General features: G+C 38.5%; 2 protein-coding genes and 1 long non-coding RNA gene across 5 annotated transcripts; all 3 read left to right on the forward strand.

The window, feature by feature from the left end:
* Positions 1-10,097: 10,097 nt before the first annotated feature.
* On the forward strand, positions 10,098-74,883 carry LOC126637041 (uncharacterized). 2 transcript variants are annotated; one of them, XR_007628170.1, is made up of 10 exons: positions 10,098-10,194; positions 14,013-14,278; positions 49,435-49,511; positions 56,746-56,859; positions 59,146-59,303; positions 59,466-59,603; positions 64,286-64,477; positions 65,655-65,868; positions 66,615-66,746; positions 74,790-74,883. It is a non-coding gene; the product is annotated as an uncharacterized LOC126637041 (long non-coding RNA). The 2 variants fall into 2 exon arrangements; XR_007628171.1 differs by lacking the exon at positions 59,146-59,303.
* A 16,708-nt stretch (positions 74,884-91,591) lies between these two features.
* Positions 91,592-114,109, forward strand: TMC3 (transmembrane channel like 3). Of its 2 annotated transcripts, XM_050309922.1 has the most exons (22): positions 91,592-92,701; positions 93,958-94,101; positions 95,405-95,480; positions 98,250-98,331; positions 99,037-99,143; positions 100,047-100,145; positions 100,238-100,380; positions 101,827-101,974; positions 103,277-103,320; positions 103,468-103,615; positions 104,387-104,496; positions 104,652-104,730; positions 105,214-105,447; positions 107,004-107,132; positions 107,790-107,857; positions 108,096-108,224; positions 109,031-109,141; positions 109,652-109,777; positions 111,144-111,222; positions 111,425-111,467; positions 111,890-112,187; positions 112,905-114,109. In XM_050309922.1, the coding sequence occupies exons 1-22, from the start codon at positions 92,592-92,594 to the stop codon at positions 113,713-113,715; spliced, it is 3,318 nt and encodes a 1,105-aa protein (XP_050165879.1). In that variant the 5' UTR covers positions 91,592-92,591; the 3' UTR covers positions 113,716-114,109. The 2 variants fall into 2 exon arrangements, with proteins under 2 accessions (XP_050165879.1, XP_050165880.1); XM_050309923.1 differs by lacking the exon at positions 100,047-100,145.
* Positions 114,110-114,787: 678 nt separating this feature from the next.
* Positions 114,788-119,822, forward strand: STARD5 (StAR related lipid transfer domain containing 5). Its single transcript, XM_050309939.1, has 6 exons — positions 114,788-114,905; positions 114,981-115,030; positions 115,131-115,263; positions 116,643-116,760; positions 117,751-117,844; positions 118,375-119,822. Exons 1-6 carry the CDS (start codon positions 114,816-114,818, stop codon positions 118,520-118,522), a joined length of 633 nt encoding a protein of 210 aa, XP_050165896.1. The 5' UTR covers positions 114,788-114,815; the 3' UTR covers positions 118,523-119,822.
* The last annotated feature ends 1,494 nt before the right edge of the window (positions 119,823-121,316 follow it).

A 121,316-nucleotide genomic window follows, 5' to 3' on the forward strand; every position in this document is an offset into this window, starting at 1 on the left:
CCTTATTGTACTTACAAAAGATTGATGTGTGTAAAGTCTAACAGCTTATTTGAGGATTTTAATCTAAGAGTGCCCTGCAACAGCATTCTCTTGTGTTCTGGGAGCTTGCCGTAATAGAGAAGCCACTGCCTGCAGAGATGCTGAACTAAATTAAAGTATTGTGTGCTGGTATTTGAGCATCTGCCTCATACGTTAATCACTGGGAAATGCTTGAAAATACCCTAAAGTAGCAGCCATTGCTTTGTTTAAGTTTGAAAGCTTTTTGTATCTATTCTCATTAATGCTGTAGTGCAGAAAACTCGCTGTTGAGTAAATGAATTGAACAGAAGCTTCTGCAAACCCAGAACAGATTGCAGTTTTCCCATTTCAGTCTCCATTTTATTTTTGTTGTGTATAAAGGATTTAAGTTTGAGCTCTGGGGACCTAAGTATTACTGTACTTCCTTCAACATATGTGTTCCTTCCTAGAAAGAAGCAAAATAGTTGGACTGACATGAATACTGCAAAAATGTAATATTATGCTGCCTGAATAACTGAGGATTTCTTACCTTACCTTAGTCTTTCTCTTGAGTTATATTTGCATATATGAGACTTTAAGTGTATTGTTTCTCTGAAAGGTGTCTTCTGAAAACGCTTAATCTTCCTTGTAAAGTCTCTCATTTTTCTTCTCCTTTATAACATTTTCATTCATCCAGCCCTGGATCAGAAACAATACCATGTGATTTACAATCGGGTATGACATAAATAGTTGAAGCTGTAAGAGCAGCATGTAGTAAACAAACAGACTGTAGGCAGTAATATATTTGAATACAGGATTTTTATGCATGAATAATCCATGAGTTTATAAAAATCATTCTGTTTATAGATAATTTAGGAAAAGAAGAATGATTTTATTCATGAAATAACTTATCTTCTCCTGCTTAACAAACAGTTCCATGCAATGCAAGAAAAAATAGTTGTGACGTACAGATTTTCCAAACTTAGCTGTTGCTATTTCAGAAAATAAAAGTATGCATCCGCATTAGGACAAGGTCTGCAAATAGGGTGTGTATCTCCAAGTGCACTTTACTAGATGTTGATCTTTGAATTGGTACCAAAGCTGTAGGTGAGCATCCTTGAATATCCTCCTTCAGTTACAGTTCAACTGGTTGAAAATATTGTTTCCTGTTGCTCCCTGTCCCCTACCTGGGCATTAAGCCCCTTTTAGAGCTGCTGGAGGAGCTCCTCTAGCAAATACAAAGCAAATGGATTGGCAAAAGCATGCTATTTAATTGTTTGGGAGGCGATGTACATGAGCAATTTTGCTAGAAGATCTGAAGGGAAGTTAAGCCTGGAGTAAGAAAATGATGTTGTGTCCATCAGCCTGCTCTGCCTCTGGCCCAGTGAGTAAGTTGTCTTATCATGCCAAGTAAATCACTGGTTAGAGGAGAAATTGCAGGATGTGCACCTTGGCATAGAGTATAGCCCTGCTTAGAAATGCCTTTGGAATGTCTGGGCAATCAGGGCAGAGTGTAGGAAGGCCAACACCTGTTTGTCACAGTCTGACCTGAAAGAATGCAGGTGTTTCAGAAATAATGATTATCCCATTTCTTAGCCTTTGACTTTATTGTTTTTCTTCAACCAAAGGCATCTGTTGAATTTGAACTAAATTATATGTGTTTATATATGGTTTATCACTGACTTGAAAATTATTTTTATACCTTAGAAACTCATTTCCTTGTCCAAACAGAGTCCATTGCTCCCTTCTCATGTGACCTCTTTTCTGCTTCTGATGCAAGTTTCTCTACTGGTTTACAGCAAGGTCTGTATGCCTTTCACCTTAGGTCTCATATTTGGAAACAATACTTGCAAAGCAGGAGGCTCTATTAGGGTAAATTAATATCTTAGAGTGCTTGCAATGAGAAAAACCCTTTACTAGTTTTAAGTAGAAGTAGTAAAAGCTAGTTTTAAAATGCTTACAAAGGAAACAATTTGAAATGGAAAATCAGAAAAGGACTATGTAGAGAAAATAATGAAGGGATTAGGAGAGTGTGGTAGTGTTTCAAACTGAGGTTCCTTATACGTGTTTAATTAAGGGCCAATAAAGTAGGATTTAAATATACATAAACTAGACACAGTAGAAACTTGTTAATTTGCACTCTAATAATTTACAGATTTTATAATTCATGAAAAAAAATAATTAAAAGCTTCCTTCTGCCTTGCAGCAATGGTTTAAACCAGAGGCAATAGTGAAATAGCCTATTATTAACACTTAGTTTCTTTGGCTTTCTTATGCTTGAAAGCAGTGGCTGCACTTGTGGCTGTGTTATGAGAGATTAAATATTGGATCATAGTTATTAATACACCATGAAATGCACTTTATTTTATCTTTGCATTCCTACTCTTTCAGGCAGCACCCAGTGTATTTTCATTGATTTGGAGCTGATCGTAAATAAGCACAGGTCTCAAAGGCAATGATTTGCAATAACTCTCAGGTGTTAAAATCACAAATTGCCACCACCAACAGGCCAAAGGCCTGATCACAGAAGCTTTTGAATGCATGCTGGAAATTCCATGGGATTGTGTGAATTTTGTCTTTCAGGAGGTTTTACTCAGCTGTGGTGGCAGCAGGAGGTCGGTGCTGCTGCTGTTGCAGTTCACTGTGTCTGCAGGGCCCGTTCACAGCATTCACACACCAGTACAGGTGAAGGAACAGGGAATGATCTGGTTAATGCTGATGTGGATTTTTCTAAGGTGAACCCTCATAGGTCAGATACTGCCTGTTATTATTCATTATTAATTAATATAGGTTTGATTTTATTGCACACTCTCACTTGTGCAATATATTCAGATCACATTGTTCAGTGATGCAGTTCTAGTGTCTCTTCCTTTAGGCCTATTTGCTAAATTGAATTTGATGTTTTTTCTGTGATCAGACATATTGAACAATGATTTTTCCTCCACTTTTAACCTGTTATGTTTAATATTTTCTGGTGAAATTGTTCATATAGAGTCTAGGAAATGTATTATTAAACCTTAGAGAAATTTCAACCATATTTCATACATTTAATTCATTACTTTTGTAATTAGATCGAGACATTAAATATGTATTTATTTCTGAAACAACTTTTACGTAAATGTCTCATGAATTGGTGTTCAATTTTTACTACCACTACAGCATCTTAGAATATTTTCCTTTCAATTCCAGTTATGTGAACTGACCTTGATGCATACTGCACTAGCTCTACACTAAATCAGAAAAAAAACCCGAAGAAAATTGCAATGTGACTGCATCAGATGAAGATGCTCCATTTTACTTTAATCCTGAATCCAGTTACCTGGAGACTCTCTGTCCAGTTATATGTAAAAACTTGGAGGAATGGTCCATTGAGCCAAATTTTGTTATCTGTCTGGTAATTACAGCCCTTAGTATCTTCAGCAAGAAGTTACCCACATAGTAGCTCTGGGCAGAGAAGGACCCATTTTTATTCATTCTTCTATTGTGGTGCATTTTTTTAAATCAAATATACTTATCTGCAGCTTTCATTTTGCAGCTAGAAGGCCCATAGCAAGGTAGAGGAGCTGGCATTTGCATTGTGATTCCAATTAAGTTGAAATTAGCATGAATTTGTGTTCGGTAGCTGACGTTTAATGTATGTTAGATTAAATGGTTCTTTGATAAACTGACTCTGAGGACTGTTATGACATTTCTTTTCTGCATCCTACAGCGTGATTGAACTGCAGTAGTATCATGTGATTAACAGAGTTATTTCTATCTTGCTCTGTACCCTGCTGCCATAGGGAACCAACCAGATCAGCTTTTAGTTCAAAACTTGTATAAAAACAAATGAAGCCCTCAGAACCTAAAACCTCGCACAAAACAAAACACACACAAAAGTTCCCCTGAGACAATTGGAACATCTGTCCTAGCTGTTGGAGTAAATAGCAAGGATCAGAATAATTTTCAAATGGCATAGGAAATTATTTTTGTGCTTTATTTTAGTCTGGTTTTTATTTTCATTGAAACAAAGGGTTTCTTGAAAGTAGCACACATTAGATATGCTTAGAAAATGCTTGCATTGCATCTTACTGGCAAAAACCCAAACAATAAATATTCAGTGTCTGAGCTAGTCAGGTGTTGAAGGCTTTGGCCAAGCCCAAATACTCCACAAAATGGTCTATTTTTTAGCATCAGTGTTCTGTGGAAATGTAGGTTACTACAGAACCAAGGCTGCATCAAGAAATCAATAGGCCCTGGTGACTGCACTGCTCACCTTTCAGATGGTCCATGTTTCCAAAACATATCTCTTGTAACACTTTTGCCAAGGCTCATTTAATCAGAAATTGGTTTCCTTGTTTTGTAGCAACACTTCACCCCCGAATGAAGGGAGATCAGTTCATCTTGTCGAAAAGTTTTCTGCTGCTTCTGTTGCAAGTGGTCCTGTTTCTCTTCACTATCTCACTTTGCCTTTTCCTCCCAAGGTCTGGAGCAAGTCTGCTTGAGCTGAGGCAGCAGGAATCTTCTGGCAGTGGAGAGATGCCCCAAGAAAGGCCATAACAGCACAAGCCAAGCAATAGAATTTACTGCAACATTGCCTGACCAAAAGGAGATGAGCAAAAACACTGTTCTGGCAGGGATATGCTCAAGGATGTAATTAGTGACAGAAGAACAGGTAAGGAAACACGAAATTAGATGAAGCTATGTATGCAAACTTGCTCTTGTTGTGGGTCACTATTAGTGATTTTTAAAACAAATATGAGTGGGCAGCACCAGCTCCATTGATATTCAACTGCTGATCCTCATAGCACAAACACTGTTGCCTCTTTTCAAAATAAAAACCCACTTCTGTGACAGATTGGTGCTGTAAAGGTGAGGGGCCTTTGCTGTCCCGTGGTGTTTGTCTCCCCTGGCAGTTCCACCTTCAGACACTGAGTGGGGACTTTTGCCCCAGCTGTCTCTGCTAGGGCAGACCATGACACCTGGGCATCAGTTTTCTAACCTTCCCCCTTAGAGGAAGCCAGGAGCCACCTTTGTGCTTTAGTTTTAGATCATGGCTGACAAAGCAGTTTATCTTTTATATATTTTACTAGTGTACTTGTTCGGCCAACTTTTTTTAATTCAATTTTTAAAAAGAAAATATATGTTTTTTAATTTATATTAAGTTATAGTTGAGCTTGTGTATCTTCGAAAAAAATGTTTTGGACTCCTCATAGTGTTCAAGATATTTTTCAGTATTTTTTTTAACCATTTTTAAGTTGATTTGTCTCACTAGTAAATATCAGTAACTTAAGATTTATGGGTTTTGCTCTTCATATAAATGTTTCTCCTAGGATTAAGCTTGAAATAAATTACTTCAAGTTGCTGCCCACTGCTTGCATTCATGGGTAAATTAACCTGTCTGGTTCCCTGTCACTGATTTTTCAAATGTTAATAATTAAAATTGCAAAAGCATTTTTAATGCCAAAGATTAAACAGATATTGGTGGATACGTTAGGTTTGGACAAAAGTTTGGCAGGTAAAATTTAAAGTAGTAATGTCTATTCCTTTATTCTTTGCTTTTAATTTTAGCTTTACTGGCCTTTCAGGTGTGCTTAAAATCAAAATTATGAAAATGTTTGCTGCAATTTATTGGCACGTATCCCTAAAACAGGAACATGTGAGATGAGGAACCCTTCATCTGGAGAATTGTGTGCAGTGGCTGGCATCGAAGGCTGTTCATCCAACCTCTGTGATTATAATCTGAGAGCTGCTTCCAAGTTCTTGATATCAGATAAAATTACTCTTTTCCTGCTATAATCTGGCTACTTTGTGGTTTTTTTTCCTGTACTGACCCTGAAGCTCATTCCTTCTGCTGATTAATGTCTTCATATGGTCCTGAAATTCACTGTCCTGCCTGTCTCCCGCTGTTTCTCTTATGCTGCTACCTTGTGAGTGATTTCTCATAATTACAGCACGTTTTTGTGAAGACACATTGCATGGTCTGTCCTGCCAGACACAGTCCTCAGAGTCACAGTAGCTGGAGGGCAGCCAGGCAATATTTTGCAGCTGCTTTGTGAAAATCCCAGTGGCTCAGACCTCAGTGATGTTGGACTCAGACATAACCAGATGTCGAGAATTCTTACCAGGCCCATCCTGAGCTTCAAAATGCTCACAAATTCTTGTGAATAATAGTGCATCCTGTCTAAAGGGTGTTGCTTTAATATCTATTTTGTCTCAAGTTCAGACTCCCTAGCCCATACAAGTTTAGATGGAAAAAATTGCTGTAAGCCATCTTATACTCAACTAAATACAGGCCAAACCTCATCCTGGTATAAGAATAGAGCTAATTAAAAGCTGTTTTAATGTATTTCTAGCTGTTTGAGATATCATCCAGATACTGAAGTGTTTGCTCTTTCCATACCCTCCTGTAGCAACTGCCATACCAGGATTAGCAAGTTGCTGATCTGATACCATGACATGTCATCCAGTGGTTTCCCCACCCGTGGGGAATTCTCCTAGAAGGTGAAGCTTGTCTGGAAACCATTTTCACTGTTGGAACAGTTTAAAGAAGCTGCCTCCCATCAGTGAGTCGAGCCTGTTGTGCCTAACAGATGTTTGCAGTCCTGCCTCAGTGCTGCATGAGTTCACATCTGAGCCTTATCCTGACAAAGCACATCTGAGTGGGGGCCTTTGCTTTGTGTCATTTGCTTTTCCACCCAATTTAGCTTGCCATCTTATGTGACAGTGCTGAGTGTTCTGTGCAGGGATATCCTACAGTCAGCACCCAAGTCTTCAAGGGATCTCTCAGACAAAGGATATTTATGTCTCCTCCCAGCAGCTTTCTAATCTCAGTATTATGAATAATACAGGGTGTGTCATGAATGGCTGTTTGATCTGGTGGAAGAGGCAGATTCCTGAGTTGGAAGCTGGGATGACTTAGGCATTATTTGTGGAAGTGAAGAGGTGCAGCCTGCTGCGTTGTTCTGGGAGGTTTTTCTGCTTGGTGCATCTGTTTATGCTCCTGCTGTTTGCCTGTTTGTCTTCTTTCTCAGACAGCAGGGTGTTTGTAACAGGGTGACCTTTCTTTCTATTTATAGTAACTGAGGTGAGGTGAACCTGTCCTCCATTAGAGCCCATGGGATTTTCCACTCTTTAACGAAAACAACTGAATATTAATGTCAGGAATAGTGTGACCAGCAGGACTAGGGAAGGGATTATTCCCTGTGCTTGGCACAGGTTAGGCCACACCTCAAGTTCTGTGTCCAGTTCTGGGCCCCTCAGTTTAGGAAGGGCATTGAGCTGCTGGAATGTGTCCAGAGAAGGGCAATGAAGCTAGTGAAAGGTCTGGAGCACAAATCCTGGAGTGGCTGAGGGAGCCTGTGATTCTGTGAAAAGGGCATTGTGAGGCACACTATGCTGTAAAAACCATTTACTTGCTGTTCTTTCAAATATGTGTTTCTTATTGGTGATTAAACTGTAAGTCTATGTTTTTATATCAAAGTTAAACCTAACAAAATCCATTTTCGCCCTGTGATTTTCCCTTTTTCAATGTTACTTACAGTGCCCTAAAAACACTCACATCCTTTCTTCCTTTGAGTGTTCCACTGGCTTGTGAGCATTACAGAAGAGCTACAGAGGAATGCCTCAGAGGTGAGTTTTGGTAGCCAGTGTGTTGAGGTTTACTTGTGAGATATGGAAAGAAGAGTTGCACTTTGTGCTTTTCATTAGAATTTTACTTTCTTCCAAAAAGTAGAGATTTATTTTCCTTACTTGGTCACAGGAAGTAAAAGTGATGGGTCATTGTTCAGTTAGGATAAACCTCTAGGAAAAGGGAGCTTCTCCCTATTTTACTACCACTCTCGTCCTAAGTGTGTCCAATGTAACCAGGAACATAAATACCTGTTTGCTCCTCCAGCTTGATTTCTGACAGGTCTGGAAGGTAATTTTTTTCTTGTTGAAAATTTAGGTTGTCGTATAATTTCCTGGGATAAAACAGCATCTGCAACTATATGAGTTGAAGTTGCCACAGAGTTTCAGTTTTTTGTCTTGGAAGATAATAGTCCTTTAATGGGGATCAGTTATCTGTCCATCCCTGTTGATATTGGGATGTTCGTTTGACATCTCTATAAAATCTGTGTTTGTCAGTAACATACATGTGCAACTGCTCCCTGTGCCTCGTCTGATCCTTGAGTTCATCCATCCTGGAAACCTGTGTTAGTGTGTTACTGCTGTTGAATGACCCTTTCTTTTTTCAGTCTGTGCCTCTCCTTATTTATCATTCATTTTGTCTTGTGTTAACTGTGTATCCTTACCAACAGCTCTTCTGCCTTTCTCTCTCTTTTTTTACTGGCTAGCTGTGCCTTATTTTGGCTAACTTTATCACTTATTCTGCTGCTGCTGCTGTATTTATTGATAAATGGCTCATTTCATCCCAGGCCACTTAATCTGCACTGCTCTTCCTTTGCTGAGAACTTGAAAAATGTACTTGCAGAAATATCTGAGGATAGGACATTTTGTGCACTTCAGGCCAAATTAGAGGCACAAATCTCATCATCTTTAATAAGGTGCTCATCTAATGTTTCATACAGCACTTGGAAAATTTATGTCCCTGCCTCTGTTTCTCAATTAGGTCACAAATTATCCCTGATTGTATTATGGTTACTGATACATCAGTGCTGTGTTTTTTATTTTATCCCACCTTTCTTTTTAACAGCTCTTATTTTCTGTCTTGCAGGTAACCCAATTAATGTTTCTATTCCGTGTGATTCAGTGATAAAATCCTCTCTGCCTGCACTGGGCAGAGGATCAATCCTTACAGCTCTCTCTGTCTGAGGTCCTTTTCCCACACTCGGTGTCAGGGGCTGTGTGTGTTGAATGACACAGTGGGTGGGGTATGGGCATGTTTGCAGTTTCTGGAAATGCTGCCAAGGCAATTGTCACATGCTGTTACTAAATATTGCATTTCTGTGGGTTTGGAAAATCAAAACAGCTACCTTCCCTCAGCCTCCCGACAACAGTTCTTTCTGTCAAGTCAATGGAAGCTTTTGAGATTTTGCTGCTTTATTTGTATGTCATAACCTAATTCTTCATATCATTAAAAAATAACCACCTGCATGTAGCTGGTGCAGCAGTGAGACAGTATATGCAGATATCTGTAATTTAAGTTCTGGAAAATGAGTAATGGTGCTCAAAGGGTAATGCATGTCAAGAACTCACAGGTAGGGAACATCAGGAGTAAAATTCCTATGTGTAGGCATCTTCTAGAATTTTCAGAAGGGTCTAACTAGGCAAGGTGTCTAGTTTCTGTTGAAATTTATCAGCATCTAAACCATTATTTACTTTTTAAAATCCAGATAGGAACTGATCTGTGGTTTTGGATATCTGTATAACTTTAAAAGTAACTCTGGTAAGTGGAAGTCCGTATTTAAATAGAAGTCAGTGGGATTTAGCCATTAGTGATTTTGTGTTACTATTAAGCACTATATATGTATGGGGAAAAAAAATTCTGAATTACTAGGGTGCTTGTCAGAAAAGTGGGGCTTCCTTTGGTGTTTAGAGAACTTCCTCTAGAACACAAACCTGAAATAAATTAGTTGGAGTGATTCAAAGTATATAAGATTTTAAGCTGTTCACAGAAGTGAGATACTTTAATGCAAAACTATCCAACCTATGAAGTTATTAAAAACATAAAAAACAAGTGTGCTTTGCTTTTGAATGATTAATCTAAATCCAAAATTTTTTCTTCAGGTTAAGCATGAATTTTGTTTTCCAGTACTGAATAAAGTCTTTACTCTTTGAAGATGTCATTAAAACCACCTCAAAGTACCTCTGCCTCACACAATGTTGTTCTCAGGAATTGCTTGAAGGTAAACAGTAATATAATGGGGTGTTATAAGGGGAGTAATTAAGAAATGAGAAAAGAGGTGAATTAATGGGCTGTCCATGAAATTTGCATTCTGATAATTGTTTGGTTTGTAATTTTATTGAGTTTAACCTGATGATAATACTGCAAAAGTGTGGTTTTTAAAACCATCCTTTATCTGGGCGAAAACTCCAATTTGTTTGACAAGATCCATTTACATCTATGCTTTCCTAGGTTTTTTTTTTTTGCTAAACCTCGAACGAGCTGCTGACTTTCTCAACCAGCTACATTAACCCAGAGGATAACTCCATTTCAAAAGGAAGAATGGAGACAAAATTGAATGTGCACTGTTCCAAAGTTAATGGTTGCACAATGTACGTAACTTATTTATTATTGTAGTCTCATCCACATGTGAGCTGTTCAGAATTCTTTGGAATGTAGTTCACTTCTGAGGTATGCAAGGGAATAACTGCTCTCTGTATTCTACTTCTGATGGACCTTTCAAATGAAATGTATGTGCTGACTGACACCTCCATATTTAGAAGATTGAAGACCTCAAATATGGAGGGAAAAAAAAGACTGACCTTGAGAGTCTTGTCCAAATTCCTTTACTTTTTTTACCATGCTTTGCTGAATATATTATCTTGTGGAAAATCCTAAAATGAAAGATAATATTCCTTGTGTTACTATGACTTTAAGTCTTGTGCCAGGTAATTCCTAGCCAATGTGTTATTAGGGTGACTCTTTTGTTCCAAGGAATAAACTTCTTTTAATGAGTGGGGAGAAGAAAAACTTCAGCCTAAATGCTATATGTTTTCCATCAGAAGTATTTCTGATTCTCAGCTGTTGCTGGAATTAAAATTCTGACCAACTTTCTCTTCAATTGATGGTATTTAGGAAAAAAACCCCCAACTTATAGCAATTTAACAAGTATAATTGTTCCCTAGACTGTTTTACAGTCATCGGAATGCCAGGAATTTGTTGAACTTAAATAAATGCAATCACACACTAAACTTTTTTCTGGTAATTGCAGAAGACAACTTTCTAAAGTTTTGCTCTCCTTGTTCTTTTGTTTTCATGCAAGTGATGACAACAGTGGATGCTGAGGTATTCCAGCAACAGGGGCCTAGAAGAAAGGGAAAATGCTGTAATACTTTTGGTGAATAACAAGTGTTTTCACTAGTCCTTCAAAGTACGATCTCTCTCTCTCTTATGTATGTATAAAATGTCAATTTTATACATACAATTTAGTTTTGGTAAAGGCTGTTTTCCTACTAAACTCATTTTGAACCATCTTTGTTTTCTAGAATTTCCTAAAAATCAACTGATTTTTGAAAGTTGCTGTTCGCAATCATAATAAAAATATTTAAAAGTGATTGACAGAAAGTGGAATAGATCCCGTTTGATTTTGTTGCATTGTTCAAAAAAAACCTTACTTGCAGGTCTGACTTCTTGTGTAGTGGATGTTTAACACAGCAAGACAAAAAACCCACTAATATTGTTATTGTTGTTGTATCTTTTTTACAGAACCTTGTGAGCATGAGGCAGGAATGAATGTGATGGATGCTGCGAGTCACAGCCATCACTGTTTGCACAGTGAAGCTTTTTATATTGTACAATTTATAATTCTGTTGATCCAGTCCAATGCAGCTTTTTTTCCATACAGAACTAACATTTGGGTTCAAATGTTCACTCTGATGTCAATGTCTGATATTTTTACCTCTCCGTTCCTCCTGATTTTATTGATTTACTAAGCCAAGCATTCCATAAATTAGTTATAGTAAGAAAGCTTATTGTGGAATGTGATACAATTGGCAACTGATTGTTGATGTAGGAGATTTATGTTGGCCTTATAGTAATAGTTTCTTATAATTGGAAACATATGTGATTTTTAGTGTCTAGACTTGGGAACTTTCCCAGGAAGGAGTTCCAGGTGGTTATCTAAGCATAATAGGCCAAATGGCTACTTTAAGGCTTCAGGCAGACATGGGAAATATGTAAATGTCGCTAGCAAATGTAATTATTTCATAAATTGAAGTGTATAAATTACAATGTATCCATTTACATCTGATAGTTTGACCAGCTGATCTGTTTTGTATATTCATGTTAAAACCCAAAATTTGCTTTCTCACTGAAATAATATAAAACACAGAGATTAGAAGTTCTTGATATGTCCGGATGTCAAAAATCTTTTAGCTATATCATGTGCCTGATTTAGTTGCATTGATATATAAATGTTTGACTTGCATAGCAAACAGTTACATTTATCACATTAATTGTGTGAAGTTTGTTTTGGTACAGTTAAGTTACATGGCACCTTGAGTTTTGTCTTTGTTTGTAAGTAGTCTGATTTTTGGAAGGACCTCAGAAAGGAAACATGTCTGGAAGTTGTACAGCCTACTAAAACATGTGGTGGTTTGATATTTTCCTGATCCCAGTTTGCCTTGAACATGCTCTGCACGTTAAAACATCCCTGGAGAAGGAAAGCACAGTTGGCTATCCCAGCATGAATACTCTGCAAATATTGTTCTGGGACCTGTGAGGCCTGTGACTCACAATGAATATTTTCAGCTCTGGTTCTGACTGTACAATAGGAAATACAAAAAAAAATAAGAGATTTGCTGGGCCCTAACACTGGACGACTTGATCATTGTGGCTCGCACAGAGAACACGTAAGAACTGCACTAGAAGATGTGAAAAGTCCTCTCAATTCAGTTTTTGTGTGCCAGATGGTTGTGTCTTGTTGCATCTTTTTTTTTTTTAATCCTACCTGTTAAGATAGCAAAGAACGACATACGTTATGTGGCTCTGAAGCCAAGTGTGTGGTCCAAATTATTTTCACAGAATGCCTGACAAAGTCTGCTTGCTTGTCTGCCTGCCTCAATCATTTTTCTCAACTAATGAGAAAAATCTGCCAAGCATTGTTGGGCTAAGGCACTAATTATTCTCAAACAAATGTTTCAATTTTGCACAAGTTAGGAAGTGTCTCTGTTTTAAATGATTACATGCCAAGATGCCAGAGTAGTTAGACCAGTTTCGTTTATCAATATGTCTGGAAGTCCCAGAGGACCAAAGAGATGAAATCATTTAAAACCAAATGGATCTGCAGTCTTAGGTACTCTTTGAGGAAGTAATACTGCAACATTTCTTTTTATGTATGTTCCTTTTTAATGAGAAGTAGCAGGTCTATTTTCCTTCTGGAAATGTTGTTTCTTGTGATATTCCTGACTGCACTGGTCCTCAGATTCTCTTGGTGTTTGGCACTGAATTAAAGGAAATTTTGTATTAGTCACACAAAGCTGGCCTATCTAATCCTTTCTCAGGTTTTATAGCCTGCTCATCACCACTATTTGAGCATTAAAGAAGTTGTTCTCTGATAGCAACAAAACTGGAAAGTATCTGCTTGTAAAACTTACAGTTGAATTTGGCAATTGGAAGAAACCTGAACAATTTAAAGGAAGTTTACAGCTTGTTTTCCAAGCAGTGGAGCTATACTTGGACCTGAACTCCATGCTGCCCTACTCAGAAGCAGTTGTGAGCTTCCAGGATAGTATCATCCCACCTCTGATCCTGAAATGCTTAGGTCATAGTTATTTTTTTGTGACAAGGTTCAAGGTTCTTATGCTTTGGTGAGTCACTAATGAGATCTGTGCCTTAGATCAGTTGTAATTTTGCTGATATGTGACTCTTCTGTCATGTGCCTTCCCAGTCCTCAAATGCCTATGTATAATCAACAAACATCAGAGTTTACAAGAACTACCCTCCCCTCTTTAAGTAAGGAGCTGCATGTTTTCAGAGAAAAATGCTTTTGAATATATTTTAAAGATGATGAGAAATTCAACAACTTATGTCATAGAGGTAATTGAAGCAGTTTTACTTGTGAGCCAACTCTGTAGTTTGTTTTGTAGGTGTGTGTTAGTTCAAATTTGTTGGATTAATATTTTTTTTAAAAAAGTATTCATTAAGGATGAGGGAAAAAAATAAAGAATTAAACCACCAGAGAGACAGCAGAACTTAGAACATTTCAAGACTTGCTTATTTTCCAGCAGCCACCTGTGCCAAGGAAGAAAATGTGCCTAAATATTATGGTATTTGTATCTCCTTGAACAGTTACTCATACATGCCCAGGATAAATGGGCAATAATAATGTGTTTATATGTTTCTTTCTAACACATCCTTTTTCTTCTTCTAGGGGAAAATTTGTAAAGAGGAGATGTACTACACAGGAAAACCTACTTGGTCTGAAAAGAGTTGGCTGTGGACAGTGCTGGCAGCTCCTGGAACGAGCTGGGTTGCAGTGGTACACACAGGTGGATAATCTCGAGTGAAGATGTTGCAAAGAAAGCATTCCTGGTTCTCAAGTGTGAGGCGAGGCAGGCAACAAAAGGTGAATGATCTGTGAATCTCTGGGTGTTCCTCAAAGTTCAATTCACAGTCATCTCCCCCAAGGAAAATAAGGTTTGAAGATGATGGTGTTACATGCTTTGAAAGACCTTCTATTTTACTGTCCTTTTCTTTTTGTGCATTCAGTGCATTGCTATTTGCTGCATAATTATCTCTTCTGATTTTGAGGTGCTGACTATGCTTGGTGGGACATGAATCTTACCTCTAACGTCAATTGATTTATTTTAACCAGGAAATACGCATTGAATGCATGCATTCGGTAGGCCTTGTTTGCTTTTTTGACATGTGAATGTCTCTGCTGATTTTGATCTGAATTTGTTCTTGTTGGTGTCTGTGGCAGTGAGAATACCAGGTTGCCCAGTCATGCAAGAACTGGAAACAAGTCCAGTATCCTCCAGGTGATTCAATACCTTTTTAGACATATAAACTTCCTCAGTTATTTGCCTTCCATTTTAAGGATGTTTTGCACATAAAAGAGCTTCCAAGCATTGTTGGTGTAGGAGGGGATCCCGTCTCATACATCAGTTTCATCACATTCATTTTTCAAATACATTTTATGCATCTTCACTTCATATTTAGGAAGTGATAAAGACACAAAGGGGAAGATAAACTTTAATGTAGTACTTTCTCATAATGGGTCATTTTTCATAAGTTAACAAAGTGAAATCAACTTACATTAAATCACTCTGAAATCAGCTTACATTAAAAATTCAATGTTAGGGGACCCCCTTATATTTCCTTATAAGCAAAATAGATTTTTCTGGGACTGGTTCCACTGTCAACTGATACTTCACCATAGTTAGCCAATTCCAAATGTTAGTCCTTGTACTTGCCACTAATCCCTGTCTTATCATAAAAATGTCCTAAAGGACTTGATTCTCCTTTTTTGTGTTTGTGCAAAATTAAAATTTGTTGATGGTCATTGAAGCATGATAAGTTCAGCTGCATGTTTTTGAACTATACAAACATTTTTACATTGAAACTCTTTAGTTTTATGAACACCACAGTTTCCTTAACTGAAAAACTATACTTTCCATCCAAGAACACTTCCTGTTTTGTCTATCTACTCATCTAGTTTGCAGAAGTGCAATGGAAATCTAGTGGGAGTAGCATTCCATTGTAGCTACCCAAGTATTGAATTGTTTTAAATAGAGCAAATTTTATTATATAAATCCTATTGCTCCTCTTTCTTGTGATTTGTTGTTACAATTATACTTAATGCAGTAGAAACTTAATTGTACTTAATTTTTTACTTTTTTCTTTTCTGAAAGAATTTCTTTCTTTAGCTGAAAAATGTTAAAGTGCAGTTGAAATAATTTAGAGAGGGTTTTGAAGTTTCTAATTTGTTACTACAGTTTGAAGACTGTTGATTTACCTTCTAGCAACTTGGTAGTTTCCCCCATTTTCACCTAATATATAACCATAAACAAATTTCAACTGTTGAACTGATTTGATATGGCTCATCCTTTTTACCTGACCTTTTGCTTTTCTTCTTCTTAATGCAAACTAAAGGATGTCCTTATTGAAATTAAGGGACTGGATCCCTGATTTGTTTTATTCTGAGCAGGAAATGTATGAGCACTGTCCAAGAAACCAGCAAATTGTTCTTTCCATGGTGCTTGGGAGTGTGATGGGGTGTCCTCTCAAGGGTGTCGTTCTTCAGTTATTCCTCAGTGCATCACTAATGTCTGAGTATTGCAGCAAGAAATTTCCCCATGAGAGGGGGGCATTCCCTCACATGGGTTAGTCCTAAACTCACCCTAAGAGGCTGGAGCACAAGAAATCTTGAGATTTAAGTTGTCAGGTACATGATTGCACATAATATTAATCAGATTGCTTGTGATGGAAAAAAGAGGAGGCACGGAGGAGATTCGCTGTTCCGGAGAGACACCAGCATTGTAGGAGCAGCAGGGATAGTTCTTTCTGTTCTCTGGTATATTGGTGTTGCTGCTGTTGTGCTTAGCAGAAAGCATTCAGCCTAAAAGGTTGTAAAGTTTATAGCTCTTCACAGTGTGTCACTGCATTGTGTAACCCAGTAGGGCACTGCTACGAAAAGTGTTTTCTTGAAAATCTTGTCAATATATTTTGTCATTTCGTGATTGATTGAACTGCAAAGATAAGCTGTGTGTTTTAAGACAACACTTTTGTCTTGCAAAATTACAGTGTGGAACTAAATTTGCAGCTTGCTGTAGGTGCTTCATTCTCCTCCAGCAGTGGTCCTCCCTGTTTCTTTAGCAGGTATGTCTCCCTGCCCCAGCCTACAAAAGAGAGTCAGTGATGCACTGGGTTTCAGCTGAAAGTGGATTTGGTTGCAATATATAATTGAGCAGAGGACTGACAGAGGTTTTAAATTATGGAGCTGATTTTAAGAGTTGACACTGGCACTAAATGTTCTATATTTGGAGCTTCTGCTTTAGTGGCTAAAATGGACATTTATAGATAGAAATAGTGATCTGAATTCCCCTTGTGGGCTTGGCATATAGGTTTGAAAGTGATTTCATTTTTTGTGTGCAATTTTCTTTTGGCAAGAATAAGTGCAGGGGGTGGTGGAGAGGTCAATTTGTCTATGTTTATAGGTGCTGACAAGTTTTCTGAGATTTATTTTCAATTCAACTTGTTTAAAAATTGCATGGCAGTGTTTTTTAAAATACACTGTTGCCAAAAATTTTGTGTTAACTTTTATGTGTATACCACAAATTGGCTTTATCAATGCCCAGTGTGTTGCAGTTAGTTGTTAGTTAGTTAAATCTGAGCTTTAAAAAGTTCAATCACAACTTTATTTTATAAAGTTATGCATTCTGTGGGTTTTACATGTTGTAAGAACTAAGTTATGCTTTTAGTGATTTAACCCAGTTAGTAAGGTAACTACTTTTTGGATTTTTTTTTGTGTGTGTGTGTGTGAATATGATATTTAATGAAAGTTTAAAAATTTGTCTTTTTCAGGTATTTGGAAAGGAAATGCTTTCAAGGTAGGCGAAATGATTGTAAATGTTCTAGTTACTTCCAAATAAGATCAAATTTGCAGGATTAAAAAAAAAAAAAAGAAAAAAAGGCAAAATAAGTTATTTACAGCTGCCTGCACTTCAGTAACCTTAGCCTCAAGTCTTTGCTTATACCTTCCTTTCTGAAGGAGTATCTCACTGGACCACAAACTGATCGAAACCAAAGATTCAGATTAAGAACAGTGCCAGTAGTACTGAATGGTTACACTGCAGGAATCGTAGCCAGTTAAAATTTGGAATTTCTGAAAGGGGGGCTAGAGTCTTAATCTTAAACAGCTCTGGAAAAATTGCAGCCCTGATCTCCACAGGGAAGGAGGGGGAAACATTGATTCAGAAAACATGTGCTGCTCTCCACTGTATAAATCTGGATCTCGAAAATAAACTTTTTTAGCATGCTTGAAAGTTGTTGCTGACTACTGCCAACTAGAAAATTTAATAAAGAGTTTAACTTTGTGCAGCCTAAGCCAGCTCTGCAAACACATGCTTTCCTGCTGAGATCAGAATGAATATCTAGTGCAGTGTGCGAGAGCCAGACTGTAGGAGCAGCCCTGTCTACATGAATCCCTCATCTGACTTCAGTTATTGCTGTGGTGGGCACAGTTCCATGGCTGTAATCATTGCAGAGAGTGTGTGTGCAAAGCTCTGCTCCAAACTCTGTCATGCAGCTTACATTTTCAATTATTTTAGTAAGGCCTCTTGCATCTGCAAGCTTAGTCTGTTTGGTAAATGGACATACATACCTTCCCAGTTGAAAAATCTTTCTATAGAAGACGTCTTGTGCTCTCCTTGCATATCTCCTAGTGCAGGATTTTGGAATTTAGCCATAGCCATTTTTGAAACAGCCTCTTAATACAAAGAGAGAAAATTAATAGATTGTGTAAAAAGTCGCATAATTTTCATTAGTCCTCTTTGAGAAGCTTTTTCAAATCTAAATTTAGATATTGGATTCAGTATTGATGGGAAAAGGAGTTGGAAACATATTTCTACTCTCAATCAAGAATCCTACTTCTGTCTAGCGATGCGTGGTGGTGAGAGAGGGCTGAGTTTGTGAGGGCAGCACATCAGGCTGCGTGTCAGAGTTTGTGTTTCAGCCCAGGTCTTTATCCTTCTTACAGCAGGGTCTTGGACTATGGGGAAAATGAGTTTGCTTACCTTGTTTTGGGAGGAGTGAGACTAATGTAATGCTGACCAGCACTAACGCAGAGATCTGTCAAGCCGTGTCCAAATCTGTTTTGCCAGTTACACTGTGATTGGGGGAAGTCCATAAACAAAGGAAGGAACCATTTGGAACAATTTATATAACAGCCATGTGAGCAACCATTTCATTAAATATCATCTTTGGCTCTATTCTTTCAAATAAATACCCCTTTCCAAAGTGGCAAACAGGAAGAATAGGTTTTGTTTGTCAAAAGCCAAACGGACTAAAATGTTGCCAACCTGCCAAGAAAAGCTGAGGGAAAAGAAAGCATCTTACTAAGATTTTGATATAATGGTACATGGGGACTTGAGAATTAGCAGAGAGAAGGCGAGTTCTCTTCTCTTGGAATAAGTGAGTGAGAAAGAATGCCTTAAAATAGAGTGACTACCAGTGATGGCATAGGATGGGATGAAAGATCCATAAAACAGCCTGCTTTGCAACTGTGGAAAACTCTGTCAAAGCTTTGAATTGCTCAAACTGGAATTAAACAGGTTATGGGTTTGTTTCTGGTATTCTTTATTTTCTTATCAAGGGAGAGAAAGAAAGGCACCCCCCCCCCCAAACTTCACAAAAGGGAAAACAATTCTTTTATTGCTTAGTGGTCTCAGTGTCATCTTGTTCAGTGGGAAGGCATACATGTATTGGGAAGAATATGTACTGATAACGGTTGTGTGATTATTTTTCTGCTGTTAAAAATAGAACCACTTCAGGCAATACTTTTTTCTGGAGACAATTTTTGCTTTTCTTCTGTCATTTACGGGCATGATACATCTCCTCAGTGCCCAAAACAAGTTCTTCTCCAGTCCAACATATTGAGGCACTTCTGGCTAGATTGTAAAAATCACAGATCTGATTGCCTCACACAAGCTCTACAACAAAGCAGTGACTGCCTGTTCAGAGGCATCCTATATTTGCCCTTTGTTGTGAGCCTGTAGTGTTTTGTGTCTCTGGCATTTGGTTTCTGTGTTCATCATTCTGACTAATGCAGAGAAAATCTGGAGTCACACTTTCATGTCTCTCTTCTGATCATCTTTGTTATTCTAAAGTAATACCACTGGGGTGGTGGTTTAGTTAGCAAAGCAAATAATGTCTGCTCAAATGAGTGTAAAACTTACCTTCTTTTATGTCTGATGACATGACAACATTAATATATATATATATATAATAGTTTTGAGCAGTGCTTTCCAACAGTGTTGCCTTTCTTGCTCTTTAATATGCAATGTGATGTGATGTGTTTGAACTAAACTGTGGTAAACACTTGCACCTGTTGCAAGAACCACCACAGCCATCAGGGCAGTTAGAGATGCACTGAAGGAGGTGTCTTCAGCCGTAGTGGGTGAACTTGTGTTGCTGTTGTTTACTCCATGCATACACTGAGTAGTTCAGCCTCTTCTCTATACACCTTTCTAGTACATATTGGCAAAAAGTAATAGTGGAATAAAAAATAACTAAATCCATTTGTGAAAGGAACCTGGACAAACATCTAGGGCTTTCTTTATGAATTAAGTTTTGGGATGTGTGGTTATTATCCTTGAGTAAATCAAGTGTAGCATGTAATAATGACAAGAAATATAATATAAACAAGTAGCAGATGGATAAGGGTGGTCCTAGAGTACTTAGGGAAGAAAAAATCGTCAATCCTTATCCAAAGTGCAGGAAAGTAAACATTCTCAGGTAGCATTTGCCAGGAAGAATTTTGGATGATCAATACAGTTTGAATCAATATCTTTGATTTAAAGTTTTATTGAATACTGTTGTGCTCCAAAATAGGGTATTGTAATGCTAAGCTGCTTGACTCCTGTTTTGACCAGTTTAGGTGTCTTTGGTTTTCTGTCATTCCCTGTTTATGGGGGGATATGAACTGTTTGTCTTAGTTTTCCTAGAGTCTTGCCCTCATACAAGAACTAATACTGAGATCCATAGATAAAATTCTGCAAGCAAATGCATTCCCTGCTATCATGGGATTACAGAGTTGTGGGTGAAAGATTAGGCTCCCCTGAGGAACTGACTACTTTTTGCTTCTTGGAGACTTGAGCTGAAGTTACGTGTACATTGCTGTTTGTGGTTTCACTCCCTTCAGTTTATTTTGGTTTACAGTTGTAATTAAAAATTGAAATTAAAATGAAAATGAAACAAGCAGTACCCAGAGCCAATTGATCTGTGTACCTTTTGTGTGAGAGTCTTGAGGTTTGGTTTTATTGTGTCAGTCTGAAGCACAAGGCTGGTCCAAGGAAATGGCTGGCAATAAGTGTTCTGCTAACAACTGGGCAATTGCATTAAAGTAACACTAGAAGACTGAGGAACCAAGAAAAGAAATGCAATTCAGAACTGCATAGCATTCAGAGGAAGTAGAAGAGAGTTTGCTGTGGCTTTGCTACTTATTCTTGGAGCTCCAACTGTGTGTTACTGAAAAGAAATCCTTGCCGTGAAGAAACATTTGGATATGAACTAGACTACTCTGAAATGCCCATTTTGTAAAAGTTTATAAGGAAATAAGGAAATGTGATAGCTGAAGTTGCAATAAATTGCCCCATTTGAAAATAATTCCCAACAGAAGCCAACACCCCTGGAATTTTGTTTGGCACAGCTCAAGACGACTTCTGCATGGTTTGACTTTAGCTATACAAAATCTACCTAGGAAAAAGTGGTTTTAAAACTTTGACTATTGCTTGTAAGGTTTAGGATACTGGAATGGAGGGAGTCTGGCTTGGATTCTTAACTGCTGTTCTGTTTGTGTGTAACCCCAGGTTGTTTTGGCCTAGAAATGCAAAATTCCAGAGTCGTCTCACTTAACTGAGATGTTAAATTTAGGATCATACATGTCCTAAATTCTCAATATAGTCAATGAGATATAAGCATCTCTAAAGGGTAATTTGCCCCCTGCATGAGCTGAGCCTGCCCTCAAGGTAACTTTCTTTGTCCATGTGGTTGTGAGAGTGCATATGACTAGACTCCCAAATTACAAGGCCTAATTTATGTAGCTATCTTTGGGACTGTACCTGAGCAAGTATGTCTTCCTTGGCTTTACTTCTTTAAGCAAAATGCCTTGTGGTGTTTTTATATATAAAAGAATCATCTTAAAATGTCTGAAAAGCGTGCAGAGAATCTTCTTGAAGCTTAAATTCTGGGTTTAGCTGCTTAAGGCAGAGGGGCAGGATAAATAAACAGCAATAGATATTATGCAGCATGTAAGCCTGGGAAGTGCATGAAGCATGGATATGGGGAGAGACACCATAAATCCTCCAGGTTTTCAGGGATATGGGTCAGGGAACTTGCTGTCTAGTATTTGAGGTTTGAAGAAATTGAGAAGAAGAAAGATGAGGTGCTGACAGAGCAGGTGAAGGGATGATCGAAAGCACAGAGCTGTGCTGAGGACAAAACACATAAAGAACAGAGACATACTGTGACAGTTGAATAGGGGGAATTGGGGCATGCTATAAATGCATGGAGGGTTACAAATGATGTTCTTAATGTTTTCCACATTTAGAATAAAATACATGGTGCAACCTCATTTTTGAAAACTTTGTGCTATTCCAGTTGTCTCATCTCGAGAATACGATGGAAGTTGTGGAGGTACAAAAGAAAGTTAAATGATCAGAGGGATGTGAGGGCTTCTGTGTAAGGGAGGATTCGGTGACCTGGATCTCTCCAGTTTTGAGAAAAGGTGACTAATAAGGGGAAAGCAAGATATACTGGAGCTATGTAAAGTCAGAAGGGACATGAAGAAAGTGAAGAGATAGTGATTATTTATTCCCACTTGACAAAAAAACAAGTGAAATGATCAGGCAACACTTAATTAAATTGTGGAAGCTATTGCTACAGGATGTTGGAGATGCCAAAGTACAAATGGTTTCCTAAAGTGATTAGATAAAGTCATGGAAAAAGTAGTTCATAAAGAGCCATTAAAGGTACTGATATAGGGCCAGGCTCCAGCTCAGGAAGCTTCTAAACTGCAGGTTTACTGAGAATTGGAGAGACATACCCTATACTTGCCCTGTGTTCATACCTTTTCCTTAACCATCTGCTCTTGTTATCAAAGACAGGATATAGGGCAGGGCTAAAGGAACCTTTGGTTAACCTGCCATGTGGGCTTCTTGCTAAACCACACAGTAAAGGTCTGCGCTGTAGACCGGATGCAATTTAGCTCTAAAAGTCTAATTTCTACATGTATTACTGTTTCATTTACAGTATTATTTAATCATGTGCATAAAAGTCAATATGTTGGACTAAATCTAGTTGCACGATTATGACTCTTTGTTCCCAGTGTGCTGTCCTGCACTGTGTTCTGTGTATCAGGTTATGTTGATACTGGTCCATATTATGTGTATTTTAATTTGGTTTATATAAATCATCTTCTGGTACTTCATGGTAGTTGTTTAATAAGAATACTGACCTAGGTCAAATACCTTTAATTGCCTAAAAGACTTCTTTTTAGTGTAAGTATAACCTTGGAAAATTAGTAACTAATATGCAGACCCTGGTGTATAGGTCTCATTGAAAGCTGTTCACAAGCAACTAATAAATGAAATATAATGGAACTGCTACTATCTTTTTGGAGTTATTAGTCATGTCTTAAAATAGCTTCTGCTCCAGTCCCCATTGCTCTGTCTTCTTTAGATTAGCAATAATTGTAGTCTCCTGCTGAAGTACTGCAGAGAGAGCCAGAACAGAGTGGTGAGCACAGTGGGATGCTCTGTGCACTTTGGAGCTTTTTCTAGGGTTTATCCCAAGAAGACTTTCATACCTGTATGACACACACATGCAGGCCAAGAAGCTTTTGTTTAAATTCATCATGCAGATCTACCTTAAGTTTAAAGAATGGGTGATATTTTCTCTGAATATTGTTCATTGGGGAACATCTGCCCTTCTATATGTATGATCAGTATATATGGATAGTCCCACTGATACAAAATAATTTAGTCCTGTCAATACTCTTTAAAATTTTTATTTTTAATGTGAATCCTTTTGGAGAATCATTCATGCAAACTGGGAGTTATACAAGTGTGTTTAATGTATTACTGACATGCAATGGGTTGTTAATAAGCAACTGAAATAAAATACACAGCATTTTACATTCCTGTGGAGGGGAATGGGGACTCCAATGTCTTGAAAACACAAGAAATAATTTAAAATGTTTTATTGTCTTCCAGGGTAACAATTAACTATCCTGACTTCTTGAACATTCTCTGTCCCAAGGGTCTCAAAAGCATGAGAATCCTTGAGGATTCAAGATAGCAGTACATCCTTGTGTGGCATGAGTGAATCCCATATTGAGCTAAAAGTCCCACAGCACCCAGCTGCCTGGTGTTTGGCCCAAAAGCTGTAGGATCTATGAGCATAGTGCCATTTGCAGAAAAGAGTAACCCCAGAGTTTAAGTTCATGCAAACCAAAGTTTTGCAGCGCTCAGAGAGGTAGCCTGGCAGGAATTCAGACATTCTTCCACTGTGTCTGCTGCTTGTTCAGTAGAGATTTCCTGAAATAGATGTTTCCATGACATACTCTTATTTCAACAAATTGGCACTTCCCAACAAATTTACCTCCTGTTAGAATTCCCTCACCAGCTCTCGTTCAGACATCACAGGAGGTGAATATCTTTCTTTATTCTGGTGTTACAACCTTTACATTCTCTTCTCCCTTTCCCTCCATTTCCTTTTCTTTTTAACTTGTTTCCTCTGAAAGTAGATGCTGTGAACTGATGCTACAGGTGGGTCCTGGTTCTGATGTCTGTTGTGTGCTGCTTTGATCTGTGTTGTTACAGAAGGAATGGCAGTGATTGAAAGGCATTTGGTTTTTAAAAGGTAATTCAGATGGTTGCAAAGACTGATTAATCTTGTTGTGTGAATCATGAGTGACTGTGGGAGCTGCCTGTACTTGAGTTACTCTCTTACTCTATTGATTCTGCTAATGTGGGGACAGCCACTGGTAAAAGCCTACTTTGTAGGACCAAGATTGTACTTCAAGATTGAGAATCGGACTGTTTTGCACTTTCTGTTTTGTTTTAGGGTGTGTGTTGCCCTCCCCTTTCATCTCTGGAAGCATGGAAGGGTCTTGCCTAAGATATTATTTAATACCCACATTTAGCATTCACTTCAGAAAATCTTGGAAGTTTGCCAAACCAAAGCAAACACTTCTTGTACAATCTTTTCTAAAGATGTAGGGAAACCTCAGAGCCTTTAAAGTTGCAAAGCATCAGAAAAATCAGGGACGTTCGTAGTGTTTGCATAATGCTACAGATATGGTGATATGTGAAAAGCTGAGTTATGGAAAAAGTCCCAAACAAACAAACCCCATCTTCATTTATCCTGCTCTCAGGAAAGGTGCTGTGAACAACACCAAGAGAGCAACTGCTGCCCAGAGAATGGAAGGGGGTTACAGCTCACAGAAGGCTATTTGCCAGGGCACAGAGAACATGAGGTTTGATCAAATGCCAAATTAATTTGTTGCAAGTTAGCGTGAGTAAATAGACACCATCTGAGACCTCCTATGTGTCATTAGAAGTATAGTATCAGTCATGTCTTACAGATGGGAAAGATGAAGAGGGAAAGTTTAAGGGACTTCCCTATGTGTAAAAACAGGGCACTGACAGAGCTATGAGAAGAACTGAAGCTTCTGGAATCTCATTTTTTCTTGGTTGGACCCTGTTTTCTCAATTAGTGGTGAGGGAACACTAAGAAAACCAAGCCTTGGGGGGCTCTCTCACTCTGACCTCATTGCATGCTATTCCTCTAAGAGAGCTCCTTCAAGTATTACAGCAAAAGAATGTGCTTCTAAAAGCCATTTTGATGAAATCCCAAGACTAGTAGCAACAAGCAACCCTTTCTCACTTTGGAGCTTGATAACAAGCCTCACCGGTTGACAGTTTTCTTTCCAACAATCAAGTCTTGAGTGAAAGAGCACTCGATTCTTGAGTAGGCAATAACAAGCGTAGGCATGGAGTTGTTGCCACTTGTGCTTTCATTTCAACAGAAAAGTAGAAAACCAGATTTGCTGAAAATGAATTGAAATGTTTTCCTTAGACGCCTTCTCCATGTACATCTATTTTCTGTTCAGTTTTCTTAAATGGCATTCACAGAAGTTGACAAAGATTCCCACTTAGGTTTTTTGTCTCTTTCTTTTGGCTTTTCACTTCAGGCTTATATAACAAGGTAAAAGATTTATCAATCTTTCCAGCTTTTATAATGAAGTAAATGTCTTGACTTTCTGTCCAGCTATGGATGTGATGAACTGTTAAGGTGAATCTGAAACAAAAGTGTTAAACAGTGAAGCTCACATAACCTTACTATATGCAGTGAACTCAAATGGAGAGGGAGGTCAGTGAGCAGCAGTTAAACCCATGCCCTTAGAAAATCTGGTTAAATCAGGGAATGCATTGCCTTGCTTGTGTCTGTAGTATCTAGAGGGCAGAAAACACACAAATTAGAGACTTGACTGAGGTATCTGCTTTGAAGGTATAACAGTATTTTTGTGGAGCCCTTATCCATTCCTATTTCATGCAGTCTTTTCCCATTTCTAGAGCTATAACCTGGGAACAGGACCAATATATAGGTATGCTGTCAAGTTTGGAGTTCCAGGGGGCAGGAATTGTTGCTGTTTCATACAAAACCTGAGGCACTGAAGTGTTGGCCTTGATTTGGATCCGGGGGAGTTTACTGTGCAAAAGCATTTTGTGCATAAGGGAATAGAATTATGGAATTACTACTGAATGTTGCCAGGGAGTGTCATGTCTGGAGATGCAACTTCCCATTTATTGGAGTAAGATACCTTTGACTGATACCTTACAAAGCTTTCTGTCTCAAAGCTACATGCAGGGTTTCATAGGTTTGTTATTTTAAAGATATTCTGAAGAAACTTCATTCTGAGTTATTTTAAATCACCATGGCTCCATTATTTCTCAAGTTCATTAGCATCAGATATTACTACCATTTCAGATTCCATAATTTCTGTAGTGTTTGAATAGGTAGAGCCTTTAAATCCCATCCTTCATTAGAATAAAGCTATTTTTCTTTATTTTATCCTGTATAACAGGTGCTAATATAAGAAAGTGATCTGCCATACCCAAAAATTCTTTGAATTTTGCTTCTAAAACGCTTCTTTGAAACATATTTTCTAGCACCTCTTGGGGCTTTGTTAAAAAAAATTATTCTCTTCAGCATTAAGCAGACATTGACTGGGAAATCTCTTTATCAGTGGTTTGAATCAAAAGTAATTTTTTTCCTAGAATCCATTTTAGTCTCCTGTACTGCTGGTTCTCAGTGTGAAAGAATCTATTTAACTGCCTGCTTTTTGGATGGCTTTTAATGTTGTTTTTAGATTTATACAAAGAGTATTTTGCCAATGAGCCTCTTCATCTTCACCACTAGAATGACTTTTAATGGACATCCAGTAGTTTCATACTAAGTAGTTTCTTTTAGCTTTATTCTCCCTGAGGAGGAATGCACTGAATGGCTGGAAATGTCAGCAGCTGCATTAGCCAGAGAGTTTAGCTGCTGCCACCTCCTAGATAAATCTTGCCCTTTTTCATTTCTGTGTTTCTTACTCTTTCCCTCAAAGTCAGAGAGCCAAAGAAACTTCCTGTCTGGCATAACACAGATTAGGAACTAAATTAGCAGCTATTATAGATGGGCATTTTTTCTATTTATTTCAGGGAGAAATCCATTAAAACTGGCAGAAAAGTTGGCTCCATTTCCATAGAGTCAACAAAATCACATAGAAATATGAAGCTGAGAAAAAGGCAGGAATGTGTGCAGCTGTGTGGAGCACAGTCCAGCTCAGCCACTGGGGAGTGTAAGGAGGGCCTGGGCTGCCCAGCAGGGAAGGTGTGTTCCTCGTGGGCACGACCACTCCCCTTGGCTGTTTTGTAACACACAGGTCAGATTTAACATGAAAGTAAATTAGCCAGAATAGTTATTCTGTCTTCCGGAGCATCTGATCAGGGGACTAATTGGAGACTAGAAATTAATTAGGTGAACCTTTGATATTATTCAACCAGGCAGTTTCTGTCTTGCCCTGATAAAGTCTGGCACTGCTGATGGTGATGACCTAGTGGTATGTTTTGTCTGAAAATGCATAGACCCTTCTTCCAGGCCATGAGTATTGTTATTATTTCTATATATTTGTCTTCATTCATAAGCATGTTGTGGTGATTAAAAATAACAGCAGGATGGTTGGGAAAATTCTCTGTGTAGTCCAACGCACCTGCCAGCATGTTTTGCTGTTTTGCTACCTTTTATTCACGTTATGTGATTCATAAATTCAGAAATCTAGTTAAATTGTTCATGTTATACAGAAGTATCACAGGTTTTACCTTAGCTGTGGATCTGTCCTTCATCCAAGTTCCTCAAAGAAATGAAAGTTTGTACTTTACAGTCCTAGAATTACATTAAACAATATATAATTGCTTGATTAGAACTGAGATCTTGTGTTCGAAGTTCTTGATGTTTAATACTGGAGTCAGCATATCTCACAGCTGTGCAGTTATTTCTAGAAATCAGGTTTGTAGGAAAGAGATGGTATGTGTGGAGTCATCAGTACAGATTAGCCCCCAGAAATGTTATTTAGTCTAATGCATTATCAAACTTGACGATTGCTTTCAGGAATGGGTGTTTTTACCACTAAAACACAGCGGCCACCTAAATGCCATGGTGCATGTGATGTTAATGAGAAGACTGGAAGGCTTTCCAGAAAAACACTGTCATTTTTTTGAGTTAGTCAAGCATTCAGCCTCACAAGTTTGTTCCAGTTAGAAGGAGAATTCGATGTTGGAGACAAATGTCTTTCATGTAATCCTGTTTACTTGAAAAGATGTGCCAAGTACCTTTTCCTTGAGCATAGGAGGATCAAACAACAGGAGATTGTTTTCAGCTGGTATCCAGACTCAAAAGCTCTGTCTAGGATTTTCTCTGTGCTGCATCCCACATTTGCCCAGCCTGCATCTGGATTTTCTTTCTAAAAATCTGCTTGTCTGTGGCATTTCTGCTGTCTTTTTTGTCATCCTCACACACCAGTCAAACAAATAATCTTTTACATAACTTTAATTCCTACCTGTTCTTTTATATTCCTGTTTTGGCCTGTGACAAGCTATATATAGGGTTCAAGGCTCTTTTTTCCTTTTCTTTTTTTTTTTTCTTTTTTATGTAGATATATATATATATAAAGTAGTTAGACCCTTCTGTTTCAAGGGAAGAATATTGGTTACAGTAGTATCTCCAGTAGTCTGTTCTGTACTATTGTTCCCTTAACAGTGATAAAAGTTTTTTTATATTATGTTGAAAGGACCTAAGAAAACTGATCTCTTGTGCAGAAAAGTTGTAGAAGTGGGACGCTCCCTTCGTCCATGGGTTTTCTGAGTGGGAGGAAAGTTGCGATTGGAATTGTTTGTTTGGTGATTTTTGAGTTGAACATCTGTATTCATCATTTCCTGAGCGAGTGAGTGTTTCTTAGCTTTAAGAAAACACTCCACTATTCACCCTGTCAGAGTGTGAAATGATAAAGGCAAAGAGCAGGCAATGATTTTTAGGTCAAGGTCCAGAAATACAGCCAGAGAAGTGTCTCTGGCAGAAGTCCTTCCCCTCCTACAACTTTGCTCATGGGAACAGGGACTGATTGCTGACTGGTACCAGCAAGTGTGTTTGGGCTGTGAGGAGAGATGGCAGCTGAGGTTTGCCCACCTCCTCCTGCATCAGGGAGTTGCTGGGAGTGGGGGTGTTCCTCCCAGGAAGGGATGGCTTGGCCACAGGTTGGGTGTAGACCCAATCTGCTTACTGTCATTACTGTATTCATGAAGATATAGCTTCTACATATCATCTGGGTCAACCTGCTTTCTGTTAGCAATATTATTGTTAAATAGTGTTCCCCCAGTTTGTCCTGACTGTGAACACACTTTACCAGGCTGCTGCCTGCAGAACAGAGCAGAGTGTGGGTAAGAGAAATGTGTGTGCAGCACAAAGCAAAACTAAGACTCAGGTACTCTGCCAAGTCATTACAGAGGAAGAGGAGTATGTGTAAGTGTTCTCCAACACTCGTTTAGGAGATCAATTTCTTATTTTCTTTATTTTCAGCACTCAGGTTACAAAATAGACGAGCCAGAATTTTGAAAAGGGAGATGATGATGATGATAATAGATCGTGTCTAGAAGATAATTAGACTTCCAGTTGTGCTTCATTATTTACAGATCCCAACCATATATTAGCATAATTTGTCCAAGTAGCACAGTGCTCTTTTATCACATTCCTTTCCCAGACCATCTATCCTTCCTGTCTAAATGTCCCCAGATTCTTTCATCTCTCTACAGGAAACTGTCAGACCGTTATGTAATTCCAGCAGGCAGAACGAGCTTTTCAGTGGCACTTGTGACTCTGAAGGCAGGATTCCATCTTGCTTACAGCAACCCTTGGGCTAACTCAAAAGGCCACCCATTTGCAGCACCAGAATTGAAGTTTCAAATTGCTTTTCCTTGGCTCTCTTAAGCAGAAATAGACAAATAGGGCACAGGGCTGAGTTTTCCACTTCCATACATACTTATGGATAACTTACTCTCAGGATATCAGATTTGCAATAACCTAAAGCCATTAGAAATGGTTCATGAACATTCAGGCATGCATACATTATTCATGTTAACTGAATACTTTTATGTGCACGCTCATAAAACGGAAACAGGTTGCAACTTATTAGTGGAATAAATGAAATTGCTTCTTTATGGCATGTGTTTTATGCTTCTCCCTAATTTAAAGCTAGATCATTAAAGTATAAAATTGGCTGATAATTACAATAAATATTCCTATAATGTTTCTACTTGCCAGCTTGTACATAATCTTCCTTTGTTTCTCTTTAAAAACATTTATTCTATTTCAGTTTGTTCACTATATGCCATGAGGATTTCAAATCTGTGTACTGGTGGGTTAGTAACTTCTAAATGAAGGCTTGAGGTAAAATGTCAAGTTTTACCTGAGTTAAATTATTCTTAGCAGAGATCCATTCAGAGGATTGAATCCATTTCACAATGGCTGTTGCTCTTGGCTAAATTTCTCCTACATTATTAGACAGCTTTACCAATGTTATGTCACAGTTGTCTAGAGGGAGGAAAAAAAACCACCCCAAAACAAACATCACTTTCTGATGTTGTGTTGTGTAGGAAAAAACACAGTGGATACAGGTGTTTCTTCTACATAAAAATATCTATATATTACAATTTAAATCCTGAAAATGGAATAACTCTCAACCATACCTTTTAATCGACATGAAATTAAGTACCAGATCACATGTGAGACACCATTAGACTCAGAAAGCTGTTTGGTTTCAGGGAATTCAATATGTGCTTCACCATTATTAAGCAACATACAAAGGCTTTCTTAATGTTGGGGTTTTTTTCACAGTGTTTTAAAATTAAAAAATCCTTGCATAGTTACATTTTTGAGCTTCACTGCAGTAAAAAATAATCTTTCCTATATTCAAGAATTAAATGTCTATCTCAGGACTTGATATTTTAGCAGACTAATATGCAGGCATGGAAATTTAAATCTCATTGCAACCATTGCAGGAAAAGGTGTACTGTGAAACTGAACTTTGACAAAAGCCTTAGAATCTGAGTGCCTTGTATGTCTACAATTTAAAATCTGGTAAGTTTTAACTATTTTAATTATTTAATTGAAAAAAAAGCCACAATAACCCTTTTGTGTGTAAATTTGATTAAATGGATTTAAATCACAATTAATTATATATTTGTAACTTTAAAATCCTGAATAAGTTCATTATTTATTCTCATACCAGTTTAGTAATACTTTATTTTTGAGATTAAAGGCCATGTGAAGGAACGAAGTTTCAAAGCCACAGATTTTGCACACAGAGAGTTAACTAAAGTTAGAGCAACTGGGATGACTTCTATTGATTCTATGATGTATTCTTTTATTAGTTTGCCATGAATTGAAACAATTATAAATCTAAATCTGTATGCACTGTGATACTTTCTGTTCTTCTAATGTTCAGGTTATCATATTTACAGGATTTGAGGGATTAAGTTTCCTATATCTCTGTCCTTCCTATTTTAAGTGAGTTGAAATACCAATGGAAAATTTAAAAAATCTCTGAACTTTTAAACCCCACACAATTGGATGACACCTTCTCTTTTCCATATGTCAAACTTCATCCTTTGTATCTCCATCTTTTTCATTCTAAGGAGAAACAAAAATTTTAACTAACAGTTTGTCCGTGTCTTAGTCCAGTTTCATCAAAGCTGACACCCAAAGCTCCATACTACACAACTCTCCTGTTTAGAAATACTCTAAAGAATCCTGCTCTTGTGGTGGGTTTTTTGCTGTTTGTTTGGTTTCTTGGTTTTCGTCTGACTGAAATCTCCGAGTTTACAAATGCTTTCTCGTGCTGTGCTAAGGAAGGCTGCCTGGATGCTACCTGGATGTAGTGAGCAGAAGAAAGGAATGTTTTCAGAGGTGCTGAACTTGGAAGGTTGGCTCTGGCACACCGTTTAAGTAGAAATCATTGTTGTAATCACCCCAGCTTTTCTTTGGCAGATTGGTTAATAGCAACCCGGGGTTACGTGGCCATGAGTCTAATGTTTAGGTCAGACTACCCAGGATGGTTAGAACTTTAATTCCCCTGCATTAATCCTTTTGATGTATGCCATGAAAGCATAGCCTGTAGCTGTCAAATTACATATGCACTGTGGGTGTAGTCTGTTTAAGTTCAGGACTTAGCATCATGTATTCCAGTTCAATTTATTTTTATATCTCATCTTTCACACAGAGGGTCTGAAAATGCTCAACAGTGAGAGACAGAATAATGAGATAATGCTTTACAGAACTGTGAAAAGTGACTTGCATGTAGATAGCAAGTAAGGCAAAGGTTGGACTTGAGTGAGAGAAGACAGCTGTAAATTAAAAGCAGTAGTAGTATAAATACAGAGCAGCTCTGATAGAAGAGACTTGAAAAGTGTATGGAAAAGGTTTGTGATAATGTTAACTTCTTGTGAGAGTCAACAGTAGAATAATAAAGCTTCCTACATATGCAGTGTTGATTGTGCTAAATGGTATTTTGCTTTGCAGGAATTTGTGTTATTGCAATTAACAGCATGCTTCTAAATTTGTTACTTATGGGAGAAACAGCATAACAATGGAAAGGTAAAAATCTTATTGTAGCATGTACTTGATGACAAGTAGAGTTCCTACTGAGGGTCCTCGAAGGGATGGCATCATTAAAGTGTGTGAAGGAAAGAAAAAAATCAAGAAAGGGGGCTATAAAGGTCATTTTAGATAAAAATAATCCTGGTCTGAGCAAGAGTCACAGTGAGAAGATGGAAATGGTGGTGAAGCCTTCTGTCAGGAAATGACGGGGGAGGGTGTGATAAAAATATAGGAGTTTGGTGAGATGACTAGATATCTTGGATTGGATGTTCATTCCCAGATCATTTCACTTGTCTTTCATCCAGAACATTTTCTTATCTCTCCCAACCTGCAATATCCAGCACTGCATAAACAAAGTAGAATTTCCCACCATGGGATTTTATCCTGGTTTTCTTTGTTAAATTGCAGACTTTCTTGGTGTGATCTGAGTCTTGTGATCTTTAGTGAAGTAGTAAAACTGAGTTCTTAGTTGAAGACAGTAGTAGCAGAATCAGGGAGAATATTCTGCCTTTGAACTCTACAGAAAAAGACAATATACTATAAATTCACTTCCCCCACATTCCTGAACTACCTTAGTTGCACGTACACAACTCATAACGTAGACCAAATTTGAGCTGAGGACTATTAACAAATTTACATCAATTGCATAAAATTGATGGGCCAGGCTGAAACAAGAATAGAAGTTGAGGGGGAAAAATGAGGTTGAAAGTTCAGAGCTTTGAGCAGTGAAGAATGGACAAAGATGTATAAAGCCTAAAAGAAGTAGAAAAAAATCTTCGGATATAGATTTTGCTCTTTGAGGACAGCATCAAAGGCTAGTTGTTGGAAAGGGTTGGGAAGGATAGAGTATAAATAATCAGTGCTTCCATGAAGATAGCTTAGGAGAAGCCCAGTATAAAAAATCAATAATTAAAATAAGAATGAAAGTGGCTCAAAGTTGGAGGGAGAAAGGCTTGGGAAGAGAGCATCACTTCCATTGAACATTCAGACAAATCATGAGTCTTACTCCAAACATTGGCAAGTTGATTGTTTGGTCTTTACATGGCCTTCACTCATCCTTCTGAAAAATCCTTGGGTTTAGAACGTAACCTCACTCTGATTTGCAGAGTCATGAGCATCTGTGTACAGGTTTCAGCAAATTTTTGATATACAGCTTAATATGGAGTGTAGCATGCTTTAAAATTGAATTACCACAGAAGTTGTTTTATTTCCAAACTTCCTTTTATATAAATGAGCTGGCTGAAAAGAGTAGGCAATTGTGGGGTATTTCTCACCCAGTGATGAATTTGTCATAGGACTACAATGTAACTAGTTATTAAATATTGTGAATATATTATTTACTAATAAAAAAGTCAAATTGTTTAGCTGCTTTATGCTAAGAAACCACAATGACCCTTAACATAAGTCCTGACACAAATTATTATTGTTTACACAGACCTCCCAGCAGTTTGCTAAATGCAGTTTGCCAGTCAAAGTGTTGTAGCTGTGTTGCTTGAGACAGTCTATTCTTTTACATCCAGTACTGGGCTCTAAATGCAGACTATTAGTTGAATAGTGCATAAATAATTCTTGCTTTCTGCTCCTTTTTCACATAAGTCATGAAAACAGAAAATATGATTGAAATAGCATCCTCTCAGATTACCTGGGCAATCTTGCATATTCCCTCTATCCTTTTTATTAATAACTTCATTGGTGTAAAATTGTAACATGTTGAGAAAGGGTTTGTATCTAAAAGATTTCATCACCTTTAAATGACATTCACTGGAGGAGATTAACTGAACACATGCACTTTCTGCTCTATGGAGTAGTTAATAAAATATGAACTTAGCACACAGTCTAATATTGATTTCTCTGGGAAAGTCTGGATTGATATTAGATAATGATGTTGCATATGGACAGCAAATGACTTAAAAGACCTACTCAGCTTTTTGATATTCACACTGCACTTTAAGCACATTCTGCAAATATATCAGAATGTTTCCTATCTAACCAAAATGATTGCACCTGATATTTGTCAGAGTGTTTGTCAGCATTCTCTTTGTGTCTCAGTGAAATGCATTAGGTCAGTTTTTGCAATTTAGGGACCTAGTTAGAGAAAGTGTTGAAGCACCCTCTGAAGTTTGAACAAGGAAACCTTCTGATACACCTCAAAATAACAAGACTTTGCAATATTTCAGAAAGTGAGTAAAAAAGTGCTGGGCCCATCCCCTGGGGAAAGCAAAACCTTGACTTTCTGCTCCCTTGGGTTGCTAGCCCAGAATCTGAGCTGTACCTCTACAAAAACATGAACATAGTGGGGAAAGTGTCAGGGAATGCCAAAAACTTGGTTAATATTAGGTTTGGGAAAGGAAGAGCTATGTCAGCTGCTATAGTGTGGTGGGTCAGTCCTTCAGTACCTGTTGGTGCTGAACTTACCTTAAGCTCTCTTTTTGTATATTAAACTGCAGATCTAATCAAAGAACCAACTATAAACAATTTACCTTCACTTATACTATCTCTTTATTGAGATTTTAAGTATGTTGTATGGAGTAATGGTCTATATAACTGAGGAGAACATGGGTTTCTTTCCTATTTTTGGAGCCTTGTAGTTTTGCAGTAAGCCTCAGCCAGTATTAGGGTACAGTAGTCATATAAAAGAAATGGTTTAGCATTGGATAATGAAAGCCTAGCAGTAGTAACAGGGTGGAAATGTAAGCAAGAAGTTGGAGATTTGTTCTGTGGCATGGATATGGAGAGATATAGTTAAGACTGGAATGAATATTTGTGTTGGGGTAGCAATAGAATTTTGTAAATAGTCGGGTGAATACCTTCCCTTAATAAAGCCTGAGTATCATTATGAAGAAGCTACCACAGCTCAGTTTGAAACCATAGGCCTGATCCAGAAATAATTGAGAGAGAATAATTGGCTTGTGGTATATTTTAGTTAGGCTAGGTGATAGAAATCGTCTACCAGAATTTAAAGGATCTACCTCATAATATGAAGAACTCTGGTAATTTTTTTCTTTGTCTTATAGATAAACACATCTGACATAAAATTCCTAAAAAAACTTAGCTAACACAAAGAAAACTTAAATATTTTACCTTAAAATTGAATTAATTGCACTTACTAGATATCTTTTTTTTTTTTATTCTTTCCTTAAAGAATCAAGACTTAAAAGAGTTCATTTAGTTTATTGCTTATACATGAAGACTGAGGTTTTCTGAATATAAGCCTATAGATAACAAGCTCCCATATTGAAATTGGTTAAAAGATTGGCAGGAGCCTATAGGTGTTACTTGGTCCATGGTGTATAATGTTTTTAATGTGTAAGAGCACCTTGTACATTAGATAAATAACCATGTGCATTTCTAACTGAATGTTTCTATGTTTTATGCCGTGACACAAGTTCAAACATTTTCATATTTTTTTCTGAAAAGTGTGTTACTTACTACATCTTTAAAATAATCTGGACTGTCTTTTCAGAGGTAGGAGTGGATTTTCCTAAAAAATATATATTGATTTTATTTTCCTTTCGTAATTAAAACTAATATAAGTAATGTCATCAGGGAAAAGTTAAAGATGTAACCACTCAGGAGGATCAGTTGTGACAAAGATTTCTTTTCAGTCAAGTTTTAACCCAGTGAGCTTTGGAGCTTTGGAAGTCGTTACACGCTCTTGTAGCAACATGCTGGTATTGTCCTAGTTTGAACAACCTCCACTGCAGGTGCCTCCTGCTCAGCAAACTCAGCCTTTTGGTTATTTGCAGCACTTGGCTGCACAAACCACACAATTCCTTACCCTACTGAAGTGTCAAGAGGAAATCTGAATGGGCTGCGACCCCCAAAAGGGAAGCTTTAACAGGATGCTCGATTGCCACTAATATTCTGGAAAAGATACTTTGGGATCTTTGACCTTGTGCAGTTAAAGGTCTCTCTTTAGTATCTACTTCATCATAGAACATCTCTGGGTTTAACAGTATGTGGTGCCTTGGTTCCATACCAACTCCAAGGGAAGGCTGCCACCTACTGAACTCCCAATTTTTGTTTCCTGCAACATCTGTATTTGCCGATTTCTCACCCAAAACAGTGATCAAATCCTCTCTTGCTTTTATTGTAAGGAATGTGCGATGATCAAGGTCCTTACATGACATGGCTATATATAATGTTGGAAATCTGGGTGAGATTACTGCAGCCTGGCACTTGCTAACAGATGTATTTTATTTCTTTTCATTGTGGGCATTAAAGCATGTCTTCTAACACACTAATTATAAGAAACTGCAATAAAAGTGAAGTTAACAGCAGCCCACATAGCATTACTGTTATCTGACCCTGATTTGAACTCTTCACTGCTGCAAGTGCTAAAATATACTGCTAAGGATTTCTTTGGAAATTCACAAATAATTGATGTGATATTTCAGTCTCATAAAATTTAGAAGTGTCTTTAAAAAGAATTAAACCAATAAGACTCCTCATGCTTCCCACTAGACGCTCAAGTGCATTTCATCAAAGTTTCTCATGCAAAAAATTTCAATTATCCATCCATAAATATTGATGAAATAAAGTATATATTTATCCCATAAACTCTTCTATTCATTCCAGCATGACTAAAATTGCAGATCTCATGATGGTTTTTCCTTCTAAAATCTTTCTTTTGGCAAAGCAGAGGGAAACAAATTCTATTTTTTGAAATATGCATGTTCATTTCCAAAGGAAAACAGGACAACTTCAGTTTTGTGCAAAAACTGAATCTCATAGAACTAGTATTTTGGACATCTTTCAGATATAACTTCAAACTTTTGTTTTAAGTTGGTGATTTGGCTTCTCATGGATCACTTGGATTAGAGGATGAGTGTAGTAACTTCATGGAACCAAACCAAGTATCTCCGGAATACAAAGCTTTGCTTTACATGCCTCTACCAGCCAAAAAAATTAAATAAATAAAAAAGAAACTGAAATAAAGATTAAAATAGGAGCAGTGAGGGTCTTTCTGATTGTAAAAAATATTCTGAGAATTCTCTAAAAGTATTTGCTTAGATTTGCATCACAGTCTTTTTGTGACCTTGTATAAACAAACTTCAGCATCTGATAACTTGAGGTCTTTCCTTTAGGCAACTCTGGACCATTTGTAAAATTAAAATTGTTCGTGGTTCCTGACACACTTTGGCAAAATCTTCTGCAGACACTCCTTGCAAATTTGGCAGAAAATAAGAGAATGGGCATGAAAGGAGTAGGGGAAAAACATGTAGAAAACACAATTGCAGAAGCAAAGTTAAATCAGCAAACTATTGTGTCACAATTTAGTTCTCAGTATTACTAGACCACAGAGTTAACTCTTGGCCAGAAAATTCCTATTACTTCAGTAGTTACATGTTCCTTTTAACTGTGCAGTGTATTTCTTAAGAGCCATTACAGTTTGCAGTTGGTGCACTTTAGTAGAGGTAAAAGTTATTCTAGGTGGCAGGTGATTCCAGATATTCTGCATGTTGGGGAAAACAGGTTATGACTCAGCCGTAGCAGAATCTACCCATATCCCTTCACCCTGGTTTTGCGCTCATTTAAATGAATTATCTCATGGATTTACTCTTTTGCCTCTCAGGCAATCAGAGCCCCTGCTGTAACTCTGTACCTTGGGGATGGTGCAGATGAGACCTGGTGCAAGTTAACCAAAATGCTCACTCTGAGCTTGAAGGAAATGGAGGCTCTTGCCCTGTCTTTAGCTTAACCACATCAGCACTGCTTCAGGCATCCTGAACCGGTTATCTTGCTTTGAGAAAAGAGCAGCTGACGTAACCACTCATTGTGATGAAGCAGAAAATTCAGCAGAAACAAGCTGTTATAATGTGGGTTTTATGCCTTTTTCTTTGCCCTCCTCCATAGTTTCCATTCTTGGGTTCTTTTCAGGTGAGTTCTCCCACTCATGAAAGCTGACAGGTTTCAAAGGATGCTCCAGCAGCTGGTTCTGATGCGATGGATACCCTTTTCAAGCAGGCATTGGCTTGAAACACACTTAGAGATCTTTCGTTGGGATCAAGGGCTCAATTCTAGAATATATTAGGGCATCCAAAGACTTGTGATTGCAGTGAGATTACTCATGGGCTTAATGTGCTTAGTACCTGCCTGATTCATGCTGTAATAGGAGGCTCTTTGTGCTGTAGAAGGAAATAATAAGAGGCTTGACTCTGTGGCTTGTGAGGTGAAGTTCAATAGTAAAGCTCTTATCACCAAATAGTTGGTATTTAGGGGATGATTCTATTTATAGAAGGACACTTTTTTTGTTTTATTTCTGTGCATCGTTTATTTGGAGATTTATCTTTTCTGATTATCATGAATATGTAGGTTGCTAGAAGTGCTTTTATATGTCATGCTTCTTCCTTTGTGCAAGAACAAACTGATGCGTTATTGTATTTGCAGCAAATTGTTGCTGAGTATAGATGGTGCAGAGCATAGAGCTTCATGTGTTTGCTTTGTTTCTTTGCAGAAAAATGAAGTGACAGGTGCTTAGCCTCATTTTTCATGCTAGCTTTGCCATGCCATTTTCACCAATAATGAAGGCAGCTGCCAGAGCTTGAGGAAATCAGGCGAAAAATTCAGCTGGCAGGTAGACCCAGTCACTTTAAGAAATGTAATCTTGTGTTAGCAGATGGTAATTAAAAGGCAGAAGAAATAAAATTTTGTCTCAGTTTTCTGCACTGTTACATCAATTAAATCTGCAGTAGAAATGCAAGCAGAAAATATAATTTATTTTCATGTGGCTACACAGTATGATTGTATGCAAATCTAATGATTTGTTTTGCAGAGACAATTGCAATTTTTTTTAACCTAAGTAGAATAACTGATCATTTCCAGGGAGTATGTGTATGCAGTAAATCTTCAGTCTTTAATATTCCTAATGCAATGAAAAGCATCTCCTTGTTTTCTATTTGTTGTTAAACCTCAAATTAGATTCTGCTGTCTATACGCTTCCAGTTTTCAGTAACACCAATTTAAATCCAAACAGTTCAGTATATCTTAGTGTGGAGAACTAATCTAGCTCAGGCCTCAGCAGGGGTGCATCCTGTTAAAAGAGAATATCCAAAAAGGGCAAGATTGAGCCTGGTGATAGTTGTTATGATCTTGCAGGAAAATGATGTTTCAACTCTGACAAGATTCCTAAGGATTTTCTGTTGTTCCTACTACTTGCAGATGTTTGAGGATGGAGCCTTATCATTCCTCATATGTTACTACTTATGGCTGCTACAATCATGAACAACATGTGGAAATCACTTCAAGTGTGAAATAATTACATAATTAAAGCTCATTATGGCAGAGGCAAAATCCTGGTGTAGCTATGTCACTGTTTCCGGAGCAAGTTGTGATTTGCAGGGGTTTTATGAGTCATACATAAATACCCAATTTTATAAAAAAATCACCCAATTTAGAATGTTACAGTACAGACAAACTTGAATGATATTTTACTAAATGCTGTTATTAATTTTTAAAAGACATAGTACTGTTTAGTTTAAAATTGATTGAGTGACCAGATGTTTATTTTTTATTTCTGTAACTTCAAGCCAGGTTTGTATTTGATGCTAAAACCACGTATTGGTTTCCAACCTCTCTTGCACCAAGTCTGTGTTAAAGACAATGAGAAATAACCTAGATATGTTTAAAAGCACAATTCCCTGTTCTTCAGTCCCATTGACAGATTGCTGATGACTGTGAACATAATGGAAATTTTATCATTGTATCTCCCATTCTAGAGAGATTGATATAGCAAGCAACATTTTTTCAGGTTTTTTGAAGTGTTCAGTTGAGCAGAAATGCAAACACACTCCTTAAAGCTACAGTGTTCTAAAACATCAATTCAGCTGAAATGGTTAACTCTAATTGTGTCTGGTGACATTCCTACTCATTTAAATACATAAAAACAGTGATCATATAAGGATGTGGGATTTATTAGTTCTTATGAGTAACAATGAATATTAGTTTTGAATCATAATTCATGTTTATTTCACATTTGCCCATGAAGTATATCCGTGCATTTGTGACTAAGAAAATATGTTGCATTTAAGTGAGAAATTTCACTTAATTAACTCTACTTAAGATAGAGAAAAACCTGGAGCAGGGGAAGTGGGGAAGGGACATCTAATTTATTGAGGCAACCATACCTCTCTTGCCAGGTGAAAATTATTCTGTGTGGGATCACCAGTCATAGGGAGCTGATGGGATGGGTACCAGGCTCTTCATTAATGCCACATAGCACAGGGAGCCCTGGGGACACAGCTTCTTATACAGATTAGACTGGTGGTGACTGGGAACACTTTTATTCTCCTGACGTAGTCCTGGAGGTTGGCTTTTCCTGATTTTTATTTCAGTTCACAAAATTTGCCTGGTGGACACTGGTGCTGAGCACTGATGTCCACAGGTGCAACCTGGAGGCAGTGGTAGAAAGGCAGTAGAGGCTGGAGACCCAGGCCAGGGTTGATTCTTGCACCTGACCATTTAACCCATCCTCCCAAATATCAGCTTGTAACTTCCTTGGTTTTGCCATGTTTGCCTCACCACACTATTGAGCCTTAAACACTTGTGAGTATAAGAGATTACAAAGGAAAAAAATAAATAAAGGAATTAGCAAGGTAAAAGGACAAGTCTGAGAAACTTTCCCTAGTGCTCTCTGTTAAATGGGGAGCACTTGATAATGTTGTTTAGTATTTCTTGGCTTTTTTGTAGCATTATCATTGTGCCTGGGCATTAACCACTGTTAAGCCTTTTGCTTTTTCTAGAGACTGACATTTAACCTCTAAGTTGTTCAGCCAGAGGTTTTAAATCTGGAATCTCCGTTTGTACCTGGCTTTCCCACACACAGCAAGCCTGTGGGAGAATCTGAATTCCTGGAGTAGCTGGGGATGTTCATTGTTGTCTGAGAAGGCAATGCTGCTGGTTTCGAAATTTTATCTGTGTCCTCTGAGAAATGATCTTTTATATACCCAGAGGACAAAAACATTTTAAGTAAAGCCTTCCAAAAAAATGAATGCCGTATTCCTCCTGCTGGGACTTTGTGTTGAAGGAGGAAACAGATGCTTCACTTGGTTTCTCCTCTCACACAGAAATCAGTGAAGAAGGTAATATAAAGTCAAACTCTGAGTATGTGCAAAGCAAACTCAACGTACCACCACTTGGCATGCATTTAAGTATTTTATAGCCCTTAGGAATTTTGTGGCCTCAGTCTTAGAGTGTCCCATTTTGGGCACTTACAGGGACCCAATAGTCTTAAAATGCCAAACAACCTTGCTTGATAAATTGGGGATACTAGTGGGTGTATTGCATCCTTCACTAAAAGCACTGATAATAAATAAATAAATACTTGCTTCAGTATTTATGCCCTGTCCCTTATGAATCTTCTAAGCAGTTTCCTCCTCCATTTTCAGAGTTGACAGAAATATTGGGAGTGGCTTGAGAAATGGCAGGGATATTTGGGCTAAGAAATTCTGTGGTCTGAAAAGTAAAATCAGAGGGGGTTAAGTATGCTGTTAAAAGAGGGGGAGAATAAGAAAATAGTTTGAATTCAGTTTGACATTTTCTTTTATAATACTTGCCCTCAGTCAGCTCGTGCAGCGATAGTAATTTCTCAGCACAATGTCAGGTACATTAAGGAATGTGACAGCCTTCCCTGCTAACCCAGGCTGCCTGCTAGAAATTATCATTCATTATCATTATTAGTGTAACTAACCAACCCCAGGTCTAATCCCATTCCAGTGGCACTGAAATGGCAAAAATCCCAGTCACATCAACAGTACAGGCTCAGGCCTGAAGCTCTATTATTTAAAGAAAGCCAGTGGTGATTAGTGACTGGAGTTCTGTTATGGTATCTGGGATTTATGTTCTGTTTTTTAATGCAGTGTGTGAAATGAAGAGCTTTAAAATAGTAGCTACTATGAGAAAAATAGTTTAATGTGATTTTAGAGTTTTTATATAATATGTTACCAGATGTTTTACTCAATCAGTAAAACAGCTTTTCTTGGACAGCATTCTGCTCCACTGGATAAACTTCCATAATTACCCTGCCACTACAATTAAAAATTATCAGACTTCTTCCTTCTAGTTTGTTCAAGCTGATGAGAAACTGATAAGATGGCGTTTCAGTGCCTGTGACATGTTGTTATCACTTGGCAACATTTAAATGCAGAATATTTCAAAATCAAATCTCTAAGACTGAACATTACTTTGAAGAAATGTGTCAACAAAATGCTGTCAGCTCCTTGCCTCTTGACAAGCTGTACAGATTTCAGACTCTGAACCGTAGCTTGTCCATCAAATCAGCAGATGTCCTTTCTGGCACTATTGGTAGCACAGTTAGGTTGGTTGGTGGCTTTTTTTAAAAGGAAGGAATTGTGATTGTAACTGAGGCCTAAGATCTAGTCTTCAAGTAGAGATGAGCAACTCAAACTTATTGCTTATGTATGTGGCATTGAGAAGAAGGAAGCCCTGAAGACTTTGGCACTTTGCTCATTTGATCTCAGACAGGGACGGGGTGTCCTGAAGGACAAGAATGGCTAATTGGAAGCTGCTTCTCTCAGCCCTAGAAAAGGAAACAAATGCTCAGAGCACTTTTTCAGGCTGCAAAGTGTCACACGTCTAGATGATTCTGACTGCTGTCACCGTAGTGTGTAATTTCCTACTGTTTCAAGAAGGACAGCACTAAAATAGCACCCATTTCCCTGTCTGAGAAAATCCTCACTAGTGAGGTAGTTCTGGCTGCTAATATCCCCACTTCTTGTGAATTGGCTTGGCTGGAGGGGTTCAGCTGTTTCTGGTTTTCATTGAAAGGGACTATAATACACAGATTCAGCAGGTTTAATGTTTTACATGCCAGTTTTAATAGATTGTTAGACTCTGAAGAATCTTGTCATGAGATGATAGAGTGCCTTTTTCATATTTATGAGTGTGTTGCATGTATCCTGGTGCTGTACTTATCTAGGACCTTTTTGGGCCCTTAAGCTGCTTTTATTCTCTAAGGCCACTGTGCATATGCTTCTCAAATAACACAAAACTAAAGGCTCTTTGTAGCCTACCAAATACAGGTTTGTAGAAAAGGAAGTTGATATTTACCATCATAATGACTCTTCAGTTTTAAATTTAAACGGGTTGAAATACCTTTGATCAGTATACTTTAAAGTATACTTCTGTAAAACGTATGTGCTTTGTCTCTACCTTTGTTAGTAGATTAAATCTGATTTCCTTACATTCTATAACAGCTTGCAGTTTTGTTTTTCCTGGCGTAAAACCTCTTTCCGTCTGTCCTTCAGTTAGCCAAAGGTAGAAGACTCTCCCTGAGAGAGAGATTAGTTTTGCTCACTGGAGTTCATACTGCAGGATGACAGTCTTCTCTGGCACACGGTAAGCTCACCACCATCCACAGTATACATGAAATCATAATCAAAGACAGATGCCTTTGCCTGTTATAAATAATCAGTGCTGCTTGCATAGACCAGGAAAAATCCTTGTTTAGACTGGTCTTACTTTCTTTCTTGGACCTCTGTATTTCCCTTGGCCTTCCCTTTTTTCATCTTTCCTCTGTCTCTAATTCTAGATATTTGTCTAAGGAAATAAGAGGAATGGGGAAAGTAGGTCTTGGCACTCTCTGAATTCTCAGTGGATTACCCTATGGAGTGAAATTAAATACACATGACATATAAAAGAGAACAGCCTTTTAATTTATAGCAAAAATCCCAGTTCACAATAAATCCGTTCTTTCCTGTTTGTTCATGTGCATGATGAGAACATGTCATATGCTTCTGTGAAGCTGATATAGAAGCTCTTTGTTCTGTGCAGGATTAATTTTTTTTGAATTGGTGAAAGGTTCTCTGTAAATATCAAATATCAATTGTGGATATGCTTTTAAATTCGTGATCAAATTTGCTTGCTTTTATAGCAAAACCCAGCACAGCGCAGTCTATTCTAACAGCTTCTTGTAAAGGCGTGGCCCTGCCAACTACAAATTGTCCTCAAGTAGTGGTGAGATTTCTGACATGTCAGGGCTCAGATTAGGGTTCTTCTGGGGGAGTATTTTCAGATCTCTTTGTGGAAAAATTTTGCTCTAGAGGAGGATGCCATTGTGAATTTTTAGCCCCTGGGCAGTGTACAAAGCACTCCTTTGCTGAGTTTTGGGTAAGGTTTTTCAACTGCAGGCACCACCCTACTAAAATGATTTTTATTCATATGTTCTGCACTGTTCCTGGCTAAACAGTATGTGTGAATGTTTTGCTGGTTGTGTTTTGCACTCTAGGCTTCCAAATTCTTGTGCTGGTTTATTTTTTTCAGGAATATATAGAGTGACAGGGCAGGGATTGTGGAAAGGGAGTTGCAGCACTAATGGGTCACTGCTACACAACCAGCAGTGTCCTGTGTTCTTATGGGAGTTTTCTAAAGGCCTGGCAGTCAAAAAATGTGCTTGGATTTCAATTGTACTCCATCAGATGATTTTGCTATAGAAATGTCTGCAATGTGCACTGTGTTCTGATCCCAATGAGACTGAATTTGGTAGCAGAGCAAATCATGATCATTCTTACTCCATTCATCAGCAAAGTCTTCCAATGTGGACAGTAATTTAAAAAATATCTGACTAAGAAGGGCTTTTATGATGGAACAGTAGAATTTTTTTTAATTTAAATTTTTTTTTTTTTTAAAATCTCAGTGGTTTACCATGAGCACCACTGTGAGTGCTTTGATAAAAATCCAGGCTGGTCCCCTTCTAAGGGACCCAGTCATTTTCTCCCAAAGGTCAACTTTGCTCATGATAAAGTGGGGATTGAGAAGCTTTTTTGTCTTCTTTCTTTTAAATCATATGGGCTAATTCCATATTAACTGCTGCAACTCTTATTTCACCACGGTAAAAAATAAATTGCTATAATTCCTTGCCCATAAGTATTTATAGTTTTCTCCTTTACTGACTGTTTTCCTCCTCTGCACAAGACCATAAATACATTAAGGAGCAAAGGAATGTTAGATCAGCTTGCCTTTGACACGTAGACTCTCAAGCTTGCTGATATTAGTTACATGAATTAATCATTTTATGGATTACAGGTTTTCTTAATGGAAGCATCATCTGATTCAAGTAATTAATCCCCCACTCTGAAAAAAATACACATTCCTGGCATTAAGATGACTTATTGATACCTGTTGCCACAAAAATCATGCCAAATAGGTCAGATGTGGTTAAACTGGCTCTTAGATTTCTGAGCAGCAGTCAGGCTTCGCCTGTCATAATTTTGCCTGATTTTCCACTTCTCTGGGAATCATTTAAGAATATAGTAATACAAGTTTAATGAACTGAAATCCCCCTTCTTCAGCTGCCTTGGCCTTGGTAATATATTTTTCCCCCCTTCTGCAGTGAGCAGGATCTGATTACATTCAGGCACTTGCATTTTCCTCTCACTGAGCACAGAGTTGGTCAGCAGTGCAGGGCATGTGCAAGGGAAGGCACGAATCAGTCTGTGTTTGCAGACCAGCTCTCTCTTTCATAGCATGTTCTCTCATGATATGTCCTAGGGAATGAAAACCCTATGGAGCAAGCTGCATACTCAAACTATCACTGAAATTCCTGCTCTATCTGGAATGCCACAGAATCTTTTTGAAGCCTTTGAGTTAGGAAGTGGCATGTTTCTTGAGAGCTGATACTCTGTGTTTTGCAGAAAGTCATGGCAGAAATATCACACTGAAAACATCCCAGTGGATATTTACACCCATTTAATCATCCAGTGGAGAAGTAAGGCATGTATCACTGGTGATATGAATGCTGGGTGTTGACTTTCCAGCTCTACTGGATATAACTTAATTGTATGTCTTTCTTAATAGTATTTGATTAATACAACCAAGGTTATGGGTTCAATCCCTGTATGGGCCATTCACTTAGGAGTTGGACTCAGTGATCCTTGTGGGTCCCTTCCAACTCAGAACATTCTGTGATTCTGTCAATCTAGTAATTTATCAAAGCTCAGATGTCAAGGACTATATAAGCCTGATTTAGCTTCTCTGATATGCGTGAGTCCACATCACCAAGTCACTCTGAAGAAGGCGGTTTTGGGGACAAGCATGAGGCAATGGATCAGAGCAAGGTGAGTGGTTGCCAGTGCAGAGGAGACCTTCAGCTCTGAGAGGCGTTTGTGTGTACAGATATGAAGGCGTGTATCTGTGCTTCAGAGGCAGGTGTGGCTAAATGGGAACAGCCAAAAGTAGGGACAGGGACAATACTAGACTGGTGAGGAACAAAGAAGGAAGGCAACATAGGGTAGATCAGAAGGAAAAGCATTCAGGGCTAGATATGGTGCAGCCTTGTTTTTTAGTTTACTAGGGGAATTAAGTCTCCCTGGCACATTTAATTTTGTGTCATGTCTGCCTTACTTTTTGGTAGTCTGCCTCTGTCATTCACTTAGGTATTAAAATGGCCATTTTTACTTGTTCCTCATCTTGGCAGTGTTCAGTGGGGCTGCCTAGAAAACTAAACCCTCTTCCTTAGTCTTCGAAAGCATAATCAGGGAAGCTTAGTCTTACTAATAAATGTATCCAAGAGAACTCCTTTGGGTATTTCTGTTTTTCTGAGTATTTGCTTTAAAGGATTATGAGTTTCTGCCCTCCCCCAGGGAGATAGTTGGAGTTCGTCTCGTCCTTCTCTGTGTTGTGGAGGGGAAGAGAAATTACCCAATCAGCCTGCTCTTTGATTTTCCAGAAGACCCTTTTTTCACTATTTTGGCAGTTGTAATGTTTTGCTTTCCAGGGATGCTACTGAGACACCCTCTATCCCCTGAGGAACTGTGGTCAGTACTGTCTGATTCCTCCAGGGAATAACAGCAGGAATGGTAGCTCTGTCAAATTAGTGTGGGTTAAGGTTGCCATCCCTTGGGGGGGTTGGCTGGCTTGCCTTGGAGAAAGGGACAAGGGTGTGTAGGTAAAAGACAAATTGCTGTGTGATAATGAGCGTGCATTCACACACTTATTCGGGTTGCTTTAGGCTGTATGAGAACACTTCTCAGCGTATCTTTGTCTGATCTCAGCTAGTGCACTGCAAAACGACGCAGACATGTGAGAGGGTGGAATTTCCACCCGGGAACAGAGAGGCTGCCCACCAGCCCATCGCAGAGCACATTAGCCTCTGTCAAAAGAGGGTGAATGGATTCAGGCTGATCAATGGCTTTGTGCTGGCTGCACTCACTGATTACTATGAGACCATTCATAAATTATAGCTTAAACAGTAACATTTTTCAAGAGCTTGAAACAATTATGTGCATAGACTGAAATAACGCACTGTCATGGTAGTTTTACATTGCGTGTCTTGAGTACATGGTGTTTAGTCTCTGCTGTTGGGAGCCACCATCTGTGCAAACATTTTAACTGATACCATTCTGAGAGGAGTTTGATGAGTGGCACCAGAGAAACAAGTTATTTAATTAATGATTTGGTAGCACATATGGACATGTAATCCCTGGCCAGATGCGTTTGCACATTTTGGGTCTTATATAAGCAGCATGGTAGGTCTTTACACGGCCAGTTACAGGCATCCACAATAAAGTTAATACTGACAAGACCCCATTTTGAAGGCCCCTTTTTTGGGGAGGCTGAAGGTGGGGGTTGCTGTTTGTGTGCACAGCATACCTCACCCCATCTCGTGTTTCTGGTTTTTCCTTTTCAGTGCAGCAGCAGCCCCTTCAGCTGAGGCCCTTCGGATTGCTTTGATATAAACATTCAAGAAGATCAAAGAGAAAGCAAGGCTCAGCTGGTGGCCTTTCCCTTTAAAGCAGAGGCTTTTAGGCCGTGTCTCTGCTACAGATGTTTGCTGGCAGGGCTGTGTCAAGCCAGGTTTGATGAGGAGTTTGATCCCTGTCAGGCAGATTTGTGTGAGGAGAAGCCCTTGGAGCAGATGCAATATTTCTGGTTAAGCTACATGTGCTTGCTTGGCAGGAGCGAGCAACAGATAGGCCTGACTTATGCTCATGGTGCAAGTACAGTTTTGTCAGTTCAAAAGGAATTTGCACATGGGAGATCTCACCCTCCTCATGCAATAGTACCCAGGCTGAACAGTACTCAGGGATGTAGCTCTGCTGTCCAGGAAGCAAAGCAACTGAGCCTAAAGAATTGATACTGCTCTGTTGGCAAAAACTCTGACAGAAATGTGGTAGAACAACTCTCTGGTGTTGAACTGTCTTCTGTTTTAGCAACTGGTTTAGCCTGTGCTGGCACAGAAGCTCTTGCTTAGGCAGGCTTTTTTTTCAGCTGGAATGGGTTTATCCTCTATAGTTTAATTCTATCTCATTTGTTGGAAAACCTTTATATAAAAGCAAGACATCAGTTTTTCCCCCATAGTTGGGTTTTTAGTAGAAATCCTGCTGTGAAGACTAAGAGACAGAAGATGGACCTCTAAAATGTGGCTGGCCTCAGAAGCCTTTCCATTGTGGTGGAAATGCAGTTTTTCGGTGTTTGCCAGCATGGATCATAATTCCAGTGTTCTCAGAAATGTTTCCTCTTGGTAATGCCTTGAACACGTCAGTAATTTTTTAGGCACTTAAGGAGAATTCTCTTCATTTTCTGAATGCTGTGTTTGTAGTGCCAAGGAGATGCATTTTGGGGAAAGCAGCTTAAACTTTAAATCACTAAGATGAAATTATGGGCTGCTGAGACTGTGCTTGATGGAGGTGCTGCTCAGGACACACATTTGTGCCTAAAACCAATATTCAGAACTGCACCTTCTGGAATAGAAGAAGAAATTACTCAAATTTTTGCAGTGAAAGCTGTTCTTGGCTTGGTCTTTAAATGAAATTTAGGGTGTGATACTGTTCTCTCCTGCCACAACCTAGACAAAATCTAGACTAAATTAGTTTTCCTTTGAATTAATTTCTTTTTTTTTTTATTTTTTTTTCCTTGTATAGGAACTAAAGGTGGTCCAGGATGCTGATTACATGCAAACTTTAATGCATATTACTGAACTCCACTATTGTGAAGTCTGGTAAGTATTCTTTAAACAAAGTGTTTGTTCAGTTGGGATTTTTATTAAGAGAAAGTATCTTTACTGAAAAACAAGTTTTTACATATGCTATTTCCTAATGCCCTCCTCTATTTGAATGCATCTGGAATTTACACCTTTCCTGGACCTTTTGTTTTTATCTAAGGTTTTAAGGTTTATAGTGTTGTTAGGTTTACTGGGCTTCCAGTAAGGGATTTTTCTAAATAATGATTTGATTTGAAGGTGTGGGTTTTTTTAAAAAGTATCATCTTCAAACCTGCTTTTGCAACAACCTACTCAGTTGGGAGATTGATCCAAAGCTCTCTGAAATCAATGGAAGACTTCTGACAGGTTTCATGAGTTTTGGCTGAGGCCTTTTTTCAGGGCATTTTTGGTGGTCACTGTTGCATTCTTAAATCTGAATGAGCAGAAAAGTGGATTTATTACTAATAGAAGTGGATCTACAATAACAAAGGACCTGTAGTTCTCTATTCTAAGGGATATAGTTTGGCAAGATGTAGAACAGGTAACTCTTACAACGTGAAAAATGTAGACAACTGGAATTAAATGCAACCAAATGTACCCTGGAACCACGGCTATAATTTATAATGCAGTCAGGAATGCATTGCAGACTCTTCAATCGATAAGCTAATGAGAAAAAGGTCTGCAATTAATTACAAATCAACTGGGTCAATATCCTGTAAATGAAAGATATGAAATTGCTAACATTTGGATGAAACTTCTTTGCCAAGTGTATTTATAAGCCCCATATAAAATATGATATTTATAAAAAGAAAAAAAGCTCCTTTCACTGTTCAAAGGCAGCACTGTGAATGCTTGATTTCCTTTTGCTCTGAAAATTCAACTGAACTATTTCAACAAGTTTTCTACTGCGTATAAAAGAGCTGAAGTAATCTTTTACCTTTAATTCAAGACCTTACAGTGAAGCATAGCAGCTATAAATGGGACTCCCAGGGTGATGCTGCCCATGACTTAACGGTCAAAACATCTGAAATGATGAAAGTTTGTGGCCAAATGATTCTCCTAGTAGATGTCAGGACCTGATGCATTCTGACTGGTGATCTTGTCAGTCTAACATCTTGTTATATTTGGAGAAATAGCCCCAGAAAGGGCATCCAGGGAGTGAGGAGATGGGCTAATGCTGGCACTTGAAAGCAACTTGTTGTCTGTGTGGGTCTCCAGCTTCAAACAACTCCGTGCCTTTACAAGTTGCAAAACTGGGAGAACTGGGAGTGCTACTTACCCGGAATCCTTTTCATCTGGCAGTGATGATTTTTTCCATATATATTTTATAACACTTCTGCTTTTTATTAAAAAGGCAGAGGACAGTCATTGCCAAGAAGGAAATAATAGTATTAAACTTGTGAATCCTTTTTTTTTTTTTTTTAAGATAAGTTTCTTTCATTATCTTGACACATGCTTTTTATTGCCCTTTCAGCAGGGGTGAAGGAAATCAGAGGATTGTGTTGTAATTATATAACATTAATGCTATATGTAATATCATAATGTTATTTTTATAATTTATTATAAAATTATATATTCTATAAAAATAATTTTCAATCTATACTTTATTATAATTATAATTTCTTAAAATATTAAAATGTTATGTATAATGTTATATAATATTATTAAAAATAGCTATTTTTGAACTGTAACACATTAGTTGATATTGAAGAATTTTTTTCAAGCAGATGGACAAAATGCCCTAAAAGACATTGACAATAAATTGAAAGGAGGACTAAGTTAGGGCTTTATTACTTAGTTTCTCCCCTGTACCTTCATAGGCCACTGAATTTAATTTTTGTCATCATAGAATTTCACAGAGATGTTAGCAAGCTTCCCAGGTTGTCTGAGGTTCCTAGGTTGGCTTGTTCACATTTAAAATATACCAGTCCTATTTGTTGCAGAGAAGAGCAATTTCTTTTCAGCATACAAACAAGGAAACCAAGTTCAGCCCACACACTGTTCCTGGTTTCATCACAGAAGTCCAAACCACAGCATCCATGGAGGTTGCTGAGATGTGATGTGTGAACAGGGTACCTTTGTTTTCTTCATCTTTCAGGGTAGAATGAGGTTCCACTTTCCAAGTTAGTGAAAGAAAATATTATCATGTGAAAAGAAAAAGAGAATCTGGAAGAGCATGTGGAAGTCAGTGAGCACTGACCCACTGAAAGAGGACCTTTACCCTACACATGGCAAATACCTGGAGAAAACCTTAGCAGCAGGGACAGAAACTAACTTTTCTAGACTTTCCAAATTCAGAAGTACATTGTTGATAAATTTTTCTTTGCTGCTGTTTTGTTAATTTTTATTTTTAAAAAAGCTCCTTGAACCCCTTTTTATTTAATGATAAAATCCTAATGAATCAAGGTCTTCTCATTTATGTTAAAATTCTAGTATTCATCTTGTAGACCTCTGACTGCAGGTTTAAAACACCAGAATGTTTGATACAAAAATACACTAGGCCTTGAGTCTTACATACAAGGCAGGGCACATAGTAAAAAATATAGCTAAGAGGTGTAGTATTTCATGGTTTTAGAGAAAAATGTCTGGCAGCTTACATCATCAGAAATGACAGGGGTGATATTTGACTACTGTCATTGCAGCTCTAGCTTAGTGCTTTTTCTGACTGCAATGCAACCATCATAACACCCAACACCAAAAATTCTGTACTAATGTTTGAGCAACATTGAGCTGTTGCTTTTCCACCCCAAGAATCTTGTTGTTTAGAGTACCTTACTTTTTTCTCCTCCTTCCCAGATCGTTATGGTTGAGACAGTGTCTCCATCTACCCAAAAATGAGTAGTCCCATGATGACAGTAGTGAAGGAAGCCTTCTCAGAGTCTTGGCTGCTGTGTGGGTTTCGTGAGACTTCCATGAAATGTCTTCAATCTAGACTGTGGTTTTCTTTTTAAGTAGCACATTGCTGAGCTAAGCTAGCTCTGTTGAGGCTAGGAGCATTAAATCATCACCAGCATTGCAATATTTTAGGTGAAAGCATGGTCTGTCTCAACGTGAATGACATCCTTGGCTCATGAGCAGTTTTGTTGCTTGGAACAAGAGTGGGATCTGTTTCCAGTCCTCTCTTCTTTCTTGCAACGTATTTTTTCTCAGGATCTTCCAATAAAATCTGGGGGGTCTATAATATATAGTAAAATGAAGATATGTTAGTGTATTGTAATATGTTCATTAGTATAAAGGTAGGAAGTTAAAAAACCATAATAACTGTTCATAATTTCATTAAGAAAACACAATTTTTTGAGTGCAAATTATGTCATGGTATGTTGTTACAGCAACTAGAAATTCCTATCCTCTTTAACTCTTTCAGTATATTTTATAGACAGCCCTGAAGTTGTCATGCCACTTATTTTTCACCTTCAGACTTCTAGTACTTCCCTTTAGATCATTTCATCTTTCTAGAGACTCAGTTCTGATTTGAGTTCCTATTTCTCACTTGCAGTGACAGTGAGAAATATTAGTCAACCTGACTGGAAGAGGAATTTATAATAGAAATGTCCAGACATGTTTGGTTTTGTTTGTTTGTTTGTTTTTAATAAAAATACAGAATATTAAAGTAAACATTCCCAAATGAACAGTGATCAAATGAATGGCTAATGCTATTTTAATAAAAAATAAGATTTACACAACAATGACAAATATATTATTGTTTTAGTCAAAATGTCAGTGGTGTCACTGGTGATGACATGGGCATCAGCAAATTACTAGAGAAAATGCCTGAATTTCACATGTATAGAAATAGCACTGCAAAGCTAGAACTGTTCCTATTCCAAACACATTCCACCTGCTCAGGAAGTTGCAGATAGATTAGAAATGTTGATGAAATCTGTACAACAAGAAATTATGTTACAGTAACATTAGTTGATTTCCATTCAATCTGCAGAAGCACAATCATTGTTTTGTCTGCATTTTCCTCATTAGATATTCAAAAGAAATTAAATACATGAAATCTGCATTACTATGAATATATTCTTTCATTAAGCTACAGAAAGTAATTGGCACTGAAATTAGATTTCACAATTCATGAAGTCAAGTGTTTTGAAAATTTAAAACACAAACAAATACAACCAAAAAACCAAAACCTACAAGAGTTTTCCGTAGAGATATCTGCATTTTTAGTCAACTAAATAATGCCGCCTCAACAACTCTATTGTAGGCCCTGTTTCATTTCTTTTGACTTTCTCTTCATTTAATCATTGGCTTTCCTAAGTATGAATTCATTATGACAATAATCAGGTTTTAATTTAAATTTAAATACATTCCTTAGTGTATCAAGTCAAGCAGTCTCCCTTCCTTCCTTCTGATGTGGCTTTTTTGGGGAAAAGTGAGGGTGACATTGTGGAAATTTTTTCTGTCTTTGTCATTATTTACTCAGTCACTCTCTTAGGGACAAACTGTGAACCTTTGACAGTCATTAGTATTGTAAGGCTATTGGCATTGACTGGTCTCATGGTGTAAGTGGGAGAAGAAAAGAGTTGTAGTAACAGTATTGTAAGGAATTTGTAAGTGATGCAGCACAGAAGGGTTGAGAGAGCTGGGAAAGGAAGACATCTTGAAAAATATGAAGCTAGTGGTAATTGCTTGTCTAATGCTATATACTGCTATTTCAAGAATTAGCAGTGATCAGTTATTTAAAAAAAATGAAAGGAAAGAAAATACTTCTCCCAGTATTACAGGCTTCTTGTACTTGTTTGTTTAGAAGACTAAAATTCTGCAAAATACCACAGCGTGACCATTTAATAGCTGAGCAGATGACAAAATAGAAAACTAGCCAAACTCTTTGATGGGGTTATTTCTCACCATACAGGCATGTTCTTTCATCTAAATTTCAAAAAGGTAATGCAGCATTTTCTTCTTTAAAAAGACTGAGGTGGTGGGGAGAGGTGAGTCTGTGGTTTTTACAGCCCCCTCTTCTGTTGCATATTCATCATGTCCAGCAAGGGAGGTGGCTTTTTGTTGACATTAAGCAACAAGTCCTGCTCTGGACAGCAATGAGTCTCTCCATCTCAGAAACATCTGCTGCCTGGGGAAGGCATCCAGGGAGTGTGTCGTATGTGTGCTGCTTATATCCGGTGGGCTTAGTTAAAATAAATACTCTGATAGGATTTCTTGCTTTGATTTCCAAGTGTGCTGTTGCTTTGTTCCACCGCCTTGCTCAATTCAGTTCAGTTTACCTAGCTGTAAAATGTGTTCCATAATATTTACTTGATTTACTGTAATTAAATCTTCTGTCATTAGGTCTCCTTTCTTCTAGTTATTGTGTACCTTTATAAGAAATCAAAGTCTCTTCTTCAGTGAAGGTATTGCCTTCATACATAATGTAGAAAGAGTAGCAAGAGATTCTAAGATGAATTAGGGGAAGCCAGGCAGCTGGAAACACAGCTAAATAACATGGATATTCTTTGCAAAGAGAGCTGAAGATGCTGGGTGTTGAAACAACATCTGGTAATTCATGAACACTTATGTTATCTGCTGTTTCTACTGAAGGGGCTAACTTGAATTTTTTAACAATTTATTAAAGGATTTTCTGAAATCCTTAAAAGCTTATAAAAATAATTGTATAAACCACATATGTCTTTTGTGTGAACATTACAAAGTGAGTCATATAAAAACAATATCTGGTAGGAGTGGACTTTTTAAAACATGAATTGCATCAAATTGAAAAGTTATGAACTTTATTTCTGTAAAATTAAAACAACAGACAATTTATCATGAATTTTAAGGTAAACTAACTTTTGCCTTTTCCTTCTTGTATGTTCCACATAATTTCCGTAATTGGTTTTAGCAGCTATGTACATTTATTTAAATGATGTATCTGGAATCAAACAGTCCTTCTGATCTGGCTTTTAAGTTAAAAATACACACATTCATGACTCATACTTAAGACAGCCTATAACAAAGCTCAGTTTTTTTGTTCTCAGGAGACAGCATTGTAACAGCGTTACACTGGGTTACATGGGTTACTTGAAACCAGCTACTGAAAAGTGTGGTGTACAGGGCACTCTCCTGGATTTTTAAAAACTATTTTAGCATCCTGACACAGTGTCTCACTGGTATAAACTGCTGCCAACCGTAGATACAAATTTAGTGTGTCCCCAACCTGTTTTGTGAAATTATGGCGCAGCATTTTGGAACTCTGCCAGTTTAAGATACAAGCAAAAGGGCTGCTAGCTCAGGCTTGCTACTGTAAAACATTAAAATGATGATTAATGGGAAACTGATGGAATTCAGTCCTACTCAGGAAATTCAAAGACCTAACAGGGAAAGGAGACAGAAATATGTATCACGGCTGTGGGGCCTGATTTGTTTTCTTGAAACTTGATTCTCTGTCTGAAATCTGCTAGAAGTTAGGAAAGATCAATAGCATTTGACTGTGTGCCCTAGGCAGGAAAGGATTGCTCCAGGTAGTGGTAACAAGGGGTAATTTGAATTTGGTGCAATTTTTCGTCTCCTCTCTTTTCTCATCTGCCAAATTCACTTTACTTTGGCACTGTTTTTTCTGTGACCTTTTCATTTAACTTGCTTCTGGGGTTTGTTAGTTATTTTCCTTCATTACCCTCATCATCTAACCCAAGTACTTACCACTGCTTACACATCCTTCTCCAAAGGTAGGAATCAGAATCCAAATCCAGGAGAGAGTGCTTGGCCAGCATTAACAGCTGGACATCAGCTAGTGAGTGCAAAGTTATTAGTCTGAAGAGTTGGTCAGCACCAGCTTTTTCCCAGTTTTTGAACAGTTACATGGCAGCTTGGAAACCCCTCATATCACAGGGAGACATGAGAGAAAAAAAGGAAAAGGCGCCTGTTCAGAGTTTCACTTTATTGTCTGAAAAACTGTGCTTACTCTTATTCTGTCCTTTCTTCCAAATGCTTCTGCTCCTGCCTCTTAACTTCCTCAGCAGTACAACGTCCAGAATCTGCTGCTGAAGTGACTGATTTATGTTTTGAAATTCCATTGACTACATAAAGTGTGAGGATTGCTTATCTGTTATTACTTATCTATTATTGTCCTAGCAAGATTCCACTCTGGGCATTCATTTTAATTGCTCAATAAATTTATTCTTCATAAATCCTCTCTCCCCAGTAGTTTGGAAATGTGAATGGATCTGAATGACATACAAGTAAAATCTGACTTGGTTTATACTGCTATGGATTGAAGATATATTGGTATGTTCCTTTAACTCTATATTTACAACAGGTGAAGTCAAGGGAAGAGAACAGTTATGTATGTTACTTACACAGAAGATTCTTCAAATAAAGTCTTCACCAACATTGCTAGAAATACCCACAACTTCAATCTGATCACATTTAGGTAACTTAATGTTTCTGTATCTCATACTTTTTGTTTTGTGATTGCATTATAGTTGTGCAACAAAATTGAAAAGAAATAAGTAACATGTTTGGGGGGAATTTCACATCATTAAGTTGAAGTATATAATTTCCTTTGAAAAATTAACATGGCAAGAGATTTAAAAATATGTGTTAATTTTAATAGATACAAATTACTGTAATCACATCAAGATATAAATTACTATAATCATGTCCGCTTAAATCTTTCCATGATTATAATGCCACCCTTTTAGTGTCATGTTTCTAACAAGATATTAATTTCTTGTTGCAAGTAGTTTTTGAATGGGTATAACCATGTGTCTTAAAGCCCATTGCTCTTGGGGAAGACAACTATCACTTTCATTGGCAAAAAAAAACAATGCACAAAGGCAAGAGAAGTTATTGTAGGTGAATGTGCAAGTAGAATAACTGTGAGTCCATAATGACCTCACTACTGGAGTGCCAGGCCATCACTACTGTTTAAAAACAGTTGTGGTGATTTCACAGGGAAACTGGAATCCAAGGAAGCATCCAATGCCAACACTGACTTCCTCCAACTTAAAAGAAAAAAGGTGTGGGGAAGGGAAAAACTCTCAGCAGAGGAGACCTGATGTATATAACACACCAAGAGCTCTGTGATTACAAGGGGTTTTTTTCTCCACTGCTGTATGAGCACCCTGGGGCACTGCATGCACACTTCACAGAGATCATCTGTAGAGAAAACCTGTGCCCTCACCACTGTGGATATTTAGTGTAACTTGCAAAAATTGTTATGACAGTGGAAAGGGACTGCTGTTTTCTACAAATTTAAGGGTAAAGTGTTATGCTATTTAGCTCCTGTTCTCATAAAAATTAATGTGGACTTTTGTAAGTGAAAACAAGGGAGAGGAGACTGTTTTGTAACACTTTTTCCAGTGTGGGAAAGGGATAGGAAAGGGAAAAGGAATTGTTTTGCTCTTGAATTTTCTGCGGAATAGTCAAAGGAGGTTGTTCACAATTTACAGGTACTTGCTGTGTCAGGGACTTTGCCCCTCTCTCTCTTTTAGGTCAATTAAAAAAAAAAAAGAAAGAAAGAAAAGAAAAAAAAAAGAGGTGATATAAAAGGAAGTGACTTCTAAACTTCTGATCTCTTTTAGCTAACTCCTTGCTTGATAGTAGTTTTGGCCACCTAAAATTTAAATAACTTTTGAGAAATATATTGTCCAGTGAAATCTTTTCCTTCTTTCATCTTAATGACTGAGCCTGTTCATTGAGAAGAAATATGTAAATACTGTTATTACCAGAGAGGAGAGTTAATAGCCTTTAATGGCTTAGATTCTGTTAACAGTCATGCCCATGAGGAACTCCTTACACAAGTAGTCTTGGTAAACTCACCAGGAGTCTTCATGTGGTAAAATTACTCATACAAATAAGTGTTTGAGAGCAAAATGTCAGTATTCCTCTCCCACATTCCTCCTGTTCCTCCATGAAAAAAAGCCAGCACATGAACATCAGAAGACATTTTTAGTCTCATATGTCCCAAATAAGGATTTAATCTAGACTAAACAACTGTTTTGAGTATTTGCTGTAACTATTATTGAAAATGTTTTGAATTTTTCTATTCACTTCCTAGCTTTTAATTCTTGATTTAAATCATCTGTAGTGTTCCTGCTTTGTGTGTTCACTTGCTATTTAATGTTTAGTATATCTTTTTATTACAATTTAATAACCTCTACAGTTTAGCTGTATTTTACTGAAAATGCATTCATTACTCTAAAAAGCTTTTGGAATGAGTGGTTCATCAAAAAAGCTTGAATAGCTCAATCTTATGTCCTGCTAATAAGGCACCACATATTTGTTTAATTGTAAGTGCATATTCATGGCATTTACAATCAGCTGCAGTTTAGTTTTCAAAGACATGCTGTCTTTAAGGAGCTGTCATTTTTTTTGGCATGAGGTTACTTGAAAAGTCACAATTTCCCCTGCAGGTACTGAAGTTATCTAATTACATCTATTTATTTATTACAATTAGTGCATTCTTAGTAAGCTGTTTCATGGATAAATGTTTAAATTAATCACTAAAGCAACTCTTTTTCTGAACCGGGTAATAAAACTGATTACAATAGACCTGTGAGTTTTTGGAAGCAGGTATGCAGAGTTTTCCATGGTGATCTGGGGGGGTTTGGCTGTTTGGGTTTGTTTGGAGGCTTTATCTGTTTGGTGGTCTTTTGGTCTGCTGAATTATCCTTGATCCTAGTGGTAAAATAATAACTAACTGCTTTTAATTTAGGCTGATTGTGAGCCAACTCTATATCCACTGAGGAAGTTAACTGAGGTACGCTGTAATTAGGTCTCTGCAGCACCTTCCTCGTACATAAATAGGAAAGTGGATTCCTTGTTGTTTTTCTGTGGTCAACAATGCAACCGAGGAACACATCTGAGTGACAGGTACTCACATTCATCTGGAATTTTTAATCACAGCTTAACACTTGTCAGCTTCGAAGTCTATACTCTTGGGAAATTAGTGTCACATCATGTGATGCAGTGGTTGTAAGGCTGCAAAGAAAACAGATTGTTTGATTGTGTTTTTTTTTTTCTTCTGTGCCTGAGGTTAACTGTCTGGACAGCTGCGAGTCAAGCCTTCAAGACACGCTGCTTTATCTGATTGGTCTCAGTCTTGATCTGGCACATGAAAGGAAATGTGAGGAAGTTTCCAGCAGAGATCATTTTGCAAGTCCAAAGATGAGGGTAAGGTCAAGTTCACTTGTATTTTCACAGTATTTCGTTACAAACATCAACCAAAGTGCCACACAGGCAACACAAGTTTAGTACAGCAGTGATTTTCACCTTTAGGAGATTTCCACTGCTGGAGAATTTTTCATATTCTGTTTACCAGCATCAAAAAGACCCACCACAGTCAAGCAAGAGCAGTTACATTTTTTTAAAGGTGACTCTTCCTTCTAGGGCCCAAACATATGGTGACTTTATCCAAGTTCTGATGTTTAACTTGCACAGGTGTTGCCAGCCTCTCATGGGGCTGCAGGGTAATGTTAGCATCTAGTTAAGGGGTAATTCATGTTACATTAATTTAGCCTGTAATGTTACTGTAACTGCTTTTCTCCTATAGGAAACTACCACTTCTTCCATGCATTCAAAACTGTGGGGGATACTGCAGGACTCTCTGAGGTGGGAAAATACAGCTGCGCTTTTTTTAATTTATTTTTTTAAACAGTGTCTTTTATGGTTATTGTGAGCAGTGTGTGAAACTTAAGACTTCTGGCCTGCAGGGTGGACGGATCTGTCTCTGCCCCAAGAGGCTCACCAAAAACATTTCCTGAGTTATGGATGAGCATTGCCTTACAAAGCCAATCCTACAGACTGCCTTCCCCCTGGAGACTGTTCCAGTCTCAGTGCTGGCTGCTCAGTTTGTAAAGTTTTGTCCTAGTCCCACCAAGGCCTTGGTGAGATTTCCTAACTACTTTTCAATTTCTTAAATATGTATATAGTTATGCTGCAGTGCTTTATGGCTTTATGTAATCAGTTTTTCTTATGGCAGAATTGTTGGTTAGCTGTACATTTCAGTGAAACCACAATTTAAAATTTTGTTAGCTGTTGTAACATGCAGTAAATTCTGTGGTTAAAGGAAGAGGCATATTGAGGGAGCCTGTGTACTCTTCAGTTCAGTCACCCAAAATGCTATTTTGTGTATTCTGTGCCTGAGGAACAGGTCTTCACACTTGTGACTGCTGCGTAAATATGATGGTTCTCAACATCTACTACAGAGAAGCAAGAGGGGCTTCTTCTGTCCTTTTTTTGAGGCCTGCAGATGTCTTAATCTGAGATCTTAAAAAGTAAAGTTTTCATCCCCCAAACTAAAAATCCATACATTTAAATAAATTGGCCTTCTTTATGATGTTTTTTATATGTGCCATGAAAATATAGGATTATAAATTGCCTGTAGAATATCTTAATAGCTGTCAAGCAAATTAATCTATCACTCTAAAAATATAAACAAATGCAGCCAGTGCATTGGGTAAAGGAACATCTCTCTGAATCCTTTTGGCATCTCTTTTCAGAGGCAATTACAGTGGTGCAAATTAAAATGTAATATTGAAGTAAAGGTGAAGTGGATGATGTGTTGCTAGACAAAAGTTGAAAAGATAGAGCACTGATCTGTTCCAAATTAGTTATGGTTTTATTTTATTGTAAATTCTCCAAGGTTTTAATCTGTTTTAGATTTGAGGATGGGTGGGTGGTGGTGGTTCTTTTGTCTTCAGAAAAGCATCTTTTATAATCAAAAAGGCACCGTCCTGGGATGCTCTGGTCACTTGGGTGGTTATTAGGGAGAGCTGTGCGCAAGCTGGCACCAAACTAAACCCTCAGTCCAAATCCCCACTGTGCTCTGAGAGGAGGATAATACAAAAATGAGCATGTCATGTCCTCGTGTCTCCTTTGCTGGGATGATTTCATGGGGAATAATGATAGGTGCATGTTCAGCTGACCTACAGCAATTGACACACGAGTGCCCTCCCATTAGGAGCAGGGTATGTTCAAAAGGTTCAGTGTTAGGGCAGTTTTCATTACTTCCTTTAAAAGTTCCTTCATTTACAAATTCTCCCTGTCTCGAAGCATTTCTCTCTTTCTCTGTGCTGTTTTCATAATTTTCTCATAATACCAGTAAACCATGCTTCACTTCATGTAATGCTTTCTTCCAGGGAGAGCTGAACTCCATACAAATTTACCCTGATCAATCTGTGTCCAATCTGTTACTGGCTTGATCAGATAGAAATGGATGATATCAGTGAAGCTGGCACATTGCTCCTAACCTTTCCTGATGGTATATTCAATACTGCAAAATACCAAAGGTCTAAATTTAAAGGAGGATCTACAAAATCAGTCCTCTTTCCAAGAGATATTTAATACATCTCTCGTCTCTCTAAAAGTCTTAGTTTGAAATTAGGTTTTGCTGCTGTTTGGTCTTTATTTCCATTTAATGCCTAGGGCGTGCCACATTCCCTCAAAGTACACCCTAGCTTTCAACTTTTCCTCATTATTTTGCAGGGTTTCATAAAGAAAAGTAATGAGCATTTGCCTTTCAATGGACCTGTCCTTCCTTTTCAAGGCAATGTCTTTTATTATTGTCTTTCAAAGAGCAAATCAATCCCACTAAACTTTTTATCCTAATGATTTTTTTCAATTACTTTGTTTCTTATTTCACATCTACATTAGTATAACTTTGGTCTTTTCCCTTAAAAAAAAAACAAATACAAAAAAAACTCCAAAACAACACATTAATACTCACTTATGTCTTTTTACTTTCCAGCTTTTTTAAGGCATTATTGACTCTCACCTTTGTGAATGTTTGCCCTTGAAGTTTAAATGTTTGTAATAAACACACACTTTTTACTGCTATTATTAGTAGGTATGGCCACAAATTAGCTATTTCAGTTCAAATTCAGCTCCCATTTCTCCCAAGGTACCATCAAGAATCCTTCTCTCCTGGCCAGCCTTACAGCTGAGGAGCAGGGAGACCAATTTCAAAATTTTAAGAACTGCATCAGCATAATTTTGGTTGTAGTCAGGAATAAGACACAGTCAAAAGGAGGTTGTTTTGGGGAGAAGTAATAGCCAGTCTGTGATATTAGTTGAGAAAACTCCAGTAGTGTCATGAGTAAATTGTAAGGAGTTTAAAAAAGTTCTGACAAGGTCCTCTATGTTAGCAAAATTTATATTTTAGGAATTCTGCGTATTCTGTTGTCAATTTGTAATTGACGTTCCACACAGAAAGACATTTTTACCAGGTGAACAACACAGGTTGCCTTGGTCGACTGGCAAAGCCCATTTGTGCAGCATGTACAGCAGCTTTACCTCACTGTAATTCAGCCTTTTCATCTCTTTCCTCTCAAGTTCACGTAGATTCCTCGTATGCTGATATTTGTGCTACAGATGTGTATCTATTTCTAAGTTTTGAGAAGACTGGTGTTAGCACCTTCTCACTGGAACAGACGAGATGTTTGTCTGAGTTGGGAAGGTGACCTGAAAGCTGCAGAATAAGATTTCAAAGTCTTGGTCCAAGGGAGAGGCTAGAGCAGTATCAAGTTATCTTAGAAGATTTGGATCTAGTTACAAAAAGACAGGTTACACTCAAAGGCATTGGAAAACTGCATATTAATAAGCTTTTCTAGGGTCAGTCTGTGGGGAGGTGCTGTAATATAGAGGCTGATAACACAGGCTGCTTCAGAAACCCAATGTTTTGTTCTTTGATTTTTTTTTTTTTTTTTGCATTCTGCACCATGTATTAATTCCTTTGCTTAAGTTACTCTCTAATTTACACACAAACGTCCCAGGCCCCTTCAGTTCCTCTCTATCTTAGAAGCAGCAGGAGGAATTCAGCTTTTCCTCACTTACTTTTCAGCAAAACACATTAATAATTGTTTTTTAAATAGCAAATAAACTCAGGCAAGGAATCCTGCATTTTGAAAGGCAACATTTAAAAAAACAAAGACTGATGGCCTCTTGTACCAATCATTTCTTGTTATAAAATGTAATTTTAATTACTCTCTGTGGATTCAAAACATCTTTTTTCTAGGCATAAGTAAAATTTTTTTCCCCTCTGTCTTACAAAGGAATATACCATCAAATAATAAATATTCTATTCATAATTTTTTGCTCACTGTGAGTTGCCTCTTAAATATACACACATTGTAAGTTAACAATAAGAAATCCTAATACAATCTATATTGAATAGTCATGTAGATAATTCAGGTATTTTAGTGTACAGAATCTAATAACTCTTAAAATTAGACCAAAATGACAGAAAAAGCTGTTAGGATGCAACTTTCCTAGTACATTAATCCTTCAGTATTTCCATATATGCTACAACTAATGCTGTTAGGAAGGGTAAAATGCAGTGATCCTACATTGGTTATAGGATAGCTGATATCTGGGCTCTGAGGAACACTACACATACATATCCACCCTCCTGTTTTTACAAATTGTGTTTCCCAACATTGTTGATTTTCCATTTTAACAAGATGTAAATGTATTTTTAAACAGCAATTGCAACTGAGGTGCTCCTTTAAAGGGTTTTCTTTTCTCTAAAAGGGCTTTCTGGCCTCTGGTTTCTCCAAGTCCTGGAAGCTTAAAGCTAAATACTCCCATTAGGCTGGTTCAGGTGGATAGGAACTTTCAGGAGGACCATTTATATGTGTTTGACGTTCATCAGTAAGGAATGGACACAAAGGGTAAAGGGGTGTTACAGACACACTACTTAGCTTATGCCTCTAAGCCAGTCACAAACAACAGGTACCTCCTTAGCAGCCTTGCATGGACTGGCTTTTGTGTAGGGTGAGGATGAATCTTGGGGCCAGTCTTTTTGGTGACAACATAAATGAATGTAGGGAAAATTAATTTACTGAATTGTCTTCTAGGTCATTGTTTCACCTCTGGAGGAAGATGGAGGAAATCCATGCGTGAGAAAGCTACCCAGGGATATTTGACAAAAAAGACAACTGGCTTGAAGTCCCTGAGCCAGAAATCTCTGGGAATTGGGAGAAGACACCTGGGGAAGTGTTGATTACTCTTCTGCTACAGTTTTCTGCATTTATCTTTCATCACACAAGGTAATTTGGCTTAACCTAGTACAGCTGTTCTTACATCTTGCACTTGGATATATATGGATTTATTTTTACACAGTGGATATTTACATGTCTGTTTTAACTACTATGTGGTACAGGTTTCCTAATTCCCCTTTAGAGACAGTGGGGAGCAAAATATTCTCACAGAAAGTGTTTCAGAGCAAAAAAAAAAAAGCTTGGGTTCTCTTTCTGCAGGTAATCCTTGATCCACTGATAGCAGAGGGAGGTAAAACAGCTGGACTGGCTGATATAAACTGTGCAGTGTTGAGTGGTTTCCCCCATCATCACTGAATGTACCCCTTTAACACAGAATGTGCTCAGTCTGTGGCAAGTCCTGTGTAACAAAAATTTGCCTTGTGCTGTTTCAAAATACCACATCAGATTTAACAGCAAATAGCAATCATAACGCAATTATTACAGCTACAAGGAGAGCTAAACACAATGGGGCCTTTTGTTGGGGGTGTGCAGCTTTTTATCACTGTTAAGCTGCAGTGTAAAATTCACTGTATGTCTCAAGCCCCCAAGGGGCATGTCTTGACCCTTCTGACTGCTGCTCAGCAGGGCAGATGGGGCAGCTCGGGGTCTCTGTGAATTGCTGTCATCCTGGGGGAGTGTTCGCTGCCAGCACACAGAGCCCAACAGAGGAACACGCAAAGATTCACCCGTGCTGGGTGGGACAAAGAGGAGGCTGTGGAAGGTGGGATGAGGTACCACAGTTTGGAAATTCTGGTGTAAATGTTTGTGACTGAACATGCACCCTGAGCTGTGCTGGAGCTGCCATGAATCCTGGTCCCATGGGCCTCCAGCTCTGCCTGTGTTTTCTCACTTTACCTGAGAGAAGCAGCAGAATAATAAAAGACTATTTCTGACACATTTCACCGTTTTTTTTCCCCTCCCTCTCTTTGTCTGGGATTATGCTGACTGTAGCTGAAACCCTAGTGCCCTCTTCTGATCTTGAAATAGGTGTCATTTCTCAGCACACCTGTCCCTGCATCTCCTGCTCAGCAGCCGATTGTTTGAAGTTAGGCGAGCATTTGGGGACAGATATTTTAATTTGTAATCAGCTTTAAAGCTTTCAACATTTACTCTGATCAGAAACAGGAGCTTAGTCAGAAATTAGCCTTTCCTATTTAAAAAAAGCATTTTTTTTCTCCCCTGGCAGGAGCTGTAGGCTTGATCTGAAGTCCACAGAAGCAAAAGGATAAATCCTTATCAGCTGTGGCCCAGCCCTTCACACAGCACGTTCCCTGGCCAGCAGAGTCACTTAGGCTGAAAGAGGCATACTATTACAAGATCTTCAAGGGACAAAGACTAATTAAGGATAATCTTGTAGAAAATGTTACTTTTTCTGGACGTGTTTAACATGGGAAATAGTGGTAAGTGATAATTGTACAATTCCTTACTTATGGGAGGCTTTCCAGTGCTAGTAAACCAAATTTAGTTTATGTGTCCGTATATCTAGACAGACATATGTAATTTCATATTACATATATCTCTTACACTCAGATAGCTGCAGACTGTATGAATTAGTTCATTCATCATTTCCAGGCTGCCACCTCTGGGATGGAAGGCAGCAGCTGGCAGGGAGCAGACAGCAGTGCTGCACAGCAATGTCGGAGTCAGAAACTCTGCATCCAGTTTGCATTGTAGGGCGGTTCCATGCCAGGGGAAACTAGAAACCTCTTCCTTATAAAAATGCAGTTCATTTTCTCAAATCATCTTAAAATCATATTTTTTGCTGATCAACATTGAAAAAAAAATTTAATAGAAAGTTTGCCCTTAAAGAACATGATATATCCAAAATATGCTAAATGTTGGTAAATCTTGTAACACTAAATTTAATGCAAAATAAGGTTATGAATTAATTTTCACAGTCCTGGCTTTTCTAGACTGTGGCTGTTTGCTTACATTTTGAGCAGCTAATATTCTGCAAACTGAGAGTTGTGCTACTGCAAATAAACATTCTCTACTGACCAAACTATTTGTTGATAATTTTAGATGGAAATTGTTGAGAGACTGATGGGCAGATTAACACTAAAGGCCTCTCTAGCAAGAGGTTTAACAACACATTAAGCAACAAAAGGGATATTTATAGCACATTCCTGGAATATGCTTTTTCCAGCTCTCTATTGCCACCTTGAGTCTCTGACTGCCTTCAACAGAAGAACAAAAAAAAACTGGGGCGTAACACAGAGAGACAAAGGGAAAATGGATTTCCAGTCCCAATGACCAGAGCCCTCTCCAGTCATCAGCTGTAAGTCATCAAGCATAACAGAAATAACATTATTTACTTTAACTGAGGTTATACACGTTGTGCCACAGTAGAGCAAGAGCTGAAGCGAAATGCCAGAGCAGTGTGATGTTGGTGCATATTTGTTGTAAGGGATTGCAGAATGAGGTTCTTGGAAAGCAGCTGAGATTAGGGCTGATGGGGAATTCTTGGATACGTGCATCACACACACACACCTCTGGCAGAGGAGCTAGTCAGAGTTGATGGTGTATTTGCAGAGGAAGAGAAGAATTGTGAAAGGACTATCCTTCCTCTATGCAGATGTTTTGATACTGTTCTCTTTGTCCTATAATTGCCCTTCACAAATTTTTCACTTTCCTCTGAAAACCAGTCAGACCAGGAACTGCAGTACCTGATCTTTCCAATCTCATATTAACTACAGACTAAAGAAAAACAATGGATTTCCAAGTCCCTTGGGATAGGTGGCATAAAAAGTAGAAACCTGAGGCCTTTCCTATGTGGACATTTCTCTGACACCTCCTGCTTTCTACCTTGTAATGTTCAGACTTTTTAAAGGTTTATAACTTTTAGGAGTCTTTTAAAATTATTATTATTATTATTCCCTCTTCTCTCCTATTGCCTTATTTCACACTTGGTGACAATGTTTTCAGACAATATTCAGAACTCAGTATTTTATGAGTAATGAGTGTCCCAGGCAACAGGAATGCAATTGTGAGGTCATTGTTACTAATTGAATACTTGCTGGGGGATCTCTTTCCCCCCACTGAGTGCTAGACATGTACTAAAAATAAATTGCTAAAACTTGATTCTAATGAAATCTACTGTCCATAGTCCATTTCAGACTCTTTAGTGTATTTGAGCACAATATTAGCAATCCCAAGTACTTTACTCTTCCAAACAGAGGATAATGTTTTAAGGTGCCATTTACACTCTTCTCTAATAAATTTCACAGTCATAGACACTAAGAAAGTTTAAACTGTGCTAGCACAGGGTTAAATTAAACCCTGATGAGTTGGATTTTTCTCCCTACTTTTTGCTGCTGCTTTACTGCAGCACATATTGGTCTTTTCTCTTGGCTTGTTGACCTGTGAGCTTTTTAGCATGTGCCAAGCTGAGAACCAGCTTCTAGACCCTCCTGCCTGGTGCAGGGGATATGCTGGGGTAAGATAAAGAGGTGTGATTCCTTAATCCCCCAATGCAAGTAAAAACTATGAAGGTGTCAGGCCTCTAGGCTGTTACTCCATAGAACAGCTGGCACAAAGGAAAATTTTATGTTTTGTTCCTGCTGCAGCTGAAAAAATAGGTATCTCTGTAGTCCTCTGGTTTTGTACTCATTTCAGTACTCACACTGCCTTCCTGGGACTTGGATGATTCTTCAGATACTGGTTATGTATCAACTTTAGCATTTCTTTGAAAGAATGGTTGAATTTATTGGATTCTGCCTTCTGTACTCTGCTGTCAATGGCCTTCCAGAGAGGTACTTTGGCACACCCATCCTGGGCTCTCAGAATTCATACAGCTGATTATTTTTAATAACATTCTTGGAATAAATTCTGGATGGTGTGTTTTTATTTATATTGATGTCATTGCACTGCTGCAACTCTGCCTTCAATACTCCTTTTTATGTATTTCATGCAAGTGCCACATTAAATGATCATGGGATTCTTGGAAAAGCAACAGGAAATTATATAATGGTGCCCGCAAGTCTGTGTATTGACTTTTCCACAGACTTGCTGGTCTCTGAGCCTAAAAATTGTTGGTAAAACAAAGATATTTGATCTTATTTTCTGTTCTTGATTCTTGTTAGTGACCAAGACACTCTGGTCTTTTGCTGTTTTGTTGTGTTAAAAAAAAAAAAAAAAAAAAGGAAAGAAAAAAAGAAAGTAAACAAATTATAGAGATTATTGTGGTTTTGATTATAAGGATAGTTGTTTAATTTAGTTGCTTTACATTCCTAAGTAACTACTAACAGGATTTCATATGGACACACTGTGTTATCTTCAAGTAAGCTACAACTTGCATTGAGATGAGCAGAAATGTCTGTACAGAGTCATAATTCTGGTACAAAACTTGTAGGACATGGAATAAGTAATTATCTTTCAAATCGAACTCAGTACATTTAAACCATAAGGCATAAGCTATAAAAATGGAGGAAAGCTACAGGGAAAGCTGTTGTCTGTGGCATTGTTCCTCAGTAACCTTCCAGAGATCATGAGCTGTGGAGGGCAAGGCAAAGATTTTTGTGGAAAATTATGGAAAATCCCCTGATGACGATGTCACAGGAATAGCTGCAAGGCCTGTGCTTTTGGCCCTATCTAAAGGGATCTCAAAGTGCTTCTTGGAATATTTTGGATATTTATAGCTGAGAATTCAAAATCTTTTTCTCTTTGATGGCCCAAAAATAACTTTTCTTTTGAAGATATGATGACTCTTTCTGGTTTAGTGTGGTGATTTAACCAAATAACTTTCCCCTTTTATGGGTCTAGTTTCCATCTGAGGGATCCAGGGATACCCCCTAGATGCTAGAAATAAATGACCTTTTACACTGTTTGGAGCCTTCCAGCCTCATCTGGGTAATTCCTTCAGTAAATTCCCTTCTTGTCTAGGATAGCTGATCAATTCCTCAGGCCAGGCTAGCTTTTCACCACATTCCTTTAAAAGTCTCATCACGGGATAAGTCCCAATAGGTCCTAGTCTAGCACAGTGTCAGGGTGGTGACAGTGCCTGGCAAAGGACTGTCTCCTCACTTGTGCCATGCTGTGACACTGGCTTGCCAGGAGCCCTTGGTGATGCTCCTGCCTAGTGCAATCCCATATATGCTACTGCAGAAGGTACAAATGCAGTCTTAAACTGACAATCAGAAGTCCAAGGAAAGGAAAAGAGCAGTCTACCTGCTCTGAGACCTGCAATCACAGAATCACAGAGTCAACCAGGTTGGAAAAGACTTCTGAGATCATCAAGTTCAACATGTGGCCCAACATCACACTGTCAACTAGACCATGGCACTAAGTGCCACATCCAGTCTTTCCTTAAACACCTCCAGGGATGGTGACTCCACCACCTCCCTGGGCAGTCCATTCCAATGTACAATTATTCTTCCTGCAAACAACTTCTTGATGTCCAACCTAAACCTAAGGTTGGACAACCTAAGCAGAGCTTAGGACTGTATCTTCTTGTCCTACTGCTAGTTGCCTGAGAGAAGGGACTGACTCCCACCTGGCTTTCAGGGAGTTGTAGAGAGTGATGAGGACTTCCCTGAGCCTCCTTCTCTCCAGGCTAAACAACCCCAACTCCCTCAGCTTCTACTCTTAGGACCTGTGCTCCAGTCCCTTCATCAGCCTTGTTGCTCTTCTCTGGACACACTCCAGCACCTCAATATCCTTCCTGAACTGAAGGGCCCAGGACTGGACACAGCACTCCAGGTGTGGCCTCACCAGTGCTGAGTACAGGGGAAGGATCACTTCCCTGCTCCTGCTGGCCACACTGTTCCTGATCCAGGCCAGGATGCCATTGGCCTTCTTGGCCACCTGGGCACACTGCTGGCTCATGTTCAGCTTCCTGTCAATCCAAACTCCCAAGTCCCTTTCCACCTGGCTGCTCTCCAGCCACTCTGTGCCCAGCCTGTAGCGCTGCAGGGGTTGTTGTGGCCAAAGCGCAGGATCCGACACTTGGCTTTGTTGAACTTCATCCCACTGGAATCAGCCCATCTATCCAGCCTGTCCCGGTCCCTCTGCAGAGCCCTCCTGCCCTCCAGCAGATCAACACTCCCCCTCAACTTGGTGTCACCTGCAAATTTGCTAATGGTAGACTCCATCCCCTCATCCAGATCATCGATAAAGATGTTAAACAGGACTGGGCCCAACACTGATCCCTGGGGAAGGCCACTAGTGAATGAAGCCTTTCACTGTGTTAAAATAACTCTGGTACCAAGAACAGTCTAATCTTACCAGGGTGAGGTCAGAAAGTGCTGTTTTACCCTGAAGCAGAATATTTGACTCAAGCAGTAGATGAAATTAATCTCTCCTGATCTCTCCATTGCAACTGCTGGATGGCTTCCAAGGCTCAAGCAGGCCTGTGTAGCATTAGTTTGAATACTTCAGGATTCCTGTGGTCTGAAAAAAGATATATCCTATAAAATGCTGCTTCAGTTCTTCATTCACAGTGCTGGCAGCTCTGCAGCAAGCAGAGGACAGGACAGAGTGGCAGATATTGGTGGTTGAATTTACTGAGCCTTTCCATAGGGCTCAAACCAACTGCAGCTGCCCTGGTCTTAGTTCATCAGTCCCAGATTTTACCCGCTAGAACTGAGATGCTGACAGTTGTCCTAAATCATTAAGCACTGACATGATAATTAAAGAAAAAAATAATTCCCAAAGACACTTGGGGTGTGAGAACTTCTTAATTTCACAGGTATGACATTCTCACACCCACTATCCTGAGTTTCTTACTTCACAATTAATTGAAATCAGATATGGATTTGTATTTTCTGAATGAGAACAGCCCCTCTTCAGCATTTATTTTGTTAAGATAGACAACATGCAGCACAAATTCTGGGGAAAAAAAAAAATAAAAAGGCTCAATGTAGTAATATGGTGAACAGAAAGTTTACTGAAAAATCATTAATTTTTTTTCCCCTCCAGCATAGAACCACTGTATTACTCTACTACATGAACTATTTGCTTTCTACTGTTTGGAGATTCTACAAGTGAAAACAAAAAGTACTAGAAACCTCTAGAGTATTTCCTTAAAAAATTCCTCTTTAGTTGTTCACTTAAATCTTTTCCCAAAGTAGATTTTTGAAGCTATGTTATACTACTATCAAAAAGGTTTGATTCAGCTGATAAGCTAAATGAGACCAATGTCTTTTGTCATGATTTAGAATGAAGAAAAATTAAGCTGCTTTCCATTGTAAGTACTTACATGTTGGGTGTGCAAAAATTTGCCTTAAGTGTTTACAGTGCAAACACTGTTTTTTAAGTAGCCATAATATTCTGAATGCTGTTGCTAAAGCTCAGTTACTCTTTCTTCTTTGTTTTCTGACAGACTGTATGATGAAACATCAGGTAATACACTTTCAGAGCACGAACCATCATCCCATTTTATTGCTTTAATCAGTGTGAAAGGAATGATTTCATTCACTATCCAATTACATTCCTGAGTATGCTCATTTTAATAGGCTCAGTATTTCCCTAATTTATCTGCTAATCATTAGAAACACATTTGGCCTCGGCTCAGAGACTGCTGTGTCCTAGGTTTCAAGCTGGGATTAACACAGTTCTAAGAAATCAAAACAAGTCTGTGTAATGGAATTAGAGTATTTTGCACACACTCAGGTGACAACAAGTAGGGTTGATGGTTTGTACGCTGAGGGCTGTGTTTGCTCATCTCTGCAGGCACCCACAAAGGTCAGGATTTTCACTGGTTGATACAACTTCCTTAGCAGGGTTTAATTACCAGGAAAAAAAGTGCCTACAGTGACAGAAAAGTCAGTTTATCATGTAATTAAATTGGCCTTGCTGGGGTTTAAAGATGTGTTTGTGAACTGGGTGAATATTTGTGTGTACTTTGATTGTAGGGACGATACTGTAAATGGATCCATGTATCTTCTCTGGAATGAAACACGTTTTTCAGACAAATTTACCACCTGGTAGGAGTCAGGCAAGGGTGAGATTAACTTGCAGCATTATCGCAAACTTGTTCAGCATTAATCTGCAAATTGAATTTATAAACCAGGGATTAGTTTTGCTAGGATGCTTTTCCCCACACATGCTCATCTTGCTTATCTAACAGCAAATACTCATTATTTATTTATGGAATTATGGTTATTATTGATTTCTACAGCATTATTTTTAGAACTAAATTTTTATTAGAAATAAGCCAAGCCTGAATAGTGAAATTAAAGGGATTTTTTTTTTTTTTTTAGATGTTAAAGTTTGGACATGTTTTAATTTGGACCTGCCATGAAGATAGTACCAAGAAAAAGGTTTCTAATAAGACTCAGAGTATATTGCTAAATAAGAACTTATCTCAAAAGTAATCTGTTTTAAAATATGATTAGGTGATTTCATAAAACCTTGAGTCTTTATTTCCCTGCAAATGGCACCTCTTGGACTTGATATAATGTTCTGTTTCCTGTTGGCTATAATTAGAGCAAGAAAACCAAGATTCCCAGACCTCCCCGGAAATAGGCTTATTCCCAAAAAGAAAACTGACAACAAGAGTTATTAATGTCCCCAAAAGCAAACTCCTACTCTGCAAGATAAATAAAAATAGTTCAGTTTTCTGCAATACTGTGAGTAGAGTTAGATAACTTGTATAATACCTGGAGTCAAGAGGAAAAGATAAAGAAAAAACTAAAAGTCATCCTATAGACAATGTGATACTTTGTGACAGCTACAATATTTAGCAAAGTACATGTAGAAAAAACAGTTTTGATATCCCTCCAGAACACCTATGAGAGAAATTATACAATTTTAACAGAAGTCCTTTAATTGAGGTAAAATGTCTGGCTTGATCCTCCCTTGGAGAACCACATTTTCATGTTTCAGGATGATACACTTGTTGCTTTTAGCTCTTTATGTTTCTAGTTCTGCAGTGAGAGTTGATTGACAAACAGCACATGCCATATGCCTCCTCCTCACCCTGCAACCAGAAGGTTGGGGTTAAAAGTGAGAGGGAAAAATGGGAGAGGAATAAATGAGAGCACAAGAAATTTGGCACATCAGAAATCTGTACATACAACGAAGTGCTGAATGACGCATTAATGCAAACCACCTTAATTATAAATTATATGTGGTAAATTACAAGATAAAAGTATTTTAGAAACTAAATCCATCCCATATTGGTATGTTGCATTATCCTGAAGTGACCCTGGGCAGCCAAATGTTCTTGCAGTCTGTCCTTGGCTCCTTTTGCATTATGCAGGTTCCTAAGCCAAATTTGCAAAGTTAAACATCTGAGCTGTAAATAAAGATTCCCAAAGCCTACTGTGCTTTCCTTGTTCTAAGAGAACCTTCACAGTATGGCCTCAATTCAACTAAGTACTTAATATGTACTTAAATCCCACTTAAATCAATGGGATTTAAACATTTGCTTAAATGCTTTGCTAAATCATGGCCTATTAAACTGTCTATGTTGGAGATCAAACTGTAATTTATATTGCTGTGATTTCTTCTTCTGGTGCTATATATGACACACCAAACTACATTTCACTATAGCCTTGCTTGACCGAAACTGGAACTGTTTAAAGTGTGCAAGACCTGTATTCCTCATGTGCAAGAAATAGGTTTTATTTATTTTGGTCATCAGCTACTGTAAACTTGTGTTCCTGATAAAGTGAAGTCAAATTAGCCCAGTTAGGAGACAGAATGTTTTTCACACACCATCATTCTGAAGATGAGTAACATGAAATTTTCCTTTTTCAGTAATGATTGCAACCCCTGGTCAATGTGGGAACATACAGTTTTTTACAGAATGTAGACACATGAAAATATTTGAGGAGGAAGAGAGAAGATTTTTATGCTTTGGCTGATTTGTTGGCAATCTCCTCTTGGCTATTTTTTTTCACAAATGCAACTAGGATTGACAAGAAAAACAACCTTTTGTAGCTGAAGAGGCAGCAAGAAAAGAAGTTGCCAAAAGAGCCGTCAAGACTCCCCAAGTAATTTGATGTGTAGGGAAAATATGTTGAAAATATTGCAGCTGTATATACTATAAATTTTTTAGAAGAGAGTCAGATGTCCCTCTATGCCTGGGATGCCCAAAGAGATTACTCTTGCCTTATCACTAGTTTTTCTGAAGAGAGTGAGGGTGAATGGTGGGAAAGTGAGGATACTTCTTGACTTGTCTTGTAATGCAAGCTCTCTGCTTGTAGTGGAAATCAGCCAAAAACACAGCTCATATGCCAAGAAAGCCCAAACGAAGAGATGAGTGGAAAATACCAGATGCTTAAACTTGTCTTGGATTTTCTCAAAGCTGCTAATACTGGTTTTCTGCTTAATTAGCCAAATAAGGGATGAACTGACTGTGCTTCTCTTTCATGTACAGATACTTTTTGGAACATATAAGAATGAGTGAGCCACCTCTCGAGCACTACTGTCCATGTCAGAGGAAGAGATAGCTGTTGGTTTCTCAACATTAAGAGAAGGTAATTGCTGTAGAGCATATTCCATACCCCTCACATACACAGCACCACCAGCCTACCAGAATTGCCCCAAGACTGGGATTCCTGAGACACCTTGCTGTCTGGAAGTTACTTTACGTTTCTGTCCTAGGAGGGAATTACTCTCAATATGCACGCTTTCCCAACCAGACAAGATTTATTTTCAGTCAAAGTGTTGTCTTTTGTTCACAGCTTAGTTTTCTTTTAAGCATGCTAATTTTTCCCCAAGAGATCTTGGTATTTTGTCTGTAACCTCTGGGTGGGGTATGGATGGACAAATAAGTCTATCCCTCTTGGCCATCATGTAACCTTTCCAAAAGGGATGTTTTTTCATGGGCATCTCTAAGCATTTTTGTGCCTCCTGAAAGGTGAGAATGAGTCAAACATGCATTGAGGTTGTTTAAAAGTACAAAACCATGAGACCATACAGACAGGCAATTGAATTTAAGTAAAGAAAAGGTGAGCCTCTCAGCTGAGAAAAGCTGTGATACCAATCATCTGTACTCTTCAGAGTACAGATTCTGGAGAGGAGTAGGTGGGATCAGCATCACTGATATTTATAGTTTACTTTTTCTTTGTGTCACTTGTTTGCCACATAATTAGAAACCCTACAGCACTTGATTAGTCCACTGAGTACATCTGATATGGCCTTTTCTGACTGCAGATGTAAGTGGTCTGAACACACACAATTTCACAATTTCACAATAATTTAAATATTTAATTTCCATAATTGTATAATATGTACATATATATTAATATTTATCACTTATAGAAAAATTAAATACATGCAGCATAGGTTGTGAGTTTAAAATAAATAGATATAAAGATAATGTTTATATTCAGAATAGTTTTATAATAATTTAATACTAGCATATAAAATTAATGTGTCATCATTTGGAAAAAATCCTACTTCAGAATGCAAAACATTCAAAAAATTAGGGTACATTTCTGATTGAAAATGCTTGTTATGTATTAAAATATGTCTCTATCTATCTATAGATTTATAGTGTAGATAGATAGATACAATAAAAGTGTTTCTTAGCAGGATTTTTTAACCTCTACAGTAAACCATTACAGGGCTTCTGTGAAAGGGAAAAAATAGTAATTTATTGAGCAGGGGAAGTAACTCTTTTCTCATACTTCATCTGATAATACAAATTCTTCATCTTTCTCTGTTTATTGAGGAATCTTTTTTTACAGTTTCCTTTGCTCCCAAGACTAGATAAAAATTATCATTACTTTTGAAAATCTTAGAATGTTGCAGTGCACTTTGTTTCACCTCAGAGGCTGATTTGTGAATTGTACATGAAGGTGTTACATGTTTTCATGTTCTTTTTTTTTTTAACATTTAGAATTTCCCCAAATATTTATAACTACCCATTCTTTTCTCACAACTAAGAAGTATAGATATAAAAAACACATCCCCCCTTCTTCGCACTCTTTATCACATATTGAATTAAATTAGAAGGGAAAATGGGAGAGAAATTAAATTGCAATTATGTTTCTTTCTTCAAGTGATCATAATTTGATTTAATTTCTAATAAAATATTAATAAAATATTAACTTTTCTTTGAGAGAAATTCCATTAATGGAACAGTTTCCCAGGGAAACAGAAGCAAAGTGATTAACTGTCATTTCTGCTTCAGTAATGAGATCTTTCCAAAATAAATAGTTTTGCTTGGTTTAGCATTTGTCTCTTATGTATTTATGCACAGGTCTAGAACATCAGCCTATACAGGGTATGTCCTGGACCTTGTTTTGGGGTCTCTTAACTCTCCCTCTTAATTCTCACACTTGTTAGAGGTTGTAAATTAAAAGCAGTGTACAAGAGAATCTCCTTCAGATTCTATAATGAAAAATGGGGAAAAATCATACACAAGTCTAAATTCAGTGACACAATGTCTGAAAGTATTTACAGAAAACACCAAACAAACAAAAAAACCCAAATAAAAAATATGTCCCTGTGCAAGTTCTCATGAAAAGGTTCACAGTTTCTAAATTGGATAATTTTAATGTACTCCTATGGTTGTTTTTCAGTTAGAAAATTGAACTCCAGAAATGTCCCCCTGGCTAAATGAGGCTTTTGCAATGTTGAAATTAATCAATCAACTCTTCAATAAGAGCCAAGCCTCAAATCCACAAGCATGACACAACAGCTAGTAATGGCTATATAAATTGATTTCAGAAGGTTAAATGTGCACATTCAGGGCTTAGAACAAAGTCTCCATGGCCTTATCCAAATGGGATATCTGTGTGACTTACATTGCTTTGCATACACTGTAATAATGAAAATTAAAGGACTGGGTTTAGATGAGGCCATGAAGTTTGATTCATAGTTGAAATTTAGACTAGCGCTTTTTTTTTCCTGATGAACAAAGTCCATGGAAATCTGACACTGAATCATTTTGTTCCCTCCTGCGGCAGAAAAAAGGATGTAAGAAACCCAAAAGTACTAAATAGATGTGTGAGGGTAGATTTTTTTTTTTTGGTTGATACTTGGGCACATTTACAGGATGAAATATGATTTTTTTTGTTAGACCTGGATGAAAATCAAAGTTGGCAATAGCAACAGTAGTTGGCTTCCATGCTGAGGCTGTGGCTGAGGTTGGCATCAATACTTTGACTAAACTTTGGAAGAATCAAGTTGAAAAATGGGTGCATGGTAAGAAGGGGATGTAAATCTCTAAGTAATCACATCCAAAGCCTGACTGGGTAGAAACAGGTAGGCTTTGATATACTGCTTAGCCAGAAGTCTGCTCCAACATAGGTATACTTAATTCATTCGAACAAGTGTAACAGTTCTGAATGGCAGGCAAATCTGATAAAGAGCCAGGTTTCAACCAAGAGTGGGATAGAGGCGGGTTTTGGACAAGTCTGCTGTAGGTTTTCTCTGTGGGACTTTCCAAACTAAAGCTCTTGTTAGATACAGACTGAAAAAAGGGATTCTGGGCTTTGTGACATTTAATATTTGTTACAGAAGAGGTTCTCAGGCTAAAATCAATGTTATGTCCTTCAGAGCTCAGAAAATTTCAGTTATGAAAAGGGCATGTAGGTCTCTCGGGACTAAAGTTTTTGTGCAACCCATGCTAAAACTGTTTCAGATGCATGAAGTAGAATTTGGATTTCAGCTGTTCACATTCAGGCAGAGTGACTAGAAATCCTTGGCTTAGATAGTTGTTTAGGTGGTGTTGATCTTCCCTGTCAGGCTGAGGTTTCCAGGGGTAGGTGACTGGCCAAGCTTTTCATACTAAAGCTTGTGTTCAGAATTATGTATATGTTCCTTGGCTGAATTAGAGCTTAAGACCTGCAGCTGGTGTCAAGCTAGGACATGGAATTGCCAATAATGAAAAAAATCCAAAATTAAAAGGAATGGGTGCTGCAGTGATTAGTCACTGTGAACAGCAAATGACAACCAAACACGGGAAAGATGAAAGGTGTGACAATCAGTGTAATCAGTACAGAAAGCCTAATTGCAGAAGAAAAAATAATCTGATGCTGATGATATGAATTATGTGCAGCATATATCCAAAAACTGAATGAGAAAAAAAATGCAAAATCAGAAACTGGAAGGGGGAAAAAAAATCTAAAAAAAAAAGGGTATTTGTTTAATTTATTTATTTATTTTTAATCCTTTTAAATGAGGTTTTGGCAGATGTCACAAGGATTAGCATTTCTTGATAGAAGTAACTTTTCGGAGTGGCCATGAGCCTTTGAGATAGTTTGAGCCCTTTGCCTGAGACTCCACACGCTCAGCGGCGATGCTGCAGTCTCTGCAGCCACCTGGCGGGGACTCTGTGCGTGGTCACTGAGGCAGAGCCAGGCAGGGACACTCAGCTATTCAGCAGCACAGAACCTTGCTGCTAAAGTCGAATCTCTAGGCTTTGCTCCCTTGTCACAATGAACTTTTACTGGTACAGAGTAAGCAGGGTCCTACAGCATGTCAGTGAGTCGTGACTGTAAACAGTGGTAGGAAATTTCTTATTTAAATTCAAATCCTGGGCTTTTTTTCCCCCACACCTCTAATCACATAGAATTCCTATAGGAGTAAGAATGAAGAACCTGAGGCCCTGGCTGCAAAACAAATGAAGGTCCCTTTCGTGCTGACTCTATATCCATGGTGTTGTGGCAGAGCATATGACTTCCCACAGGAGCCTTGGAAGGGTTGGTCATGTTTGACAGCAGTGCCAATAGGCTGCAAGGCTGAACAGTCTATTTATGTTTCCTACTTCTGACAACTTTGATGCCTTCTGTTTTCTTGGTCTCACTGTTTATAACCTCTCTGTTCCCGTCCTGCCAACTCAGCCAGCCAAATTCGACTTGGGGATGGTATTTCCTTTTTCATAACTGTTACTGTCTTCTTCTCTATGTCTTCTTGGCAGTTTTTTTCTCTGCAAACCCATGAAAGAAAGGATGCTCACTTCTCTGGAAATAGCAATCGCTTTCCTGAGGATTTTGTGTATTCAGCTTACAGGAAGGTAGAGATACAGAAGGAAGATTCCCTCAGAAACTGATTTGTCTCAACAGGATCAAGTGATGCAGGTATAGACCATTCACTTAATGAATTCTTCTCTAAGGACTCCTAATGCCTTTTGACTCTACTTATCTCTGTGTCCCACTGCCAGCAGTCAGCCTTTTGCCACAGCATGTGCAGTTACATATTCCAGCTGAAAGTTCCCTTTCTGCTTCTAGTAATTTGCTGGCAGAAAGGTATCAGAGGTTGTTAACCCAGCCAGGTAGAAATATGTACATCACACTGAATATATTTTTTCTTTTAGTTTCTTAGGGGATATTCCTGCAGATCCCCAGCAAGCTGGCCCCCCACTTCCATCTCCAGGTGAGCTGGCCGTGGTTAACCATCTGCTTGACAACGGGAGGATTCCAGTCCTCAGGTTTGTTTCCTAGTGACCTTGTTTCCTTGATATGGTGATCAGAGTGGAAATGTTTTCTTGCTGATGATTTGTTTCTTTTTTTTCTAAATATACACCTGGTTTATCATGAGCAAATTTCTGAACTGGAAGCCAGGATTATCTGTGCACTGTTCTGGGAGGTGATGGCAAAAGCCTCCCATGAGCTCATGTTCAAAGTTTTGTGAAGAGCTGAGTAGCTGGAGAAACTGTAGCCTCTGTTTCCTCCCCAAGTTTTTCTGGTTTTCTGTACTCCTGAAGGTAGTCCACCCCCTGTCAACTGTGCTTCAGAAATGCATACACAGAAAAGGTTTTTAAAAATAGAACTTTTCTTGCTGTTTGAGCAGGGAATTGCAGTTTGTTCTAGCACTCAGATGCTCAGAGACTATTGCCCCCAACAGATGATCTTGCAATGAAAAGGATTAAACAGCCAGACCACCTACATTTGTGTAAAAAAGCAACATAAATTGATCAAGCAGTTGTCAACTGAATCTGAGATGTGGGATGAAATATGAGAGCTAAATCGAAGGGTAATTACCAAGAGTGTAATAATTATTGATGTGGCAATCCAGGTTTTCAAAGATGTTTGTTACTAAAAGAAAATCTTCAAACATTTCAGCATCTTCCCTGTAACTTCTGTTCCTAGGAATCTCTCAAGAATTTGTCTTAATTATCTCAAGAACCTGATAATTTGTCTTTATGTGTTGCTCACGTTATTTGCTGAAACACAGATGGCTCATGAGCTACAAGTGAAACTCCATTGCTAAATGATCTTTTATGTATTCTGAGATCTGGACATTTAGACAACATGCTGGTTCTCACACCAGTGTCCTAGAGGAATTCCTTTGAGACTGCTTGGGATATGCTATGACTCAGAGCACCCTGAGTAACTGATTTCCAACATCAAGTCTGATGCAACCTGTGCCCCTCCAATTCTTTCTGTTGCTGTCTGGTAGCTACATTGCTACATTTCCCACTTCTATGAAGGTGTTATCTTGCAGACACTTTCCTTAATCAGGACACAAACACTTCAGGCATTGCTTTTATGCCTTGCTTTTTCTTTCCATTATGGAATTTCCTGCAAGGTGCTGCACTGACCACAGAGAGAACATGGCCATGAGGAATGGGTACATGAGAATTTTCACTTTCTAAAATGGAGATTTGTGATCCAGTGACTTCAGCCTTTCCCTTTCAGGTATTCTTGGTTTCTAATTATCTACAGCAGTTCACATTATTGTTAAATGTTCCAGGAAATCAGTGCATGTCATCTCAAATGATAGAGTCTTGTTTAGCTATGCTCATATCAGATTCCAATTGTTTTGTCTCCATGTATGTCTGTGGATTTATTCTACCGGCTTTTTTTCCTCAGAGAAGTGCAGGTTCCTAATCTCATTGATCTGATTTCTTCATCTTAGGTCATGTTACAAATTCCAAATCAGGTTATAAGAAAATCAGATTAGTTTCTTATGCTTAAACAGAACAGCTTAAATGTCTGGACCTGGTACTTAAAATTTTCTGTTTTACAGAATTTTTCTACTTTGAGTGTGCAGGAAGAGCAGAGCAGTCAGTATTAAATGCATCACCTCCTTAATTTTGTTTCAAGGAGATTTTCCATAATAAGTAAACAGTGGATTACACTAATAATCTGAGAAAGTAGTTTTCAAAAGAATGCTCTGGTATTTGAAATGTTGCTTCTGTTTCAACTGCAAGTTTCATTTACCTTCTTCAAAAATTCCTATGAACATGACAGATCACTTGGTCTGCACTCTAAGCTTGTTTTATGTTCTGGCACTTTCAATATATTGATTTTATTATTCATCATTACGAGAAGAAAGAAATCAGTTCTACAACAAATAGACAATGGAGTCATGTTTCTAGGAAACACATTACTCATTGGAGTCAGATCTCTCTTTTGCATGAAAAACATCACATTACTTGTGAGAACTTCACCTTTCGGCAGAAGATGTTATTTCTCTAAATGTATTAATTTGTTCTAGGTCAGAGGGTGTGGGATCAGACTTTGAAGGAAGTTGTATTGCATTCCCACATTTTCAGCTGCTCTGTGGTGACCAATGAATTGGAGTCCTCATCCTATAAACAATATTTCCAAGGTCTTTATGGCTGGAATCCTTTGTTGCATTAATGCATTTTCAAAACCCTTCATAAGCACTGGAAAAACTACAGACAGCTTTTAGTAGGCTAAGAATGGGAGCCTAAATACCTCTCCATTTAGATTTCCTGTTGATAAATGATAACAGTAATACAAATTCTTTATTTGTCTGCAGATATTAGGCATTTAATGTGGCACTGAATATTGTTGTTATATTGAAGAAGTAGTGCTTAAAAAGTTCACTGAAGAATTAAGCAAAATGTTTAAAGTAAAAACCATCCCATTCTTAATGTTTCTGATATTAAAAGTAAAGGAAAAAAGCATAACCCTAAATGAAAAAGTGATGCACCTCATATCTCAGAGAAGAGGAAAGAAATATAACAAAAGTATCTTGCATGTTACATAGTATTTTTTTCCCTATTAATTTCTCACTTCTTATTAACAAATCAAAACAATTGTCTCCAAATTTTAAATGCTGGTCTGGACTTTGAATGGGGATTTAATTGTTTCTTGACTTCCACATCAGTTTTCTGTGACTTTAGTGTTCTTGGGCTTCTCATCTTCCCAGACCCATCCAATGCTTTCCAATTAACCAGATATGTGTGACTGTATCTGGAGTGGTTGTTTTTTTTTTTTTTTTAACTGCAGACATTTTCTTTTCAATGTTTTGTTTACTTTCCCAAGAGTTAATCTAAATTTTATTAAGGTAAAACACATTTACCCAGGGAACCTGTTAGCTTTGATAGGGAGCAACGTACAAGGGAGCAGCTTGGCCACACGGTGGAGCATTCAGCTCTCTCTGCAGGAAAAAAATGGCCAAAAAGCTGCCTGACTGCCAGGATCCTCCACTGAACAGGGGGATATTAAGCTCCATAAGTTCTCAGAGAAGCATTATTTTCTATGGCCATTTATGCCTATGTGGGTAATAAGAGGTGGGAATCACTGTTGTCCCAGCACCAGTCTGGAAACTGCATCTAATAGTGAAATTAATTACTAATGCATTTAATTCAGGCCAGCAAGTCCAGTTTACCTTCAGCATTGTGGCTGCACTCTCAGCTACTGACACACGCAGGTGAAGGGACCCTCAGCCTATTCGTCACCCCCTGATGCATCAAATCCATCACACATATACATTTATGTTACAAATAAAAGCAGTATGCAATCCTCACCCTGATTCCCCACTGGCCTCCTGCCTAAGGATGCTCATTATATGCTTTGCTTCTCTCCAGGCTCATCTCATGTTGTATTTGACTTGAATCACATGGAGGAGAAAGGCTAAGAACCAGCAGCAGATGCAGGAACATTACTTAATAAATTGCTAATACATCCTCATTAACAAAGAAGCCCTTCCAGAGTGGATATTAAGACAAAGAGCTTTTGGCATTTGTGCAGACTTAAGGGAACATCTGTGTTTGTGATGGCAGAAGATTCATTGTGTAATAATAGAAACAGAGCCTCAAAGGAAAATGTTTTTGCTGATAGAAAGTAAGACTTCTTATAAGAACTTTCACTGATGTTCTTTTTTTCCTTTCAGATATCATTATTTTTATCATATTTTATCGTATTTTCTTACCTATTGATAGACATGTTATCCCTTTTGAAATGAGTGGATGTCTTGAAAGAACTAATTAAATCATATACCACTACTTCCAGTAGTTTTGTTTTCTTGATTATTTTAGTGTGTTTTGAATTAGAAGACAAATCTAAAGGTCTGCACAGGGTGAATTAAATTCCTAGCTTGGAGTTGGTTCAGTTTAATTCTTTAAGCATTTAAACCAGTTACCCAATTAAACAATCAGTATTAGTTACAACTAAGACGATTTACAAGATGCAAAGAGACTGCACTCTGAATCAAAACATAAAAAAAAATGGACTTAGTTCCATTGATGTAATTTCCGATTTTAGGTTTCACCTTAGAAATATTTTTAAATCGTGAAAAGAACTGCACATCTTAAAACCTTGAGAAGAACACTGTAAAGAAAAAAAAAATTGGTGGAAATTAAATACTGTGATTAGAAGAGAACTTAATGATTACATAATCATAAGCAGGAAAATACAAGGAAGGGGAGAAAAACAAAGGAGATCAGACTAAGTTTATTGTGTAATATTAATGTAAAACTAAATAAGTTGTGAGTCACAATTTTATTATCAAGATTTAAACTGCTTTGCACAAGCTGAGCCTTAGAGGCTGCCCATATGCATTTTCATAGCGTATTTCAAATCTTAGATGTGTTAATTTAGTGAAGCCCATGCTGGCTGTTACGGGACTTTCTCAAAACATTCCACCTACGAAGGATATAAAAAGTACCATGAGAGCAGTGAACACAATAGATGAACTTACCAAAACCAGCATGTGTTTAATGTGTGCTCACAGGAAGTCCATTACCACAGTATGTGAGAAAATCTCCTCACTGCTTACATAATTTGAAGGTTTTCTTCCAACTTTTGGGCTCCAACACTTGACCTCCGTAACCTCGATATTATTTAATCCAGCAGCATAGAAAGGTTTACATATTTGAACTGGAAGACCCTGGGAAGAAAGGACTTTTTGAAATATTTTTATTAGGGGTTTGTTAGTGTTTACTTAATGTTTGTAAACTACATTTTGTATTGTTTCTATAATCCTTTTGCACTGAGGGTAGCACACAGAAAACCCCCCCAAATGCAAGCAACAAAAAATTCCTAGATCTTCTCTCTGCAAAACAGATTTAAAAAGGATCTTCCCTTGAAGATGTCAGTATTCTGTGTGGTGTTCCATGAACTGGGCTGTGAGCAGCTATTGCAAAGACTATGGGGCTGACTTACCATCCACTGAAGTGAGGGGCAAAAATCTGATTTTATTCATCATTGCAGTGCTCCTACTGTTCAGTTTAATCTCATCAATTCAGAACACTCAGAAGCTCTATAGCTGTGTCTTTTCCTTTTGAGACTGAAAAGCTATTAAGAGAAAATTTGTTACATTGAAAAGTGAGGGTGCTAATGGATTATTAAGTGTTTGGGTTAACCTTACTGGAGATGTTTTCATTGGGATAACTCAATTTAATACAATATGATAGAATTTTCTAGTGTTTGTTAAAGTCCAAATGGTGATGTGTAAAAGCAAAGATGAAAAGTCCCTTTGAGAAATCTGCTTGAAAGCTGAGTATTTGAAATCACTGTAACCTTATACCAGCTTATTCCAGTGATGAGATAATGACATAATTTAGAGGTGGGTGGCTTAGTGATATATGTTTCATTTAGATTCTTCCTAATAGGTGACATTTATTGAAAGCTGACTCTTGAACTGTGTTGCATGCCTTGTGCTATCTATCTGCCTTGGAGCTGTTGGACACTGTAATTACATTTTGTTTCATTTCCCATATAATTTATGTGAAAATCCTTCCATGGTAGGAGTGTACGAAGTCCAGATAATGAGTACATGAGAATGTATAAGATTTAAGATGGTTGTTTAGATTGCAGCTTGCACTGCCCATGACTCAGGCACTTTCAAGGTCATCCAATATATAGTGAGCCCAGGCATCACAGAGCTTCTGAGACTGTATAAAATTAAAACCATTTTACTACTTTTAATAAACACTAATCTTTACATCATAATTCTTAGCTATATAGGTGGGTCTTTTGGATAGAGTAAGAAGAAATGTCAGATTTTATTGCATAGAGTTACTGCAGCATTTAGCCACTAGCAGAGTGTCTTTGTGTGAAGAATATTAAGAACAGTTTTGAATAGTTTCCTGTAGGGGGTAATGTTTTTAAGTCTCCAAAGCTTTCCTTTTTTGTTTTGATACACTTTCAAAGTTTCCTCTGGGCAGTTTCTTGATGGTAAAAGGCCTGTTTTTTAACTAATGTGTTTCTTAATGCCTTTTTTTTTCCTTTTAGAAAATTATTGTCAATAAACCATTTTACTGCCTGTTCCGCCTATCACGAGCTTGGTCTACACTGTATCTGGAGATAATCAGCTGGATTTGTTTACCAGACTAAGGATATTGTGTATCTTCATTATGCACTGTTGACTCGGGGGTTTGCAGACTTTACCAAGGTAGAATTTCCTGAATCTTGTTTTAATATTGCAATCTCTAGATATGCTTGAGTGTCTTTTGTTGAATTCTTATGTCTGCTTCCTGTGAGGAGGAAAAGAAATGGGCCACAAGAAAACAGTCCATGAGCCCACTGGCCTCTGAAAGCAACATTTGATTTGCTTTGCTTCCTTGGTCTAAGCAGATTCCCAGCAGCTTTCCCTCACAGCAGTGGATTTTGGGGAACTCTTAAAAGCCTGATCTTGGAAATGATAGAGGAATTTGGTGTCTGAGTAAGGAAACAAGGAGACAAATTTAACAGAGGAAGCAGGTGTGTTTCCAAGGAATGGAGGAAGGGACCAGCCGGAGCTTGGAGGAAACGTTCTGTATAAGGTATGGTCTGTGAATGAACTGCTGCAGGAGGAGCCTGTGTCCTGTAGACTCTGACACAATTGTTACATGGTACCTTTGACGTAAATCCAGACTAATATTGAGAGAGATGGGCCCACCCGACTCCCTCCATCTGCCTGGTTTATTCCCACCAGCTCTCTAGTGCTCCCAGTAAGTGTTGTGCTGCTGAGGGACAGCTGAATCAAAGAAATGCTCTGCTGAAAGCTAATCTGGGAAGTGGGGAGAGGCAGAGAATTGTCCAAAGGATTACGCAGAGGTGCTGAATTCAGGTGATCATGTAACCACAGCTTGGTACAAACGGCTTTTGCAATATCCTGGAGAGCAAGAGGTGCAGACCATCTCTTTGCAGACAGTAATTTGAGTAGCTATATTTGTGTTTTTTCCTTGGACAAATGATAATTATTGTTTGCTAATGTTGTGTACCTAAACAACCTCCTAGGTGATGCAGTAATAGAATTACTAACATTCTTCATGCAATGAATTAACCTGATCTGGATTTCCTCTCCCATTTTTTATGAACATCTCTTCTGTGAGGACATTACGCAATAAATGTAGGTGAACTAATCTAACTAGATGCCAAAGGTCCTCTAAAATTAAAGTGTAATTTAAGGCTGGGAAATTGAGTGGATGATACAAAATACAAGGAAACTGGAAAAAGATCTTTTATGGTATCTGCTCCAGACACACTCTACTTCTTCCAGGCTTTTGACTTTCATATTGTCCCAAGTATCATCACTAGAAAGCCCTGACTATTCAGTTACTTCTTGCCTTTGTCAGCTTCTGGAACTCTTCCTCTCTTCTTCTAAAATGAGACATTTATTTTTTAAATTTATTTATTTATTTAATTTCTAAAATTATCTTCTTCATTTTCACTGACTCTTAGGTCTGGCTTGTAACGACTCACATAAGCCTGGAAAATAATTTGGTTACAGTGCTTTCAAAAAGGTCTCTGGTGAAATGCATAAGTCTGTGAGATGCATGTTGTATTGCTGGATAGGCAAAGCTGCACAAAACACAGAGTTCTTGATGGCAGAAGTAGCTACAGCCTATGTGTGCTCCTGGAAAAATAAGTTTTCTGATGGTGTCTAATTAATTTTTTGCCCCCTGAAAGTAGAGAGCTGCAAGTTCCAGGGATGATGTGCCATGCAAAGCCAGGGCAATGCTGCAAGCCATGCACATCAGCTGAACTGGCTTTAAAAGCTGTTGGAGCCTTCTCTGCCCCACCATGGGTGCTTGGCTCAGCATGTGGCTGTTTCTGTTTGTCTTTAGCCCCTCTTTGTTTTCCTTATTTTTATCCTTAGTTGCTGTCTTAGCACTGGCCTCTAAAACACTCTTGGCAATTTTCTGATTTCAGTATATTCTCTTGTGGATTGTACTCTCAGAGAAATGTATATTTTAATAGTCATAGTACTCATCCAAGAATAAAAATAGTCATCATATAATGCTGTAAGATCAGTTAACTTCACAGGAGGAGCCTTTTAAATGGAATATTTTTTATGTGGGATGTGAATTCACAAAGAAAATTGAACCACGATGGGAGTATTCCCCTTGATCCAAGTGTGATAAATGTCAGCAAGAGTTATGAACATGCTGAAATTGAAGAGCAAGACGTACTGTATGAAATTAAACTGTCCAAACAATCCTATGGGGTGACAATGATTTAACAGAGCTCAGTAGATCAATTTTACTCTCAGTAAGTGAAGACGATGGCTTTACCATTGTTACCCTGGAAATCCCATAACTGCTCTTACGTCCATCTGCACGTCTATGTCATCTCTGGGGACTAAACAGGTGAGCTGAGATTGTAATCTGAGCAGGGAATGTTTGTCTTTGAAATCCAGCTGGGTTGCCTTTTGATCTCAGTTTTTTTCAGCTCTAAAAGTGAATGTCTTGAAGCCAAGAGGAGATTCAGTGTTTTCACACAACCTTGGATGCTGCACAGCATCATTACCTATCACTGGTTTCTATGGGATCAAATGCTTTAAGCATTTAAAGATACACAAGTCATCTTTTTCAGTGTTTCCAAATACTTTTGTCCCCACTTGTTTTATGTGCTCAAGAATCTGTAGAGATAATATTCTCTTTATTACAGAGATGACTGGAAAACTTGTCCCTTTCTTAATTTTTTATCTTGAAATTTGGCATCAGCAATGTTGTGAACCTCCTGAGCAGGGGTATTTTGAAAAGGTCCCAGAGTTTGACTGCACTGCTGGAATGAGGGGAAAAATTCAAACTGTAACTCTATAGGAATAGAGTATATGGAAAGGAATATAGCCTCCTGTTTCCCTGAGTTTTCAGTAAGCAGAGTTCACCATCCCAGCTTTTTCCTGGGTAAGTGTTTGAAAATGCAAAATGATCCTATGGATCAAATGTGAGGCTTCCTATTACGCACAGAGAGCTGCAAGTTTTGCAGTAAAAGGTTAATGTCCTGTTTTACATCCAGTTAATGGCAAATGAAATCAAATCTATAACTCCCGTAGTATTCACTTGGAGTAAAACAAACCCCAGTAGGTTTCTGGATTCAATAGAGCATATTGAAATGGGCAGCTGGGTGTTCTGGCTGCTAAACTCCTTGCTGAGTTGAAAAGCAAAACCAAAAACCTCTTTGTGGTCTGAGCTAACACTCGAGTTCTCTAAAGAGGCAGTTGCAGGGATCATGGGCAACGGAGGATGTCACCAACTTCAGGGCTAAGCTCTTGAAGGCTGCTTTCTGTTTTCTCTTACAAAGCACTCTGCACCCTCCTGTCAGATGGGCTCTGAATTCATAAGTCTCCTGCTGCTCATTGTGCTTTTAGTGTTTGGTAGTAACTTTGTATGATGTATGTGCCTCGAGCACTGGCAGTATTAGGGTTGTATAAATGTCAGACTTAAATTGTCCCTTTGTTTTTTTAGACTTTAAGCTTTCTTCTAACAAGGGGAAACAAAATTTATCTGCCTTGTTGACACATTAATATACATTAGCCAATTAAATCTATGTAAATCAGTAATGTTAGTGTTTTAATGGTTTGGATAGTGCTATACCACCATCATATTAAAGGATACTGCTTTATTTGTGAAATGTAGCAACCCCTAGGAAATACTGATGATGTTAAGTCTTAATCCCTCTACTGTGGTTCCTTCAAATGAAAAGTAGAGCATCCAAAATCTCAGGGAAAAGTATGAAGCAGGAATGGTAATACAGAAGGAGAAATATCTGTGTTCCTCTCCTGCAATTTCTGGAGATCTAGTTTATGTTATCTGTTGTTATTATTTGCCAAAACCTGCTTTCTGGGGAATTTTCCTTAGTGAGGTATCTATCTGCAACATGAGATTAATGTTTTGCACATAACTGGAACAAGCAGGCAGCTAATGGACTGCTGTAGATTGGTCTGACTAGAGAGGCACTTATTCTCATGAGCTAAGGCAGTAGAATCTGGCCCCCAGTGTTGTGCCACTGGCTAAGATGCAAAGAAAAATAACTACAGTCATGGAAATACATCTGAACTAACATGTTATTGCTTTTAAGTTACAGAACTGAAAACGTATCTTGTGGCAGGTTGAAAAAAAGTGGTTATGTGTGTTTGTTTGCCATACTCTGAGCATCAAAGCTTTAAAGGGTGTTTCAGGCATTCAGAGTAGTTCTTTTGTATTTCCAGCTGGAAAGAGGTGATATGACTTTTAATGGAGATGTGTTTCTGGGCTGATACCCGTTCCTTTTGGCCGTTTGCTTTCACTTGATGAATGGTCTGACACAGAGAGGACAGTAGGATGTATCTTTTGTCCTGTGAACTGGAAGCCAAACAGGAAAGCCATTCAAAGGTTTGTGGATTTAGAGTGGTACAGAAAGATTGAGATGTCAAGGCTGTAACAGCCTCTATTTTGCAGACTTCAAATGAAAAATAATAAAACGCAGCACAGAAAAAATACAGTTTTTTTGTGGTCCATCCTTGGGAATGTGAAAACTGGAGTCGGCAGCCTTTAGTCTCCATTGTGACTAAAGGAGGTGGGTACAAGAGATGCTCAGAATGGAGCTAGAACTAGAGAGTTCCATTTACAGAATAAACCCATGTAGTAAGTAGGGTTTAGCAGGCTTAAATGTCATGTATCATATGACATTCTGTGGTGCAGAATACAGCTGACTGATTTTACTGAACTCTGAATAGGAGCATTTCTTTGCAACTCCGGGGCTCTTCTGCTATGTGTTAATGAAACTCCCAGATTTCTGGGGAAACTTCAAAGAAGATACACCAAGTGAACTCTGGGCTTTAATGCAAACTTACATTTTGGAAACGCAGAATTGTCTTTTTCTAGTGCTGACTTTTCATCTAAAAAGTGTGGAGTAAATGACACCGAATGGACTTACTCTTTTGATACCGTAAAACCATACAAGTAACAAATAATAAGGATTGTGACTACTCAGCCCTTCAACTCAGTAAGTATAGGACAGTGGACAGAACCATAATAATGCAAAAGTAAAATTTCTCCAAAAGTGGCAATATTTTAGATTAATTCAGGACAGAGAGAAAAAGCAGCCTGTGCAATTCTCTACAGGAACTTCATGTTCTTTCTTGTCAGAGGCTGCAAATAAAAGCTAACTACAACAGACCACTGATTTATGCAATCAAAACCCTTGCTGCACTGTGCACAGAGCTATTAAGGAGAGAAAATACCAAGTTAGGAACAAGTGAAAACTTGCTGTGAACTCTTCCTTTCTCTCCAACTTGTTGAGCATCAAATTATGGCCACAGAAACTACTAAAGTCTTGTATTTTTTGTGCTCTGTTTCAGTAATGGGACCCAGAATACCCATAACTTCTGTGATGGACAAAAGCATGGGAAATTCAGCTGCTTTGGAGCTTGGAGCAGTCTATTCTGTCCTGGCCAGTATCACAGAGATGCTGTTGGAGAGGTGGTGTTGTTGCTGACTACAGGAAGGATGTCAGGGGACTCTCCACCATGAAAATATGATTGCTGGCATGTACAGTATGTCAGTTGCCCAATGGTTAATCTTGGATTAAATAAATGGATGGATTACTTTTTGAGTAGATGGAAACTGAGTCAAAGCTACTGGTACTGCGTTTGGTTGAGATGTTCAAAACCGAAAGCTGTTTTTTAGTTTTCAGTTTTATTATGCACTTGAAATACTTGGAGTGAATTAGGAAGTTCATGCCCATGTGATTCCAGTGAGTACATCATTCCTATGAAATGCAGAAATGTTATCTAAGGAGGGGAAATGAGGCATAAAAGTGCAAGGATTTGCCCCAGGACATACAGAAAGAGAAACTAACCATTCAATACAGGATTCTCAAGCTCAGAGCACCAGTCCATTTGTTGTTTTTATAAGTGATTCTCTGTGTTAAATAAACTTTTAGTATCTATTGAAATAGTTTTGTAATACAATTAGTTAAGTAGTAGAGCTGAAGAAATGGGGAAAAAAGAGCATTAGGAGGTGATGTTTTCCAGTGGTTTAGCTCTAGGAATAACCAGTATTATAACATATGAATTATCTAGTCAGTGCTTATTATAAATGTTAAAAGTACTAAAATAATTAATGGAATTGAGCATGATTAAGATATTGCATCTACCAAGAAAAAGCATATGGCTTAGTAATCTGTACTTGTCTGAATAAAAGGCATTTTGGTATCTCCAAGAGGCAAGTCAATAAACTGAGGTAAAAGAAATGGAAGCGATGGCCGGGCCTTGGACCCAGGAAAGCAGCAGCATCAAGTTCTGTCAGGGTTGTCATCCTGGAGAGGATCTGGAATTCTGTTGGGAGAACGATACTGCATTTTACTCTGTGAGTAAAGGCCAAAAGGTAAACCATTTTGCTTTACCTGGGCAAGAACCTTCTCTCAAGCACGTGAAGCAGAGATGTCAACAGTACACCCAGTGCGATCACTGGGAACATCACCCAGAGCAGGCCAGTGGGATGGTGCTTTGAGGGAATACCTCCCCCACAGCAAGGGAAACTTGGCTGTGAATTAAGGGCTGCAGCTGGACCACCTTTGAACTCAGCTTCTCATCTTGATGCAGGCACTTGGCTTTGAGGCACCGAGGCAGGGCTGCTGCACGCTGTGGCTTTAAGGCACTGCCAGACAGCAGGTCCTCTCCGGGCTGGAGCACCAGGCAGTGATCCTCTGCTCCGCAGGGCTCGCAGCACTCGCTGCTCTCTGCTTAATAACATTTGGCTGCTTATGAGACATCTGACCTCAGCTCCAAGCTGCCTTCCAGCGCAGCAGAGTTCCACCTGGTGCGGGCGGCAGCTGCCACCATGGCAGCATCGACGGGCTCCCCTGCCACCAAATCTGCCAAGTCCGGCAAAAAGTACCGCACGGCGAAGCGTCACGCTGGCATCTACACCTACCAGGAGCCACCCCACAGGTAAGAGACTCCCCTGTCTCTCCTCAAGTGAGAGTCTGCTCTATCTAGCACAGTAGTGGGATCTTGTCTTTTCACTTTCATTTGGACGGAGTGTGGTAACTTGGAAATGAGCATAGGAAAAATGCCTCTTCTCTCTGTTTTTTAGATGTATTTCAAACTTCTGTGGTTCTTTTTATTTTCTGGAAAGTCACGCTTCATGCTGAAACATAGGCACTGTACATAAAGCAGTGTAACTCCAGTGAGTTCAGGGCATGGCAGAGTAAGAAATCTCTTTATTCTTTTTCTGTGTAATTATAAATTTCCCTTGAATGCCCCTGTGACTGAAGGGACAGGACTGCAGACCAATGAACTGGTGGTCTGATGAAGTATGTCAATTTTCTTGCATGGCATGGTTTAGGCTATGATTTATTTTTAAGTGATTAAAAGGTGTTGTTTTTTCAGGAAAATTTCAGGGAACTTTCCCAACAAGTACACAGAAATACAAATGGGAAACTTCCTGGCCAGTGGCTGTTGCAGTCCTTCAGATTCCTTCATGTCATTCAGGGAGAAACATCACAGGTTTTTAGATGTAAGCCTCTGCAAGAATGAATATTGCTGCTGTTTCATAGACTAACAAGGAATTGCAGGAGCTCTAACTTAGCAAATGTGGTGACAGCATCAGAAAAGACAATTTAATCATCTAAAGAAATATGTAGCAAAGCTCATCAATCTTTTTACAGGGAGAAATAATTCTTGGTATGTGGGGTCCCACACTGCCACCCCACTCAGCAGGGAACAGGATCAAAAGGTGACTGCACTTGGATCATCTGTTCCCCCCATTCTAACAAGAAAATATTTTATCATTACTACAATCAAAATAAAAGGTGTGATGAATAAATGAACGTTATGTGCTCTTGCTGGAAATGTTTATACAGCACTCTGTTCCAGAAAAATATACAGAGTCTTACTAGCATGATGTACAACCTGTATGGCTGGAAATACTCAGAGGGAAAAGACTGGGATTCGTGGTGAGGAGTGGGGATAATTTATGACTGAGTAGAAAGTGGTGGGGGGGAAAGAGGCAAATCCTGAAGATGGGGAATTCATTCAAATTAGTAATCAGCTTTAAAACGATATTGTCATGCAAGTGTCCTAGCTCACTACTCTTGTGTTGCTCTAATAGAATGGATCCTGTGCAAATCAACAGTTTGCTGGGAATCTGAATGGGAATAATTTGTTTTGTTTTTCCTCTCGTGGGGTGTGGGCTGGGCTACCAGCAACTCAGATGACGATATCGGTGAAGAAAAGGCTGAGAGCCATGACCCAGAGCAGATCTTCCAGAACATCCAGTACCAGAAGGAGATTATGTCCAACATCCGCTGCCGGCCGTGGCCGATGAGGCAGAAGCTGAGGGCGCTCAGGTAAAGGTGTCTGCACAAAGGTTTTCAGGCTCACTGACTGTGACAGTGCTTGCAGCCTCAGGACTTTTCCAGTGTAAGCTGGAAGGGTTTGTGCACAAAAAATGATTAAGAGCTGCTAGGAAAGCGTGCCATGAGGATGATCTGATTGCTGGCTGAAGGCAGCAGCCTCGGGGTGGACAGCCTGTAGGTGAAGTTGTCCCCTGCACATGCCTGTGACTCCCTTCAGAGTAACAGCACAAAAGAGAGTGCAAGAAATCATGCTTTGTCTGTCACCACTAAAACAGTGTGTCAGCTATTCAGTGATCTAAAGAAAGGCTTTTGATAATGTTCTGTAATTTTTTTAAGCTAAATTGTTTCACTGTGTCCCAAAATAGGAGAACCAGCCCACTGTTTCTAAGGTAATTGCATGGTATGGGAACAGAAGATGGTCATATCTTCAAGTAACATATTGGCAGTAAATAAAGGACACTTGTAGGTTTTAAAGATATGGTCAGTGTAGACACGTTCCACAGTTTAAGACTGTAATTATTATATTAATAATTCCAAAGTTATAATGAAAGTGTGTGTGAGTAACTCTTTGGGCCCCCTGTCAAATAGTATCAGATTCTTTACCACATGATCTGTTTGAGGCTTAGTTTGGGTTTTTTTTTCTTTTCATCTTTCTCATAAAACCCTGTATGGTGCTCAGATGACCATGTAGTCATGAGGAATCCCTACCAGCAGTAAAGCCCTTGTGTAATCTGGGAAGCAAAGAGAGGTTTTCCTCTCTTAGGCAGAGTCCGTGTCTTGCTGCCTTCCTGCTCACGTTGATGAGATCTTGGTGATCCCCATCCACCTTCTGCTGAGGTCAAAGACTGTGTATGGCCAGATAAACATGTACCTCTTTGCAGCTCACAGGAGAGCTGCACCGTATCTGCAGAAGACGTGTTAGTATCCACGTGAGGTTACCAGTCTGTATTGGGGATCTTGTAATTTTACTCATTTAGGTTGTGCCATTTAAAAAGAAACATTTTGAAAAAAAAAAAAAAAAGGACAGAGAATTTGACAAACAGAAAATTCTCCCTGCAATCTCTTGAATGCTGAGTTCTATCAGGCAAAATTCTGAGTGGATTTAAAATATCAGTTAAAACCTCAATAATCAAAGTAAAACCCACTTTACCTGGATGATTGATGGATGGTTGATGATGAGACAGTCCATGACTGTATTCCAGAGCATTTGACAACTCTAATGGTTGCTGCTTGTGCAGAATAAGGGCCCTGAGTAACGGAATCAATGTAGAATAACCTCCACCTTCTTGTGCAGGCAGGCGAAGGAGATCGTGCTGAAGTACGAAGGGAGGCTCACTAGAACCAGAGGTTACCAAGCTGCTGGTGCAGAGGTACGACTGGTTCTTCTTAAATCTCAGCTCCTGCCTATACAACAACCATTTGCTCTTCTCATTTACAGAAGCATGTGCTTGCTGTGCCGACTAATTTCGTGTGTTGAGAAGTGAATGTCCTTCTACCAGCGTGGTATAGGCTTTTTTTTTTGGAGAGTCTACAAATACTGATGCCTGCTGGAGAGGTAGTGGGATATCAATAACACCGTGCAGTATTCCCTGAAGAGCTATTTCAACATAGTCTGGGGCCACAGTTCAATAGTTTATTATGAAAAATGTGTCTAGCTTTTAGTTTGGAAGGCAATCCTGCAATACCTTGTGGTAAATACATTGTTAAAGAAGGTTTTTGCTTGCATAATACTCAAACAATTTGAATCAAATCTTAGCAAATCTATTTACACCGCCGAAAATAGACTCTGGCCTGAGTTTCTGGAAATTTATAACATGCAAGAAATTGTATCCAATAAGCAACTAACACAAAAGAGTTCTTTAGTCATCTAAGCAGTCAAGAATATTTTTGTCATTGTAATAAATAGACTTTTAATAACTAACTTATCTTAATTCAAAAAGGGTTGTATCCATAAATAGTATACCCACGCATTTTATTCATGTGAACAAGTGGAAGGCTGCATATGTATCTGTTGTACTGCAATGTTGGGCCACAGCAGGTTAAAAACACTACTCTCCAAGGTATAAAGAGTAAGTTTTCTTTGTTCTGTCTTTGCATGTTTGGCAAATGCAATGGAAGAAACAAACATTGTTAAAATAAACAGTAATTTTGCCTTTTATGGGAGGGGAACTAGGATGTTATCTAGAAAGAGAAGTGCTAAAGGTCTGCAATACATGTCAGTAAATCACAGATTGGTATTTTTTTTATGTTACTCTTCCTATACAAAACCATAATTTTTCATCTAAGAGTTCACAGCTAATACAAGTTTGTGTCTAATCTAATTTCCTCTATTGTATTTGCTTGAAGACATTCAGCACAGGGATATAATTCAGCAGTTAATCAGTACTGCTCATTATGTGTAGAGGATCTGTATTTTTTTCCTAGCAGAAACTAGAGAATATGGCCTTTTTATCAGGGCTAAATTCAGCAAATGCAACAGAATGAGCTGTGGTTTTCTCTTTCTTTTTTTTTTTTTTAATTTGGAAGAGCTTTGTTTTCACATATTTTCTTAGAAAATAACATGGTGACCAAGGAGACAAAAATTGCAGCACAGCAAAACAAGCACTATGTCATCAAAATTAAGAACTCAGTGGCTGAACATGTGCTAAGAACAAAATGCAGCTGTTAGGTGTATATGCATTTAAATTAAGGTTTTTAATTGTCAAAATATATACTGCTCACAATTGGACAATCCACTAATGATATTACATATGAAAATTGAAGTTAAAATACTTTTTACTGTCTCAACACTGAAAGTAATTTTTTTTTCCAGTTCAATTATTTTACACTTCCCTTGTAGGGTTTTTTACATTTTATTTAATGCCAGGTGCCCATATTCTGGATTCTAAGAGTACAGATTATCTGTTCAGGTATGCAGTAGGGAGGAAAAGTGGTGATAGCTATCAAATTATAATTTTAACAAATGCTACTTCCATATGGACACCTTTGTATTCTTTATAAATCTGCATTACAGCTGGCACAAGCCGATGGAGTCCTTCCTCAGCCCTGCAAACCCTGTTTTCAACTGCAAATAGCAATTCCAGCAATTCCCATGCAAATTCCCAGCATCTGCACTTTCTTTTTTATTGTTAAAATACTTCCCATTTGTGCAATTAAATATCCACATCACCATAAAAATTATTTAACTTTGGCCAAAGAGATTGATTAAATTTTCAGTAATTAAAACAGTATTTACTCCTCTTTGGCTTTAGGAGATTGGATTATATGATATAATATTGACACTGCTGCTGTAAAAATATAGGTGGGATTTTTAATACCTAGCTGTACTAAAAATACTTTATAATACCTGAAATACAAATACTATTTTTTCTGTTGATACTGTAAAGTTATAGCTCAAATTCAACAACTCAAAAACCGCATTCAGTTTAGCACAGGTGGATTTTGTTTCTTCTCCCATGTGTGTATGCACACCCCACGGTGTGCAGGAAGGTCCCCTGGCCATGCAAAAAATGAAGGTTGAATAAAGACTCTACAAAATATAACCATAGGCTTCCTGCAGGTGTTGGCTGTAATACAGAAGGCTGAAAATATAGCAGTTGAACTTGCTGCTATTGAATATTCTTCCTCTAAGAAAATTTCCTCTAGTGCACCATGGTCCTCTTAAATTTGAATTTAGTGGTCCGTTCATTTGTTTGTCCTAAAAATCCAAAGTTATTATGTGTAGTGCAGCAGGATTCCCTCACAGACTCCCCAGAGGGTAGGTGTCCCAGCAAGAAGGCAACAGGGAATGGCACCCACTGTCTTCTGTTGGTTCCTCATGGTCTTTATGAGCAGAAGATGTAGATTGGTGGCTTCTGATTGTGCCGTCAGAGGTGAATAAAGGGCACTCTGACCCATCTTTGTTGGCATTTGACTGAGTCAAGGCATCCTGTACCCCCCATGTTTTGTCTAAAACCTATCATGGTTTGCTTTACCCTTCTTTATCCACAGATGTGCTCTCAGACCTCAGTCCATTAATGTTTGTAACAATTCTTGTGGTACAAGATAAGACATAAGCAATGTACTCTGTTTCTTTTTTATTTTTTTTTTTTTAACATGGAGAAGTGTCATATTTCTCATTTCTCTGCTTTTTTTCTCAGCTTTGGAGGAAGTTTATTCGACTTGCATATAATTTTGTGGTAATCTTTATTCCTTGGGAAATGAGAATAAAGAAAATTGAGAGTAAGTATAAGGATTTAATGGCATTGAATAGTAAAACACTTGCTAAATTGCTGAGTCCTATGGTTTATTTTTTAATGTACTGAATTAAATAATATTTAGGAGGAAGTTACATGCAAATTTTTGGCAGTGAACGTTTTATTTAAAACTTTGCTGCTTCTTCTTCTCTGGGTGCCTTGGCAACTGCACAGTCCTCATTTGTGGTCTGGGGGGGTAGCTTTTGCAGAAGTCATATTTGTTCTGTTGTATTTCTGAAAACACAGCAAGATTAGGTTTTAGTTTATCACAGTCCCTGAGGCAGCATCCTTGGGCCAATGGCCCCACATCTGCCCAGGGTTAAATGTGGTTGTAACCCACGTCACCTGCCCTTGAGTCCTTCAATGGACTTGAAAGCAGCCCTTAACATTCCACCAGAAGTCAGGTCATACCTCTGTGCTCCAGTGGTGAAGGAAAATGGTTGCACGATGTCTCCCAGCTCGGCAGCTTCTTGCACAAATGGTGCTCATAATTATGAGACGTCCCCAACAGAATTTGTTTGCAATTGTGTTTTCCTCAGTGACATGTTAACATTTTCTCTACTTTGCTGTGTTCCCTATGTGAATAAGAGAGGTTTTTCTCTTGGTCTAGTATTCAAATAAAACTTCACGGATAAACGACATGAGCTTTTATAGACTGTGTAACTCAGGTAACTATTTTCTGTGGTTTAAGGTCATTTTGGGTCTGGAGTTGCCTCTTACTTCATTTTCTTGAGATGGCTGTTTGGAATCAATATTGTACTTACCATAATGACAGGAGCATTTGTAGTCTTACCAGAGGTAAGAACATGTTGTTAATATTTACAGAAAAATGCTTACTGCTGCACTTTCCATGCTGAAGAAAACAAACACGACACTTAAAGCCATGCATCAATTTGTAATGTACAATTTTACATGAATTATTTAAAATAAATTCCCCTATTGAGAGGTTTCTCTCTGCCAAAGGATAACGGATTTTTGCTATTAGTGTTAGAGATGATATTTTGTCAACATGGTACTAATTCTTTTAGAGAATATGTTTATATCTGAATACTAAAATAAAGTAGCACTTCCTAAAATTTACAGTTGGTGTTTAGTATGTTCAAGCCCTGTTAGTGTCATTTACAGGCAGAAAAACATAACATCCCTCTCCAGACTCTGGATTATTGTCCATTAGAAAGCATTTCATAGACGTTCTGAACAGGCAACACTTTTAGATTTTGCATGAAAGAAGGCTGTCATTTTCATTTTGTTAAATTATTCATAAGCGTTATTTTGCTTTACCTATCCCGTGCTTTAATAACGTTCACAAAAAATGTGGGAATCTCTGATTTTTCTTCTCACTGCCTAAAGCAGAAGTAAATAACTCCAGTAAAAACAAAAAGTAAACTGGAAAAAAAAAAGAAAAAAAAAAAAGAAAAAAAGTTATTCACTTTCATTTTTCACTTTTTCAAAGTAAAAATAATTTAGTTCTGAAATGCCATTTTTGAGATCAAACACTGTTCATATTTAATTTTAAAATGCTTACACTAAAACAAGCACAACTTTCAAAGTTGACATTTAATTTTAAAATGCTTACACTAAAAGAAGCACAACTTTTAAAGCTGACACGGTACTGACACTGTACCGTCCGTGCAGGCAGCTCTTGTTGGGTTCCACTGTGCAGCCCTGGCTCAGATCTGAGACCTTCTCTCTCTTCCCCAGCTACTGGCCGGAGCACCGTTCGGCAGCACGGTCAGCAAGACCATCCCCAAGGAGCACATTGCATCTGCTCAAGACCTGGACACCATCTGGTCACTGGGGGCAAGGCTCAAACCACTCTTCCTTGTTTCACTATCGCTGTTCTGTTGCAATCTTTAGGTACTGCTCTTACTGACGGTCTCTGGTCTTTGCAGGGCTACCTCCAGTACTCCGTTTTGTTTTATGGCTACTACGGCCGTGACAGGAAGATTGGGAAAGCTGGATACAGGCTGCCTCTTGCCTACTTCCTTGTTGGAATGGCAGTGTTTGCTTACAGCTTCATCATTCTTCTTAAAAAGTAAGATCTTCCCTCTATTGCTCTTTATGAGCTCTTTATTACGCTCTTATGTTCAGGTAATCAGTGATGGTATTTATGTCACCTCCCCTGTATTTATTCTGCGCAGCTCCATTAAAATGTTCAAGCCTGCTAATGTCAGGGAGGCAGAATGAGTTTAATTCTAGATTGTTCTTTATCTTGCTATCATTAACTTCACTCTCTGTTCCATTTCCCAGTCTATAAAAGGAGGGCAGTGCAAATGATCATCTGTGTGCTTTGTGTTTGTGTGGTGTAAGGTCCAAGACTCGTGGAAAACCCTTCTCTTCTCCTCTTTTCTGTTATAAATATTGCTATGTCAGAAATTTATGTTTGAAGTGTAATGCTTTCAGCGTTATTATTTCCTTCTATTGAAATACAAATATAAAAATTCCCTCTTAGGTGTAGTATCATTTACATTGCTTCAGCAGCTTACTGTTGAAGGGCCAGGAGTAGGAGTTACTTAGCAGAGAGAGCAAAACTGCCAGTGCTGACCATAAATCCAGGGATGTGCAATGCTTGGAGAAGGGGCAAGGTCACTCTATCCTCTCCTGATTTGCTTTCCCTTCCCTTCTGGATACCTTCTTATTTGGCACTGTGCAATCCGGGGACATTTTTAGCACTGCCTGTAATAACTCTCAGTTTTGAAGTCAAACCTTCTCTTTTCATTTATTTCTATTCTACCTGCTGGTTTGTGCTAAGGGTCACTGGTATGTCTGACACTGATCTATGCATCTGCAGTTTCTGGATATGATTAGCTCCTCTCCTTCTGACTTACCTCAGTGACTCTGTCCTTAGCTGAGAACAATTTCCCCTTTAATGTCCTTTCAGATGCCCTTTCTTTCATAAGCCATTATATGTCATTTCTTACGCTTTGCAATATTCTACCTCCTTGCCTACCTGAGATGAGTAGAAGGGATTTTCTTCCCTTTTCCCAAGGTCTGTAAAATAGCACTGGGGTTTATGTTTGACAATAACATATTTTGAAGGTGTAAACAATATGGAAAACAAACTGATCTTATCCATGATTACTAGTTATGCCAAACTAGCTTGTAATTACAGTAACAGCAAACTTAGTGGTGGTGTCTTCCAGCTGGATCCTACCTGGAGATTGTAAAACTGAAGTATGTGTAAGTCCACAGTTCTAATGAGATTTATTTGCTTTATTTGTCAGCTATAAAGATTGTAAGCATCAAAATGCCCTTCCACAGTGAGTCACATCTACACTAGTTGTAAAGTGAAGTTAATGTGCTGAACCTCACCCTGTTTCCTGTTCTTCAGAAAGCTGCCAACAATGACACTAATTTCTGCAAACCTTTTGTAGCTCTAAATGAAGGGACATCTGAAAACTCAAAATCAGTGATTTTCTTCATGTTCATTTTCACACACCACCAGCAGTTAAATAGTTGTTATTTTTTTTTTTTTTTACAGAATGGCAAAGAACTCAAGAATGAGTTTAGCAAGTGCCTCTGATGAAAATTACACTTTCTGTTGGAGACTGTTCTGTGCTTGGGACTATTTGATAGGAAACCCTGAGGCTGCAGAGAGCAAAGCTGCTGCCATAGTCAACAGCATTAGGGTGAGCAACTGACCTTGGAATTATTTCAAGTTGATTTACTTGTTAATCTGTAAGCCATGTAAGTCCTTCCTCTCATTCCCCTGCACTTTCTATTGGTTTTTGGTATTCATTTACAGATCTGTTTGGCTAGGGGAGGGCTGGCATCACACCTGTGTGGTGTTGCAGGCACCTCATACTTGCTGACATTCTGCCACAGCAAGGCCATTGTGTCCTTCAGGAGAGCTTTATTTATTGTGTATGTGTATTAAATAAATGCATGTGTGACAGGAAATTATATAACTAGAAACAAATTTGCTTGTGATGAAATTTCACGTGTTAGAGTCAAATTCATGTTAACAATTGCTTTGACAGGAAAATATACAACTTTATAAAATGTGTAATTGTTTTTATGCAAAGAGAGTGTGTTATGCCTTAGGGATTCCTTCATAATAAGTGGAGAAGCAGAACCACATCTCATATTTTGCAAGATGCTCTTTAAAATGGTAATAAGTTTTATATCTCTCTCTTATGGTTTATAACTTCCTGGACACAAATTATTGCTCTTCTTTATTTTATCAGCTATTATTCAAACTCCCTAGAGAGGTTCATAGCACCAAGCCTGTTGGAGTTCATCTGTACGATGGTCTTAGTCAAATGGTTTAGTTTTAAGTAGTCCTGTGAGCAGCAGGGAGTTGGACTCAATGATCCTTATGAGTCCCTTCCAACTTGAGATATTTTATGATCCTACTAGTTTATTTCATCTCTCTATAACAAATGGAGAGACATCTTACAGCTCTCTCAATATTATAAAATACTTATAAATACAGATGTTTTCCATTTAGAATTTAAGAGCATATGTGGTGTTATCAAAAGTAATTAATTTCCCAAATTTGATGTATTCTCATTGTCATTGAACAAAATTACTTCAAATTGTGCCAAGGATAAATTAGTAAGTTATGACATTTTGGTATTTCAATGAACGAGGTTAACTTCTGACATTTTTGTATTATACTAGTGACACCCAGTTTCTATAGGTGCATCCTGCAAAAAATCTGGTAGTGTAAACCCCTGGTTATACCCCCTTGAACATGTATGACCAAAAGTGCACAAGTACTTGCTTACTGTGTATTTGTTTCTCAGAAATCTCCTTCACTATTAAAGCTCACATATGACTGCTGCAAAGCAATGAAGACAAAGAGGTGTTTCTCTGCTTGCACTTCCAGGATGTGATGTTTTTTATTAGTATACCTTAATTTCTGTGAAAGATATGTGCATTATTTTTGCTGAACATTATTAAAATGGTAATGCTGTGTTTCTTTCAAGGAAGCTATATTGGAGGAGCAGGAGAAGAAGAAAAGCAAAAACTTGTATGTATATGAGATCAGAGGTACTTTACAAAGCACTGTTTCAATGTATCAGTGCTAAACTGCATGTCTCATACTTGTAAACCATGTTAGAAATGACCCCTGGTGTCATAAAACAACCTACTGTATTGTATTTTTCTTTTCTTCTAGGGCAGTGACTATAACCTTAAGAATTATTGCAAACATCCTTGTGCTTCTCTCACTTGCTGGAAGTATTTACATCATCTACTTCGTCGTGGATCGATCCCAAAAGTTAGAGCGCATCAAAAAGGAATTGACTCTATGGGAAAAAAATGAGGTACACTGTCTTTATGCCACCTCTGTGGTAGAAGCAGGATTACTGTCTCAGGGTTGTCTGTAGCAAGTGTGCACGTAGGTGTAAATCACAAGATATGAGCCAGGAGAAATGAGGAATGAGTGGTTAGAGTGGTGCTTCCCTGGATCTCTCTTCACTCTCTTGCCCCCTTTGCTCTGCTGGCAGGTGTTAGTGGAGCTGAAGTGGGCAGGGGGAGGTTGCAGGTCCTCATTTCACAGAGATTGCAGTTCTAGCAGGTCCCTATTGTGTGAGGTCAAAGTTTAAACTCTCCTGTCACTTACAATTCTGCTTTTGCACCCATAACTGAGCTGAGCAAACACTGGGCTGATGGATCAGAAAGGAATTGACTTTGACAACAGCAGTGAATTCCAGCTGGGAGATACCAAATGTTCTGTGAATATTTCCATTCAGAGGAATGACTGAAAGTGATTAGGTATGGAGAAGCCACTCATTCATTTCAGAGGAAGATGCTGGCTTGATATTTCCTACATATTAAGTTTTTATTTCAATTAATAAAGTAGAACTTTAAAGCTACAATATCTGGAGTAAAGCCTCTTGAGTGGTATTCCAGACCTATAACTTTGGACCATGACTACTGTTATTACTAATGTCAATAACAAATTTTTAAAGCATCTCCTCCAAGTAAAGCAATCACCAAAGCATGTGCCTCAGCAGTATTTCATTCAGCTCCCAAGGCTCCACAGAAGATCTACATAAAAAGCTACAAAACCGCTGCATATTTCTGTTCCGTAGGTAAGCGTAGTTGTGTCACTGATCACAATGATTGCACCCTCTGCTTTTGAACTTGTGGCAGCTCTGGAGATGTATCATCCAAGGACCACTCTTCGCTTCCAGCTTGCCAGGTATGGGCATTACGAAGTGTAGAAATATTTGGGGAGAAAGGGAGGAAGAGACAAGATATGTTCTGGTCACATGTTTTAGTCCAGCCAAGCCAGAGAATGTATGAGAATTTCATGTGATAACAATTCTGATAGCCTGTATTTTATTCTCTTTGCAGGGTTCTTGTTCTATACCTGGGAAACCTCTACAGTTTAATCATTGCACTCCTGGATAAAGTGGACAGTATGAGTGTCACTGTAAGTTTAACTTGGTGTTTTCTGATGTGTAAAGCTAGCAGACTTCGCAGATAGAATTCCATTTATTGTAATTTATGTGAAGTCAGATGAAAATTTATTTGAAATTGATTAAAACATATTACAGTTTGATAGGATTGTAATGTTAAGTTTAGTAATTTACTTACAGTTTTTTAAATTAGTTTTTTAGGATAGCTGGATCCATTTGACTGCTGATGTAACAAGATAAATAGATTTATGTGCACTGCTGAACTATTAAAAAAAAAAAAAGCCATCACTTTAGGCCAAATATTTCCAGCTACCTAAAATCAGCTTTCAATCTTGTCCTTACAAGTTCCATTTGATTCTGTGCACTGACAACTACTTAACAGTCACCCAACTGATGCTGGAAAATGTATGAAGAAATGCCTCTGTGTGTGTAGAAGGCACAGACATCTGCACCTATGTAGAGTTAAAAACTAACTTTGGGGACATTTATTATTTCAGGTCTCTGGCGTTAACAACAATGCAAGTAATTCTACCACCTCCTTAGCAACCAAAACTCTTTCTAAAGATGACAATTTAACTCTTCCTAATGCACAAATTAAGAGAAGCGGCATTGTCACACTGGAAGAGCATCATGCTCAAGATTTGATGGTCTCTGAATCACTGGTTAACAAAACAACTTCCTTTAACACCCAGAACCCACAGGATCAGTGCTGGGAGACGTATGTTGGTCAAGTACGTAACTGTTCTATTATGTCATCATCTTACTCCTAATCTACATTTGACAAAAAATTAAAATCATGTTGTGCTGTGTTCAGTTTTAGAGCTCTTCTTCCTATAAATTCCAGAATTCAGCTAATTTAGCTAAGGATTGTGTAGAATGAGTAAAGACTATGCTAAGTCATAGGCCACAGATACAAACTTGGATTTTCTTTGATATCCACAATAAGTTTAGTGTTGTACAAATGTTCTTTTTGCCAGGGTTTGGTCTCTGTCTTCAGCTCTGCACAGGCAGATCTGTACAGATGCATGATATGAATCCCATTCTAATAGGATACATCCCACTAACTCATATAGAGAAAGATGACTATAAAAACATATAAGCAACAACATGCACCCTGTGCAGATTCAGGTTGCTGCCTCAATACATGGAGATGCAGACCCAAAACAAGCACGAGATTGTGCTCTTGGTCATTTGCACAATATCTCTAAAGCCTCTATTTATTCTGCCTCAGTAAATCACTAGAGAATCAAGTGCTCTTCACTTCTTCAGAGGGAGAGAAGACAAGAACAAAAGGTTTCGAAATACCATCAATTTGCAGGAAAGGGACCGGTTGGGTGGCAGTGCCACGTTGCCATACTGGGGTGAAGAAAATCCACAGATTCAATGACACTTTTTGCTTCCCTATGTGTGAAGGGTATATTATTTGTGGCCTTTATTTCGAATGACTGTCAGGGGCACCAACACACAGAGAGAGAAATTTTAACCACACAAAATGCAAAAGGTGTAATTTGAGGCTCTGATCTCTTTCAGTCACACTCATGTCTAGGCTGCTAGATTAAGAACGATGCTGGTGTGGTTTTGACTTGCTAAGCTCTGTGTTCCAGAGTGAGCATATTAAAGGTCTTATTTGACTGTTGGGAGAAAAAGACCCCTCCTAGTTTTATTAGCCTGACTTCTATTCTTGTACAACCCTCTTCCTTTTGTACAGTCTCATAGGAACTAAGGAGGTTTGAATGTTTGGAACCAGCTAGAGGAGTTTAGAACTGAACTTTTTAATTTTATATTTTGAAAGCTCAATTAAATATAGGATAACCCCATTCCTTTGTAAGCACTAAAAATCTCTGTTTTATGGTTTGATGGTCCTATGCCATTGGGGTTTGGGTTTGTATGAATAATAGGATTTTTCTCATTGTGAAGCACTTAGCAAGTATGTATTGCAACAGTCAGTTTAATAAAGGACTGGGTGCAATAGAAAAACCATCCTGTTTCAGTTGCACTACATAAATTCTCAGAACAGTCATTAAAAAGAAATTATCGATACCATCATAACCAGAGTTTTATTGCTGCAAGCAGTAGAAGGCACCCTGGAAGCTTGATTATATTTATTCTCTTTGCCAGAACAAAGACAAGTAAGGGAAAAGCTTAAAAGGAAGTAATTTATAGATTCAACTCATATCTTATCAGAATACTGAGCTGAGCCAAAAATACAAGAACAAATGCAAAAGAGCCACATGCAGTCCATTTGCTTTCAGAATGACTCAGTATGTGTGAACAATGTGTATTTCAGGAGATGTTAAAGCTTTCAATTATCGACATGATTTTCACAGTCGCAAGCATCCTGCTGATTGATTTTTTCCGTGGACTGTGTGTCCGATATTTAAGTGACTGCTGGTGCTGGGATCTAGAAAGCAAGTTTGTAAGTACAGTCCTTATTTTATCAAACTGCTGAAGATGGGAGGGCTCTTTCCCTCAGTACTCAATGTCCTTAAAGTCTTTCCACAGATGAACAATTTCTTGGTAGCGCACATCTATAAAGGCACAGCTCACACTGAGTTTAAATTGGAGGGCACAGGGTAAATGCTGAGACTGAATGTTTTTCTCAAGCCCACTCCCATGTCTCTGGTGCATTTTCCCAAAATGAGATCACGGAGCAATTACAGAGTCAAAGGTGAGACAGAGGTCATGGAGTTGCTCCCTACTCTTTTCTGTAGCTGTAACATCGATCTGTAGCATAGACAGCGGTCCAACATACTATAACCAACAGCTAACAGCCCTTTAAGAAAACTACAGTGGGTAATACTTGGTTAGCAAGAAGCTGTTGTTATAGAAGGCTGAGGAGTGTTCTTTGTCTTTAACTAAAGAAATTAAGTAAACTAGAGAGGAATTAGTTCATTTAATCCCTGGCTGCAGAGTAGGTTTTGCTGCTTTCCCACTGCCTGCCAAAAGCTGGTATTTGATCTGGATGTTTCAGGCCGTGTGCTGTCTGCAAACTAATTCAGTCAAACGCTTCAAATAAATGTTCTGAAAACAAGATTAAGACAAAGGTATTCATCTTGTACTGTGTTTCTTGTAGCCAGAATATGGAGAATTCAAAATTGCAGAGAATGTATTGCATTTGGTCTACAACCAAGGAATGATCTGGTATGTAGCCCTTAAGTGATTTTTCTTGTTCTTTGCTGTCTGATTGCTAAGTCAATCTGATGATTTCAAAGAAACCTATTCAAGTAGCATATTGGTAATATGGTCTTTAACATTAACAGATCATCTGTTAATAGTCAGCTACTGTGTTCCTGTTGGCAGTGTCTTTTTTTCGTATATCCTGTTGCCATTCGAATGGTTTCTGGCAATATTGAGCACTGACATGACATTATTTTTCCAGGATGGGAGCTTTCTTTTCACCTTGCTTACCAGCATTCAATGTTCTCAAGTTGATTGGACTCATGTATCTCAGGAGCTGGGCTGTGCTAACGTGCAATGTACCACATCAGCAGGTTTTCAGAGCATCTCGGTGAGTCAGAATGAGAACTAAAGAGAGGGAATAAATCAAATGCAGACAATGGAAATGTGCATATGAATCAAATTAAGGAGATTTTAGCTCTGAAAGTTGACAATCAAATTTCACAGTAATACTGATAGCAAAGGTCTGTGGAAAAAAACATAGTTACTGAGACACTGGAGGGCTTGTAAAGCAGGGTAGTTGAAGATATGCAAGACTGAAAAATATGTCAGGGAATATTCCTAGACAGCTATATATGGCCTAATATAAATGCTTTATTTCCATACAAATATGATGGAGCAAAACAACCTAGATGTGTTAACTGTCCCAAGTCCTATTTTCTCATGTTTGTCTCCTTGAAAGCTGTGAATTCTATCTGCTTTTGTCTGTTGCCTCACACAACAGTTTTCCCCATTTTTCTTCTATCATGATGAATATCTTGTTTACTCAAAATGAAAATAATTTAAGGCATCTTTAATTCTTAAGAATCCATTATTTCTAACATGTCTTGAAGATGAATCAATTTCTGCCACTGTTCTTTTTCTCCCCCAACACAACTGGGCAGTAAGGTCAGTTTTTATCAAAAGGTGCAGTAAACAGTTCTCTGGCTGCCGCAGCAGTATCTGGAAAGCAGTGTAAATAGGATTTTGATCATTAAGAGTCTGTCTAAACCAGCTCTGTCCAGGCTTTCTAATTATAGCAGAATGATTTTAATGTTTCAGAAATGTTGATAGGAAGACACAGACTTGAACCTTTTAAGTTGCCTCTTTTTCACTCTAATTAGTATAATCTGAAACATTTGTTGCACCTTCTTGCAGGTCCAATAATTTCTACTTGGCCATGTTGCTGTTTATGTTGTTCTTATGCATGTTACCAACAATTTTTGCTATCGCCAGATATAAACCATCTTTAAGCTGCGGACCCTTCAGGTAAGTTAGAACAGACTAATGAAAATTGCAAAGATTCTATTTCCCCCTCTTATGATAAACTCAGGTTTAATAATAAACAAATTATAGATGTAAAAATAAAAAACCACAATACTTTTCTACTGCCAATGTTTTACAGTTTAAGGTTTAATAAAGTGAATATGTCATTGTTCTGAGTGTATTTGCTCTATAGACACAGCTCAGTTACGTTTGCTCAGTGGCACATTGCATTGCTTTATGTAATCTCACACGTGTCACCGTCTTGTGTCTCAATTCAAGCACCCTCCAAGGTTGGTGAATGCTTTTGTGCTTTGGAAAAACAGTGTTTAAAAGCAAGTAATGAACAAGTTGCTTTTTTTTTTTTTTTTTTTTTTTTTTCCCCTTTTCACTGTAATGTTCCAAAGTAGTTTTGGATAAAACTGTCTTGTTTATTCAGTGCAACATTGTTTAACAAATATACCTAGGATTACTTGCAACTTAATTTTACCTTTTTTGCCCCTCCACCTCATATAGTGGTCAAGAAAAAATATATGATATTGTTTCTGAAACGATTCAAAATGATTTTCCCACATGGTTCAACACAGTGATTACTTACATCAGCAGTCCTGTGGTTGTCCTTCCTGCACTACTGCTTTTATTGTAAGTACTTTGGTTTTCACAGGCAGGTTAAATTGATTGTATTAATACTGGCCTAATATCTCTGGAGAGTCAAATGTTGATACTGAGGAACAAACACTGCATTTTTGCAATTTTATTAAGCATATGTGCTTAAAAAAACAATCCAACACCTCACTGAATATATGGTGTATGGATCAGACAGGAATAAGAGTATGTTAAAGACTATTACTGCATTATCAAAAGGAATTTCTTGTTTTGGGATACTGTGTTAGAGCAAGCTCATTATATTGTGTCAAGGCTTGCAGTGCTGCTTTTTCCAGGAAGTTAAGTTCCCTCTCAAGAGTTCATCAGAAATAATTTTTCCATTTCCTCATGGTCTTCAGTTCAGTTTATGACAGTGAACAGGGCTCAGTCTGTCTTTTAAAGAAGCTACTCAGTCATCCTGATTTCTGACGAGATAAATCAATTATGACTGTCTGCTCTTAAGTGTTAATTTAATATAACTTGCTGCAGACTCTCCAGTGGAAGTCTTTTCTTACTTAGACTCTAAATAATTGTTCCTAGCTGGGAATTAATATCAACTTTGAGATGTTGGAAATTCACTTTGCTTCTATGAAACATCTTTTGTCTTGCATGTAGCTTTGTACCATTATTCTCCCTGTAAACTGAAGACAAAGGCAGAGTTTGTTCTGCCAGTGGGTTTTTCAAACAAATGAGAAAGATCAAGGCAACACTTCCTATTTGTAACTTTTTCCTCTAAGATCCCGGTCATGGAAATATGAACATATTTACAAATTTAAGTAGATCTATCGACTGTTTCGAACTGAGGGCAAAGCACATGTGTAAATATTTGTGGTATGAAGTCTAGCTAGAGACTTTACTTCATCAGAAAGCCAGTGTAATCCATTATGTCAGGCCATAACCTGCCAGGATCTGATCTCGAGCTGTGCCAGGGTAAACAAGGTGTTATTTCAGTCAGCCAACAAAATTACATTGGTATGAGTGTGCAAGCTCAGCTGCAGTTCTGGTGTCTCTGTTCCGTAACCTTGGACTCGGGAAAAAAACCAAGATAATATTTATCAAAATTACATTTCCAGAATCTAAAAAAAAAAAAAAAAATCCAGAAATGCACCCAGGGTTACATGGACAATGAAAAGAGCTGTAGAAAACACAGGTGAAATTAGAGCTGCAATTAAATCTGTTTTCAGTGTCATTTATTTCTTTTATGTGTTTGCTTGAAAGAAGGCTGTGATCGATTATCATTGTACAAGAAAATGATACAGAGCAACAACTGAACCTGTACATCATGTTGATGACCTATAAACCCTCAAAGGGAAACTGTGTCAAGAATGTTTGAAGTAACTCATATCACCTCTTTTACTTCTAGCATGCTAATCTACTACCTACAAAGTATTGCAAGATCATTAAAATTCACCAACAATCAACTGAGAATGAAGATCCAAACAGTAAGTACAGTGCACAGAACTTTTACATGTAATTTGGTGGGTCTTCAGTAAGGTACAAGCCTAATTAAATCACTACAGTAATTTCCAGTGTTTCATAAAACACTGTAAAACAAATCCTATATGTTTAATCTTTACAAAGAAGTGGATTTACTCTCTAATCTATAATAATTTACTGCTTCCCATTCTTCTGAATGTATTTTAGGAAAGAACTGAAGATAAGAAAAAGGTGGTTCAGATGGCAGTAGGTAAGTAGGAGAGCTTTAGAAATGCCACTATTAATTAAGCATTTGGATGCAAAACCATTTTGATTTCTCAAACAGATAGGGAGCTACAACTACATTTTAAAAACTGTATTGTGTGTGTTGAGAACCAAATTGTGTCTCTTGAAAAGAGGTATTGGCTTGTTGCCCAATTTGGAATCCTACAGTGCAACATCCAGGGTTTTTTCTGTGTCCTCAATACTCCATCTGCCACGTACTTTAGTATGAGGATCCACTCCTTTATCCACCTCATCTCCCATCGTGGCACCAGTTTCTCTTTTCTGAACACAGCAGGTTCTGTTGGCATTGGATCCCTGACTGAAGGGGGAATTTGAGCCATTGTATTTACACAGCAGCTTCTAAATATAGAGACCTGGATAGTTCCTGTAATAATTTCTGTTCTCTAGCCAGAATCCAAAATCTGGATAGTAATGACAAGAGACCAGACCAAGACAATGATATTATCAGCCAGGAGTCTTCTGTTCGGTCCTCAACTCCCCGAAAGAATGGCAGCGTCTTGAACTTTGAATCTCCCGTGAGCAAAGGCACCAGAATACAAACCATTTCCCAATCTGTGCCACAAACGGTGCCATCAACTGATGTTGCAAGACCTGTCAACGCAACTCCCACAACTTCAACCTCTTTAACGCCAGCTCCCTCCATAACAAGCGTACAGAAACCAAGAAATGATCATATCACAAACAGGTAAGTCTGCTTTGGTTTTGAAATGGCATTTATTCCAGCAGCTCCATGACATACGTGTGTTTATTGACAAAATAGCTGTGTTTATTTACGAGATAGCTGTGCATTCAGTCTGTCTGGAGCTGTTAGCTGAGAAATTTTTTAAAAGCAGATTAATTCAGGGGGACTATTCATACTGCTGGTGACACCACCTCCATAACTCTCACTTGAGATGGGATTATAAACCTTTTGAAATGATGTAGTTGATGGAGTTTACACATACCTTGAGCAAAGGTAAACACTAAGCTTCCCCTCAGGCACATAACTAAAATAATTTGTGTGGGATACTGTTTCCATGAACAAGACAAACACAGTAAGAGTGAAGGGATTCTATGCAGATCTAGTTGTAGTGCAATCAGTTTAGGACATCAGCTGATTGATGCTTTAAGCTACCTGTTGTGTGATAGATAAAGAACAGTTCTCTGAATAATAAGAAAACAGAAAGGGAACATAACATGAGAGGTCAATGCCTGTGGCCTTTTCCCAGGGAGAACAAATATATCTCCTAATTTCTGGGCTATGTTTCTCAGAATGGTTCTAAAAATTTGAACAGTGGAAATACGATGATCTCCACTCTTTCAACCTAGTGTTTGACTTCGAGGGCAACAAATTTTTTATGTTTTAATTACATTAATTGATAAGTATTTCAGTATTTTCTTTTTTTTTTTTTCCTTCCTAAAGATACCCAGGTGTTGTGCATAGGAGCACAAGTGAGCTCTGCAAAACGAAGTCCTGCACACCAGTGACTTTCAAAAAGCACAGTGAAGATATTCATTCTGAGCCTCTCTTCAGAAAAGCCATTCGGCAGGTAAATCCAGATGCCCTTGGGGCAGGGGCTCCTGTTTTCGTGGAATGTAGACCATATGCTACCAGGTATTTTCTGGTTAATGAAAATGAGCCCCGCAAAAAATCCCTCCGTTCTACCTCCCGACTCCAAAGGCATTTCAGAAAGGAGGAGGCAGGAGACATTATTGAGTTGTATCCACGCCATGTCAGAAGATACGTTGTTCGAACACCTCACGAGATGTATTCCTCTCATCCCAGTGAAGACGAGGAGGATGAGGAAGAACTTGGGAGAGAATTAATGAGCAGATCTCACCGCCCTCGCTCACTGTCTGACCTTCGCCCAGCACCACGGTTTTACATCGGGGAACATGCTGCCAGAGTGCATTGCAAATCCTGGGATGATGGCTTCGAGTTGGAACTGGACAGGCCTCCATATGCTTACAAAAAAGTACACCTGAACTATCCTGAGCCCCGTGTGAAACCAAAATCAAAGCAAAAACTGGAGCAATCTCTAACAGAATCTGATTCCATTTCCATTGAATCCAGCAGTGATCCGCAGAACAGCAGCAATGACCAGTACATCCAGGTCATTCACAGCAAGGACAAGTATCCAAAATCTGGAACAAAACTCACCAAAAAGAAATCAAAAAACAGTGTTGATCTAAGTATGCCTGAGTCTAACGAACTGGTATGCTCAAATGTCTGAGAAAGTGCCCCAAGCTTTTATGTGTTTTCAACAGGTGTACGTGCATGTATTGAATTTGCTGTTTGAGGTTTACCAGAGTAATTGTGAGAATTAGTAGTCTTTGTAACAACTGTGTATGCAGCTACTCGAGGTGGAAAAAGCATAGTTAGCCTTGTGTTTTACTGTACCTTGCTTTAATATCACAACTGGTATGTTGCAAGAGAAAAATATTCCAAGTTGTTCCTTACTGCTATGCTGTTAAAAAAACCAAAATATCCACGTACTGGAAAATCAAAAGCTGTGTACCTGGGGCACTTCCTTTGAATCAGTACAAAAATATGAGATGAAGTTCTCTTTATCTGACACAGTCACAGCTAAAGATGCTTCCATTGAATAAATTCAGCCAGGAATCAGCTTCCTACAAATGGTGTTACTACTTAAGAGTATGACATCTTCATGTGCCTTATTTGAATATACTGTGGCTCAAACGAATCAGGGGGAAAAAAGTTAATTACAGCAAATAGTGAGATTTTATTACAAGGCCCTGCATAATAATCCCTGGGTAATAGAGTTATTTGATCATAGCAAAGCGTGCCAACCTTCTAGATTAAATCCTAGATCCTCTGTCAAATTTCTGGTGAGACTCGGCCCAGCCTGATAAGCTTCTCAGAGAGGAAAACTTTCGATCTGTGGCCTTTAAAAAACTCGCTTCACTGCTCCTAACTGAATTCTAAATTCTATCCCGTTTTTTTCGCGCACAATTGCAATTTTACACTCTCTTTAGACGCTGAAGATTTTTATCCCCCACTTCCTCCCCGGCCCATGTCACTGGGACTGGGATCACGCTGTGCGGGCGCGGGGCGGGCCCATCTCTAGGGAAGCGCTCGGCAGCGCTCCGGCCCCGATGCCTGTGACCTTCCCGCGGTACCGGGGCTCGCTTCTCCGCAGGCCTCGGAGGGCAGCCCCGCTGATGCCGGGCCGGGTTCCCTCAGCCCCGCTCGGCGGGAGGCGCGGCAGGACCGGCCCGGCTGCCCCTCAGCTGATGGGGCGGTGCCGCCGTGGGCCCAGGGGCGGTGCGGCGCGGGCGCTCAAAGGCGGCGGGGCGGCCCCGCCCGCCCGCCATGGAGCGTGAGGAGCGCGCCGAGGCGGCGGCCGAGCAGCTGCAGCTCTACCGGCGGGACCCCGGCGGCTGGAGGGGCTGCCGGAGCACGGTGGGTGAGCGGGGCCGCGGCGGGGAGGGGAGGGCTGGGGGCCGGCCCGGCGGCTGAACGCTTCCCGTCCCGCAGGGCGAGGTCGCGGTGTCGTGGAGACCCTCGACGGAGTTCGCTGGTAACCTGTGAGTACGGCCCGTTCCCGGGGTGAGGGGGATCGTCCCCGCGCTGAGGGGCCGGGCAGAGTAGGGGGGAAACGTTTGGTTTCGTTTCGTCCCGCCGCAGGTACAGGGGAGAGGGGATCCTGCCCGCCAGCCCGCGGGATGTCTGGGAATGCATCAAGCCGGTGGCCGGCGGGCTCAGGACCAAATGGGACCAAAACGTGAAGGACTTCGAGGTCATCGAAGCCCTCACCGATGTAAGTTCCTTAAAAACTGTCCTGGTGAGATGAATGCAGCGTGTGTTGAGCAGCGCTGGGCTCTGCACAGCCCTTCCTGTCCTGCCTCGGGAGACAGCCAGTGTTATCTGCAGGGAGGTAAAGAGGTCTTAAAAAAGTTGTGTAGTGTCTCTGTCTGGATTAGTTTGACAATACTGGGATTACAAACCTGTTTTTTTCTTTCATTTTTTTTTCTTTTCCATCAATTTTATATATTCTATTGACATGTATAAATAATGGCCTTTCTTTCTGAAAGGAGCTGCTGGTACATTCTTACCTAATACTGCATACTTAAGATATGCAAATGCATAGCATTAAAGATTCCCACCCTATGTTGTTGTTAATGCTGCAAGTCAAGCTAGGTATGATTATTTTTAATGAGCTCTCTGTGAGGAAAGAGGAGGTTTAGACAATATAGAGACTTAGCTAAGCAGTGAAGCCTTCATGTCACCAACCTTTAATTCAGGCCTCATCTTTCACCATGGCAGCACACAACGCTCTGCACTGCACTGCCTTTAGTGGGCCTTGGACCTAATGATTTACCTCTGTCTCTGTCATTAAAATGGAGATGCTGCACGTGGAGCATGACAGATGAACGGGGCTATGTATGAGCAGTAGCTTCTGCTACTGCAGTTATACAGTCTAGTTCTTCTTTTTTTTTTTTTTTTTCTTTAGAGTTTTTAAAAGGCATTGGATTTAAATTCCCAAATCTGTAATATATGTAGGTGCTTGGAGGCAGCCTGGTGCAAACACAACCAGTCCCAGAAATGCTTGTGGAAGTCGTGTGAAATTTGTTTTTCTTGGGGGAACTTTAGAGGCATTTTGTATTCATTATAAACTTGAGGAATACTGCAACCTCCTGCTTGAAATTCATAGAGTTGCCAGCAGTTACCAGTGTGATAGAATGGCTGTTTTGGGAAGCCTTTTATCACAGAGCCTCCACAGAAAGGGATGGTAGCATTGATGTTTCTGCAGTGTAACAAAGTGGGTTATCAAGTTGTATCCCATGTATATGACACTAAGAAGTTATATTTGCTCGCTTCCTGGGAACAAGAGGCGTTTTAACTGTCCTATGGCCGTAGATGTGCCAGATTTGCATTTCAGCATCTCTTGTCATATCTGCCCTTGGTCAACCTGGAAGCAACACATTATCACTATGTTTTTCTCCATTAAACTGTCCTTCATCTATGCAGGATAGTGCCTTTTGACTGTGCTGATTTATATTTTATTCAACAAAGGGTGTAGCAGAACTGTTTGATGCAGCTTAGAAAGCATAACTGAAAGTGTACCGAGAAGTAGAGGTATTTTTCTGATGTACTTCTGAAAGCATCAACTGAATAACTCTGTTTTGTTATTTCCAGACTATCTCTGTATGCAGAACCACAACCCCTTCAGCTTTCATGAGGATTATTTCACCAAGAGAATTTGTGGATGTGGTAGTAATGAAGCAGTATGAAGATGGGACAATACTGTCTGCTGGTGAGGCACTGGTGTTCTCAATGGGTTCATGTTACATTAGGAGATACCCAGCAGCTACCAGAAACAAATATGAAATAAAAATTAAATAACATGCTGCTCAGAAGTGGTTGACTTGATCTTGATCAGAAGATAAAATAGTAGTTGTCTCTCTGTGTTGTTGTTCTCAGTATATATAAATCATCTTAACACTCAGGTGATGATGATACTTGTTGGCTGGTTTCTTCCCTTGCTATGCTTTCGAGATTGAATAAGTATTTAATTTACTATTAATTTCTGGAGTATTTTGTGTGTGTTTTTGCTGTTTTAAGAATTTACAGAACTTTTTAAAAGAAGTTCTGTTTAGGCTAAATCCCATTTTAACATTTTCTGGACAGCGTCTAGGTTTTGATGAAGCCACTGAATAAATGTACCACTCCTATATATGGAAATGATTGTTTTTATGAAAACAAATATAGTCCTGATCTTTAAGGGGCTGCCTCTGTATGGAAGGACATCTCTTTGTTTTTTTCACCCTATGGTTTAACTGTTCCAAGTCAGTGCTTTTATTCCTTCACTGTTCCAGGTGCCCCATTTGCCCACTGTGTTCAGGAATGCCTTGCCAGGAATTTATATACTTGCTAGAGTGTAGCTTTTCAGCAGGGGCATATCCATGTGACATGGTTTTATTGGAGGTGTAACCTGAATGACCTTGCACAACATAGGTTCAGTGAAACTCCCTCAAAGTATCCTGATACTTCCTTCAGAGCTCAGTAACAATTGCTTCTAAATTCAACCCTTATTTGATTTCGCCATTCTGAGGTCAGGGTGGTTCCTTTTAATGGTCTTTCCTGACAGTTTCATGACACAGCCCCACCCTAGGAGGGTTAAATTGCTATTCTTTTTAAATATATTTTTATATAGTGAGTTTGCTTCCCAGCTGGTGCTTTGAGTACTGAGCACTCTCCCATCTTCTGTAAGAATGACACTTTTCTTCACTGCTTTTTCTTACAGCCACCAATGTGGAACACCTGCTGTGTCCTCCTCGACCAGATTTTGTGAGAGGTTTTAATTACCCCTGTGGCTGTCTCTGTATACCTGTTCCAGGGTAAGAAATGATCTGTTTTGACAGTTTTGAATCCTAAAGCTCTTCTTACCTATTGTGTGGTGTGTTAATGTGTATGTGGCCACATGTGACCTGTAGCCTTTTGGCAATGGCATGTTTCTGTCTTCCTAGTAATCATTATGACTAAGTGCCCTTTTTGTGTTCTCATTTTTGGGCAATGAGTTAGTTTCTCTTCGTTTCCCAGAGGGAAGTCTTCAGTGTTACAGGAACTGTCATCATGGTAGGATTCTCACTGACCTCTTAAGCAGAGATTCAGCAAAACATACAAATACGGTCTTAATTTTTGGTAATTGAGTATCTAGTTGTTTATTATAATTTATAGTAATTTATAAGCAGAGTCAGGTAGGGCCTACTTAATCTGTAATTTGATAGCTGCATTCACTGCAATTTGCCTGTTTGTTAAAAAAAAAAAAGTTCTTAGAAGTACCTATTCTAATACATGTAAGAGTCATTGAAAAGTTCTTAATGCTCTTAAACTGCTGGCTGTAAAATCACTTGCATTGTCTTTGCAGGGAACCAGACAGGACTCAGCTCCTCACTTTCTTTCAGACGGATCTTGGTGGCTTCCTTCCCCAGACAGTGGTGGATTCCTTTTTTCCATCTAGCATATCTGGATTTTACAGTAACCTGACCAAAGCTGTTAAGACATTAAAAGCATGACAAGACAAGTTGCTGACATCACCAGCTGAGGGCAGGGAAGAAAACTGGCAGCTTGAGGGTAAAAAATAGGAAGTTGACCTCAGGACTTTTCAGATGGCAAAGATACTTAAGGAAAGTGATATGAAACAATGAACAGAGTAAAATAATTTTTTAAAACAGCATTTTGTACCTGTCTCCATGCAGAGCAATGCATTCTTTTCTAATATGAAATTCTTCACTTTTAGAAAAATATCCCACCAGAGGCTGGAAGAATCCTGGAGGCAGCAGTGTTGGCTGTCTCCAGGGAGAAGATGCACTTGCTGGATCTGTTCTTGGCCACGCTTTGTCAATGTCTGCAAAGTTGCTAAAGCCCACTTAGTGCCACAGGGTTAGCTGGGTGTGAGTCAGCTCTGGTCTCTCAAACCCTGTAGATTCCTGTGGAACAGTATTTCTTCCCTGAAAAAACTGGTAGAGCTGCTAAGATGTTTCAGTGGGTCTAAGCTAGGGAATGGTAAAAAGCCAGAACAAGCTGGATTGTGTGGAGGATTCCACTTGTTTTCTCCAGCAGATGTCAGCAGTGATGGTAAATATGCCTTAAGTGCTCTTTTCTAAGTCAAGGTCCAGCAGTGCAAATCAGGTGTGTGGTCTGGCAAATACACACTCTTCCTTTCCCCTCTCTGAATCAAAACCAGTGATTTCCACTGTGTCATTAAACAAACTGAATTGACACAGTGGCAATAAATAAAGAGGATTAAGCACTTTACTTGGCATTTCTTAAACTGCACTTGAAATAAGCCTTTTGAACTGTACTTGATTGTTTTTTGGTGTCCTGTGGGGAAGGATTTTAACGGGTAAATAATAGTTTTGTAGCTGTGTCTTGACAGGCCGTAAGGACATTGCTTTTCTCCAAGACTGGTTTGCCTCAGCGTTATCTTGGGAAATTATCACCTGATTTTGCATGGAGTATTGTGTCCATCTTTAGGAAATATCTATGGCATTGCTTGCTGCAGGAATGTCAGACATTACTATAGGATACACAGAATTGCAAAAAGAAAAATAATTGCTGAATTAGGAATTTAAATGCAGGTTGTGATTTTAATGCAATAACTCGATTATTTAACAAGGTTAATGTGCTCTGCTTTCTGTCCCTGTATTTTTGTATATTTATTCTAGGGCATGGACTTGCACACAAAGCTTACCATTATAAATCTTGCCCTATGGAATAGTTTTTCAAGGAAATGGTTTTTAGTCTAGTCTCCTTTGTATACAAAGATGTAAAAACTTGCGTGACTGTGGTGAAATAAATATTTTTTCTGCTACATCTTACTGTTTTTCCTGAATCATCCTTCAAAGTGGTTCTTCATGCACCTGCCTTGCTGTCAAGGAAACATAAGAGCTACTTAAACCTCCAATATCTCTCTGAATTTAAGGCAACAAGAGAGGAAAAAGCCTTCCCTACCATTTGCAAACCCCACTACCTGGGGAAGAGGTATCTTGATGAGAACACTCACCCTTCATGGGTTCTTTGCCCTTGGTTGGTCCTTATTTCCAATTGCTGCATTCTATACTCAGGAAGAGTAACAAATTCACTCTGAATGTACTGAAGTTGTTCGGCATGAATTGCAATATCTTGGCAAGTCTTTCCAGAACTGTCATCAATTTCAGTAGTAAAAAGTTCAAGGAGCAGAGCTGAGATCAACATGCATTATTTCTGTGAGTAAACCTTTTGCAGATAATGTGGCTTCTTATTATCTATTTGTTTGGGGGTTTTTTGATTTCTGTGAGCCACAAAGGTGGTAGGTGAAGTTCTTTATTGCAATAATTTAAAGGATCCCTTTTCTGAGTGCTCAACAACTTCTATCCAGAAGGAATTAAGAGCCCTTAACCTTCAGCTTCTGCCCTGCCAAATTGGAGTTGGAAATGTCTTGGGAAAGAGTCTCGTGTAGGTACCAGTTTAAAAATGTCCAAAAAGATTCACATTTTTCTCTTATTTTGGTTGCTACCCAATTAATAAAATTTTCCTTTCAAGATAAGAGGTTGTTTTTTGGAAAAGACAACTCAGTTGGTTAAGGTTTTGGAAGCATGGGGGCAGATGGCTTGTCAAGAATGTTCTTTCAAGGATTAACATGCAGTTGTCTTGTGAGGAAAGGCCAAAGCAAATTAGACGCCTGGATTCAATTAATACCTTCTGCTGCCTGTCCTACTTCCCTTTCTCTCAATTGCTGTTTCTGTGGCGTTGTGTTAAGTGCACAGAAAATAGCTTCTGAGCTCCTTAATTTCTTCCTGCTGAAATTAAGTAACCGAAGAAGGGTACAGAAAATTCCGAGCTCTGGGAAGGTGAACAGCCAAGGACAGGAACCAGTGCAGCCATCTGGCTTTTAGCTGGTGAGTTATCACTTCCATCCTGCTGTTGTTTCTCTCCCTTCAGTGAAACAGGTCGGAGAAGACCAGCTGGGGACATGGGACCATCTTAAGAGCCACAGGTACACGGTGCTGCTGCTGGTAGAATTCCATACAGTGCATATAGAAAGCACAATTTAATTCAGAAGTACTGGGATTCCCACGTACTCTCATTGGTGCTTTCCCTTACAGAATAACAGAGACCTTTAAAAAGTAAGTGTGGTTGCAAGGTAAGACTTGGTTCTGAATGGCCTTGTTATTTTCCTGGTGATTTCCTCTGAGATCTCTGGCCAGAGGAAGGTTAGGAAAACCTGCACTATATTACCCTCAGCTTCCTGCCTCGCCCTTGGAATACCGTGAGAACTCCTTCCCACTCTGTGTTTGACTGCTGGAGTTGAGACGGCTCTCTTAACTG

This window comes from Myiozetetes cayanensis, unplaced genomic scaffold, assembly GCF_022539395.1.
Source record: "Myiozetetes cayanensis isolate MyiCay16 unplaced genomic scaffold, myiCay2020 scf14, whole genome shotgun sequence".
In the NCBI taxonomy this organism is placed as follows: Eukaryota; Metazoa; Chordata; class Aves; order Passeriformes; family Tyrannidae; genus Myiozetetes; species Myiozetetes cayanensis.

Coding starts and splice junctions, on each gene's coding strand:
- TMC3 (XM_050309922.1), top strand. CDS start 92,592: ATGGCAGCATCGACGGGCTCCCCTGCCACCAAATCTGCCAAGTCCGGC. Junction 109,778..111,143: donor CCTGCACTACTGCTTTTATT/GTAAGTACTTTG, acceptor TTTTACTTCTAG/CATGCTAATCTACTACCTAC. Junction 111,223..111,424: donor TGAGAATGAAGATCCAAACA/GTAAGTACAGTG, acceptor AATGTATTTTAG/GAAAGAACTGAAGATAAGAA.
- STARD5 (XM_050309939.1), top strand. CDS start 114,816: ATGGAGCGTGAGGAGCGCGCCGAGGCGGCGGCCGAGCAGCTGCAGCTC. Junction 114,906..114,980: donor GGAGGGGCTGCCGGAGCACG/GTGGGTGAGCGG, acceptor CCCGTCCCGCAG/GGCGAGGTCGCGGTGTCGTG. Junction 115,031..115,130: donor ACGGAGTTCGCTGGTAACCT/GTGAGTACGGCC, acceptor GTCCCGCCGCAG/GTACAGGGGAGAGGGGATCC.